At 42.9% G+C, this 122704-nt stretch overlaps 3 protein-coding genes, 1 long non-coding RNA gene and 1 pseudogene across 14 annotated transcripts in view; 2 read left to right on the top strand and 3 right to left on the bottom strand.

The window, feature by feature from the left end:
* Positions 1 to 24080: 24080 nt before the first annotated feature.
* On the bottom strand, positions 24081 to 40389 carry Mgat1 (alpha-1,3-mannosyl-glycoprotein 2-beta-N-acetylglucosaminyltransferase). Of its 6 annotated transcripts, none has more exons than XM_040748510.1 (3): positions 40272 to 40389; positions 39039 to 39461; positions 24081 to 26538 (listed from the first exon to the last, which is right to left on the bottom strand). In XM_040748510.1, exon 3 carries the CDS (start codon positions 26414 to 26416, stop codon positions 25073 to 25075), a length of 1344 nt encoding a protein of 447 aa, XP_040604444.1. In that variant the 5' UTR covers positions 26417 to 26538; positions 39039 to 39461; positions 40272 to 40389; the 3' UTR covers positions 24081 to 25072. The 6 variants fall into 6 exon arrangements, with proteins under 6 accessions (XP_040604444.1, XP_040604447.1, XP_040604446.1 ...); XM_040748513.1 differs by lacking the exon at positions 40272 to 40389 and adding an exon at positions 40085 to 40103; XM_040748512.1 differs by lacking the exon at positions 40272 to 40389 and adding an exon at positions 39875 to 40037.
* LOC121141312 lies at positions 40361 to 48596 on the top strand. The gene is made up of 2 exons (XR_005878185.1): positions 40361 to 40551; positions 44276 to 48596. It is a non-coding gene; the product is annotated as an uncharacterized LOC121141312 (long non-coding RNA).
* An 8316-nt stretch (positions 48597 to 56912) lies between these two features.
* Zfp62 (ZFP62 zinc finger protein) lies at positions 56913 to 86840 on the bottom strand. 4 transcript variants are annotated; one of them, XM_040748508.1, is made up of 2 exons: positions 86713 to 86840; positions 56913 to 67442 (listed from the first exon to the last, which is right to left on the bottom strand). In XM_040748508.1, exon 2 carries the CDS (start codon positions 67420 to 67422, stop codon positions 64675 to 64677), a length of 2748 nt encoding a protein of 915 aa, XP_040604442.1. In that variant the 5' UTR covers positions 67423 to 67442; positions 86713 to 86840; the 3' UTR covers positions 56913 to 64674. The 4 variants fall into 4 exon arrangements, with proteins under 4 accessions (XP_040604442.1, XP_005071942.1, XP_012970253.1 ...); XM_005071885.4 differs by lacking the exon at positions 86713 to 86840 and adding an exon at positions 79490 to 79581; XM_013114799.3 differs by lacking the exon at positions 86713 to 86840 and adding an exon at positions 79486 to 79552.
* A 27606-nt stretch (positions 86841 to 114446) lies between these two features.
* On the bottom strand, positions 114447 to 119894 carry LOC101836356 (annotated as a pseudogene).
* The window catches only part of Btnl9 (butyrophilin like 9), a 24355-nt gene continuing 16590 nt past the window's right edge, over positions 114940 to 122704 (top strand). For 2 of the 3 annotated variants that reach the window (XM_040748507.1, XM_040748505.1), the window contains exons 1-2: positions 114940 to 115155; positions 119307 to 120293. The gene's annotated coding sequence lies outside the window, so the exon portion shown is untranslated. The remainder of the gene's footprint in view (positions 115156 to 119306; positions 120294 to 122704) is intronic. The other variant, XM_040748506.1, reaches the window with a different exon arrangement.

The following is a 122704-nucleotide window of genomic DNA, read 5'->3' as shown; positions in this document are numbered from 1 at the left end:
TAAGACCACCTGGGACAGACAGACAACACACACACAAAGAGATTCACATAGACATACACAAAGAGACACAGATATAAACACAAAGAAAAACATTCACAGCTTGAGCTTATCTAACTTGAGCAAGTTTAAGAGAATAAACAAGAGCTGGAGAGAAGGCTCAATGGATAAAGACATTTGCCACCAAGCCCAATGACCAGAGAGAACAGACTCCCATAAGTTGTTCTGAGACTTCCACTGGTGTGCAGTGGCAGGCACATGTCTCCCAATAAAGAAATTTAATAAGATAAGTATAAGTAATTTTTTATATTTTTCAAGAGAGGGTTTCTCTGTGTGAGCCTGGATGTCCTGGGACTTGATGTGCAGTTCTGGCCTCAAGCTCGCCACCAGTGCCCAGCAAAAAGTAATATTTTTAAAATGAATTATTTAAGCATATCGGAAGCACTCTGCAGCAGAATGAAAAGTAATGTGCCCATTACTCTTTCCGCTCCATGCTGTTTTCCCGGGACTAGTTAGTTCCTGTTTAGCAAACTGCTGGCAGGAAGCAGAGTGCAGAAAAGCAACAAAGGCAGGTTTGTTTGCGTCTTTTTGTTCATGCCATCTGCCACCCTAATTGGATAAAATGGATGCTCTCCTGGGTCATCACATCGGCATGTGCATATCTCCAAGTCACTGGACACTGCTTCTCACTCCCCACACCATCAAGAAGTACAGTGGAGTCCCTGCTTTGCAGTTAGGAAATCAAAGGCTTAGCGAGGTCAAGCCATGCCCAGAACACCCAATTCTCTCGTTTCCATGTGCAAGGCTCAGTATCCTGTATCTGTGACCTCCTCTGCGTCCTAGAACACCTTACTTCCCCTCTGACTCTGTAGACTGCACTGATGGCACTTGGTAGCCTAGGTCTGAATCCTACAACATCCTGACTAGTTCAGCCCTAATGGAGGTCAAGCCTGGTAAAATACTCCTCAGATGCCTTCAGGCAGAAAGTCTGAAGGCTACCATTTTTTCTCTCTTACCATTCCCACTCACCAGGATCAAGGTGATCAACTGTCAAACAGCAAGGACATTTAGGCACTGAGCCCTTACTGAACACACACTCACTGCCATGAAAAGAAATGCTTGCAAATTTAGAGACATTGGTTAATCTTCCCACAAACCCAGCAGGGAAGTCTTCCATGGATGGATGATGAAGATGAGGTTCCAGAAGGCTGATTTGCCCAAGGCAGTATTCATAACTCAGCTCTGCCAACCTGTTTCACTTCTGTACTTGCACTGGCTGGCTCAGCACCCTGGGAGACCCACCCCCAACAAGAAAACAAGTGAGGTAACAGGACAGCCCTTCCATCTCCACCACCTTGCTCCCAGCCCAGCCTCCAGTAAGGCTAATACTTCACTGTCTGACTCAACCAGAGATCCCACCAGCACTGAGCCTGGGAAAGCCGACAGAGCGGTGTGGCTATCTGCTATCTAGGTACAGGAAAGGGTCTGAAGAGTGGAAAAGTATCAGACGTTAAGTAAATGCAGAGGGAGGAGGGAGGTTAATCCCTGCCACGTTAGTCTAGGCAGCCCTACTCAAAACCCAGTGCTATCACAGGGCCAACAAAAAGTAGACATAGGTGTTGGATAATAAAAAGGCCCAAAGTACACCCACTTTGTAGTGTGTTTCAGTGACCGTTGGACCAGCCAGAAGAGAGTTCATGCCTCCAAAGTCGCTTAGTAAATATGAAAGAAAATCAGTCATGCAACACTGACGTTTTTGCTCACACCCTCACAAGGGTTGCCACTTAATGTCACCAGCACAGAAGCAAGATGACATGAACTACCTTACCAACAATATGACCGCCACAAAGCTCAGCCTACCCATGGGAAGGAATACCCTCAATGAGAGTATTTATAGGCTTGCTAGAGACAGAACTTCAGCCAGAACACATTCTAAGAAGTGAAATTATTACAAGGAGTCTGAAATCACAGTGTTCCCCAAAATAGGAGGTGGGGCAACACGGATTTCAAGAGAGAGGGTTTCTTTAGTCGGGGTCATTCTAAAATACACGAAAAGCTGAAATTGCCTGTGGGAAAGTTTCATGTCTTCTGTTTATGTAGGTTTTCCATCCTCAGACTTTTGTTTACACTGATGACAAACTGTGTGTATAGGTTGGGGTACAGCTCAGTTATAGAGAACTTGCCAGCATGCAGAAGGCCTGGGTTCAACCCCAAGCATCAGTCAGTAGATAAATAAATCCTGTGTGTGTGCAGAATACACTAAAGGGTTACAACGAAAACCAATTCTAGGACCCAGTATTTGCCACAGGTTTTCCTAAAAGGCAATTAGTGATTGATAATTAAGTATAGTAGTGTGTGGTAAGTTTTCATCTTATTTTGAAGCACCAGAAATTAAAGAGGCAGTTAAACACATTATTTTTTTTTAAATTAAGGCAACGTACTTCGTTTTATGTGTAGCAATACAATTTACATGTTAAATAACACTGTAATAGAATGATTTGCTATAGTTTTTGTTTGTCTGTTCAGTTTGGGAGGGTTGGTTTGGTTTGGTTTGGTTCAGTTCAGTTTGGTTTTTTGAGACCAGGGATTCTCTGTGTAGCCCTGGCTGTGCTGGAACTTCCTCTGTAGACCAGGCTGGACTCAAACAATTTGCTATAGTTTTAAGCAGAAGAAAAGAGGGGAAATTTTCAGGTTACAAACCCCTCCCCCAGAACAAAAAATTAATTCATATCGTATTAAAACTTGATTGTGGGTCCTGGGATTGAACCCAGATCCTCTGCAACAGCCAGTTCTTAATCATGAAATCATCTCTCCAGCCTCCTTGTTTTCCAGTTTTATTTGATGTTGTCAAGTGCTAAAATGTGTTTTTACCATTATCTCCAATGGCACCACACAAAGCAGTTAAGTGTGTTAAAACAACAACAAAAATTCCTCTTCATAGAAGGATCAACGGCTTCAACGAGGACGAAATACCCAAAGACATGCTTAAACGCTGACCTGGGCTAAAAAGGAATGCAGGAACTGACACCTCCGGGAGAGGCTAGCATGAGCAATTTGGGGATGAGCTAAATTCTAAGAACATCTTGGGGAAATCTTAAGGGGAGGCTCCGATAAGGCCTGCAGTCACCAGCACAGAGGTGACTCTTTTCCCAGAATCCCCTGTTGGAAGCTACGGGGTGGAGGGGAAGAGTGGAGGACTGGAAGGAGCAAGTCAGTTGGAGGAGAGCAGTAAATTAAACACGTGTCAGTCAGCAGGTAGTCTGGGGGCCCGAGGGAACAGCAGAGAGGCAGGCTGCAGCCCCAGCGAGAGGAAATCCAGGCACATGGAAAGTTAACCCACCCAGCAATCAGCTGCCCACCCTTGCTAACTTGCTTGGAACTGGCGTGTGTGACTGACCCAGTGTACTTGGTCAAAACGCCGCTTTCGTCCACCTCACAGCTCGACATGGCTCTGCCTCGACAAGTGAGAAGTTTGCTAAGATTCAGTGAAAAGTCTGAATGTGCTTCGAGATACTGGCGCCCTTGTATAAATTATGTGAGCCATAGTCTTTTTGGTTTTTGCTTTAGAGACAGGTTCTTACTAGGCAGCCCTGGCTGGCCTAGACCATGCTAATAGATAAGGCTGGCTTCAAAGTCACAGGCATCTGCCTACTCTCCTCCCGCCTTCTCCTGCCTCCTCCAGGTTCCTGCCTCCTCCTGCTGCCTTTCTCCTTCTTCCTCCTCCTGCCTCCTCCTAACTCCTCCAGCCTCTTCCTGCCTCCTCCTACCTCCTCCTGCGTCCTCCTAACTCCTCCCTCCTCCTCCTAACTCCTCCAGCCTCTTCCTGCCTCCTCCCGCCCAGTACTGGGATTGAAGGCAGGCTCCTCCATGTTCCAGCTCTGCTCTGTGTCTTCCTGTTCTTAATACCCATGCCCACATCCTAAGCATTCCCACACTAACTCATCAGCCTCCTTGAATCCAAGCCCACACAAGACTCCTCTCACAAACCCACAGTTAACAGAACAACTCTGGGGAAATGAACTTTTCTTTTGTCTCATTTGTTCCTTGGAGAGAAAGGTGCTGACGGGAGTAACTGAGAACATGGGTGTTCATATCTGTGTAGATATATTCTTTTAATTTCGTGAGTGGCTTCTCCCAGTCTTCCCTTTGTATGTGATCCTGACTTACACTTGCAAAAATGATTTAGTGCTTGCTGCTGCTTCTGATCAGCTCTAATCTTGTTCCTGTGGCTGCTGTCCTGGCTGAGCTCCCCTTTCCTCCCTGTGTGTTTTTGTTCCAGTATAATGAATGCTGTCCATAAAAGACTTTTCTCTTAAGGAAAAAAAATATATAATTGACTATGCCATAATGACAACTGTATTCATTTAAGATTTTCGAATCTTTGCGTACGTGTCTGTGTGTGGGTATGTGCATGTGCAGGTACCCATGGAGGGCAGAAGAGGGCAGCAGATCCCCTGGAGCTGGAGCTTCAGGCAGTAGTGAGCCACCCAGTGTGTTGCTGGGAAGGGAACTTGGTCTTCTGCAAGATCAGCACATACTCTTAATCACTGAGCCTTGTCTCTAGCCCGCATGATAACTGTCTTTAAATTTCTGCAGCGAAGTAGTGAAAGACAGAAATATTAACAGTGATTAGAATGCTGGGAGTATGGGTGACCTTTATAAAATCTTTGCCAAATTGTTTTTAATGTGCATACATTTCATTATCAGGGAAAATGTGGGGGCAGGGAAGGGTTGCTCCTGCTTAGACTTTGAAGGTACTACAGCCTCCCGTTATGGTTTAAGGGGGAGGGGCAGCTGGGTACCTGGACCTCTAGGATTCAGTGTAAGCTTGCTAGTAAAATAAAGCACCCAGGAACCCACAGGTCTGTGGTTAAGAGGTAATGTTATCTTGAATTGCCTTCTTATCTTGCCCTCCTAAGGGGTCCCACATCACCCGAGTGACAGAATTCCATCAAAATGGCTTTCAACCTCCACTTTGATCAGTTTGTACAGTTTGGTGGTGGAGGGTGGAAGGCAGAAATTGTTTCCAGGCAAACTCAGCAGGCACATTGACCCCCTGGCCCACAGCAGGGCAGCCTGTGCTTCCAACAATAGGAACATGATTTCCTACCCTGGGAAAGCCTATTCCTGAGCTGCCGATGGGGTTGGGGAAGAGTGAATACAGAGGATAGGATAAACTAGTGAAGGGAGTCGTGTGGATGTTGGAGTTCTCCAGTGCAAACTGAGACTAGATGCACAGCTGGCCCTCTTAAAGGTAACACCAGATCACAGCCATTCCCACTAGAGACCAAACCACCTCTTCAGAGATATGACAGCTGGATACTCCGTGAGTACGAGGACAGATCGCAGCACAGGATCCACAGGCTCGGAAGCCTAGATGGTGGTGCAGGTTTTGGAATTTTGCCATTGTTGATGATGCTGTTTGGAACCCTTCAGTTGCCATCTATCTGCCAAGCTATAAAGAAACAGCCAGGATGTGTGTGGCTATGAGGCACTGAAGAGGCCAGAAAAGCAAATCACATGTGGGGTCTAGGTCAGCATGGAGGCAGGACAAGGTATGGTCAACTTGGTAGGACCACAGGTCAACTTGGTTAGGACATCTTCAAGAAAAAGTCCCAAGTTGTCCTTTAAGCCTCACCACCAGGAAGCCATCCATCCTTGCCAACTGGTCCTCCCAGCCTGCCCTCCTGCTGGCACTCTGACATGTTCTTGTCCTGGTTTCCTGGAGAACCTTTGCCCAATAAGCTTCTAACTGATCACCCACAACCTGCTCTGAGAAGGCCACGGGAAAGCCAAGGGAGGAGCACCACAGTTCAAAACACAGGCAACACTTAATACCATCCAAAGTGCTTGGAAACACAAACGTTTCCGAGTCTCTCTGTCTCTCTCTGTCTGTGTCTCTCTGTCTGTGTCTCTCTGTCTGTGTCTCTGTCTCCCCCATCCTCTCCACCCCCTCTCTCCATCTCATTGGATGGGACCCAAGCCTACTAGTTCATATATGTCTTGTACATACATACACTGAAGGCAGATATATATATGTATTTATAAATGAATATATATGTATATGTTTAATGTACCTGTGTTTTGACTGACCCTTCATATAAGGTGAGATATCAAATGTCCCATTTGTGGTGTCATGTTAACAGAATGTTTTGAGCTAAGTAGCACAGGTCTGTCTGTAAGCCTAGCATTTGGGAGGCAGAGGCAGGAGGACCCTGGATTCCAGGCCTGTCTGTGTTACATAGTGAGTTCCAACTCAGGCTAGGTTATAGAGAAAAAGGTATAGATTTTGGAGTGCTTGGACTTTGAATTTTCAGATTAGAGATGCCCAACATGTATATTTCTAACCATTATCGTTACTCTTATCATCTCAATAGGGCTTTATTGCACAATATTTATCTAAATAACTGTTTCCCAGTCTCATTTATTCTTGTTGGGAGTGTTAGCTTCACTCACCACATTAAACAAAGCATTGGGGAGTTTAACATGCATGCACTAGCTAAGAAAATTTCCCTACCTACTGGTAACTATGCTTGCTATTGTTTTTAAATTCCAGTCCCTTCTTTCTGTAAAACACATATGTTCTTCAAGTATTGTGGCCATTTTAACCTCAACTGTTTCTTTTATTGAGAATCTATGGGAATAAAAATTATGCATGTCACACTAATTTTGTACATTTATCTTTACTAACACAATTTTGGCCAAATAGAAAATTTAGGAAAGTTGATTAATTTTCTCAGCCTTTTGAAGATGCTAGTCTACTGTCTCCTGAACATGAGGAGCAAGTCCCAGGTGCCATTATCATGTGTGTTTGTTCTAGATATTTAAGATTTTTATTTATTTATTATGTATAGTGTTCTGTCTGCATGTTTGTCTGAAACCAGAAGAGGGCGCAAGATCTCATTATAGATAGTTGTGAACCACCATGTGGTTTCTGGGAATTGAACTCAGAACCTCTGGAAGAGCAGCACTTAACTACTGAGCCATCTCTCCAGACCCTCTGGATACTTTGATTATATTTCACCAAAGATATGTCTATCTCCTTTTTATTTATACATTGTTGCTATGTGTTTGGAGAAAACATATCTTCAAAGCATTAATCCATTTACCATAGCTAGATGTAAGAAAATTATAATAACTATGGCAGATAAGAATCTACCCCATCTCACAGATAAAATTTCTAACATACCCTATCGAACGTATCACTGCATTTTTATTCAATACTATGCACCATCTCATCCTCCCTCTAGCAAATTCCATTGACTGCCACTGTTACATTTTATTTAGAAATAAATAATTTATAAGCCAGTCACGTCATGGTTCTCCAGATGTGCTGAATGAGAAAGGGGCTTGAAAAAATTTCACCCTTCACAGCACAAGGCTATTGAGAAGCAGCTGTCTGAAGTACAGCAACAGATCATTCACCCCAAACGCTGAGGACCCTCCCCCCCCTGTTATGTCACTGCATTCCAGCCCACCCTGGATCGACACTCCTCCTTCCCCTTTTCTAAATGTCCTAATGCCTGTTCTCTTCATTCTCTTCTTCTGCCTCGCCACATGCTTGCCACAGAGACAAATGGTGCCCTCTTACTTCTTCCTGATGGGTTTGTCACAATTACATGAATTTTATTCATTTGTCCTAAGAGAAAGAAATGTTTTTTTCTTTTTTTATTTAAATTAGAAACATGCATGCTTCAAATGTTAATCCCAGCTCCCCCCTTCTCCCTCCACCAGTCCCACCCCCATCCCCAGTCCCCAGCCCAATCCCTACATCATTCCCCAGGGAGTGTGAGGCCCTCCTTGGGGGGATCTCTAAAGTCTGTCATTTCATCGAGGGCAGGACCTAGGCCCTTCAACATTTGTCCAGGCTAAGAGAGCATCCCTCCATGTGGAATGGGCTCCCAAAGTTCGTTTGTATGCCATAGTAAAGACTAATCTACTACCCAAGGCCCCAAAGATTTCTGAGGCCTCCTCACTGACACTGCATTCGTGGAGTCTGGATCAGTCCCCTGTTGGCCTCTTAGCCATCAGTCTGGGGGTTCAAGAGCTCCCCCTTGTCTGGTCAGCTGTCTTTGTGGGTTTCACCAGCAAGGTCTTGGCCCCTTTGCTCATCACTCCTCCATCTCTGTCACTGGGTCCCAGGGGGTCAGTTCAGTGTTTAGTTGTGGGTATCTGTCTCTGCTTCCATCAGTCACAGGATGAAGGTTCTAGGATGTCACATAAGGTAATCATCAACCTTATCATCAGGTAGGGGCTATTAATTTAGTCTTTCCACTATTACTTAGTTTTCCAGTTGGTGTTACCCTTGTAGATCTCTGGAAATCTCCCTAGTGTCAGCTCTCTCCTCAAAGCTATAATGACTCCTACTATTATGGTATCTTTCATCCTGGTCTCCTCTATTCTTACCTGGACTCATGCTCCCTTCTTCTACCCTCCTCTTATTCCCCTCTCTTTTTCCTTGTTCCCTCTCCTCTCCCGCCATGTTCCCAATCTGTTCAGGAGATCTTGCCTCTTTCCACTTCTCTGGGGTATCATGCATATCTCTTGGGAACCTCCCTGTTTCCCAGACTCACTGGCCCTGGGATTGTAGGCTGACACTCCCCTGATCCATGTCTAAAATCCATATATGCTTGAGTACATACCATGTTTGTCTTTTTGTGACTGGGTTACCTCACTCTAGTGCCGTCCATTTGCCTGCAAATTTCAAGATTCCATTGGTTTTTTTCCGCTGAGTAGTACTCCATTGTGTAAATATACCACATTTTCTCTATCCACTCTTCAGTTGAGGGGCATCTAGGTTGCTTCCAGGTTCTGGCTATTACAAATAATGCTGCTATGAACATAGTGGAACAGACTTCTTGTTGTATGAATGTACATCTTTTGGGTATATGCCTAAGAGTGGAATTGCTGGATCGTGTGGCAGACTGATTTCCATTTTCCTGAGGAATCTCCATACTGATTTCCAAAGTGGCTGTATGAGTTTGCACTCCAACCAGCAGTGGAGGAGTGTTCCCCTTTCTCCACATCCTCTCCAGCATAAGCTGTCATTGGTGTTTTTGATTTTAGACATTCTGACAGGAGTAAGATGATATCTCAGTGTTGGGCCTAAGAAAGGCTTGGATGCGAGGCCCAGTATAAGCTTCTGAGCCTGACTTGAGTTTTGGGCTCGGATGTGAGGCCCAGTGTAACCTCTTGAGCCTGGTTAGAGTTTAGGGACCTGTCTCTAACCTGTAGCCTCCACGTGGGGGTGACTCAGCCAGATCTGATGCAAGATTGCCCCTGCCTAGCTATCTGCCTGCTTGGTGGAATACTATTGGCCCTTAACTCCTCATGTCACCTTATCCTATCCCAAGATTCCCATCCCCTACCTCAGTCCTATATAAGTTCCTGTGTGTTGGAATAAATCGAGATCCTGCTTCGACAGACTCCCGACTCAGTGTGGTTTTTTCTCCCTGGTAACTAATGAGGGAGGGTCTGAGTTGTGGACACTCACCATCCCACTCACTCAGCCCCCCCACACACACCTGCAGGGAGGACCCTGCAGAGATGGTGCCCCGTGTGAGGAACGGAAGTACGCTGACAGGCCAATCGGTCTGCGGGTGAGTGTACCCCCATAAATTATGGGGCAGTCTTTGTCCAAATCGAACCCTACCCTAGAATTTTTACAGGTCCTACTTAAAAGTAGAGGCCTTAATCTTTCTGATAACCAGGCTCTTCAGGCCTGGGGCTGTTTGCTCAAGATTGCTCTCTGGCTGCCAGAGACCAGGATACTTGGGATATGGTTAAGACCCTAATTAGGAGAGCTCAGGTGGAAAAGGGAGAGATTCCCCCATTGGACCCTCCCAACAGTGTCTGCCTTAAAAAGTTGCTTCCCCCCTCAACCCCCTAGGGAGAAGAGTGAGGCCTCCATCCAGGTAGGGACAAAAGGAGATAAAGAAACTCAGGAAGAACCAAAACCAAATCCTAGTCCCTCACACCGCCTCTGTATCCATCCCTAGACCCTTTTGAAAGTGCTCATTGGTCGTCTAAGGTCACACCGCTTCCAGGTCCCCCCTGCACCACCGCCTTACTGCGGGGAGGAGGCTTCTGGGGGAGAAATGACCAATCTTTCCTGTCAATGTTAACCCTGGCTGCCTGGTACTCCTAAGAAGCACATGGTTTAAAGGAGCTCAAAGAGGCCGTCTCAGAGGACCGACATAATTCCCCTGGGCGGAGACTATCCTCCAGGGCTTAGCCCAAACCCAGGATTGGAAGGACCTTGCTAGGAAAGTGCTTCTCTGATCCATGTTTCTGAAGTGGAGCACATTTTTTTCAGGATAAATGTCTCATCCAGGCAGAATGGAATCAGAAAGCCTGCCCTGTGGTCCTAATTAATTTTGGCTTGCTTTTGGGCACGCTGGCTAGTTCTCTACTGGCCTTCAACTAGCTTTTACATGATTTGAGGAAAATAAATGAGGCTGATACCTTTTGGGACCCCACACAGGGGACTCCCCTGGATTCCAGCCATTCCCAACACCATTATTTAACGATTATTGATATTAAAGGTTGTTTTTTTCTCTATCCCATTACATCCGGATGATGTAGAAAAGTTTGCCTTTTCCATACCTTCAACAAAATTTTGCAGGCCAGATCTAAAATTTAAATGAACCGTCCTACCCCAGGGCATGGCCAACAGCCCTCCTATTTGTCAATATTATATGTTACATATTTTTCTTCCTTGATTGGTCATCCTAATATATTATTCTATATTTATATGGATGATATTATTTTGGGTTGCTCTAACCCATCTGACCTCCAAGATCTTACTGCCAAATGTCTTGCCACATTAGAGGCCAATGATTTTAAGGTGGCTCCTGGAAAGATTCAGTCTAGTCCTCCTTTTAAGATTTTGGGTTCCATGTTATTTGTTGATACTGTCTCTCCTGTTAAACCCCAGCTTCACATTCAGGATTCTTATACTTTGCCCCAGCTCCAAAAGACATTGGGGAAAATTAATTGGCTGAGGCCCTGGATTTCTATAACTATTGAGGAATTGGCTCCTTTATTTGACCTCCTAAAAGGTCATGATCTCTCCTCACAGATAATTCTATCTGATGATCATTTACAGATTTTAAGTAAAGTTCAACAGGCCATAGACACAGCAACCTTAAGAGGGTATGATCCTCTTGCCCCTCACCCTTTACGTTTTTCCTGGGGAAATGTTATGTACCGCCTTGTTAGCACAAGAGGATGAGCCCTTACATTGGATTTACCTCTCTATTGGTGGTGCCCCCAGAGTCTATTCAATAACCAATCAGATTGCTGATTGCATTGTTAAGGGCAGGGACACCTCTGTCCGGCTGTTTGGCATAGAGCCTCATCGTATTGTAATTCCCTTTAAGACAACAGATTTCACCTGGCTTCAGAGAAACAATACTAGGCTTGCTATGGCTCTTGAGGGGTTTCTGGGTAAAGTTGATTGTCACTATGGTTCTCACAAGTGGATGAGCTCCTTCTCTAGGTTAGAGTGGAGGCCCCCAGATTTTTTTTTTACCACAACCCAACCTTGGCTTTCTTACCATGTTTACTGATGGGGGGTGCCTGGGGGCTTCTTTAGTCATTTATCCCCCCTTAGAACATGGTAAAGAGCCAGTGCCCATAAAGTCAGTCTCCCATGAGGTTGAGGGGTCAGCACAATTTAAGGAACTGTTTGCTGTTGTTCTTGAGTTAGACACCATTCAAGAGTCGTTTAACTTATTCTCTGACAGGCTTTATGTTGTTAATTTGTTACCCAACCTAGTTGAGGCCCATATTAAGCTGGACTCCAATCCTATATCGCCTCTAATGATTCAAGCCCGCTCCCTACTCAAACCAAGAACTAATCCCATATTTCTTCAGCATCTCAGGAGTCATCAAAATTTACCGGGATTTCTTTCTGAAGGAAATAATTTGGCTGATAAATTGGCTTCTATGCCTCAATGTAATACTGTTACAGAAGCTACACGCTTCCACCTACTGACTGTTGTTAAAAAGTCTAGGTTTATCCAGTAACAAAACAAAACTGTGACTCAACGATCCCACGTGGAGTTTATTGGTAGACAGGGAGGCAAAGGGGGGTGAGAGGTAACCAACCCGTGATGAGAGGGAGGGAGAGAGAGAGAGAGAGAGAGAGAGAGAGAGAGAGAGAGAGAGAGAGAGAGGAGATGGAGAGGAAGACAAGAGTAAAAGAGAGTGTAAGCGGGCAGGGGTCAGTCCTTTAAAGGGGTCCTTTGCACCTGCGTGGTTCTCACAGAACTCTGGGCTGGCAAGAGTACTGCCTGAGTGCATCCTGCCAGGTAACAGGGCAGGCCAGCAAAATGCCTGAACCTTTCACTGACCCATGTTAATTGGAGGGGTGTTAAACACAAGTATCCACATGTGCAGCCAAGGACCTTAAAAAGATTGTCCAAACTTGTAAGTCCTGCTGGGCATTGGCACATGCCCGGGGGAAAGAGCTAAACATGCTATTAGCCATATGCTTCAATGCTTTGCCACCCTTGGATTGCCTGATCAGATTAAAACAGATAATGGCCCATGCTTTGTAAGCAGGGCCTTTGTGTACTTCCTTAAGACTTGGAACATCTCAAACTCCACAGGCATCCCATACAATCAAGCAGTTGTGGAAAGGTATAATCAAGTTCTCAAATCTCAATTACAAAAGCAAAAGGGGGAATCTATACCCCCACATGATCAATTAAAAAGGGCATCATTATTCACCCTAAATATTTTAAATTTTTCTAAAGAAGATAAATACCTGTCTCCATTTCAAAAGCATTGGTCCTTATCAGTTACCTACAGTTCTATTTGGGTCAGATGAAGGGACCCATTGACAGGGGTCTGGAGAGGACCAGACCCCCTCCTCTCAGCAAGGAGAGGATTTGGATGTGTCTTCCCTCAAAATGAAAAAAGACCCATTTGGGTACCAGTGAGAGACCTAAAGTATTTGCCCCAACAAGGGGACAATGACCATCACTTCTCCAGGGAGTGCTCCACCCCTGAGAACTATATCTCTGTTTTCCCCCCGGAAGGAATGAAGGTGTGGGTGATGCTGCTCTTCCTGGTATGGATGATGCTCATCCTACCCAGTGATGGAGGATTTGGAAATCCACATGACACCAAAGTTATCCTGGCTCGCCTGATGGGGAAACCCTGTGACTGCCAGGGTGGAACATACTTGGTGTCTCCCTTTAGTGGATGGGCCATACAACAGGTAGATTGTGATACCAAAATAGCAGTCAATATGATTGACACATCAGGATCCTTTTTTCAAATTCCAATAAGTGGATATGCATAAAGAAGCCCAAGATTATCCCCCAGGTTGGTGGGAAGCCAGGACCCTGTCTTTGCACTGCTTTCTATCCGACAATGCATTTGGCCTGCTATGGCACTGCCCAAATGTGCACCAGTAGTTCCACTAAAATGACTTACTGTACTGGGGTCCAAAATAGAGTGCTCTTTGGAGGTGAGAGTGGTTGGATTGTAAGAGATGGAGGGCGTGCCTCTGCCCCTTGCTTTGGAGTGCTAGGTGCAACTGTTTGCTGGGAACTTGTCCCCCCACATCGGTTAGTCAGATGGTGGGGGAGCTCAAGATCGTGTGCCCTCTTTTGATTATATTGGCCGGAGACCCAAGAGGGCCATACAGATGATTCCTTTACTTGTTGGCTTGGGAATATCTGCAGGCATGGCCACTGGGGCTGCAGGGCTAGGCACGGCATTTGAGCTCCACAGACAGCTCTCTGCCCAATTGGTTAGTGATATAAAGGCCGTGTTTGTACTATCCTTGATCTCCAAAAGCAGCTTGATTCCCTGGCTAATGTAGTCTTACAGAACCAAAGGGGATTAGACTTATTAACAGCCAAAAACGGAGGCATATGCTTGTTTTTACAGGAAAAGTGCTGTTTTTACGCCAACAGATCAGGAATTGTTCAGGACAAGATCAAAAGGCTTCAGGAGGACTTGGAGAAGAGACGGACCTCCAGGACAACCCGCTGTGGACTGGCTTAAATGGCTTCTTACCCTATCTCCTCCCCCTGCTTGGGTCTCTCCTCCTCCTCCTCCTCCTCCTTATCCTCACTATCGGGCCCTGCATGATTAATAAGGTCATGCAATCTGTTCACCAACAGGTAGAGGCAGTAAAACTTCATCAGGTCGAAGTTCGTTATCATAGGCTGGCTACTCAGGAGCCAGGCTCCTTGTGACTGGCAGTCCTCATACGAGCATCCCTCCCTCACCCTCCCCCTGACCAGTGACGGGCAACTTCTCAGACAGACTGGGACGTCCTAAGACAGGTCATGGAGTGGTCCATTCAACCAGCTGGATTCATGGTACTCAGGGACGGGTAAAGTTCCCAATGGGGGACCACCTAAGACAGAGGCCTTGATTTCCGCCATTCTTACAAAAACAAGAGGGGGAGATGTTGGGCCTAAGAAAGGCTTGGATGCGAGGCCCAGTATAAGCTCCTGAGCCTGACTTGAGTTTTGGGCTCGGATGTGAGGCCCAGTGTAACCTCTTGAGCCTGGTTAGAGTTTAGCGACCTGTCTCTAACCTGTAGCCTCCACGTGGGGGTGACTCAGCCAGATCTGATGCAAGATTGCCCCCTGCCTAACTACCTGCCTGCTTGGTGGAATACTATTGGCCCTTAACTCCTCATGTCACCTTACCCAATCCCAAGATTCCCATCCCCTACCTCAGTCCTATATAAGTTCCTGTGTGTTGGAATAAATCGAGATCCTGCTTCGACAGACTCCCGACTCAGTGTGGTTTTTTCTCCCTGATAACTAATGGGGGAGGGTCTGAGTGATCGACACTCACCAATCTGCTCAGTCCCTCCCCCCCCCAAGAGGCCGGCTGGACCGGCCCTCCCCCCACCCCACCTGCAGGGAGGACCCTGCATCTCAGGGTTGTTTTGATTTGCATTTCCCTATTGGCTAAGGATATTGAGCACTTTCTTAAGTGTCTCTCAGCCATTTTAGACTTCTCTATTAAGAATTCTCTATTTAGTTCAGTCCCCCACTTTTTAATTGGATCCTTTGGTGTTTTGGAGAACAGCTTCTTGAGTTCTTTGTAAATTTTGGAGATCAGCCTTCTGTCAGATGTGGGGTTAGTGAATATCTTTTCCCAATCTGTGGGTTGCCTTTTTTTTGTCTTGCTGACTGTGTCCTTTGCCTTACAGAAGCTTCTCAGTTTCAGTAGGTCCCATTTATTAATTGTCGATCCTAGTGTCTGTGCTACTGGTGTTATGTTCAGGAAGCGGTCTCTTGTACCAATTCGTTCAAGGGTACCTCCCACTTTTTCTTCTAAGAGTTTCAGTGTGGCTGGATTTATGTTAAGGTCTTTGATCGATTTGGACTTACGTTTTGTGCACGGCGATAGACATGGATCTATCTGCAGTCTTCTACATGCCAATAACCAGTTATGCCAGCACCATTTGTTGAAGACGCTATCTTTTTTCCATTGTATATTTTTAGCTTCCTTGTCGAAAATCAGCCACCATGTGGTTGCCAGGAATTGAACTCAGGACCTCTGGAAGAACAGTCAGTGTTCTTAACCGCTGAGCCATCTCTCCAGCCCCTGAAGTGTGGCTTCTGTCTGAACTGCGTGTTGAGAATACTGCCTGCAGAGAGTGTGAAGCTTCCTGCCTGGGTCTTCACAAACAATAGTTTCTAAGCAATATGAGTAGGATCTTTTTTATTGCTCTTAATTTTGTGAAGAAAGAGTCTATTATAAAAAGCACTATAGAGTCTTCATTATATAAATGCAGGTGCTTGTGTGTGCTAATTTGCAACGAGGCCAAAGTTGAAAAAAAGAGTAAATTGTATCAGAAGTCCTAGAAGGTATGACATGTACATAAGACAAGATGTAGCTAGAGGAAGGGGCAAGAAGGACAAACTGAAGGACGAGGAAAAGAGCCAAAACAAGAAATATCTGCTCAGCTGGGGAAGAAAGGTACTGACTTCAATGTAGGACCATCTGACTGCCAGACCCAGAGCAGAGACATGCAGACATTATAATGGATGGAAGCCTTGGGTGTGACTCAACAGGATCTTCAACAGTTTCAGAAACTCAAACCCAGAGCAGAGACATGCAGACATTATAATGGATGGAAGCCTTGGGTGTGACTCAACAGGATCTTCAACAGTTTCAGAAACTCAAACCCAGCGCAGAGACATGCAGACATTATAATGGATGGAAGCCTTGGGTGGCTCAACAGGATCTTCAACAGTTTCAGAAACTCAGGAGTCTAATCAAAAAACCTTGCAAGGAAAAGAAAAAAAAAAATCTCATCTAGTGCAATTTGCCCGGATACCACTAGAGGGCACTCCTGCCTAGTGAAGACCAAAGTCTGATCACACACTTGCTTAGTATACCTAAATTAAAAATTAATGTAGGAAATGAAATTATTAATAAGTTTCATTTATTTCTAATTTTCTACATTCCATAATGGCAGAACAATTAACACATTACTTATATATAAACATTTATAAGTAAGGAATTGATGAAGATTAACACCCCACCATCACCCAATCAATAAATGGGGTGATGATCTGAATAGCTACTACTCCAAAGAAGACTCAAATGACGAGCAGCAAATACTTCAAAGTGTTAGAAATGTCAACATCCTTAGCCATCAGGAAATGCAACGTAAAACTACTTTGATACCCTATCTCACCTCACTCAAAAGGGCTCTCACCAGGGAAACAATGCTGGGGGTGGGGATGGGGAAACAGAGCCCCTTACACAGTGAGCACTGTGGGAGTGTGAGTTGAAGCCATTGCAGAGGTCAATACATATGTTACTCAAACTACTGAAAGCAGAATCAAAATCTGACCCAGCTGTGTCGCTGCTGGACACGTACCTGAAGGGTTCTGTGTCTACGTACCTCAGAGATGTTTGTGCATCCATGTCTGTTGCTACAATATCTACAACAGCTGAAAAACGAAACAGCCTAAACACCCATCAAACAGAGGAACGCATGAAGGAAACAAACAATGGAGCAGCTGTCAGGAAAAAGATAAACCATGACATTTAGAGTGAAGTAAACAGCTGGAGACTGTTACGCAACACAAAATGAGCCAGACGCAGAAAGACAAATACCATGCTTCCTCTCATATATGGAACATTGATTCGTGTGTGTGTGTGTGTGTGTGTGTGTGTGTGTGTGTGTGTGTGTGTGTGCTGAAAGTAGAAAGGGGACCTTGATGTAAGAAAAGAAGAAGAGACCTTCTGGGGAGGGAAGTGAGAGTAACAGAGTGGGCCATGGTTCTCAGCCTTCCCAATGCTGCGACACTTTAATACAGTTCCTCACGTTGTGGTGACCCCAACTATAAAATTATTTTATTATTTTATTGCTACTTCATAATTGTAACTTTGCTAGTTGTGAATTGTAATGTAAATATCTGATATGCAGGATATCTGATATGAGGCCCTGTGAAAGGGCCATTTGACCCAGAGGTTGAGAGCCGCTGGAAGGAGGGGCTCTGACAGCAGGAGAGGACAGTTTGGAAGCAGTAGACGGGAGAGTGAGGCAGAGAAGGGGGAGGAATGAAAAGAAAGCTTAACGGCACACATGTGTGAAAACACCACAGAGGAACCTGTGATCCCATGTGAAAATTAAACAATTCATTTCAACGGTTATTTTTAAAAGGTCCGCCCTATAGCTTCCTATTTGACGGGGCGGGTAAAAGGGTGCATGTATAATGTGCTTGTAAATGGTATGTGACAAAGTATTAATCCTTCTGTTATCTCAGTAGAAGAAATGTGTGTCTTCTTGGCGCTAACCTCGCAATTTCCCTATGGGTTTAAATGTTCATAATAAAAACTTGAAAAATACTTCAAATGTAAAACTGAAAAAGTTAGGGTGAATAAAATAATATTCATATCCTTTAAATCATAGATAATTTCTACCTTAGTAATAGCATGAACACCATACTCACCCTTGGGTAGTAATGAGTAAATGTTTGAAAATTCTTATTCTCAAAATATTTGTTTAAGCATTCCATTCTGCCTGCAAAGGCTTCTCCATTTCAAGGACAGAACACAGGAGTTCTAAACGGTTACTATTTTCACTTATCAACTGCTTTCAAACTTGGAAACTACAAATAACCATTTATTTTGCTCCTCGTTGTCGCACCTGCTGTGCGGCCTGCATCTGAGAATGTAGCGAGGTGGTCGGGATAGATGACACAGAGACCGGTTGGTTGCTTTAAGAAAAACTTTATGCTTCCCAAGTCAGCTTAGGAGGAGACTCCAAGTCCGCTTAGGAGAGAGAAGTCTCCAAATCCTCTTAGGAGAAGTCTCCAAGTCCGCTTAGGAGAGAGAAGTCTCTCCAAGAAGAAAACGCTTCCCCTTTTTAAGGACTTCTGCCATCCATCTACATACAATTCTTTCCAGACTTCTCACCCTCCTGGCTGGTGGTTTAATCTCCCGGCCCCAGAATCAGGGAGACACAGCAGGGGAACAGGAAGAGGCATCTAGCCGTAGGGGGTGTCAAAGTCACGGTGTTTCAGTGAGCAAGCCCTTATCTGAGCCCTATCAAGAGCTTTATAGCACTGAATTGTTTTCAGTAAACATTATCTCACAGCTGCCTGCTCCCAGGCCGAAGGGGAAGTGGGTTTCTGCTCAAGGTCTGGTGTCCCCACACCTCGTGGGTTTGAGATTGAAGAAGGGCTTGGCCAGGTAATTGCTGCTTCCCACCAAGTTGTAGCTAGATGTTGGCCCAGGCTTGGGGGTCTCTAAAAGCTCCCCAGGACTGGATATCCAAGATGGCTCCCTCACGTGCAGTTGGCCACCAGCCATCCCATCTGGCCTCTCCAGTGAGACGGTTTCAGGAAGTGAGATTTCTTACAGTGTAGCTTTTAGCCCAAGATTCTAAGCAAACCAAGAAGTCACACAAGCTTTGTTGTCGTTGCAGCCCAACGTGGAATTTCCTCCAGAAGCCCTGTGTAAAAAGGCTTGGGGCCCGCAGGGTGGTGTCTGGGCAGTGATGCAGTATGTGGGAGATCTACAGCCACTTGGAGGTGTGCTCCCCAGTGAGTCGTAGGACTCTGGCCTATCTCATCTGTCTGCTTCCTAGCTGGAGATGTGAGCACTTAAATGCTGACATGAAGCCTGGCAGCCAGGCAGCAGAATGGCCTGTCTTAGACCTGAACCTTCCAGAATAAACCTCTGCTTCATAGACCATCTGTGGCTACTGTTTTGGTATGGTGACATAAAGGGACTAATGTGCTTTCAGTAACCTAGCTTTGCACATACACAGCCTGACTTCTGGTGCGGCTTCCAGCAGGATGGAGGCAGCTGCTCCCACGGTGTGTGCTAATTGGTGGTTTCTTCTGGGGACGTTTGGAGGGTCTTGGCGAGTTCTCACCATTCACCCCAGAGCCTGAGTTATTCCTTTTTTTCTTAAATAGAAACCTTGAAATATAATTACATTCCCCAAGAGGTATTTGACCAAAGGTGCCATTATCTCCATACTCATGAATACTGCCGGCCCATTAACCTTCCTCCCCGCCTATGCCTGTGCTAAGTAAAAGTTTCAGCTGAACACACTGTGGTCAAGCTGAGACTCCACTTCCCACTTTTCCCGCAGCTAAGAGACCCAGACTAAGTTCTAATGAATGGGATGCGCGTGCATGTGTGTGAGAGGGAGTGATGTGAGCTCTGGCATCCGTCTGTGAAAAACGGTCGTCCTCCTTTCCCCTCTACTCCTTCCTGAAGCTTAGATCCATCTTGGATGGTGAGCCTAGAGCTGTATGTTGGAGATACATCCATCTATGTGTGCCTGTCAGTCAGCATTTCTGTAGACGGCGTGGTCTTTAAGAATACTACTCTTAGCCGGGCAGTGGTGGCGCACACCTTTAAACCCAGCACTCAGAAGGCAGAGGCCGGCAGATCTCTGAGCTTGAAGCCAGTCTGGTCTACAGAGTTCCAGGACAGCCAGGGCTACTCAGAGAAATCTTGTCTTGAAAAACAAACAAACAAAGCAATATGTAAAACATACGAATACTACTCTTGTGTGACCGTGAGAAGGCCTCACCATGATAGTACAATTCTCATGGAACCCAGTAAGGGTTTCAGGAAGCTGAATTCTTCCCTTCTCCAGGTCAGGACTGGTTTTTTTCAGGTCAGGATTCTTAAAACACTTCTGTAACACTACCATTCCCCTTCCTTCTCCAAGAACCCTTGCCACTGTTACTGGTTTTAATCTTGCTGGTGTCACAGCATAGATGGCCTCCCACACGTCACTCGCTTTCTCCTTGGTCATAGGAATCCTAGTTTAACCACACATCAGTTTAGCTGGCAAATCACTTTTGAGTCTCCTTTGCCAAGAGCAGAGCATGATTGTGTGTTCTGTTTGTGGCCATGAACCTGTGATCAGGCATTGACTTCAGGTTCCCGGAAATGGAAGATGGCCCTCCTCCGGCCTGTCTTCCTTTCTTCCAGCCTAACCTGGGTGATGGCTGGAACTCTTGTAGCTAAGGACTGACACCTAGACTGGAAGCCTCATGCTAAGGAGGGTGAGACCAACATGCAAGTATCTGAGGCCCTGATGACATCAGAAGCCACCAAAGCAACCCTACATCACTTTTTTTTTAAAGATTTTAGTTGCATGTGTCTGTGACTGAGTGCCCAGAAAGCATACGAGGTCAGATCCCCTGGAACCGGAGCTCCCTGCGCTTGTGAGCTGCCTGATGTAGGTGCTAGGAACTGAACTTGGGTCTTCTGCATGTGCGGTATACGCTCTCACCTGATCAGCCGTCTCACCAGCCCCAGTCCCTCCTTTCTTTAGATCCAACTTCCCTGCTGTACGCAGCTCTAGTTCCGAGTCACTTACTGTTTTAGTAGAAAGAGCCAGCCTTCAAATGAGCAAAGGGAGGCAGTGGAGCAAAGCGCACCAGCTTCACACACACACACGCGCACGCACACACACACATGCATGCACGCACGCATACACACACAAATACACACACGCACGCACGCATACACACATGCAAGAGTGTACACACACATGCAAGCACACACGCATGCACACACATACACACATGCACGAGTGTTCACGCGCATGAACACACACGCACACACATGTACACACATGAGTGTGCACGAGTGTACACACACGCATGTGCATGTACACACGCACGAGCGTGCACACACAGTCTCACACACACACACACACACACACACACACACATGGCCTCTAAGCTGGCCACTCAGCTTCCTTTAGACTCATGTGAAGGTGTGAGGGCCTATAAGTGGGGGAACCAAGGTGAGTTCTGAGAAAGGAAAGCAAGAAACAGAGTTCCACAGGACTATCTTCACGTCGCTTCCACACATTAACTCATCTTCATAACCATCTAGAGGGTACTACTGTCCTGACCTCATAGGACAAAGCCTTGGTCAGTTCCAAGGTTTGCTCCAGAGAGACACTCAGTGGGCCCATGCAGGTTCAGTTCAGGCCCATCACCCGGGTGATCTGTGCTACCATGCTTGGCCTCACAGCCTCAGGACAAGGGAACTTGATCCCTTACCTGAAAGGGCCTCTAACCTCTGCTTCCAAACAGAAACTCCCTATGATTTGTCCTGGCTAGCCATGAGTGCTGGGTAGGAACAGGGCCAGGACCCCTGGAGTGGCAAGCCACTTGCCACTAAAAAATTCCCACCTGGAAGCCTGAGACCCATATTTCTTAAAAATGAGGGCAACGTTATGTTACATAAACTTATTAGTTATGTAAACTTATATAAGCTAAGTATTTGCAGACCTTTATGAATTTTTTGATAAACATTCTATTTGTGTGAAAAAGAAGTCGGGTAGGATCCCACTCCATAATATGAATCGGGTAAAGAAGCATGGATATTATTGCAATCTGTTTTGACTTCCTAAAATAAATGTCCTAAATGAAGGGAAGAAGACATTCTTCAAGTAAGGTTTTCGATCAAGTGCTCTAATTACCCTCTCACTCCCACCCTCCTGGTCTTCCCTAAGAGGTTCAGTTCTCCTGGCAACCCACCCAACAGCATCACATGGGGATGAGATGGGGGAGTCTACTGAAGGCTCAGGAACCTTGCCACAGAGACTCCATCCAATACATCTGTCTACACTGGGGTGACTCACTCCACAAGGAGATGCCAGTGTGACCTAGAGAAGAGGGCTAAGCCATAGAGAAGGCAGAGACAGCAGTCCTGAAGCCCTTGGAGTGAACGGGCGTAACGAGGAACGGAATGGGCGTAATGAGGAGCTGCGGTTGGTTGCCTGAGCGCTGATGAGAGAAGAAGCAGAACTACAGCAAAGTCCTGAGGCAGAGGTGACTATGGGCTCTCCAAGCTGAGAGATAGGAGAGCTCACAGCATGTGACGGCACGGTGTTTCCCAGCAGCCACACTGGTCCTCCACAAGAGCATCGGGGTTCCTAGTCAACCATGCACACACGAACCTCAAGGGTGCCTTGCCAAGCAGCAAGCTGACTCTTGGGGGGCTTACTTCAAAAGCAAACAGAATATGAAAAGATCTCAAAAAGGCACTCCTCATTTCAAGGAAAACCTGAAAAGCCGGGCTGTTCTTAAGTCTCTGTACAGCTGTAGCAGGCCTCAAGCCCCCCCCCCCCCCCCGCTTCCTCTTCCTGTTCTGTGTTTCCTGGACTCTCTCTAACACACCCAACCATCCAGGGCAGGAGACCACCAGCTGTTCATTCTGGAAGCCTAGCATCACCTGCTGTCTGGGAGCCAAATGAGGTTGGGGAGGGGTGCTGAGGAAGTCACTAAAGGATAGAAAGGAACGGTCCATTATCTGTTGTTTACAGCGTACATTCCATTCAAATCCTGGGTCTGCCCCAACCATGCCCGATCAAGTTCGGCTCTATTGTGCCTGCTTCTCCACTGGTGAAACAGCATCAACACAATACTGGCAGTGCTCAGAACAAAGCATTTGGCCAGTGACTGCTAAATACATTAAGCGCTGAGAGCATGAGGTCTGGACAAACTACTCCCCACTCAGTGATCAGGGATGACGTGTTCCCTCTCCCAGCCCTGTGTCTGTAGCTACAAACAATGGGCTAGCTCCTTTCAAAGTCAGAATTGATGTTAAATAATCCATCTAAAAGCATCAAAGGGAGACACAACCAAGGCCACAATGTAAAAGTTTAAGATGAGTGAAAAGGATTCCATTGTTTTCGTCTGCACTCCTGAACCAAAACCAAGGTTGCTAACCCACTTGTTTCCTTCTGGGCAGAACTTGCCCAGCGATCTCTACCACGATTGACCAGATCCAAATTTGATTGTCATATAGTCAGACCCAGGGTTTCAAGAATCACTTTGTAAAAAAATTTGGGCTGGGAGGCAGCTCAGCTAATAAATTACTTGCTGTGTAAGAGGATCTGAGTTCAACTTCCAGAACCCATGTAAAAAGGACAGTTGAGGCAGCACTGGGAAAGTGGACTGGTGGGTCCCTGGGGCTCACTGGGCAGCCAGTCTAGCATAATGGGCAAGTTCTCTGCCAGTAGGAGACCCTGTCTCAAAAACATGGACAGTATTCTGATATGAGGTTGACCTTTGGACTCATGTGTACCTGCACACACATGAACATGCATACGGATGTGCGCCTGCACACACACATACACACAGTTATCAGGGTATAAAATGTCAGAGTGCGCGGATTTGATATGGGTGAAGTTTCAGTAAACGCTGAGGGTGGGACAGACATGCTCTGGTCTTATTCTGAGGACAATATCTACTGCAAACCCTGGACTCGTGAGCATCTTGCTCAGGTGCCCAGTAGATGTGGCCTGAGTGGGCACAGGGCAAACCCCCAGACCCACTTGAAGATCAACAGCAGTCATGCTGCCTGGAGCCCTCCCCACAAGCTAGCCTGTCTACCCTACTTGGCCCCATCCTGGACCCTCCCTTGCCCTCCCCAGCTCCCATCTATCCCATTTTTCTCATTCTCTTTCCTTCAAGGAGTCCATTTGCTCTCTCCCGTCTGGCTCTTTCCTGTTTCCTGTGGACTTTACTCTCCCCCTCTGTCATACCCCCGGCCCCCCTCGCCACTTTTACCTCCTTTCCTAGGACACAGACACATTTTTTTTTTCAGACAATTCAGCCTTTACTTTATTTTTGAAAATAATTCTGTAGATTCCATTTTCTTCCATGAAACTAAGGTCAGGCAACAAACAAAAACACACAGATTTCTGTCCAACCTGCTACCTGCATCTTGGCGGGGGAGATGTAGGGATGCTGAGGAAGGCAGGGCAGGAGCTGCTTTGGAGCCAGAGATGTCCTGGTCTCAGCTACTGGTGTACTTTGCTCTGAGACAGTCACCAAGAGCCAGCCAGCAGGGAGGAGCCTCCTCACCAAAGCCCAGGGGAAAAGAGGCGCGGATGTCACTCCCCGTCTTCCACCACTGAGTCCTCCTAAAGAACAGGGGGAGCCGACTTTCAAATAGGAGGGTGCCGAGCACAGGCCCTCCTCCCCACAGCTTCCTGACGACTGGCTCCAGCACTTCCTGTCTCACAGCCACAGACTGCTCCCCTGCTGGAGAAGAGCTCTGAGAGAAGCCGGGAGGCAGGGACCCCTGGCACCCCAGCAACTCCAATCTGACCCTGACAGTGAAACCCCTTTGGTTAGTCTCATTTGGCCACAAACCCAATCCTTCTTCCATATCCCAGCCCCACCCTGGGGGAAGGAGGAGAAAGGGGAACAGGTGCATTAGGTGGGCTCAAGTGTGACAGGAGCCAGGTCAGGGGAAACAGGCTTGGTCAAGAGAGCTGCAGCTGCCAAGCTCTCTGCAGATGCCCTTCGAGAACTCAGGACACCCTGGCCCCAACAAGCCCAAGCCTCCCCGTACCACACAGTGGCTTCTTGTTCAATACCCCAACTACACCACACAATAGTTCTCCTGGTGACTCCTTGGACAACAGGAGTATAACCCTCATCATGATTTATGCACTAGAATGCCACGGGGAGAGGGGGGAACACAGAAATGGGAGATATATAGACCCAAGAGGGAAACACTGACAGGATGCCCCAGCTCATGATATGGAAGGAGAACCAGCAGGGAAAGGCAGGTGCTGCTAATTCCAGCTAGGATCATAGCCTTCCCAGGAACGTGGGGGTGCCAGGTGGACACGCCGGCCCCGGAACTGGAAAGTGACAATGCCCCGGTAACCAGCTCTGGGGACACCAGACTTGAGGTCATCCATGACACCCAGGGCCTTAGCAAAGGCCTTGAAGCTGTCTCTGCTCGTGTACTGTACCCGCACCTCCCCCAGCTCCTTCTGATCGTTGGTCCTCACTTTCTCCACCTGTAGCAGCGGGGCACCATAGACACGGGCAAGGAAATCCCGGTCATAAGCCTCCCGCTGCAGGTATGACAAGTCCAACTGGGTGAAAGACACGAACTGCTGGTTCAGCTTGATGAACTTAAGATGCTGGTCAAAGAACTGCCCATGGCTCACACCCTTGCGGCCAAAGGTCATCGTTCTAGAAATTTCTGGACGAATACAGGCCCGCCCCTTCCGCTGCTCAGGTCTACGCATCCAGTCGTCCCAGAAGGCCTTGGGCCACTTGGGCTCCAGCTCTGCCCACAGCTCAGCCAACAGCAGCCAGCCAAGGCCAGGAAAAAAGTCTGTTCGATAGAGCAGCTCAGGTTTGCTCGAGTCTACCATCTGCTCCTTGCCGTTGTCATTCCAAGCAGACACACACCAAAGGGAGGGATCTGTTCTCAGCAGTGGGTAGGTGGCCTGGAAGTACTCAAAGAAGTCTGGTGCCACCTCCAGATCATCCTCCACTACCACAGCTGCTGGGAACTTGAACTTGTTGAAGATCTGACCCAGTGCCCAGCGGTAGTGCCTGGCGATCTTGTAGTAACCCTGGAACTTGCGGTGGTCTGGCTGCACAGCGATGTTACTCAGGTCTGGCTGCCGGATGTGTGTGACTGCACTGCCGTAGGAAGCAATGACCTGTGCTGTCTCCTCGTGCCCACAATCCTGGCTGACAATGATAGGGAAATGCTCGGCTGAGGGTCGATAGTGCAACAACTTATCCAAGCAGCGCCGGACAGTGCTGCGGTCACAGGCAATGACCAAGATGGGGATCACAGGTGGTGAGGGGGTCACAGGCACACGGGGCCAGGCTGGAGGGGCCACAGTGGGCACTTTCCACCTCTGGTTCCACAAAGTATGGTGCTCCCTGATTTGCTGCAACAGTCCCCGCTGCCGCTCCAACTCCACCTCAGCGTCCTCAGCCAGGCGGATCACCTCACGGGTGAGGCTGGCAGGGTCGTCATCGAGAGCACTGTCTAAAGGGGGCCTGCCAGGGGCTGGGCGTGTCCAGAAGAAGAGGAGCAGCAGGGCATTCCAGCCCACAAAGATGATAGCACCCCAAAGCACAAGCCCTGCAGACTGCTTCTTCAGCATCCTGGCCCCCACAGGGGAGGGCAGGCAAGGGGAGGGCTCAAGGCTGCCTTTGGCTTGCCTGGCTCACTTCCCCAGTCTAAGGGTTTATTCTTCTGGACTGGGACTAGGAAGAAGCCATGTACCTAAAAACAGGAGAGAGAAAACCAGCTGTTACTTCAAGTATGTATATTCCACATGCCCCAGGCAAGAGGATGGGCACAGGTGAGGAAGTAAGGGAACAGGAAGCAAGGCGGTTGACTGCAGGGTTAGGACAACATGCTCTTCACTTCAAGTGAGCTAACAGGTCCTCAGAAAAACAACGTTAGTTTGACAAGGAGGCAGAGAAAGACGCTAGTGGAATAGAACTGGAAAAAAAATCTAACCCTGGTTCCTACCAGACAGATCTCATCTCCTGTCTTTCAGAGTCTAGTTCAGGAGGGAGAGGTAAGGCCATTTAACCCCCATTCCTCAAGTCAAGCTAAAATAAAATGACTGATTTTTAAAACAATCAAGTATCATACCTGACTCAGTAAGGAAACACAGTGAGAGAAAATGTTTGCCTTTCTGTGTCCGGTTATTCTGTTTAATACAATGATGTCAGAAGTAAAGTCAGGTTGCCTACAACACTCATGTTTACAGAGGCACTACCCATAATATCCAAGTTATGGAATCGGTCTCAGCACAAGTGACAAATTAACAGATACACAATATGTGGTATAGACAGACAATGTAGCATTACTCAGCCAGAAAGAACACAATCCTGTTGACAGTACTGTAGGTAATAGTGGTGATCAAAAGTCAGACATGAAAAAATAAACAACACATTTTCTCGTTGTGGTAACAAATAACAACACAAAACAACAACTTAAAAATAGAAGAGGGGCTGGGTGTGGTGGCACATATCTTTAATCCCAGCACTTGGGAGGCAGGGGCAGGCCGATCTCTGAGTTTGAGGTCAGCCTGGTCTATAAAGCAAATCCAGAATAGCGAGGGCTACATAGAGAAACCCTGTCTCAAAAACCAAAAACCAACAAACAAAAAACAAAGTATTAGAGGGATAGAGGGAAGAGGAAGGAGCCTGACAGCCTGGAAGGAATGAGAAAGGAAAGTAAGACAGGGCGGTACAGAAGGCAGCTACAACAAAGCAAGCTATATGCAACTGCACAATAGCAATCATACTCATCTTAAAAGTCATGCTGCCCACAATCTCAACTGCTACTAGTCAGCCAATACAAGTGAAACAATCGAGGGCTGAAGTAAAACTGTTTGCTGATGCTGTGAGGGTTTCTAGAAACACAGCTATACAGCAATCAATGGTAAAAACAACTAACATACGAACATACAATGGTCTTCATATCCACAAATAAATGAGTGGTGAAGAGGGATTTCTGCAAAGAGATAACAAAATAATAACTACCAAAGGTCTGCAATTACACTGTTATGAATAAGTAGACTAATGGAATAGAACAAGACTAAGTATTTTACAGGAATTTGGAAAATATAAATGTAAAATTGCATCTATATATGGGTAATTTCCAAGTACACCAGAAATTCAAACAAATTAAAAACAAGCAAAAAACCTAAAGTTTAGGAAAAAACATGGGCGCCGAGAAAGGCTAAGTTTGACTCAAAATATTGGTGCAACAAAAGCAAACTGATTACTTCCCCTTAGTTGAAAAACTTTTACATGAGGAGAAACAGCACAGGGAAAAAGAACAGACTGAGCACTTCTAGAGCATCAACCAGATACATAACACCACCATAGGGCAAGAATTCCAACTAACGGCGGAAAAAGAGGTTAAAAAAAACTCGACAGAAAATGAGCCTGGAAGGGTAGCTCATAAGAAGCACACAGTCCTTACACATATCAGAAAATGCTCAACTTCAAGTATAAGCAAAATGCAAACTAAACGTTATTCATGAGCCTGGCAAGAAAAAACAATTGAAACCTTTCTTACGTCTCTTAGTGACAACTGAAGAAGCTAAGTTCTCAATTTGGGATTGGAAGACATCAGTAAACTTTGGGGTGAGTGGACATGTTTGCTGTCTTGATTATTATGTTGATTATGATGATAGTTTTATGGCATATAGTTATATATATATATAAACTACCTTTTAAATGCATGTGGTTTACCCTGTGCCAATTATATATCAATAAAACTCTTCCTACACAAAAAGACACTAAGGGGCTGGAGATGGCTCAGGGGTTAAGAGCACCTGATTTTGCAGAGGTTCAGATCCCAGCATTCACAAAGTGGCTCATAACCATCTACAACTCCAGGTCCTGGGGATTTGACACCTTCTTCTAACCTTTGAAGGCACCATGAATGCATACATACAAGTAGGCAAAACATTCTTACACATAAAATACAAAAAATAATTTAAAAAAATTTAAGACACTAATCATATGCAAAGAAAAATTAATACAGACAGTAAGTTAAAGTATATATAGTAACGTATCTGTTGAGGTATGTAAGAGAGCAACCCAATCCTTAGGGAATAGGCACTGAAATATTTAGAGGCAAAGGTCCATGACAGATGCCCTCAAGTAGTTCAGATGGACTTAAAAGTATCTGTGTGTCACTCTGAAGGATCATTTTTCCTAAGACATCTGTGTACTATTTCCAAATAAAGCAACGTGGACTCCATCTGAATAGCTTCATCCATTAGCATTGCCCCAGCTAGGCACATTCAGCCAGAGATGACCAGTTGTACCTTGAATCTCTCAGTCACAAACCTGCTCCAGCCAGGTTCTTGAAGGGGTCAGGACGTGCACGCGCGCACGCACGCGCACATACACACACTGAAAAATAAGAAAAAAGCCATGGTCTCACTGGCCCTCCTCTGCACTCACACCAGTTCTCTGTCCTAGCTAAACGCCTGGGTCCCAGATTTACTCTCTACGAGTCCTGTGGTCTGAGTACCGTCCTCCCAAACCCGTCTGCCCCAGCCACTGTTCTTCCTCCTAGAAACCAACCACCCCAGTTTCAGAATGCCAGTATTCACAGAAACCTTAGATTGTTTGCACTCAGCTGTGGCATTACATCTCTACTTCATTAACTGGAGTCTTGGGGGAGTTGAGAGATGTACCAGTTGCCAGGTTCCCCTTCAAACTGTGGTCAATGTTGAAAATTCCCCTGTATTCTAATGGCCATGATTTCAGGGTATCCCCCATCTTCCTGCTTTCTAAATAAGTGACTAAGCAGGAAAAGGTCTTTAACAAAAGGATGGGGAAGAGAGACAGAACTTCATCGACTTAAGTGCTGTCTTCTGGAATAGGGGTGTGGACTATCCTTGAATTGTCACTGAGACACTTCAGACTTACTGCCAAGTTTTCAGGCTGGTGGCCAAACCGCAAAAAAATCACCTTCAAGTGACTTTACCTTCAAATGACTTTTCATTTTCTCTAGATGTTGAACTAGGTGCAATGCATCCACTAGCATGCAGATCAAAGCAAGCCTGTCAGTAGGAATTTTAGCAGGCCTACATTCAGTGGCCAGAGGGCTCACAGGAAAACCTCCCTCAGGCTCTTGGTTCCTTCCTGGCCTCCTCTCTAGCCCTTCCCTATGCACTCTTCAACAGAACTTACTTGTTGAAGAGCACAATTCCCCTTCTGAAGCCCTACCTGCCCCTCCATAGAGACTCATCAAGATTCATTTTCCCACATAGTCTCCAGAGCAAGGTAATCCGCTGTGTCTGAGTGTTAGCAGTGTGTGAACACCACTGACCACAAGTGATGCCCTCTACAGCAGTTGCCATGTCTACAGGTACAATCCAATTCTGGCCTTAGCTGGCAGTATAGAAAAGCTCCTCTCAGGAGCACTGCTCTGAGTCCTTTCAGACACCATAAGAAGGACACAGCATATATATACATACGAAGCCAGACAGCAATGCTTGGCATCATGCTGTGTTTTTCCACATCGCTAAGACTCAATTTTCTCACCTCTAAGAAGGAAATCATCATGGAATAATTCAGCAAGTTGCTTTAAGAATTGGATGAGATAATCCATAGTGCATTTAGAACAGTACCAGCTATACAACAAAATAAACATCTTCCTTGATGCCTTCAGAACATGATCGTCTACCTCCCCATCACCATCCACACCAGTGAAACCAGCAAAAAACAACGCAAGGATGGGATCAGCTCCATGCACTGCCAAGCTGTAACTTCAACATACAGATGTACATGAAACATAAAAAGGGTCTTTTCAGTGTGGAAACCACACACATATACAATCCCTCCACTGCCATTTCCAATCCATAATGCACTGAAGAACAGTTTTCTAAATTCATTTGACAATAAAATCTCACAGCAACTCATTTGGTGGCATCTGATCAAATCTAATGTGAGGCTATTTATACTCTCCATTCAACTTGGGTGTCTACTCATGTTTTGCTACAGAAATAAACATGGTGGATTATCACGTACTGTTCTTATAACAGTTAAGTGCTCCAGAAAAATGTTTTCTTTTCATACAATGTATTTTGATCATACATACAGACACACACACACACACACAGTCCAAATCCACCCATAACTTCTCAGCAATCAGGATGCAGAGGCAGGAGAAATGTGGCAACTCAAGACTAATCTGGGCTGCATGGCAAGATAGGACATTTAAGGGATCCCGGCTAACAAGCTCAGCGAACATTCCTGGTTCCCGCTGACTGCTAAAACCAACCACTAAGTAAGTGTGAGAGGGAGCCAGCCACATCTGACTGCTACAAGGAAGCCCACTAAGTTTGGGGTGACTCATTACAGCAGTCAAGAGTTGAAAAAAAGAGAAAATGGAAGAGAATATCCGATAAGCAGGGCGAGTACTCCTCTTTACCTGCTGGACTCAGGTCCCCAGTCTGAAGACTGCTTTGCTCACACCCACTTCTTATCAGTATTTTTGGTAAAAAATAAGTTACTTCAAAACGCACTAGCTTAAAACTGTAACAATCATTTATTTCCTCACCCAATATCAATAGTTGAAGAATTCAGAAAATGGGCACAGAAGGAGGAACCTGTGTCTGCTATATGTCGGGACCTCAGTCTAGAAGACTCAAATGCAGATGGCTAGACTCCCGCAGAAGGCTGCTTTCTTAGCAGGTCTGTAGTCTGATGTTGCTGTTAACTGGGACAGTAGCTGGAGAACTGGCTGGAACACCATCATGTGTTCTTTTCATGTGGGCCAGGCTTCCTATGAACACAGTGGCTGGGCTCCAAGAAAGAGAAGAAGCCAACTGAAGGATTTTCTTCATGCGGCCTTGGATCACTTTGCTTTACTCAGTGCCCAAGCAAACTACTGGTCCCTGCCATATTTAAGAGATGAAAATGGGGCTGGAGACCTGGCTCAGTGCTTAAGAGTACTGGCTGCTCTTCTATAGGACCCAGGTTCTATTCCCAGAACCCAGATGGCAGCTCACAACTCTCCCTAAAAATTCCAGGAGCTTTGACGTCCTGCTCATAAACATGCATACCGGCAAACATGTATACAGGTAAAATTTAAAAGAGAGGGGGATAAAATGGAAACTCCCCCCACGAGTGGGAAGAGGACAAGTGAGATGGCAACAACATGAGGGATGGAAGACTTATGAACAAGGCCATTCAAGAAAACAGTCTGCCCCGTTTTCCTTTTAAAAATAGAGTATCTGTCACCCCTGACTTAAGTTCTTAATACCATTGTTTAGGAGATATGCCCGTGAGGCCCATACTCAAAACTGGCTTTCGTTTTCCCCATGTTTTTAGGACTCCTTTGGGGAAATTAGTAGGCAAATCCACGGCACCAAGTACAACATCTGGTACCATGGTGAGTCGAAAACTGAGTTTCGGTACAGTTGGATGCCAGGTGGCTCTAGGCAAGTCGTGCAATCCCTATGGGGACTACTCAAATGCTTCATCTGAAGGGCTGCCCAGCGGCAATTCCCTTCTAACACCTCTTTAAAGAAGGCATACATAGCACAAGCTTGCCTAAAACTGATGATCCTCCTGCCGCAGCCAGTTGAGTTCTGATATTACAAGCTTGCACTATATCACATCTTGCTTCTAACATTCTTGATTCCATCTATGCTGCCAAAGATGTTTCTTAAGCAACAAGTGCATAGCAAATAGTCAACTTCCAATCAGGAGCAGGAAGGCAAATGTTATGCTTTTTGAGGTGGAAGGAGTATTACTGAACTGTCCCTATTTCTGCTTTGCCCAGTATGATAAAAAGCACGGCTTTAAAAATCCAGAGCACACAGAACACATCACAGGCGTTGGCTATCTAAGTGAATTACTTTCTGGTTGTGCTTTGTATGATGTACCAGGCTCCATAATTTCAGAGGGAAGGAAGAACTGAAAAGGAGTCGTTGTCGATACGCTAAATAATTCAAGTGTGTGGAGAGTAAGATCTGGGAGGGAAGGGTTACAGGTTATTCACCCTGGGAGAAAAGATGAGAGAGAAACACCATGCTGGTACAACGAAAGCATGACAGCCCCACGCCCCAGCAAGAGCAAGTCCTGTAACCCCTGAACCAGTAACTTGACGAACCACTGCGTCACTTCCTCATCTGTAAACAGACAAGTTGACTCTGGTCATCTCCAAGGTCCCTGGTGTCTGGATGAGAATGGTAACTCCCTAATGTCCTAAGTAGAAAATGAGTTTAACCTGTTGCACATGCCATGGAGTTTGAACACACTGTAGTGGAGCCTTCTGAGAAACAGGGATGCAATGTCGCCATTATCAGTGACCTCTATACTAAAAGATCAAGAAACAGTGACTAAAAATGGGAAGACCCCAGAACCAAGGATGTTCTAGTCTAGAAAGTATTAAAATAAACAATAAAACGGACCAACGATGTTCTCAAGCAAAAAGGCCATTACAGTAGCAAAGGCTAACAAAAATGAAGCTTCAGCCTAAGTCCACTCTTCCATGGAGGCACCGACTGGGTGGGTCACAGTCCCTCTGTACCACATTTTGTAAAATGGGAGGTTCTGCACCTCTTGTGAGGGACCCTTTTCAGCACACATTAGCAAAGAGGCCAGGGGGAAAAGTTTTCTTGCCAATTTACATATTTCAGTGTTGAGTCAAATTTTCCTTATGGCTGAGCAAAAACAAGCCTTAGTTACTAACTTATGAAGCCTGAACTCGGGTGAGGCTTAAAGAAAATCCACTTTCCATTCCAGTCCCCTGCTCCCTTAGGGCGACCCCACCTCTCCCCCTTCCGCATCCGCATTGCCTTCCAGCCGAGTTTCACAACAGCACCCTCCCGGAGAAGCCGCCCTCCCTCTAGCAGCTGAAGGCCCGGAATCCTGACCGCTGGGCGCTAAGTTCCCACTTCCCCACGCGGGGGAGACTGCGCGCTGCCCAGCCCCGGGTGGGCCCGCCACTGTCGTCGCCTCAACAGTCGGGCTTTCGAACAGGTTCCGGACTGAGACCCTACTTACTCCCTGGCCTCGCGGCCTCCTTCCTCTCCTGGGACAAACCCCAAGACTGTGGACGCCGGCGTCCGCCGGCCCAGCTCACCAGATCCTCCCAACTCTCCCCGCCTGCAACCAGGCTCGCCCCGAACCGGCGAGACCCAGCGCTGGCGCGGCCGCGTCCCGTCTCGCCGGCCTTCCTGCGGTGCCCGCCGAGCCCTGCCAGCGGGCAACGTGGCCCTTCCCCGGGAGGGCGGTGCTCCCCCAGCCCCCAGCCCCCTCTGTCGGTCCCCGCCCTGCCACGGGTGAGTCCGCGCTGGCCCCTCCTTCCGAGGCCCGCCTCGTCTGACTTCCCGATCGCCCGTCAAGATCTAAACAACGGGTTTTCCCGGGTCCCCCAACTTCGAAAGACAGTGGTAGGAGAGATGTTTGAGGTCCTTTCTCTCTCCTAGTCACAACTCTCAGCGTAGATGCTGGATCCCACTCACACCCTCGGCCTTGGCCTCGACCAGTGCAGACTTTCCCTAAGATTCCTCTTACGCAGCCCAGCCCACGAGTCTAGAGCTTCACCTACTTTGAGGGGTGCGGGACTTGGTGGAGCGTTCCTAAGTAGATGGTTCACCAAACCCAACACGAAGAACTGTTCCCTATACCTAAGCCAGGAAAGCTGCAGAGTATGAGCTGGAGAAAGGTGAGGGGTGAGGACAGTGCCTGCAAGCAACAAGATCCAGGTGTCAAAAGGGAAGCTAGCGAGGAGGAAACACCTGCAGCCAAGACGAGGAAGAACCAGCTGTTTTCATTTGTTTTTTGTGGGTGGAGAAACCAGAGACAGACCTAAGCACCGTGTAAAACCTAAGCCCTGAGAAGGAAAGGAATCAATCGTGGGCTTTTGTAGTAACCCTAAAGGTAAATGGTGGGAGCATCTGGATCTGTGTTCCTTTGTGTTTTAAAGAAACCTGGAGTGACTTTGAGGGAGGGAGGGAGGGAGGGAGGGGTCGGAGACAACTACTCATCAGGACCCAGGTGAACAAGCAGGACTTGCTCAGCAAGGAATGCCTCACAGCCTCAAGCAGTCTGAGGGGAAGGAAAAAATGCAGACCAGGAGCTTCAGGGCCTGACTTAGGTGCCGGCAGAGGCCCTAAAGCACAATTTCTGAGGTCTGAGTCATGCACAATAGGCCACTCAGAGCAAGCCAGGTTTCATTGGCTGGGCCATTTTGGAATTCAGGGAGCTATCTAGGAATCCCTACTCACCCCTGCTGTACCTGACCCTTCGAATAAACCTGTGATGCTACCACCCATTTCGTACACCTAGGACTGGGGAGCAGGAAACCACAGGGCGCACTTGATTACTTGGTACGCTCTAACCCTAGACTCTCCTACCTACAGGCTCATTTAAAGTTTTCAGAGCCCAGCTACCCAGGACTCTTAGGTATGTGTTTCCTGGGTGATTCGGTTCACTAACTTGTTCCTACACCAGGAATTATGTAGAAAGTAGGGAGTGTCTTAAGGCTCCTGTAGGCAGGTGAAGAGTTAAAACTGTAAGGAATCACTAGGTGTAGAGACACCCTCCCTCCAAGCCTGCTGTTCTCTTGACCTCTCTGTACATGAGCAGAATCTCTGCAGAGAAAATCATCACCCCATTCTACAGAAAAGTCTCAGGCTTTGGGTAGGTGTTAAGTCATAAGCCACAGCCAGATTTTTAGATTTAGGCATTCCAACTTCCAACCTGGCACCACGTGTCCTTGAGAAATGCTGAGAGCTCTGTGCCCATGTGGCAAGAACTCGGTGAGGGCAGAGAAATCTCGGTAAGAGCAGTTGGAATCCTGCCCTGAAGCAGAGGAAAGGGCTGACACATCAGTGAAGCGGACTGTGTGGGGGTGTGGGGGGTGTATGCCCACCGTTTCCAGTTTAGCTGACTGCACAGACTGACAGGAAACTCAAGCCCATGCATGTGCCAAGAGAATGCCCCTGTTTGTCTACACCTTGGTCCTCTTTACTTCCCATAAAAAGGAATCTAGGGATTTACAGCCTCGCACTTAGTGCCAAAGTGTGAAGAAAAATGACCAAGTGTAACTTCCCTACAAGTGTAAAAAGTTGGAAAACTAGTCCATAGATCCAAAATATAAGGAGCTCAATCACCATCCTGGATAAAATACATACATAATGGGTACTGAAGATGGGGAAGATGAGCAGCCCAGGCCTTCTAAGGCAGTTTAGACAGGAAACAGAACACAACTCCCAACCATGTCCATTTCTGCAGTTCTTTGTTTACATTCCAAGATGATCCCCAAATGCAAGAAGGCTATCCCCGACCAAGAAAGGTTACAACACAGAATTGGGATGGGATGAGTTTTTGAACAGGAATAATAGACATCATTTGGTCTAAGCAGCAAGAATGTATCAGTACTGAGGCCTTGGGCTCTAGAGGTTACATGGGAAAGGACTGAAGAAACCGGAGCTGGGTGTTTAGACTCTGGGGATGAGCCTGGGATCAGATTATGTGCAAATGGAAAAAAAAGGAAGATCTAATCGAAGGATAACAGAGAATTAAGAGGTAGTACACTTGTCTGCCTACTCTACCACCATCAAAAAAGAACTAAGAAGGAAAGTAAAACCTATTCCAGGAAATTGCCCCTCATAAACTAGATACCCCAAATTGTTTGCAGTTTGGAAAGGATTCATGCTCTGAATTTGTGACAGATCTTTATCTAAAACCGTAAGAGGAAGCAAAACCAAAGTGTGCAACTCGTGTTTTAGTTTCCTTTCTCATTCCTCCTAACATGTCTGTCCCAAACCACATAGCAATACAGAAAACTCAGCTCATTAACAATAGACCACTGAGCAATGCCTATGAAGTCTTTTCATTAGCCACCTCCAATTCCTTTTAGAATAAAGAAAGGTCTATATAAATTCAGTTTAAAATCCTCACACAATGTGTGATTAAATTAATCACTAGCTCTGGCTAACAGCCCGACAAACTTGAGTGAGGTACCTTAGCAATCTGCTGGCCCCATGAGAGAGTTTGAGAGAAATGTCTGGCTGAAGAGTCAGCAGGGGATGGGAGAGCTAGTCCTCTGGCAGGTGAAGGCTCTAGTTCATTCTAAAGAGGAAACAATTACCAAAGAAGCTGCCAGGACCCTGAGTTTCTCTCCCTGGGGGTGTTTGCAGCAGAACCCAGGCAGTCCTTGTTGAGTCTGATGCTATAAGGCAACTCAGCACTCAACAGTACAAGTGCTTTCAGTAGAAGCCACACCCCTTAGGTGAGCTCCTCCTCAAACTAGGAAAACAATCCCCCCCTCCCCCAGGTCTTCCTTAGAGTGAGGTAAACTGGGTAACAGCCTACTGGACACTTTGACTGACAAGAGCACTAACCAATGCAACACAAGTCCTGAGTACTTAGGATCACATGCAAGTAGGGACTCTGAGCAGGAAAATTCTAGAACCCACCATGCCCTACAGGTGGCTTAGGAAGCATCTTGGAATCACATAGCCATAAAGAGATCACTGTGATCACCATGCATAAGCAAAGGCTGGTAAGTATGTAATTGCTCAGTGGATTTGGGGTAGGTGACACATCAACACTAACACTCATATAACAGTGTGGCCTCTAAGAGAAAGAAGAGCTCAGAGAAGGTCCAGAAGACCTGGACTGCTATGTCAAGGGATAACAGGCACCCTTTTCAGTGAATGTGAGGCTCCTGACTTACAGGCTCCTGACTTACAGGCTCCTGACTTACAGGCTTCAGGACCCTAGCCCTCACCATCTATCTCATGCAGCTGCCTCAAATTCACACACACTGCGTCCCTTGCTTTTTTGCTGTTTATCATCACTAGGAAAAGCAGGTGCCTTGGTGTAGGTAAACTTTCAAAGAAGGAACAGGCAGGTAAGAAGACAAGTAAGAACAAACTTGCTTGGGTTATGAACAACCTGAAGAAAAATAAAAGTCCAAGAGATGTCAATGTGGGAACCCTGAAAGATCAGACGAAGCAATGCCAGGAGAAGAGGTCCAGCACCCACTCCGAGAAGTCGGGTTCGGTCTTCTCACTTACTCTAAAGCTCAAGAAAAAGGCACTGCAGAGCTGCGTGAAGAGCCCTCACAGAGTGCAGTATCTGACAGGATCCCTCATGTAAGTTTTCCTAAAACTGCCCACCTTTCATATAACATGATGAAACAAATGCAGGCCAGTCTTTAGCTGAGATGTCTGCTAAAGCTGGTCAGTAGTGGCGGCACACACTTCATCCCAGCACTGGGGAGGCAGAGGCAGGCGGATCTCTGTGAGTTTGAGACCAGCCTGGTCTACAGAGTGAGTTCCAGGACAGTCAGGGCTGTTACACAGAGAAACCCTGTCTCGAAAAACCAACCCACCCCCCCAAAAAAAAGATGTCTGCTAAGGCTCTGGCAAGTGTGTTCAATAAAAGCATAGAACTTTCACCCAGAGATTTTGTTTTACAATAAACAAGAAATCAAGTAAAGTTGATGTTGCTGTTTTATATGTACAAGGCCCAGAGTACTTTTCAAAATGCAAAATTACTCCATTTATTCCTAGTAGCAACCTGAGTGAAGTATCTTCTAGTGTGAAGAGATCAGGACAGAGGCGATTAACATATCTCGGGATGCACATTGACCAGGAAACAGGAAAGTCAGAGCTAGAGCACAAATTTTACTGCTCCCCAAACTCAAGCTGTTTCTGTTCTTTCCGTGAGGTTTCATGCCCTAAGTTTCCTTACTGAGGAAGTGGGAATAGAGACAATTTAGGACGTTACCTAACCATTTCCTATCATCCAGCCCCGCTCCCCCTCCCTTTAAGTCTTACTCTGTTAATAGATCCCACAACTGAGCAGTCTGCCTCTGTCAGAGTAATCCATTTCGGTCTAAGTGCAGACTGGTCTGAAATCCTATTATCTCACCAGTGGAAAGGCCTTTAAAGGTAACTAATCCAGCAGCCCTGCAGAAGCCCGATTTCTCTGCACGCTCTCCTTGACCTAACCTCACCTACCTAAGCTCACAATTGCAATTACTCACAATCCTCTACCAGCTATCAGCTGTAGCCTCAGTAAGGAACAAATCCACCACCCTGAAAGAGTGAAGTAGGGGTGACACTTCCTGTGTCCCATGAGGATAAGGGTTCTTTCTCATCAGGACACAGGAGGTGCCCTGACTTCAGACATGGCAGCTTTCCCAGACTGTTCCCATTCCCATTTCCCGCACAGCAACAGCAAGGCATTAAACGAGAGAGGAGGAAGAAGCCTTACCTTTCTTTGCTTCTCTCAATAGCTCCCCTGGAGATCAACAAGGCCCCCACCCCCACCCCCCTAACTCTCCATTTTCAAAACTGAGACTCAGGTCCACCAAAGCACAGCTTCTCTCCACTTATCCAGGTCCAAAGTCCATGGCCAGGTGGACCCTGACCGGGAGGAGTCTGGGGGGGAAGGGGTGTGTCCAGGCCCCTCCCCCCCCCCACTGCTGACTTCAGTGTCCCTCCCAGGCGCCTATTACATCCCTTCATCCAGCTGGCTTCTAAAGCTCAGAGGCTCGTGGTAGGCAGATTCCAGGTATCATGCCATCTCTTGCTCAGACAAGAGGAATCATCCACTAGTCCACTTGGGTTCTGCTGGCGCTCAGAAGACACAGGCTTTAACATCGACATGGCCCAGGAGGCTGACTTCTGGGTGAACCTGTGGAACATTTAAACATTATGACACTCTCTAATCCAAATATCCCCACATGGATTTCTGCGAACTCCGTATTTACCAGTTCTTTACAGTGTTCAACCAACAAACTCTCTTAACTGCGCCACACAATTTGTATAAAAAGTACATACTTCATGCACGTACAGCACCACCATCATGTATGTGTTCTTGTGTCATGCCTATTCTCAGTAACCAAAACTACTGTCAGTGTGGGAAGACTGTCTTCCAGAAAATACAGGAAATAAGGTCCCACTCTCTGAAACACCATTTACTAATCCTATCTCTTAAGCTTCTCCCGGTGTTCGGTGTTTTAATCCCCTACCTCCTTTCAATTAGACTAAATCCTACCCAGACCTAGAGATGCTGGCACCTTCCACAGGAATCCCAGCAACCCTCACCTCCCCCACCGTTTCCAAAACTATGCCAAGGACGCAATTCCCAATTTCTTCCAAACTCCTTCACAGGGCCACTCCCGAGAGCACTCTTCTGGAGTATTTTGGGGCCTGGGTCCCGCTTACAGTAACCCCAATTTCTCAGTTACGGAGCCTTCCTTGGTGCCCCTTCCCTCCGTGAGTTTTACACAGACACACACACGCACACGCACGTACCCTCTTCCTGTAGGGGCGTGGCGGACACAGGACACCCCCCGCCAAGAACTTAACTCCTCCTACCCTTCCCTTCCGAACCCCGCGCTCCGCGTTCTCACGGCACAGTGACACCGAGACCCTCCCAGCACTCGGAACCCTCGCTTCCGCCGCGCGGAAGACTCAGTCCCTCACACCACGGGGTCCTTACCTGCACCCCGCCCATCCGATCCCGGCTGGAAGCCTCGGCCCTCCCAGCTCCAGATCCAGGCCGGGGCCGGTCCCAGCTGCCAGCAGGCCCCACCCCCTCGACCCCCTGCGGCCCGGCCCTCCCCTCGCGCTCTTTTCCCCCTCCCGCCAGGCGCCGCAGCCACTTCCGCCCGTCCTCCGGAAGTAGGTCCCGGGCACCCGCTGGCTCCTCACGTCCCGCCCATTCGCCTGGCCCTTGCCCGCCCATCACCACCACCACCACCACCACGGGAGCACGGGAGGTGGGTCTGCACGCTTGAGCCAGTTCTACAGCGTTCGCGGGGTGGAGGACGAGGCGTTGCCGAACCCCCTGTGAGGACGTAGGGGGGGGGGGCTCAGGGCGGGAGCCGCGCACCAGGGGGCGGGGCTGAGGCCTAGGGCGGGAGCTTGCGTCACTCTGAGCGGCGCGGGAAGCAGCGCGCATGCGCCTCCGGTCTTGGGCCGGTCGCGCGAGTTGACGCTGCTGCTGCCGGAGGGGGAGGAAGGTGCGCCGACTGCCCTGCCTCTATCTCACCGCCGAAGGTTGCCTAGCAACGGCCTGGTTGAGGTGGCCTCTGAGACCAGGGGCCCTTTTAGGTCTTTTAGGCACTCTTTATGCTAAAAGCCAGTAAACGACAAGGCCCGTTGTAACAAGCCTGTCACTGAGCTGAGTTCCCTGAGTAACAGTGCCAGAAAAAGTTCTATTTCACTCATCGCTATTTTCACTGCATCCCTCAATGAAGTAGGACCATCCTGAAAGGATGGAGAGCCCCGTTACTGAACACGCACTGTGCTGAGCTCTGTATAACTAGTAACAATATCAACGGGTCAGAACCCCACATGGTCTCCTAGAGCGGCAGGCTGCAGAGACTTAGATCCTACTGGAATCTTACAGTTGGTAACTGACCAAATCCGTGACACCTGGTCATATGGACGTGCCTCTGTTAAGTGCCACCTGTTTTAAAGGAGCCTACTCTGGACCCTGGAGAGAGAGCTCAGCGGCTAAGAATACTTGGCTGCTCTCACAGAGGACCTGGATTCAGTTATCAGCACTCACATGGTGGCTTAAATGTCTGTGACTCCAGTTTCAGGGGATTGAGTACCCTCTTCTGGCCTTTGGGCCACCAGGCATGCATGTGGTGCATGTCAATGCATTCAGACAAGACACACACAAAGTAAAAACCTTTTTTAAATAAACTGATCTTTGAAGCACCAGACTGAAAAGTTCCAAACTGCACTGTTTATTTTCCTGGATGCAAAATACCCTTTAAATCTAAAGATTCTAGTTTTTATTTTATTCCAGTTCTGCCAGCAACCAACTGTGATACTTGGAAAAGTTGCTAGAACTTTCTGTACCTCAGTTTTCTCATACCTACAATAATAATAATGAAAGGCCTTCTTAGCTTATTCAATTAGTGTGAGCATTAAATGAGTTAATATATGGTAAGTGCTTAGAACTTTCCCAGTCTGTGTACTAAGGGCTCAAAATGCCTGTTAACTCTTCTTAGGATTTAGTCACAAACATTTCCATGCAGTAATTTGGGTTTTTTTGTATGTCTGTTTTTTGTTGTTTTTGTTTGTTTGTTTGTTTGTTTTTGATATAGGGTCTCTTTATGTAGTCCTGGCTGTTCTGGAATACACTCTGTAGTCCAGGCTGTGCTTGAACTCACAGAGATCCTTCTGCCTCTGCCTCCTGAGTGCTAGAATCAAAGACCAGTGCCACCATACCTGGTCTCCTTGCAAGAATTTGACAGCTTTTAGAGTATCTTTTATTTATTCTTGGATAATTTGGTACATGTATACAATGTGTCTTGATCATACCATACCCATCCCTATGCTTTCTGGGCACCCTCCAACATGTCCTCCTCTCGCCTCCACCATCTGTCTGTCTGTCTGAAACTCACTGAGCCTGGTTGTGCTGGAATGTTTGCTGATCTTGTTGATTTGATGGTGAGCAGGTGACTATAACTGACCACACTCAAATCTAATCAGAAAGTGGTCCGTTGCCCTCATCACCTTCATGTCACTGTTGAACCAGTGAGCATAATAATACCACACTGTGTTTCAGAAGGAAACAGTCCTAAAAAAGACCTGCTTTGACCTCTTATTTACAGTCTCATTCTTCCAGGTTATCCTGTCTTCCCAAGAGTCCCTTTTCCATTACCTCACTGCATATGTAATCATTAGTCATTGTACCATTTCCTAAAATCAGTGCCCTTCAGCAATTCCAGGTGGTGAGGGTAGAATTTTCTAGAATACTAAAGACTAAATTTCCCCCTTTTCCTTATTCATGTTCTATATATCTTTTAAAAATGTTAATTTAGCCAGCATTTGCACTTGTGATGTAAAACAGCAGAGCATGTGACAAACACAGATACCTCAGGAGCTAAGGTGTAAAGCTAGAGACTTTATAGATGCTATGAAAAAATCTGAGTAAAATCAGAATATTAAGCAACAACTTGGGAGTCTCACTTCCTTTATAGGATTAAGGCTATGTAAGTGCACTTAGAAAATGAAGCACTTTATTTTTTCATTTCACCATGAAAGTATTTTTTTAAACTTTTTTCATGTCATATCCTGATTTATTTAATCCTTGAATTGTGATTTTTAACTAATTTTACTTTGGACATTTCTTTCTAGTTAAATTATATACTTCTTAAGAGTAGACATTTACCTTTAAAACCTCATTAGTGTGTGTGTGTGTGTGTGTGTGTGTGTGTGTGTGTGTGTGTGTGTGTGTGTATTCAATTTGATGAGTATTTTATGTAGGCTCAAGAGATTGGATTTCCCCTTCACCAAGCTAGGCTACAGAGACCTATCCTTTACTTTGCCAGAGGTATTCATAAGGAACAGAGGAGACCATGAGTGTGGAGACCCTTTTAAAACTGGATCTTACCAGTTTTATCTGGTACCTGAGTACCTGAGTATCTGGTCTGTAGTACCTGAGAGTTGACAGGCAGTACTCAAAAATGCCAAGGTGCTGTGTATACTGAGCTTTCAGGGGAAGCACTTACAGTGCCCTTCTCACTTGCAAATGGAAAGAGACTTGAGCATCTGCTCCCTATTGTCTATGACCTGGCCTCTCTTCTTGAAGTTCTTAAAATACAGCTGATATACTAGAGAAAGCCAAGTTTTGGAGGCTTTTTGTTTGTTTTTGTTTTTTGAGACAGGGTTTCTCTGTGTAGTCCTGGCTGCCTGAAACTTACTCTGTAGACCAGGCTGGCCTCCAACTCAAATCAGTCTACCTGTCTCTGCCTCCTGAGTGCTGGGATTAAAGGCGTGTACCACCACCTCCTGATGCCAAGTAGTTCTTAAATGTATTCTTTACCCATAGGTTCTGACTTTTCCCATGTCTATGTGTGAATTTGCATTTTTTCATTTCTGTGCTTCTTCAGACTGGCCCAAATAGGAGTTGCGCTAGTAATACACTGGGGTGGGGGACCACAGACTTCACAACAGCCCAATCTACCACAGTGCCGGCCACTTCACAGTGGTCTCACTGGTAAGTGACAGTCAGTGTGTGTGTGTGTGTGTGTGTGTGTGTGTGTGTGTGTGAGAGAGAGAGAGAGAGAGAGAGAGAGAGAGAGAGAGAGAGAGAGAGAGAGAGAGAGAGAGAGAGAGAGAGCATGGATTTAGTCCTAGGAACTGTTAAAGAATTAAAATTTTCAGATGTTTAACCCTGCTAAGAAAGTCAAACCATTTGAGGCCATGGTTGGGCTTATCAGGCTTCCTCGATGGGATTTGTCAATAAATATTGGGAACAGTGCAGGCAGTTCATCCTAGGGAACAAACCAGAGACTGTTGTCCTGAGTCCCCCAAAGACTTCAGACCCAGCTCCTTTCAGCCTTGGATGTTCCTTCTCCATTTCCTGAAGTTACCAGACTTTCTTACCAACTTAAGTGCCATTCTCCTTGAAACTTCCCTTGCCTATACTAAAATTCATTCTAAATAGTGGTCCCTGATTTTATTCCTTTCTATATTCCTCAGATCCACAATATCCATACTAATGTCCAGAGAAGAGTTGGAAAAGTGGAAAAGTGAGCATCCCTCAGTACAAAGAAGACTGGAGCAGTCATGGAAGAAACATGGGTTCTGGTGATTCGCTGTGTGGAAATCTTCCCTTGAAGAGGTTATGGAATCAAAGCTATGAAAGAGGAGTAGAAAAGAGAGTTATAAAATGCTGAAGATTTGCCGGGTGGTGGTGGTGCACGCCTTTAATACCAGCACTCGGGAGGCAGAGGTAGGCGGATCTCTGTGAGTTCAAGGCCTGGCTGGACCGACAGCCTCCAAAACAATACAGAGAAACCCTGTCTCTTAAAATAAAAAAAAAAAATGCTGAAGATTTAACTTGGCAAGTTATGAGAAAAGAAACTGGATATCTAGGAAGAGATGGAACTTAAAATATGAGTGATTTTTACTGCTTAAAAAAAAAAGCTACAGAATAGAATGCAGCCAGCAAATTGATTGTGCATGGAGAAATCTGAACCAAGAGGGCCAAATTTGTAGAATAATAAAAGTAGAAAATAGATGTTCCATGAACAAAACAACATACATCATCCCATTAAAAAGTAAGGAAATTTGGGGAGCAGGAATCTATCTTGCACAGGAGGAGCTATGGCAAAGAGATAAGAGCACACTCTAGTCCCTGCAGTCCTGAGTGCAAATGCTGCCGTACTACACTCTGTGTGCCCAGGTTTCCCCACTTGCCAAATAGGAAAGTAGCCAGTGCATAATTGTATGAAAATGAGAAACACTGCAGGAATGATGCTGTGCTACACAAAATAAAAGCTCTAGTTAGCCATTTATTTGAAAGGAGGAAGTTTTAGGATAACCTTAAATTCTAGGGTTCCACATATGAACAAACGGTTAATGCAGGGCATTTATTGTTTTGTTTTTTGAGACAAGGTTTCTTCTGTGTGACAGTTCTAGCTGTCCTGGAACTCACTTTGCAAACTGAATTTACTATCTACTTTCCTTTCTGAATCATTCTTAGACTTTCATATATTTAAATCTTGTCTTCCAGTATGGATTGTAGATGTAAGAACTTATGTTTTAGTCTTGAGTAAATTTTTTTTAATAAAGAATTTTAAATTGATCTGATAGCAACAGTTTCTATATCGGCAGCTAACAGTGTTCAGGTTTTTGTGCTTTGTTTTCAATGCCTCTTTGAAAGATCCAGGTTTCCTTACTAGGAGGTCTCTTTAAGTTAACAAAAGAAACCATTTAGGAAAGAGTAGTTTAGGCCACTCTTTATTAACTTTCTTCTGCTGAGTAAAGAGAAGGTAAAGAGTGCCCGGTGTCCTCTGGTGGGTCTTGCATTAAGCCAGAGACTGGAAGATAGGAGTCTGATCTTCACCTCAACACATGCTCATCGTGAAGTACAAATTTCAGTTTCTCTGCTATAAAACGAAAATCGTAAGAAAGGAGCAACCTTACACTACTGTTGAGAACATTATATAAAATGCATGTGCAAAGTAGCCTAGGTATGATTCTGGCTATAATCTCTCTCTTTTTTTTTTTTTTTTTTTTAACGAGCAGGGTTTCTCTGTATTGTTTTGGAGACTGTCAGTCCAGCCCGGCGTTGAACTCACAGATACCCGCCTGCCTCTGCCTCCCAAGTGCTGGGATTAAAGGCATGCGCCACCACCGCCCGGCTTATAATCTCTTTTTTGCATGAGATAAATCATGTATATATTTGGACATCAGCCTGTAGGGTGACAGAAGCTTCATAAGGTCTGGAGGTATTTCCAGGTTCCCTAATATCATGGTGCATCATTTTAAATACACTGCTTGTTGGAGCTGCATTTCTAGGACCCAGATCCATCTCATAATGCTAAGCCAAGGCAAAAAAAAAAAAAAGTGTGATTTCAGGGTACTCCTAACTGCAGAGTTTCCTGTGGCAACTCAAGGTGAGATCTAGTTTTAGTAGGAAGTCAATCTTACTGATGATTCCATCTTCCAGTCTGCTGCACTGGATGTTGAGGATGACTATCCATCTTCTAAAATCCTGCTAGTTGGTTTCATGACATAAATATCTCCTGGTTTCCCCCCACTACTTCAAAAACATTTTTATCTTGGTAAGTACACATAAATTTTTACCATCTTAGCCTTTTTAAAAGCAGTTAAATAGCCCAAGTGTATTCATATTTCTATGTAACTAATCTCCAGAACTCATTTCATCCTCCAAAACTAAAATTCTGTGCCCACTAAGCAGTAACTCCCTGAAACACAAAAAACAAAAGACCCAGAGATGGATATTGGGGTTCAAGCTGAAGATCAGAGAAGCAAAGGAGCCAAGCCAGTAGATATTACATCTACTAAGCTGAAATGGCAGTCCTGTCTCCACCAGTCCTCAAAGGCAAAAGCTCTCAGTTCTTATCTCTTACTGCCTTTTATTCCTTTCCCCCAGCCAGCCATAGCACTCCTGTCTCCACCTCCCTAGTGCTGGGATCAAAGGCATGCGATTCCAGGTGCTGAGATCACCTTTGTGTGAGCTGTTTCTTTTAGAACTGGAACAATTTCGGGTAGTCAGTGTGACTTTGAACAGAGATCCTGAGTCCTGGCATTTAAGGTGTGTACCACCATCGCCTAGCTCTGTGGCTGCTGGGATTATCACCACTGCCTGACCTCTATAGCTCAAGACTGACTTTACTTTCTGAATCCTCAGGAAGGCTTTAATTACATCAGAAACAATATATCACCATAACTCCCCATTTCCCTTTACTGGTAGACCCTGCCTTTCACTTTATGTCCATGGAAATGACTGCTCTGTGCACCTCATTTTAGTGAGGTTATGTGTTCATGACTCCATTACCACATGTATGTTGAAAACCTCACATCTTTATCTCCTGCCCAGATGTGTCTACTGAAATCCAAACTCCCTGGAAGGCCTTCTGGCTACTGTTTCCAGTGCACCTCTCTAAAATAGAAACTCTCTACCAAAATCTCCTTTGTCCTTGTGTTCCATATCCAGAAGAGTGTCACTGCCCTTTAACCTGCTACAGAGACTATTGCTTTTCTGCTTCCCTAGTATCATTTTTCTGTGTATTTTATAATTTTACCATTTCTTCCTAAGGGACTACTTTCTTCACCCTCATTCCTAGTTCTTTAAGCAGCCTTATTACTTAGACTTGTGTAATGTAAGCAATCCATAATTCTCAACCTTTCGGAAAATCCTGATGGGCTTTGCATACATGAATTGCTAATTCACTGGATTGCTATAACTGTTATGACTGCCCTTCTAGCCCATCCCTATTCCTTTGTAACACCTGATGGTCTGCAGAACCACTCTACCAGGGATTCCCATTGGCCACAGTGACTCAGGTAGGTGACCTTCATTATCCTTTCTGCTTCCCCTCCTCTCACTCCTCCTCCCTTCTCTGGAGACTCTGACTCTTGGTGAATATCCCGAGTGGCCCTAGTTGTTTCCCACTGTGCCTTTCAGCCTTCCCTTGTAGCCTACTTCCATTCATTTGTGATACCTGCTGACCCACAGAAACACTACCAGGGAGCCCACAGCCACCACACTTAGTTAGGATCCATAGTGGGCAACAGTAACAGAACACCCACCTGGCAAAGATGAGATATTTATGCAAAAAAACACTTCAGACATCTCACTCCAGATGCCTAGATCCCAGCGTAAAAATAAATAACAATGCACAGCCAAGACAGTATGCCTCCAGAAGGTTGCAACCTTACTGTAGTAGGCCCTGAGGAGAGCAGTTTAGCTGAAGCACAGGACTTCAAAATAGTTAGGAATAAGTTTGTGGACCATAAGGAGGATACGATGAATGTTTTCAGTGAAGGCTATGGCACAAAGAATTGAATGAAATGATGAAAAAAGTTCAAGACAGGAAAGTAGAACTTAAGAGAGAAATAAAATCACTAAAGAAAATCCACACTGAAGTTAAAATAAAAAACTCACGGAGTCAAAAACTGTAGAGGTATGCTTCAACAAGTTAAGACATGGAAGAGAATTTCAGTTCTTGGAAAGTTAGAGGAAATGGAAGCTCAGTTAAAATGTTAATTCTAAAAGCCCATGAGATGTTAGAAGACTTGGAAAGTCAGTTAAAGAAAATATTAAAAGTAAGTCCAGGTACAAAACAACTGATTAAGAGATGAGACAACCAAGTTACAGATAATTTCTACAACTTCATCAGTGCTCCACAGCTAGGACTTACTTGGACTGCTTCAAGACCCTCATTGTGGGGTGGGAGAGGGAGCTGGGATTGACATGTGAAGCATTTGTGCTTCTAATTTAAATAAAAACATATATTGAGGGAAAAAAGGCCCTCATTGTGACTATTAACCAATATGTTGCTTCTCACAATTCTGTATAGAACTGCAGTCTGATGGATGTGCTCTGAAGAACTGGCCTAGCCTGTGGGGTCAGAAATCCTCCACAACAGACAAAAGTATATTTAATCATTCCTTGCATTAGTTTTCTACAAATTACCACATGGTAACAATGCTAGTAGTTTTTGTGTCAACTTTGCACAACCTAGGGTCATTTGGAAAAAAGAAACCTCAATTGAGAGAATGTCCCCATGATGCTGGCATGTAGACAAATCTGTAGGTGTTCCATGGTTAGTGATTGATGTGGGAGGACCCAGCCCACTGGGTGGTAGTACCCTTGAACAGGAAGACTTTGCGTTTTATTAGAAATACTGGGAAAGTCAGTAAGTAGTATTTCTCCATGGCTTCTGTTTCAGTTCCTGCCTGGATGAAATAAACCTTTTCCTCTCCAAGTTTCTTTTGGTCATGCTGTTTATCACTGCAATAAAAAGCAAACTAGTTCAATCTGAGCATGGTGACCCACACCTTTAACCCTCACATCAGAAGGCAGAGGCAGATGGGTCTCTGTGAGTTCAAGGCCACCCTTGTTTACAGAATGAGTTCCAGGACAGCCAGAGCTATACAGAGAAAGTCTCCAAAAAGCTAGAACAGTATAGTGGCAGGAGGAGAATTAAGTTACAAAATGCAGGAAAAACGCCAGCATGGAAGGCTGAGAGAAGGGAATGGTTCTGATTCCTGGGTAAACATGATGATTATTACCAATTCCCATGTTCTCTCTTGAGATAATAGGCCTTTGGCAAGACTGTATTACACCTCCTAGAGTTGGATCTGTGGTAGCAGATCACTATCACAGGAAGCATAGTTGCCCTGGCTTTCCCCAGTGGTTTGCCAGAAACAGTAACTGTCCATGTTCTGAGTTACACAGGATGATCAAAGTAAGAAGGTCACTCCAAAATGTAATTCAAGGCTCTACAGGGGCAGAGAGGAACAGTCTTGATAAACTGAACTTCGAACTGCTGTGCAGAAGCTTACCTATTGGATGTTACACAAAAGTTGTTTTGGGGGTAAAAACAAGTTCCTCATACCACAGCCCCTAATCTAATCTGTATGCTTCAGGAAGGAAAACATCAACCCCTGCAACTTATTATGCACTGTTCGCAGTATTTAATAATGCAAGACATTCAAGTGTGACAGAACCATCATGTGACCAAAGTCAGGCAAAGGATGTAACGCTTCTTCAGGAAAACAACTCTATAAATAATAGAAAACAATTACTGTTTCCTACAATGATTTCTTCAAGGTCAAAAAGTACTTCTAGAAAACAGCCATTCTAATGTTTACCCTAGATACAATGATTCTACTATAATTCCATCACAAGTAACACTGTTCATAAGTCCTAGTGTGTTAACATTCCATGACTTCTGTTACACGGAAAGACTTCTCCATGATGAGACTTTGGATTTCTGTTCTTTGGCCTTGCTGTCTATGGAACCATGGAGAGCTTGGTAGGGGACTTCATTGTAGTTTCCTCTTTTTTCCATTCTCCTCACTTGATTTCATAAGACTGCACTACTAACAATGTACTAGCATATAAACTATCTGTTCCAGTCTCTTTCTGGGCAAAAGTACTTTTCCATGGAAACATGGCAGTTACTTTCCCAACCAAATCTTAATCATTATACATCCTTTGTGGAAGATCCAATTTACTGGCTTCCTCGAATGATGCCTATGAAGTATTCTTGGAAAAACTGTTAAACCCCAATTTAATCAAACCCTTTAGACTTTGTTTGGAGGGTGATACTTAAACATATATAACACTAGAAAGCAAGAGATAAGCCAAGAATATGCAGCCTTCTTCAAGTTAGCTACCCAGATTCTTCAAATCTGTACCATATGTCAAAACCATATAGAAGGGAATGTGGGGGAGATTTTCCAGATTAACCTCCAGATGGAATCTCAAACTTGGTTGCATCATAGATTAAAGTTCCATAAAAATCTTCAGAAGACAATTAGATAATGTAAAAAATGACTTCGGGGGATTGTGAAATGGCTCAGAAGGTAGGGGAGCAGGCAACCATGCCCGACAACTTAAGTTGGATTCTTGGAAACTACATAGTGGGAAGAACTGACTTTCCCTGTTTGTCCTTTAACTTGCACACATGCATTATGGCACAAGTGCCATATACACACATAAATTTATTTTTAATGACTTGTATATTAGTTGTGAGTACTAATAGAATATAAGTGCTAAGTTCTTTTAATATGATAGTGGTATAATTCTATAAAGGTTGTCTTTATTAGGTGGTCCACATTGAAGAGTTTTAGCAATCATTGTGCTGTTTCTACTATATGTTTAAAAATATTTATATCTATGTGTTTGTGGAAAATAGAATTCAAATTTTGTAAAATGTTGGCACATTGAATGTAAGTTGAAGGCATTTATAGTTCCAGTCTATTGCTACCTAAGTGTGTAACTAGGTCAAAGTTAATATATATCCCTATGTGAAGAAATGTGTTAATCATCTTATTTTCTTAAGCCAGTTTCATGTTAGCAGCCAATATGTGATCAGAGGCTAATTCATACACCTCAAAGTGAATAGTCACACCCAAGTTGCTATGCTCTCAAGAGCTTTTTACCTTTCCTGTCTCTAGCAATTAATCAGGTAGGAAAAAAAATCAATGTCATTTCTGCATACCCAAATTCTTGTTGGCAGAATAATCAGCAAGTAGTTCAGAGAGCTGCTTCCCATAAAAAGCTGCATTCAATTTGCAGAAGTTGGAGGCAGTGAAGCTTTCCAGAGAAATTATCCTTTAGAGGTAGATTTCAATTGATGGTGCAGGCTTCTTAGTGACAGACAGATGTGAATTAAGTAATATTTTTAAATGTTATCTCAGGCTTCTGATGTTAGCGCCTCATTTTTACTCAATGTGAAACTTCCCCAACTTGGTTTATTAATGTTTTGTTTTGACCCAGTTTTCCATCATTGACCTGGTCTTGATCCCCAAGATGTCTCCAGGAAGATGTGCTCCTGCTTTTTCACTGGACATCTGACTGACCAATCTCTGTCCTTTCTCCATTACATGTGGAAAGCATGCTTACATTACAGTTATGCAATCCATCTGGATACCTAAACCCTGAACTCAAAAGGGTCTTGTCCAAGTGGAAATGTTTCCATTTTGTTTTGAGAGCAGCTTCTCTAATGTATATAAGTACTTATAGTTCACAAATGTTCATTCTTCCCATGTGTAATAATAAAAGTAATCTTGCAGTCAAAGGCTAAGCTTGTGGCAAACAGCACCCAAATCTTAGTGTCTTATAAAGAAAATAGTTTTCCCAGAGGCAGCACTGTTTCAGGCTATGGACCAATTAGTGTTGTGTCATTTACCTCTGATTCTTTTCACAATTGGCTACCCAAATGAGACTCAACTCTTGAAGGATGACAGCATGCCAGTGGCAAGCAGAAGCAAAATCCTTGTTGACCCAAAACTGACACACTATCATTTCTGCTCATACTCATTGACTACAGCCCAGTCTCAATGAGGTGATATTATATGCTCCATCTTGGTGAATCTTGTGAAGGGTAAGGAGAGAAAAAAAACTGTAGGCAAGTATACCTTAGCTTCCCTTGAGCTTGGTACATACTTGCAACTAAGTTCTGACTAAAAGAATATGAGAAAATGTGATATACCACCTCTTGTCCTTGCTGGCCTAAGACCTGCCTTTCCCCTGCACACCAGCTGGGAACACAGTAGAATTACAGATACTGGTGGAATGGCTGTCTTGTCAACCTTACCTCTAGCCTGTTACAAGCATCTTATTCATACTTACAGAGTTTTGCATTTCAGTTATAGTAGAACAAGTGTATAATTCATTCATTCAGAAACTATTCACTGGAGGTCTTCTTTGTGCCATGGATCATGCTTGGCCTTGGAGAATTGACAATGGGCAAAGCCATGGTTGGCTGTTTTGTATTTTGAATGACACAAATGTTGGCATGAATAAGTTGGATAGAAGTTATAAAGTTGTATAGAATTAAATCTATAGTAATGCAAGAAAAACTGGACAAACAATATACAAGATCTTTGGGCTGTAACAATTTTAACTTCCTAGTGTGACAGTATTCTATGATTTTACAAGATGTTACTGAAGAGAACTAGGTGAAAGGTCCACATGATATTTGTAGTCTCACATCTGTCTGCATATGAATCTATATAAGCTCAAGTGAACAGAAACTCAAGTTCTTTGTTTCATGTTTATGGCCTAATTACAAGACCAAGTTACAAAACTAAAAATATCAAAAAGGAGGTCATTGATGATAATTTGACTGGTAACAGCCCAACTCCACCCATCCAAATAATAGCAATGCCCCAATACAGCATTGTTTAAATGAGTTAAGCATAGAGATTTGAGGCAAGACTACTTAGCCTGAACCATGAAGCAAGAGTGGTACAAAGTACTTCTCTCTTTAAATAAACATCCATATAATTTATCACCCAGACAGAGACAATTGAAAATAATCAGACTGGAAGAAGTTGGTCACTCTACCTTTAATCTATTGTGGTGGTGTTTGTTATAACAACCTAGCCTCTTCTGACTAGTAGGTCAGTGGATGTTTTATAAGTTAGGATATATAAGTATGGGTAACAAATAAATCCCAAACCTCAGCAACTTAAATGTACCCACATGCTTATTTCTTGTTCATGCAAAAGATAATATGGTGTTTGTGTTCTCCTCCTGTCTTCTGTTCACCTCATTTTGATCACAACCTCCTGTGTTGTTAGAAAATAGAAAACAGAAAGGGGACATGATTTTATGGCCAATCCACTGGCTTCAACAAGACAGGCCTTCATCTTGCTCTTCAGGTTAACAGTTCACAGGTGAGTAGATGGGTTGGCCAGAGCAACAGTTGAAGTGCCTCAATGGGCCATCTGGACACCAGTGTTGGCTTTCCCTCAGCAGTCTATGACAGCCACAACTCAGTGAGACCCATTTTTGATTTCTGATCTCCAGAACACTAGGATACTAAATTTGTTTTAAGTCACAGACCTTTGGCAGTTTGTTAGAGCCATCAACTGGGGTTATCAAACTCAATGTGAATAGACCTTATCTTTTCGTGAGAATATAGACTGAGCTAAAGGCCAGGCTGCTTTGGAAAGAGTCCAGTGTTGTGACACAGGCCCATGTGGCAAGATAGTGAAACAAGGATGAGATGTAAACACGTAGACTGTTCTTTCCAGAGGCAGTGACTAGGGAAGAGTGTAACCATTAATTTCCTACACAGTAAGTATTGAGAAGTGTATGAGAAATCAACTACACTGTGACTAAAACTAACAGTGAGTTATAGGAAGCCCTCAGAAAGAATATAAAAAGATATGTTTTCAAAAGAAAGTGAGTCACTATAGAAATGTAAATACGATAATGTCATGTATGCTAAGATTCCTTTTGTTAGAAGTCAAAACCGTATGTTTGGAGAGGAAAGTGCCCATTTGGAGTAATGATGCTGAGTAGCAGCTAAGAACAGTGCCAAGCTGCTGGTTTGACTTCCCCCACATGTTGCCCTAGTGATGCTATGGCTGTTTCAGGAACTAAGAGAGACAGGCTGTTGTTTGAACAAATTCCTAGAAGGATAAATGGGCAGATTATTAATTTAGCTCTTTCCAAAAGTTACATAATACTTGAGTTTAAAGTGGTTGAATTCTAACAAGAATGAAAGGAATGTTCCAGTTCTGGTTGGCTCTATCCTTCTTAGGGATCTCAGACAACAGAGCAGATTTGTGGTGTGCTGAATCTGTTTCTTCTCTGCCATAGCCACTATCTTCCTTTTATTAAACCTTTCAATCCCTGGCTAATCGATAAAGAACTTGGTCTAACCTTGCAGTTGGCATGTGGTCCCTTCCCTCCCATCCCTAGCCTTCCTACAATATTGTAGTTATGGGACTGGCTGAAGGAATACTGTCAGGAAGGTAAAAGAGGTGAGTTAAGAATCCCCAATTAGACCCTATAGTAAGTGTCGTGAAGCTGCTCAGTCATTGCTTTTTGAAAAAGTTCAGGTGTGGCATTTGGTCACTATCCTCTGCTCCTGACTGATGAGACACAATTGTGACAAGTTAGTAATGAACTCCTAGTTTCTCCTAAATGCATCAGCCATAATGGGACAGTCAACTTCAGGTTAAGTTGAAGATTTGTGGGTCCAAGAAAGATTCAGAACATGCCCTTCCAAAAGCTCATCAGTGTTAGCTAGTGCATCAGTCTGTTTTCTATTGGTATAGCAAGGTACTTGATGCTGTGTAGATGATAATGCAGAAGCTTTTTTTTTTTTTTTTTTTTTGGCAGCTGAAAGGTTCTGAACAGCATTGTGCCAGAGTCCTACTGAGATTACCTGGTTGCATCACAGCATGGCAGAGAATCTAAAGGGGAATCAGCCATTTATAGAAAGAATGCTCTAAAAATGTAAGGTTGGAACTGGCTTACTAACATACTAATGTTTTGAGAGCTTACTAGTTGCAGGAGACCAGCATTAGGCCCTTTCCAGGGGTGATAGCCATTACAACTTAACAGATGACTACTAGACTCGTCTCTTCAAGTTCTGGCCACCTCAACACCACAGCTCTGGGAATGATGCTCCAGAACATGAAAACTTGGTAGAGGGGCTCTCAAGTTATATTCAAGCCATAACAGCTAGTTCCTGAGAAGAAACAAACAAACTAGATAGCTTCCAAGGTTCTAGATGTGGGAGGAGGGAAGAGTGGAGCTCAGTAAAGATGCAACTTTTCCCATAAAAGCAGCTTTTTTAAAAAGTTCTTTTCAGTAGGAGGGAAGTGGTAAAACTACAAGAAGAAAGGAAAAAATTAGTATTGCTATTACAATATTTCTATTATAATAACAGACTTGGCTTCATCTTGATTTAAAAGAAGAAGCCTTCTGATAAAGCAAGAATGTAGGATACCCCATGCCTTGGCTTTGTTTTTCTTTTAATGCAATATTCAGAGAACAGGGCCTAAGAAAAAACTCTGGAAGTTATTTAAGCAATTTAGAAAATAGAAATTAAAGATACTTTTTTTGATACAGGGTCTCACTAGGTAGCCCTGGCCATCCTGAAACTGACCATGTAAAACAGGCTGGCCTTTAAACTCACAGAGACCTACCTGCTTCTGCCTCTGAGTGTTGGAACTAAAGGCATGTGCCACCATGCCTGGCTAAGATACTGAATTTAAATGATCTTAAGATATCACAACTATCAATAGGTAGTAAATCTCTTTGATTTCAGATATCATTTTGTAAAAAGTAGAAGATAAATTGCTCTGTGAGACAAACAGAAACAAATGGAAAGAATAGCAAGCACCCCCCTCCCCCAACACAGCTTTACTAAAGCCAAAAGACTTTGAGCAGGGAAATTTTTGTTCAGTTGAATTCATTTTAGAATCTTGAATTTAGAGCAAAACTTACTTAGCTCTTGAGCCAAGTTCCTTATTCCTGAAAAATTAATAAATATCAAGAAAGACTGTGAGCTGTGAAAGAATTCTGTAGGAAATGAAAGTCTCAAAGTCACAGGCTTGCAGAATGTAGCCAATCAGAATTATACAGCACTCTTTGTTTTCTTCGAGACAGGGTTTCTCTGTGTAGCCCTAGCTGTCCTGCTCTGTAGTCAAGGCTGGCCTAGAGATCCACTTGTCTCTGCCTCTCAGCTGCTGGGATTAAGGGTGCGCACCACGACTGCCCCCCAAAATCCACTCTTAAATACTCGGACAGAGGAAATCTAATGATGTGCATCAGTGACTACCCAAAAATAGGCATCATAAAAAGCAAAATAACAAATGTTAGGGGCTTGGAAGATGACTCACTCCATAAAGTATTTGCCTTGCAAGCATGAGAACCTGAATTTGATGCCCAGACCTCTGCCTCATACCAGGAATGGTGATATATTCTTGTAAACCCAGTGCTGAGCAGGCAGTCAGGCAGATCCCTAGTACCTTCTGACCAACTAGTCTAACTTGATGTGTTTCAAGCCAGTGGGAAGCCCTATTTCAATAGAAGATGGACAACATCTAAGAATGACAGGCCATCTTCCTAACACAAACCAGAAAAATGAGGGGAGGGTGGGAAGACATACTATTGTCATGGAAAATAAAGCTAAATTTGAGAATTCTAAATTATAAAGTCTACAACTGAAACAAAAATTCAAATTAAATGCTCATTATATGCATTTAGTGGCAGATTACATAGCTGAAGAGAAAACAGCAGACTGGAAGACAAATTAGATCCAGAATAAAACTTGGGGAGAGGTGGTGGACTGATAGATGGGAATAAAAGGCCAAGAGACACAGGAGATATGGTGAGAAGGTCAAATATACCTTTATTTAAATCCTGGAAGGAAGAGAAGGGTGTATATCTAATATCTCAGCACTAGTTTACTGAGACATAAAGCCACAACTTCAGGAACACAAAGAACCAATATAGGATTACTAAAACAATTGTCTACTAAGATACTTTGTAGTAAAACACAAGTAACCAAAGACACAGAAGCAAACCTTAAAAGAAGTTTTTAAAATATATATTAAATAAATACATGGACAGAGTAAAATTCAGACAGGTGTTTGTTGTGGAAAATGAACATGGGATCCAGCCAAGAAATGTATTCCTAACAAAAAATATCTAGTTGGATATGGTGGCATATACTTGTGCTTCCAGCAGCTGGAAGGCTAAGGCAGGAAGACAGCAAGTTAGAGGCTAATCTGATCTATACAGCCAATTCATTGCTCAAAAAGTAGGTTTTAATTCAGTTTAAAAGAATATAATTTTCAAAGTAGAAGGCGAAAATAAAATAATTCTAATAGAATTCTAATAGAGTAATTCTGATATAATCTGAAGACGTCACAGGAAATAACTGAAATCAGATGAAATTAAAAGTCAATAAATTTTAAATCTAAAGCAATCAGCAGTCATGCATTAAAAGGCTAATGTTCCTATTAAAATGAATTATTAGACTGGATTAAACGATACCCCATGTTATTTCCAGATGGCAAATCTAACATGCAAAAATGCACAGAAACATTCAAAGTAAAAAAAATGGAGATAAGCCATGTAGCAATAATCAAAAGTTGGTCTATTAGTGCCAGATAAAAAGAGACTAAATAAGCAAAAGGCATCACCAGAATCAAGTTTTCATCCATAAAGTTTTAACGAGCTAGTTCTATATCCATGTGGCCTTAGTAAAACCAAATCCACAGTAAAGGGGAAACTCAACAAATTACCACTCATTAGTGACAGTGAATAAGTGTGGTACATTAAAGACTTAACCTAATGACTTCATGGAGCTGAGCACATCCATGTGTTCTTTTCCAGGGCTGTGAACAAGGCAAAACATGCTGGGCCTAAAGCAAGTCTCAGCACATTTTTAAGGACAGCAAATACAGAGTATGTTTTCTGAACACAATGAAATAACAAAACTATAACTAGGACATGTCAATGTTAGGGAGTCTAAAAATAAACTCCTAACTTCTTACAGAATGTCTACCGATTCCATCCTTTTCATTTCTAATTTAGATTATTCATATTTTCTGGTTTTTCTCATTAAATCACACCAAAAGTTTATCGATTTTTTTTTTACATTTGAAGTGCCAGCCTTGACCTTGTTGATCTCTATTGTGTTGTTTTTCATTAATTTTTATTCTCTTCCTTGCTTTGAACTTTTGAAAATAAGACAGATTATGCAATTTAGCAATAATGTCTATATTGTATGTTTTGAAGCTCCAAGACACTATTATCAGAGTTAGCTAGAAGTCTTGGCAGCTGACAGGGGGTGGGAGATATGAGAGGAAGAGAACTCGCTGTGCCTTTTGAGTTAGTGTCCAAGAAAACAGGCAAGTTTAGCATGGAGGTCACGAGACAGACAGCTGCATGGCAGAAGTGGGAGAGATTCAGAGAAAGAATAAGACAGACCAGTGTCAGGGCAGCCTGCTTAGGCTTTTGACCAGTGAGCAAAAGAGACAGAAAGATGGGAAAGACAAAGTTATAATCTTTGATTTAGAGCTTCAGGGAGGGAGCAGACAGTGCTGCATTACAGAAGCTCTGGAAGCAGCTGTCTGCATGGTATTTTTAACAGAAAATGTAGGCTTCATTGGGAGTGGTGCTACATACCTAAAACCCCCAGCACTTAGGAAGCAGAGGCAGGACTGCAAGTTACAGGCCAGCCTCATCTATCGGCAAGTTGCAAACTAGCTAAGCATACACAGTGAGGGCTGTCTCAAAAACAACAAAAATAAATAAAACAAGGAACCTAAATGGCTCAGTGTGTAAAACTGCTAGCTACAAAGTCTGATGACCTGAATTCAATTCCCAGAACATCACATATGAATATGTGTGTGGCACACGTGGGGAAGCCAAAAGACAATTTACAGGAGTCTCTCTTTTTGGCCTTGTAGATCCCAGGGATCAAACTCAAGTTGTCAGGCATGGCAACAAGTGCCTTTACTCACTGAGCAATTTTGCTGCCCCCATCTCATTAACCCTTAAAGAATTGTGCTTTACAGATGAAAAAATTGCAGGCAGGACAAGAAAAAAATTCATAATCATTGAATTGACTGGAATATGGGCCCTAAATTTGTATCTGAGACCAGAGGAACTTTGCTCTCTTCAGTGAGTCCCTAACAACCCCAGGATCTCCTCTTATCTTCTTAGACCTTAATGGGCACTTACTAAAAATAGCCACAGTGAAGATAGTGGGAGCTTGGCACTCTATCATATCTGAGAATAACCAAGTAAAAAAATCATCACTACAACAAAAGCTAGAAGAGGAGAGGAGATTCATGGAAGCAAAATGTGTATAACATGTATATCTAGGTTGTCTAAAACTGCTTAAGCCAGAGATGGAAATTCCCACATCCTTCAGTTCATCTAATAGTGTCTATTGCTAGACTCAAGTTGGAGGCTCTTCTTGCTGAACCCCTCTGGCAAAGATAAAGCACACTTGCTCAGAACAACATATTTCTTACTTTAAAGCAAGATTACCACTGGGGGGGGGGATCCAAAAGCTTGGTTTTCTCACCTCTCTTCTCATTTTATCTTATATGGCATGAACCTTGGGGAATTTTTCTTGAGTTCCAGCTAAGAATTGCCTTCTATTACCTCAGGGTCTTGATGTTCCACAATGCTTGGAAGAGAGCTACTATTTGGCTAGCCATTCTTTTACATCCTCATTTACACTATTCTCACTTCAGGCACTCTTCCTTGGTCTGCAATTTTACTGACTGCTTTTACCTCATTCCCTTTGAGCTCACTATTACCCTGACAAAAGGCAGGTGAAGATACATCAAGGCAAGTGGTTTAGTTACTGGCCTGGGCCTATCTGAGAAGAAGTGAGTTTCTTTTATTTTTTTGGTTTTTCAAGACAGGATTTTTTCTGTGTAGCCCTCCTGGTTGTCCTGGACCTCGTTTTTGTAGACTAGGCTGGCCTCGAACACTCCAGAGATCTGCCTGCCTCTGCCTCCCAAGTGCTGGGATTAAGAAGTGCACCACCACTGCCCAGCCAAGAGCCCTCATTTAAATCCAGGTTTCCTGGTAGAGAAACCCTACTTTCAGCCATCAACCAACACTACTCATGGCTTGAGAAATGTTCAAACTAAATGGGAATATTCTCAATGGGCATGTAAAGATGGAATATATTTTAGGTAGAGACATGCTCTTGTCTTAGTGGTCAATCCAATGGGACAGTGGCAGGGACCTGGCTAGGGGACCAACCACCTTCAGGAAGATAGATTCATCCTAAAAGTAAGGTGCTTCTCCTTTCCAGAATTCTTAAACCCCTACTGCATTTCCAGGCAAGCCCCATGCTAATTCAATTATGTCTGCATGTCATTCTGAGGCCTATTTCTTTTTCTTCTCTTCTGAGGATTGACTCAGAGATCCACTTGCTTCTGCCCTGAGTGTGGTGAGATGCAATTTTTATAAATTTACCCCACTTCACAATCTTGGGGACTTTGTATCTGTAGACTTTAATTCTGGAAAATTCCCAGCTCAGTTCCCCCTACTCTTTCTCCTTCTCAACTATGATTAAATGCTAAAACTGCCTCTCTTCACTGAAAAACAAATCTCAATGGAACTTACCAATACATCTACATTTTCCCATTTTGTAGCTACATTCTAAGCAACTTAACACATCTCTCAGTTCAGTAACTGCTTTTTCATGTGTCTTGTTCTGTTGCCAAGTGCTTCTTTAAGTATTATAATCACCTAAGTATTTTTATAAATACAGTTAGTTCAGTAATGGCAAGCCTATTAAGTATGTTTCTGTTAGACTTCACTTACATTGTTTCCCAATATATAATTATCTTTGCTTCCAGATTACTGCCATTAAAAATTATTTATGAAAGCTGTGGAGGCACACACCTGTAACCTCAGAACTTTGGAAGGCAGAAACAGGATTGTGATTTCGAAGCTAAGCTGGGATAGAGTGACTGTGCCACAAAAGGAAAAAAAGAAAAGAAAGGAGATTAAATTTCTGTGCCTGCCATGTCTCAGACTGCTGTTACCTAGACCCGAGTAAAACCAGAAATGTTTTCACTTTCTCTTCTACCAGTCTGTTATTAACAAGGCCATTGTGTCTACACAGAGGTTGGCTGATTTGTTTTACTATCACTCTGTAGGGTATAGCCGTTTTTTGAGAATGCAATGTAACTTTTTAAAGGTCTCCCACTCATCACTATGGTGATAGTTTGGAAGAAAATGGCCCCCAAAGAGTGGTACTATAAGGTGATGTGGCCTTGTTGGAGTAGAATGGTCTTGCTGAAGGAAGAGTGTCACTTGGTGGTGGGCTTTTGAGGTCGAATATATGCTCAAGATACAGCTCAGTGTCTCAGACCACTTACTTTTGCCTGCAAGATGTTAAGAACTGTCAGCTCCAACACCATGTCTGCCTGTACACTGCCATATCCCACCATGATAATAATGGATTGAACTTCTGAACTGTAAGTGAGCCACCCCAATTAATTAGTCATGATGTATCTTCACAGCAATAGAAACCCTATTTCTGGCACTGAATTTCTCTCACCCAGAGAGCATCAACAGTCTATGGTATAGGTTGCAATTTATCTTATAGGATCCCATTTTTAAAAGATCTACATTATTTTTTTTAAGTGTGTGTACTCATTAAGGCCAGAGGCACTGAAAATCCCTAAAGCTGGAGTTTCAGAAGGTTGTAAGCCTCCCAAATGGGCACTGAGAACCAAACGTGGCATGGGTCCTCTGCAAGAGTAGTAAGCCCTATCTGCTGAGTCACCTCTCCTGCCCCCAGCATCCTATTTAAGCTGTTCTGGGGTTGTTCAGTGTCTTTTCAGCTTCAATGCTCTCTTGAGGTATTTACATGTTCACTACCCACCCCCCATATTTTTATGTGGAAACTTAATCACCAGTATGAAGTTGGGCCATTGGGAAGTGATTAAATTAAGAGGTGGAGTACTCATATATGGTATTGGTGCTCCTATAAAGGAGGCTCAAGACCCCTTGATCTACATGTGGTGCACTGAGGTCTCTTTTATGACCCAGGAAATGGATCCTAACCAGACATGCAACCTGAGGGTGCCCCATTATTACACTTGCCAGCCTCCAGAATTATAGTTATTTCTAAACTATGCAATCTACAATTTGTTATAGCAGCCAAATGTACTAAAGACAAGATACTACTCCGTGTCTTTAAAAATTACATTATTTTTTGACCCAAATAGCTTAGCATTCTTTTACCAGAAACAGAATATCTATTGGTTTTTTATGCTTTTCATCCCAGATTTTAAAACTTTATCTTTATCCTGTTGACACTTGTCTATGACACTTTCCATACACATTTAACTTTATAAAACCTAAAGTTAAACATCCTGACCCTGCTCCTAGATAAAAGCACTTTAGGCCTCCAATCTTCCAGATTCCAATTTACTCTTTATCATGCCAATTCTCTTAACCTTGGAAACTTTAAAAATATATTTTGATTCACTTACAAGTTAACATTTTTGCTTTTTATTTTCTTCTCCCACAGCATTTACTAGAAAAGTGAGGGTAATCACTAACCTCACATCCATGGACTGGACTGGTCCAAACAGGCTTATTTGCAATAAACTCACCGACTCTGCAGCATGGTGTCCCGGTGGGGCAACTAGAAGCCAGGAGACCCATAAACATCTGAGTTCATCTGAGTATCATTTGTCTGGCCCTTGATATAATTCTCAAGGCCAGGCCACGAGGATACTAGCCTATTTCCATCTCTGATTCGATGGGGGCTGCAGTTGTTGTCCTGAGCATTCAGTGCACTGGGATAATCAGGATGCCAATCTAAAAGGCTAAAGAGATGGCTCAGTAGTTAAAGGTTTGTATTGCTCTCCAAGACCCAAATTTGGTCCCCAGCATCCCTATCGGGTAGCTTACAAGTACTTAGAATTCCAGCTCCAGTGGGATCTAGTATGCTCAGAGGGAGACATGGGAATTATTTTGTGAGATAGAAATCCTTAAAGAAATTTGGATCTGGCTGGAGATTGTCTTTTGTAATGACAGTAGATCCTGAAGTCTTGAGAACAAAGTGAGACTTCACCTGGCACTAATAACTTATCCAAATACTACGAGTAAAGCTCAATTCAGAAAAAGTCTACTTTTACTGTTGAGATACCTAATCTTTAATGCTACAGTTACTAATATTTTGTATTGAATTCTGCTCATGATGAACTGTATAGTGACAGATCACTCACACAGCCTACCCACTCTAACAAATTATAACCCAGCCTCAGTTATCAGGATCAGATTGCCTATTCACAGTCTCTTCAAAATGCATGTTTTTCCCCTGAGAAAAGCATGATCTAACTTCTGGTGAAGCTCCAGGTATTAGCTTGGTGGATGAGTCTTCACAGATAAGACAGAAGCTTTTCTGGCTTAGATCCTGTACCATTACAAGGAAAGATATGACACACAAATGGTTCTCTATATTATTTCATCTAAAGTAAGTCACAGCCTATTTACACTTGAGGCATTTCTTTATTGGGGTCTTGCCTTACCTTATCATAACTATCTGGCCCTTATGGCAAAGTAAATTCTGAATGTATTCATATTTTACAACAGACAATATACATATGCAGTACATGAAATCTTTACAATACTTTCTGAAACAAACAATATTGTTTTAAAAACATGAATTTTCTCCTCCTAATTACTGATACTTACTCTGCTCTTGTGGTAAAATGCCTTCCTTTGAAACATCTTTTTATTTATAGGATTCCCTGAATTTTTTCTGTAAGGTGCAAACTCATGTTGAAGATGTGTTCCATTACTTACTGAAGATACTGAAATTCTCTCCATCCTTAGTATGTGTAAATGCCACCTTCCAGGTTTTCATCTATCATATATATTACTTATTAAGATAGTTCACTTGAAACTCTTAAAAGTCTTACCAGTTCAATTAGTATAATAGTAAATTCCAATAAAGCTGCATTTAACATGACTATATCACAGATTTGACTATGCCTTTTCTTTTCCTAGGACATTTGTTTCAGAAGTTATCTCCCTATCACAAACCATTATTTAAAAAAAAAACAAAACAAAAAAAAACAAAACCATTATTGTTAAGTCTGTAATTCATGACCATTTGACTATGCCTTTTCTTTTCCTAGGACATTTAATTGTTTCAGAAGTTCTCTCCCTATCACAAACCATTATTGTTAAGTCTGTAATTCATGACCACCAATAAACTGATATTCCCTGAAGCTATTCTCTCCCTGAATTTGCCTGTTAGTGGCCCTTCTCACATTTTTTTTCTCACTGACCAAAGTTCAAAACTATACCAGACTTTCTACATTCTTCTTCACTCATTTATCCAAATAGTGTCTTTGTAATGGTGAATGTGCTTTCTAACTAGAGTCCTTTACCTTCATGTTTTATGTCCATTAAATGTTCCATCAATTTGAAAAGTTTTATATCTAGTGGTTATTTTATATTCTTAAAGAGTTCAACTATTGTGACTGTCTTTACTATGATTGAATCATATAGAAAGAATTGCTTTCATCATCATTTAGAATTCTTTCGTTTACACTATAAAAATTATAAGCCATAAGTAAGGATCTCAGAAATTCTTACATTCAAACAAATTTTCTTCTATTTGATTTCTTTGAGACTTGGTAGGCTGTGCTTCCCATATAGGCATAGGCATCCGCATCCTAGTCCCATCCAGAGCATTCTCTCCCTCATAGTAGATTATCTTCTGGAATGTGCCACTATGACTTTCCATATTTGCCATATTTAAAGATTCCTCTCCGGTATGGATTCTTCTATGTTTAGTAAGATTTGATCTGATATTAAATGCCTTCCCACAATCATTACACCGGTATGGCTTCTTTCCAGTGTGGATCCTTTTATGTTGGTCAAGGACAGATCTATAATTGAAAGATTTCCCACACTCACAGTCATAGGGCTGCTTTCCACGGTGGACACTTTTATGATTGATAAGACTCGAGTGTGAAATGTACGCCTTCCCACATTCATCACATCCATAAGGTTTTTCACCTGTGTGGATCCTTTTATGCACTGTGAGGCCTGAGCTGTTCCGGAATGCCTTCCCACACCAATCACATACATAAGGTTTCTCCCCTGTGTGGATCCTCTTGTGTTGGGAAAGAAGTGAACTGTAGCTAAACGATTTCCCACACTCAACACACTTGAAGGGTTTTTCCCCAAGATGGACTCTCTTATGGCTTATAAGAGTTCTGTTTGAGAAAAATGCTTTTCCGCATTCATCACAGGTGTAAGGTGTCTTGCCAGGATGCGTACTTTTATGGTTGATAAGGCTTGAGTGTGAGATGTAGGCTTTTCCACACACGTCACACTCATAGGGCTTCTCCCCAGTGTGTATTCTTTTATGAACTTTAAGGCTTGAGTTGTTTCTGAAGACCTTCTCACACCTGTCACATTCAAAGGGCTTCTCTCTAGTATGAACTCTTTTGTGTTGAGAAAGGAGTGAGGTGTAGTTAAAAGATTTCTCACACACATCGCATTTGTAGGGCTTTTCTCCAAGATGAATCTTTTTGTGGTTTAAAAGGGTTCGGTATGTGATGAAGGCTTTCTCACACTCGTCACACTTAAAGGGCTTTTCCCCAGGGTGTACACTTTTATGATTTATAAGGCTTGAGAGTGAGATATAGGCTTTCCCACATTCTTCACATTTATAAGGTCTTTCCCCTGTGTGAATTCGTTTATGTACTTTAAGGCCTGAATTGTTTCTGAAGGCTTTTCCACACTCATCACACCCAAAGGGTTTCTCCCTTGTATGAATCCTTTTATGCTGTTCAAGGGCAGAGCTGTAGTTGAAGGATTTCTCACAATAGCTGCATTTATAGGGCTTCTCCCCCATGTGGATTCCTTTATGATTTTTAAGGCTTGAGCGTGAGATATAGGCCTTCCCGCACACATCACACTTGTATGGTTTTTCCCCAGTATGGAGCCTCCGATGGACTTTGAGGCCTGAATTGTTCCTGAATGTTTTGCCACACACATCACATACATAAGGTCTTTCTCCAGTATGAATGGTTTTATGCTGAAGAAGAAGTGAGTTATAACTAAAGGACTTGCCACACTCCTTACATTCATGGGCTTTCTTTCCAGGATGAATGCTTTTATGGACTGCAAGGCCTGAACTATAGCTGAATGATTTGCCACAGATATCACACTTGTAAGGTTTCTCTCCTGTGTGGATCCTTTTATGCACTATGAGGCCTGAGCTGTTCCTGAAGGCCTTCCCACATTCATCACATTCATAAGGTTTCTCACCAGTGTGGATGACTTTATGCTGAATGAGGAGAGAGCTATAATTAAAAGATTTCTCACATTCATCACATTTATAAGGTTTATCACCAAAGTGGATGCTTTTATGATTTAGAAGTGTTCTGCAAGTAATGAATGCCTTCCCACATTCATCACATTCATAGGGTTTCTCACCTGTATGGATCCTTTTGTGGACCCTCAGGCCAGAACTATTACTGAAGGTTTTCCCACAGATGTCACATTCATAGGGCTTCTCCCCTGTGTGAATCCTTTTGTGGACTCTCAGACCAGAACTGTTCCTGAAGGCCTTTCCACATTCACCACATTCATAGGGCTTCTCTCCAGTGTGGATCCTTTTGTGTTGGTCCAGAACAGAACTATAATTGAAGGATTTTCCACACTCATCACATTTACAGTTCTTCTCCCCAGAATGGGTGCTTTTGTGGTTTATAAGGCTAGAGTAAGACATGTAGGCTTTCCCACATTCATCACACTTATAGGGCTTCTCACCCGTATGAATACGCTTATGGACTCGGAGGCTGGAGCTGCTACGAAAAGTTCCCATACAGTCATCACACTCATAGAGCTTTTCTCCAGTGTGCATAATCTTATGTTGAACAAGACGAGAATTGTATTTAAAGGATTTTCCACACTCATCACACTTATGCAATTTCTTAACAGCAGATTTCTGCTGTGGAGTAGGCTGTGTGTTTCCATTAATGTTCTCCACATGTTCACCTTGTTCACTAATTTCTGGTTCTGTAGGGATAGTCTGGTTTATGGTATTTACACTTGGGTACAAACTTTTCTCAGATGCCTCATCATCCTGTTCTATTTTTATATTTTCTGTGCTCTTAGATTTGTCAATCTTTTCACTGATGCTACTTTTATCTTCTTTCCATTCAGGCCTTTCCAATTGCTTCTCTACCCAATCACAAGTGTCACCAATCTTAAATTCCTGTATCTGATCCTTGTGAAGAATTTCCACATTTGTGTACTCAGAGTCTGCCTTTGAATTACTTTCATTCGTTTTAGCTGATTCTTCATCCTCCATGCTTGTCTTCAAATGTGACACTAGACCAAGAAAATGAAAATGATATGTTTATTTAGGAAAAAAGTGAAATAATAATAGCAAATAACAAAATCAACTTATCCACTTGACAGGTATTTGCTTGTTGTGTGGCAGGTACCATTTTAAAAATAATCATTAAAGATTTATGTGTAAGAGTGTTTTGCTTGCATGTGGGAGTGTGTATCATTTATATGCCTGGTGCCCAATGAGTTCAGAAGACGTAGTAGTTGGATCCCCCAGAACTGGAGTTAGGCATGGTTGTGAGCTACCACTGAGTACTAGTAACTGAACCCAGGTTCTCTGCAAGAGCATTAAGTGTTCTTACGTTCTGATCATTTCTCCAGCCCAGTAAGAACCATTTTAATTGTGGGGATATGATGGGAGATATTAATAAGATTTCAACACCTTCAGAACTAGTGTTAAAACTAGAGCCCAGAATCTTAACCCAAAGAACTTTTTCATTTCTGCATTAACAACCTAGCATGAAGGTAAGTTAAAAATCGATTAGACTGATACACAGAACCACAGCCAATACCAATTAGTTTCAATGTCACCTCACAGAAAAGCAACAAAATATCTCTTAAAAAACAGATGAAAGAAAAGAAAGAAAAAATTGAAAAAAACAAAGGCAAGGTTAATTTTTCTTTGAAAAGTTACACACACATCAGGAGAGAGTAAAACTAAAGAAGAGGATAAATCAGTACCCTAGAAGAGAGGTCAGGCAGGTTGTAGTTATAAGATTATGAGGACAGTGACCAAGAAAAAAAATAAAAAGAGAGAAATCTGCAGCTAGTGTAAAATTGATCTGGCCTTCTAGACTTTTATGTGTATGGAAAACACTGATCTTGGAAAGTAACTAATCATGGAAGAACTTAAATGGTACAACATGTTTCAGCCCGCCAAAGAATAAAGTTTCCATCCCTATTTATGGGTAAATTAGTCATATAGCATCTCAAAGATTACAAACAGCAAAGTGTGATGGTTCAATCTTATAATTCCGGTACTTTAGAGGCTGAGGCAGGAAGGTGACTACAGGTTCCAGGCCAGCCTGAACTATGGTGTAAGATCTTGTCTTGAGAATGGTGAAACAAAGATGGTAACACTTCAAGCCACTGAGCAAAGAAGTATAGTTGGCTCTCTATAACTGCAGGTTCTGCACCTGCAGTTACAGTCAACCATGGATCAACAATATTCAGAAAAACAAAGTTACTTTTTACCATTATTCCCTAAATAATACAATATAACAAAAGCTCACACTGTTTTTAGGCACAAGTAATTTTAAAAATGGTTTAAAATACACAGGATGATATGTAAAGGTCATTTGTAAATACTGTATCATTTTAAATAGGGAACTTGAACATAGCAAAGTATGTGGCAGACTATTATCTGTGAGATCTTCCCCTCATATAGACCAGAATATGACTAGAATACTGACTAGGTTCAAATACCTAGTTACATGACCTTGAGAAAGCTACTTAATTTCTTTGTACAGCAGTTTCTTCACCTGTAAAATGAAAATAATAGGGCCATTGTAAATATTACATGATAGCCATGTAAAACCAGTAAGAATAATACTTGTCCCTTGGTCAGGACAAAATATTAATAGAATTAATTTTATTATTTATTAGGGTATTAAAGGTTAAGCTTTTAGATCAGGGTTAAAATATATGGAAAAAGTACATGGTTCAGAAAAAGATAAACTTCCCAAAGCAGACTTTAATACCCAACAGAAATCCTGTTCTCCTGTGACATCAATACCTACTTTCAGACATACTGACTTCCAAGAAACTGCTCTAACTTATTCCAAAAGCCTAGAAAATGAAGCATCTATAATCATATAAAATGTCATCTTTTCCTCCTGTCCTGGGTAACATTTCAGGACATTAATGTGAAATTCTGTGAATCTTAGAAAACTCTATATGCAACTATCTGAGGGAAAAAAGGGTAATAAAAGATACATGATTTGGAGTGATCATGTCTAAAGAGTACATATTACACAACTTTCCATAGGAATAATGACCTCCTTTAGGAAAAGAAATAGCTAGAAATTTAGGAGACCATTTAGAAGGTGAAGAATCATCCAGCAGACATTAAAGCAAAAGCTGATTCAGCCGAGGAAATATTATATAAAATTAAATCCCAAGTAGGATGTCCCTGAAGAATGGTAGCCCAGCCTAGTTCCCTGACTCCCTGTGTTACTTTGGGTAGAGCAGTCCACAATACTTAAAAAGTAAAACTAATGTATGGGCTAGTGGAGTTCCAGAAGCTTCAACAGCAGCATACATTATCTATACTTTGCTATTTCCACATACAACAGAGACTTTCCATCCATTTCCTTTTCAATTTTAGCCCCTCCATCTTAACTTCCTCAAAATAGGGAAAGTGTTAAGGTTCCTACAGCCATAAAAAACAATTTCCTAAAATAAAACGTTGCTAGGGAAGAAAACAAGCTGTGACTACTAGTCATACTGTCTATTAACATGTGGTATAAATATAAATATGCGTCTATAATTTAAATGTGTTATTGGCAAATAAATAGACATACCCAGAAATTATTCCAACTACACACAGAAATTGATGATGAGGATGGCATTACTGGGGAAAAGACAGTTTTTTTTAAATAGTGCTGTAACAAATATAAAGCCATCTGGGGAATAAAAAAAGATAAAATTAGATCTTTTATACCACACAAAGGGACAAACTCCAAAAGGAACAGAGCTCTAAATATATAGAAGCTAGAAATAATATTAAAATAACATACTAGAAAAAAAAACGTAAGTTAATGACTCTATGACCTGGGTATAAAGAAAGCATATAGCATATAAACAAATTCCTATCCCCACTCTCAAAACAGTAGAAAATACTGTCAGAACTGTGACAAGATGTGGGAGGAAAAGACTGTACTCTTCCCAAGAACCCTACCTCAGGCCCTAAAGTTGTATGACAAGGTGTCTGGGTCTGTCCAAAGTCTATTTGGCTTACTAAGAGCTACTGATACTCTAAGCTAAACAGTAAGCAGAACAAAATCTTCCTGGAACACAGTGGCTGCTTCAGTAATAGAACTGCTTTTCAAGGTATAAAGATGTGTTAGAACTTGCTGTTGGCAGAATACTACAGAATGAACAAAGTACAGATGATTGTAATTGGTGAATGCTGATTCAGTTGCACAAACTATTACAATGCCTCTGAAGACTAGAGGTGTAGCTATATGAACATGTAGATCTCATCTGTCAGCTTAAAAGAGACACTTCAGTAGCAGGATCGACAGTTCCAATGGTTATTGGAACAAAACATTTGTCATTAACTGGAATATACTCAAAGCAGAAATCTAGCCAATCAAGTATCTATGTGCCTGGGGTAACTCAGCCCTTAAACCTGAAGATCCACTGTCTTGATCTTTAAAGCTGATACAACTGCTGTGTACCGGCAATTACATTTGAGTCCCTCAAGATTATTCTGATTCCCAAGCACCTGATTTTGATCAGCCCTTATAGAAAATAAGTTATATTCCAAGGGCTAGACCGAAGTCAAAAGTGAATGGCTTCTTGGAAGCAAAGCTGGCTGTGGTCTTCATGCTTATTATATACCCAGCACTCCCCCCCCCAACACACACACATTAAACCCACTGTCCAGGACTGGATCACCCCAAAACCAAAATTTGGAGAATGCTCAGATTTCTTTCTGCTAGACTGCAGATTTCACAGTAATATCTGAGTCAACCTACCCAAAGGGCCTAGAAAAGTGACTCCTTTAAGAATCTGCGACAAACAGTTCTTGGAAAAACAGGGTCTCCAAGGTGTTAACAGCTGTTAAGCCACTAGTTCTTCCTCTACTACAGTTGAAAAGGTAGAAGATACACAAAGTTGCTTGATCAAGATGACATGGACCTGTCTGATTGGGGCTGATGTCCCTGTAGGACCACATAAACTAGTGAAAATGATGAATGGCAGCTGTGAAATCAGTGAGAAGTTTAAACTCAGTCCAGGTGTTTGAAGAGCCCTAGTGTCAAGCCCAGTTCTTGTGCCAAATTCTATATTGCACAACCAGTCCAATGATGTAGACACTGAAAATCTAAAATGCTTGAATGACAACCTTGGAGGCCATGAAGCCACTGTCCATTTCCAGCAACATCAGGATTGTCTTGTCTAGAACCAACAGGACCCATATAGGATACACTGAGCCTTTTATGAACTTTCAGAAAGAAGGGAAGGAGGAGAGGGAGGGAAGGGAAGGTGGAGGGAGGAGGAAAGGAGTGTTGAGAAGTAGCTCTTGTAGAATAGCTTCTGAAGAAAGGAGGATAAGGTGAAAGGCCTGTGGAACCCAAACCTAAGCCTGAGAAACAGAGTCCTTGAATATGTGGCTTTGTTCTTCCAGAAGAACTAACAGGTCAAGTTAAGGCATCAAACTGCAATGGTTTGTATTAGAGTTGCTGATTTCTTCCAAATCATAAGGATTAGTTCCTTTTCAGGGTGGATTACTAGTTCATTGTAAAGAAAGAAGCTCCAAAGAAATGCCTATGACTGGGGACAAAGCTGGCAAAGAAAAGCCTAGAAGCCCCATGCTACTTTCTGTTGTCCCTTTTAACACTCTTCAATGGAGAGTACCGAAAGGAGGAAAGAAATCTCAGTCAGGTTCTGTTCTAGAGAAGGTTAGTGACTGCTTTGAAAGAAGCCTAGAAACATTTCTTAATTCAGTCTCTACAAGAAGATAACCTCCTAGACTGGGATAGCCTTCTAGCATTTGTGATCTCTTTGCATATAGGCAGCTTAAAGTTTGTAGAGGCCAGAGAATTCCAACACAGTCCTCCACAGATATGAATGAATGGACTACTAGAATCAAAGAGCTTTTCTGCAGACCATCATACATGAGTTCAGTGACTGTGACTTTACAATCATGGTGTACTCTGAGAACTTAGTTTCTTTCCTTTCTAATTTTAAACTAGGGAAAAAAGAATCAAATGATATTTTGTAGCAGAGACAGCCTGTTGATGCTAATATGGCTCTTTTTTTTTAATTTAAAAAGTAAAAATTTACCCCCACACTAGAAACCGCTTCTTGGTGCACAGGCTTCTATGACAAACACTGTAGTTTGAAAAGTGGAATATTTTTATGATCAAAATATGTTAAAAGGCTGGGCATTGGTGGTGCACGCCTTTAATCCCAGCACTCAGGAGGCAGAGGCAGGTGGATCTCTGTGAGTAGCATGGTCTAAAAGGACAGCCTCCAAAGCCACAGAGAAACCCTGTCTCAAAAAAAAAAAAAAAAAACAACCAAAAAAAAAAGTTAAAATGTTTTAAAGCTAGTCACTAGTCAACTTCCTTAACCTTTTGACTGCCCTTTAGATGTTTCTCTTGCTGTGGGCTTTCTTATTATAGCCTAAAATAATTATTTTGTTCAGTGACTATACAGTATGCTTCACACAATAATTAATCATGCCAATATAGTGTTTCTCCTTTTAAAAAGAGCAAAAGTCAATTATTAAGCATATAAAAATACTTATTTTCACTAATAAGACAAATATGTATCAGAACTTCAATAAGATAGTTTCTTACATGTTATGCTGACCTGTGTTCAAAACTTGACCATATACCTTGTTGATAAGAGACTGAAGAAAACAAGTATTCTGATAGATTGCTTGGAATGCAAACTTACATAATACTTGTGGTGGGAAAATCTGTGATAATACATACATTTCCCCTTTAATCCACAATTAACAAATACTTCTAATACTACAAGTGTGTGTATGCATGTGTACACTTGTAAGAACATGTGAACAGGTAACAGGTTTTTTTTGTTTGTTTGTTTGGTTTTGGTTTTTTGAGACAGAGTTTCTCTGTTTAGCTTTGTAGACCAGGCTGGCCTGGAACTCACAGAGATCTGCCTGCCTCTGCCTCCCCAGTGCTGGGACTAAAGGCAGGCACCACCACTGCCTGGCAAAAAAAAGTGTGTGTGTGTGTGTGTGTTATGTGTGTATAGGGTTAGAGAACTATGATGTATTAAATTATTCTCAAATACCTTGGAGAAAATGTAAATGAGAGAATAAGAGGATAAAATGAATTAAAATATTAACTACTGGTGAATATGAGTAAAAGGTATCTTTAACTATTCTTTAAAAAATTTCTTTTTATGTGTATGAATGTTTGCCTGTATGTATGTCTGGGTGTGTGCCTGGTGACTAGAGCCAGGAGTTGGAGCCCCTAAAAATAGAGTTACAGACAGTTGTGAGCTGCCACATGGGTCCTGGGAACTGAATCCTAGTCCTCTAGAAGAAAAGCCAGTGTTCTCAACAGCTAAGCTATCTCTCTAGACCCCTTTTGCTATTCTTATTCTTCACATTTTTCTGTATATTTAAAATTACCTTCAAATATAGTTTTCAAAATATCAAAAAATGCACTTTGAATTCCATTAATTCTACTTCCCTTCCAGGTGTTGCTCTCTGCCCCCTGCCTGTCTGTCTAGTGACCCGTCTCCCTTTAAGAAAGCCTCATCTACTTAGCCTGATTGCTTTCACTCAGACCACTAAATCTCACTGCACTCTTTGTGGATAACATGCTTCCTCTGCATGTTGCTGATACTCTTATGTTCCTGATCCTTTCATTTAATCTGTCCTCTTGATTGTATGCTTAACTACTCCCTTCTAGACAGACAGCTCTGTATTTATGACTTCTGCCACTCCTAAAATCCATGTTAGAAAATTATCTTTGGCCCAAAAGCCTTTTATCCAAACACAGATTCTAGTATCCACTCCACTTTCCGCTTTGCCTAAATTAGAAACAGGCTCTTCTATTTCTCTCAACTTCATCCAAAACAGCCTGTAAAACTACCTGATCTTATTGTATGAACACCAGCTTCTAGACCTTATTTTTAGTCCTCCATAGTTTTCTCCTGGACTACTGCCCTGAGGAGTCTTTCTGCCTTCATTCTCACCCCCATCCAACACTTCCTCTAAGAGCTGTTATAAAATGCATAACTGGTCATTTTCTGCTATAACTTAACATCACACTAAAATAAAATCCAAGCTTAAGTTAAACTGCCAATATACTATTAAGCAGGTCTTAATATTATATTACATATATAGAGAGATAGGTCTCACTGTGTTACTGGGGTTGGTCTTGAAGTCCCAGGCTCAGAGAGCCCAGCTTCAGTCTGTTATTTGGGATTACAAAAGTGTGACACTGTTCCTGGTAGAAGTAGATGCTAAGGCCATAGAGATACTGTCTTTATGTTACAGCATATTAAAGCCGTTATTGTGGGACTGGGTTCCTCATAAAGAACTCTTATTATGCCTCTCTCTCTGCTCTTCTACCATGTGATGCCTTTTACCGTGTGAAAACATTGCAAGGAGGCCTCAGGAGATGCCAATACCTTAATTTGGGACTTCTCAGCCTCTTATAAATTATTCAGTCTGCAGGATTTGCTAGAGAAGCATAAAAACAAAACTAAACCCTTAACACACACACCCCAACATCAGGCCAAATCCTGTACACTGAGCTACCTAAATGTGTCCTTAGACACAAAATGGAAAATGGGCATTGACTTACTACTGCTCACAGCCATTGAACTCACTAATTCTCAGTGTATCCTTTCCCGTGTGTGTGTGTGTGTGTGTGTGTGTGTTCCCGTGCACGCTCATGTATAATTATGCATGTATATGCGTGCATGTGCATGTGGAGACCTGGGTGTTCATGTCAGGTATCTTCAACAATCACACTCCATGTATTTCCTGAGATGGGGTTTCTCCTCAACTCAGCTAGACTGTCTGGCCAGGAGCTCCAGTGATCAGTCTTTCTCTCCTCAGTTCTGAGAATTCATGTGTATGGTACTACTCCAGACTTTTCACATGGGAATCAAAACTCAAGTTCTGATGGTAGTGACAAAACTTCATGTCTCCAACTCCTCCATCAATTATTTGACAAACTGAATTCTAATGTCCCTAAACCTTAGTCACTTATTTTCCTTAGGGATTGTATGATTGGCTATTAACTGGTCTCAACTGCATGGAACCACAAATACTACTATTTGCTTCTCCAATCTAGTCAGAAGCCAGAGTCTCCTTAACCCTCTCTGTTTGGGTAGGGCTATTTGGCACATCCAATGTAGTTCACGCAATCAAAAAAAGGCAAAAGTACATCAAGACAGCAAGAGCATAAATGCTGTTAGCATATAAGGCAATCAAGAGTGTGTAATAAAATACACTGCCATCCTTATGAGCAATACTGAGGGTACATTCTAGTATCATGGTCATCTGAATGAACGGTGCACAAGGAACTTAGATTACAACCATAATAAGCAGTTTTCCCCCACCCACTGACTTGGGATAATTAAGGGATAGGTGAAACAAGGTCTATCCCAGAGCACATCAGCACAGACAGCGAAAAAGATGGGAGGCTGACCTTTACCCTGAAGAACTAAGAACTTCAGGGGAGTACAACTAGGAGAAGTAATGCTCACAACACTGTAGATATTGGGAGCATAGAGCCGCAGGTGAAACCAGACAGGTAGGCAACAGGGCTCTGGAGGTCTGACTAAAACTGCAGAGTTCACTTACCCCCAGGAGTTTTAAGTAAAGAAGTAGCATAGGCATCGCTAAATCTGGGGTTGGCAATGACTTTTTGTGTTTTTGTTATTTGTTTGCTTTTGCTTTTTCGAGGCAGGGTTTCTCTATGGCTTTGGAGGCTGTCCTGGAACTAGCTCTTGTTGACCAGGCTGGTCACGAACTCAGAGATCCGCCTGCCTCTGCCTCCCGAGTGTAAGGCTGGCAATGTTTTTTCTGTAAAGGGCCAGACAGGTATCACGATTTCAGGTCTTTTTGACCATGCTGTTTATTGATTATAAAGATTCCATTAAAAAGGTATAATAGCCCTTCTTAGCTTATTGTAGAAAAATGACCCAGTAGTCTGCCTACTGCTACTAGATAATATAAAAAAATAAAATCAAAGCTAAAATCAGCTGTAATGTAATGGTACTATATATGCCATTTTTAATGACAACTAAAACATAAGATGGGCAGGGTGGTGGTGGCACATGCCTTTAATCCCAGCATGTGGGAGGCAGAGGCACACAGAGTTCAAGGCCAGCCTGGTCTACAGAGTGAGTTCCAGGATAGGCTCCAAAGCTCCACAGAGCACCTTGTCTGTGGACGGAAGTTCATTCCTGCCCAGTCCCAAATAAACACAAAGGCTTAGCTTATATTAATTATAAACTGTTTAGCCGATGGCTCTGGCTTCTTATTGGCTAGCTCTCAATTATTAACCCATTTCTATTAATCTAGCTCTCAATTATTAACCCATTTCTATTAATCTATGTGTCTCCACATCGTCTTGGCTTACCAGAGAATGCCCTGGGGACCTATCTTCCCAGCAGCAACATAGTGCCTTGTTGGCAACTCACTCTCTTCTCAGAATTCTAGTCTGGTAGTCCTACCTATACTTCCTTCCTGGCTACATCTTGCCTGTCCTTCGGCCAAAACAGCTTTATTCATCAGTCAATAACAGAAAAATATTCACATACATTGCCTGTATCAAAAAACCAAAACCAAAAAAAAAAAACCAAAAAAAAAACGAAACAAAACATATGAGGGTAATAAAACAAAAAAAAAACAGTATCAGGAATTTGCTTTAAAATGCTTCAACTAAGAAAAATAAAAAGGCAAGTGAAACTATGGGCATACAGTTCACTGTATTATTTTTACTTTGCTTAGCTCTTTTTCTTTCTTTCTTTCTTTCTTTCTTTTTTTTTGTGAGACAGAGCCTCACTGGCTGGCCTTAATTCACACAGCCTCTGCCTCCCGGGACTAAGGGCACCACTGCTGCCACCACCATCAAGCAGTGGGAGAATGAACTGAGGAAGGGGGTAAGAATTAGAATTAGAGTTCCAAGATGAAGTTATAATATAATTGATAGGATGGGTGTGGTGGCCATCATGTGTCCCTTATAACACAAGACTAGAAAGGATCAAAAAACAGTCCAGTAACATCAGTGGACATCAACGATGAAAAAGTCTCTGTACCTTTCAAATTACATAAGACTCACAACCCCGGGGTATTTCTGTGCTTGTGGGCATTCTACCCCTAAGTCCTATAAAAGTGTGTGCAGATAGCAAGAATCTAATTACTATCTGTTCTGGTTAGTGAAGAGTCACTTCTCAGGAGCTGAGACAACTCACAGGAGAGCAATCCTGATTCGGCAGAAAACGGCTCCCACAGTAAGAGGCTGCAAGAAGAAATAGGTACAACATGCCTGCAGCTACTTTGAATTTCCAAATTTCAAGTGTATTAAATAAGGCGATGTCCTCTGCTCAAGCATGATCCAGGGTCTCCATAACTTAATTTCTCAGATGACATATTTGATGACTATTATGAATTAATAGTCATTCAAATGACTAGAAGCCATTCAAACATATTCAGAATGTTTTATATATTCTGAATATATATAGAATGAAATTAAGAGAGAATGTTTGCCAACTCAAGAGCATCTAATTAGACTGTGCAAATGGAAGATGGAACTTTATGAGAGAAGTGATATACCAACATGAGTATAATTTGTATTCTAGTTATTTTTGTATTTAATTTATGAAAAGCATATATAACAAGATCTGTTTCTATTATTTAAAAATTAGGAATAAGGATTGAAGGGATTTTTTTTGTTTGGTTTTTGGTTTTTCGAGACAGGGTTTCTCTGTTTTGTTTTGGAGGCTGTCCTGGAACTTGCTCTGTAGACCAGGCTGGCCTGAAACTCACAGTGAAGGGATTTTTGTAATGGAATATCTTCATAGTAGTGGAAGAGAGTTCTAGCTACTCCAGAGTAAGGGAAGCAAAAGACTATGATGGGCATTCTAGAGATTTTTCCGAAGCTAAGGGCTCAGTCAGGGACTGGCTTGAAGCAAGTTATGTAGCATATTTTGACTGAGTTAATGTAAAACAAAACCACTTTATTAATCTCAGTTCCTCCCTAATTTCACAATCCTTATCCTAGTACAGAATCATTCTAGATACTACAGCTTGAGATAAAAGGACTGGAAACAACTCAAAAGAGTATATCAAATGCAACCCTTATCTAAAAAAATCTTTTAAAATGGCCAATCTACTACAGGTCTGCAAAACAAACAACAAACCAGCTTCCTGATAAAGATCTGTAAAACAGATTCTGTAAAAGAAACAAGGAAGCAGATGGATTTGTTATGCTACCGCCTGTCTGAATAAGAGGAACGAACTACATATTTGCTAGTATTTAAAGAAAGAAATCCTGGATGTCTATTCAAGATCTTAACAAAGGTGTTTACCTTTTACGGTAGGGCATAAGTTAACCATTGAGAACACTGAAAGAAAATCTTACGTTTTTATAATTTGTTTTTAAAGTTTTTTACATTTTAGTGTCGTGGCCACATGAACATTACATATGCGAAGAGTCACACACAACACACTCAAAAGCTTCAGGCGTACACAAATAAACTGGCCATCTAGACAGTACACTAGGACGGGCACGTCTCCATCTGGCCCGTTTATCTTTTACATCACCGCCCCAATACTTCTCAAAGCTTTTCCCTAAGTCAACACTTTCTCCGTTTGCTGTGGTGGGGATCGGGAAGATGGCCTTCTCTGGATGCACCCATCGGTCTACCCGAGTTTCTCCTAGGGTCTGCTTCCACACCCGCAGGTGTCTCTCAACACCTCTCTCCCACCAAAATAAAGGGGAGGGGTGACCCAATTAGGTCACCTCTAAGTATCAGAAACAAACTTAACCACAACCAGGGCAAAATTTCAAGCGCCAATAATCAGGGTTCTCCTCCCTCTAAGCCGGAGATGGCTACAAAACAGGAACCCAGGGCGGATTCTGGCCCTCCCTCCGCCCGGGGCGAGCTCGGACTGCAGGAGCTGCCCTCGGGGCCCAGGCCTGGGCTCTCCCTTCCCCTTCGCTCCTGGTGGGCGCTTCCCGAGGCGCGTAAGGAACCACGGACTCCCCCAGGACCCGCCCGAGAACCGAGAGCAAAGAAGGGAAGGGCGTGGCGGGTCGGGGAGAGGCGAGAGCGCGGGCGGCCCGGGACTCACGTACTGGCTGTGACGGCGCCGCGGGAGCCCGGCCGCCGACGGGACAAAAGCGCAGACTGCCCGGCCGGAAAGACCCGCGCCGCAGGGGCACTTCCGAGGCCGCTCTAGGATACTGGAGGACTGACTCGATGGTCGGGCCCTGCACGCGCACGTGACCCGCGGTTTGCGGGTTCCCTGGTGGCCTCCTTACCCGGGGTGGAGAGGTCCTTCAGCCCGGATGCCCAAGATGAGTAGGGGGCGTTTTCCTGTTGTATTGGGCTTTTATAGTCCGGGGTGGAGTGGGGGCTATAATAGATGCTTCACTTCCTGCCTGTGAAGTTGAGCCTACAGACATCCAGAGAGACTGGAGAGATTCTTAGGAGGGAAGCAAAATATGGGGGTCCCATACGTTTTCTTTCTAAAAGACTTCCCCGAAACCAAGGCCTTCAACTGAGCTCAAATTTCCAGGAAGCCAGATATTTGGAGACTGCAGAAGTAGCTGACCTTCTCCCCAGATACCTTGCAATATCAAAAACAGCTTATCTAGGGAAAACAACTAACTTCCCCATTCTGCGGCTAATAAAACCCCCTTTCCAACTCCCCTATCCTTAGCTACAAAACTCCAGTTTAAAGCCTGTCATCTACATCAATCTATACCCGTTTCTTATGTCTTCCTAAACAAACCCTGACATGAATATGTAGAGGGAAGTTTTGGTGTAGTAGTGTCTTTGATCGCATTTGGGCACCAAGCTACAGAATTCTATGCATCTCGAAGGAGGCCAGGCCACTGGGAAGTATGCTGTGACATAGAACAGAGTATCAGTAATGAACCTTAAGACGGAGCAGAGGCCTAGGTCTCTGTCAGGCCAGCAAGCAGCAAGTTGTGGAGAAGAGCATGGACAGGCTGAGGCAGGGTTCTACAATCCAGACAGTGGCTGAGACACAGCTACCCGGCGCCAGAAATGTGACCAGTGCAACTGACGACCAAATGTCCAACTACATTTCATTCAAATAGCACGTATTGCTAGGAAAGCACAACTCTGGGAGCAGCTTTGGACAGTTTTCTCAGGCCTCCAAAAGAACTCATAGTCTAAAGACTATCATATTAGACTGGTCTGCATCCCAAGATTTTGGATGTTTTTGTTTGCTTTGTTTTGTTTTTTCTTTTAGACAACAAAGTATAATGTCTATATCTGGATTGGGACACTTTGTTCCAAAAGGACAGCAGAAAGGGATCATTTGGGAAACCTAAATAAAGCATCTTGGTGCAAGTGATTTTTATCATGAACATTTGGTGGCTATTAAACATGTGAAATGTGGCTACTCTGAACTAAGACGTATTACAAATGTAAAATTCACACTGGATGTCCAAGCTAAGAAAGAAAAGAGAATGTTTAAAAAGCAATGTTCTTATGCTGATGACAAGCGAGAGTGGTCATAGTTAGGTTTCCTTTATCACCAATCTACCGGTTAAGAGTTTCTTTGCTCTAACAGAATGGGAAGCACGAGGTAAGCTCTCAAGTGCTGGTGGTTCCTTGCAGGTTTGACTTCTCTTGGTGTTTGATAGCAGTGTTAGCAGGAGCACTAGTGTCTCGGCCCACATGCAAGCCTTGGGTATCAGAATGCATAGGCTTGGCTGTAGTCAGTGTTACAGGTCTGAACCTAGGGATACCTTGCCCCTGAAGACTTGATGGCTCTTGGCACTCTTCTGATGGCCAGATGCAACTTCTCCTCTTTGGCTTCTTCCGGTCTTTTATCTTTCTTCAGCACCAGAGCTCTACCTTCTTGTCTCCCTCTTCTTGCCACCTTCTCTCTAGTCTGGCCTAAGGCTCTTGCCTACTGTGAAGCAGCTAGCTGTCTTATGGCTTTCAGTTTGCTCTGCCAACTTCTCTGCTGTTGCTACTGATGCCTCTGCCATCATGGTTGCCACTCTCTGATGTCCCTGCTGCTTCTTTATGTGTTTATTAGCCCAACCTACACTACTAAGAGCAGGCCAGACCATGAAAGAGAGGGCTTTATTGAACCTGCTTTTGCAACATCAGAGGAGATTAAATTAGGAGAATGTCTCCCAGCTGGTTCACTAAATGAACATGAACAGCCCACTCATATAGCCTGAGAATGGGTGTTTGGATCAATCACAGATATTTGGGGTGTGCAGGGGAAATCACAGTCTTGCTTCTAAGTATACTCTGCCACATCACCAGGACAAGTGTACCAGCTCACCAAGATGGAAATGGTTGCATTGTCATCTAGAGACAGCAAAAACACCAGTACAGATAGTTTCAAATAGTTCTGGTGTGGGCTTCCTGGCCCAACCAGCTCTACTTTTCTCAAGGTGTCCATGCAGTGTTCCGCTCTGGTATAAGGCCAATCAACTTGACTGTTAGACTCAGAATGTTTTTGCTCAAGGTAGACATGGCAGAAAGTGCAGCCAGGGAAAGTTAGACTGCTGCTACTTAAGGAATCCTGTTGCCCCCATCCTCCAATATATATGTCTATTTACGGGGAGTTGAATATTAGAAGAGATGCTTTCTTTTCTTTCATATTTTTATTTATTTTTTTACATGCCAATCCCAGTTCCCCCTCTCTCCCCTTCTCCTGCTCCCCCCATCTTTCCCTCACCCTACCCCCCATCAGCTCCTCAAAGAGGGTAAGGCCTCCCATGGGGAGTCAACAAAGTCTGTCTAGAAGGGATGGTTTCAATACAAGTGTAAATAATTGGTTAACAATAAGTGATTACAACAGATTTAAAGTCATTTAATAGTGTTTAGAACTCACCAGTGCCTTGGGAAGAGGTGGGTCTCACACTGGATTGAATAAAATGTATTGTTGAAATTAATTTCAGATGCCCCATTTTGCTTTAAATGTGCCAACTAGAAGACGAGGGATTTCATGCATGAATCATGTTACATGTGCATTGGAAATGTATGTGCATCTTCAGAAGGCCAGTGAGTGCTGAGACAGTGATGTTTCAAATTTATTTTTATTTGGTGTGGCCCAAGTATAGCTTGGTTACAATTTTATTTTTTAAAAATCTCCTTTCCTGGAATAGCAAAACATCAATTTGTCATGTAACATTTGAAGGAAAGAGAAAAGATTATTTGCCATTGTGTTGCTGTCTTAGTTAGATTTCTATTGCTGTGAAAAAAAACACCATGACCAAAAGGAACTTGTAGCCCATCATCTATCTTACAGCTTGTAGTCCATCATTTATTTTATTTTTGGTTTTTTGAGACAGGGTTTCTCTGTGTAACAGCTCTGGCTATCCTGAAACTCGCTCTGTAAACCAGGCTGGCCTCGAACTGACAGAGATATGCCTGCCTCTGCCTGCTGAGTGCTGGGATTAAATGCATATTCCACCATTGCTCCGCCATAGTCCATCATTTGATTGAGGTTCCCTCCTCTCAGATGACTCCAGCTAGTGTCAAGGTGACAAAAACAAACAAAAAAACAGGAAAATTACCTAGTGACAACCACCACTAACATCTTTGTAAAGAGTCTCCTTATTGTTTGAGACAGGGCTTCACTATATAGTTCTGGCTGTCCTGGAACTCACTATGTGGACCAAGCTGGCCTTGAATTCACAGAGATCCACCTGCCTGTCTCCACAGTGCTGTTCTAACTATGTGTGCTATCTTTCCTTTTCTACCACCAGTGAATGGATTTTTTAGAGCGTTGCAATCAAACTATGCATGCACTTTTATAGTGATTTTTAAAAATGTTATACATTATGATTTCCCATGATGCTACTATTTTCTGTGATGTTCTATTGAGTTAGAATCTCATTAACTATTCTCTTCTTGTTCAGTGATGAGGTACTTCCTAATTAAGTCTTTAAAAAAATAAGTTAGTTCTGTAATAAACAATACTGGGCAAAGGTTTTTCCTGAATCTTCTTGGAATGGTTGACAAAAGGAGGAATTACTGGATCAACAGACAAAACATTTTAAAGAGTCCTAAAATAAGAACAATAGGGATTGAGGCACTTATTATAAATGTAACAGGGGAAACACTGAAAACATTCAAAGAGCCAGAAAAAGATGTTGCCCATTACTATCATTATTTCCCATTGCAGCTGCATAAGAAAAAAATAGGATATAAACATTGCAAAGCAAGGGTATAATTATCCTAGTTCCAGATAACACGATTTTATTTTTATAGAGCCCAAAGGAGTTAACTTGGAAAACCAGAGTAAACAATAAGACAACACTGTAAAGTATGTGTTTTCAAAATTAACACAAAGAAAGCAATAGTTTCCTTATGTATAAACTATAATTCTAATAAATGAAGCAAAAGTACATTTACAATAGAAACAAAGCAAAAAAAATGAAATGGGGAACCAACAATGCACGTGCATGACCTATATGAAGAAACTTTGCACCGTTTTGGAAGACAGAAGTGCAACTGCACTTGTGCAAAGTTTCTTGCATTCAAATGAGAGGAATGACTTGGGATCAGAACGATGCCCTTTTTCTCCTCTGTAATGACTCCCAGAGCAAACAGCAACAACCATCTTTGCAACCCACCCTTCATTCTGAAATTCATGTGGAAAATGAGCAGACCTTTGCTTGTTCTAGTCAGAAAATGTCTTAGAAAAACAGCTAGCGATGAGAGGAAGACCACTAAAACATATCAGTAATTAAGCGGGCATAATTCCAAGGCATGCATACAAACCCTAATTATAGAGCAGCACAGGGTACACACTTAATATATGATGGTCATATTTCAAATCAGTGTGAGGAAGATAGCTCAGAACAATTGGGAAGCATTTCAAAAAATGCTTTTTCTTTAAACCCCAGTCTTCATACCAGCCAAAGTTACTGACATAAATTTTTTTTAAGTGTTAGATGCATGCATGAGCCAGGAGTGGGGCTGAGGAAGGTACATGATTGTGGTCTCAGACACATAAAAGGCTGCAGCAGTGAGCTGACTTAAGCCCAGGGTATCAAGGTTCACCTGGGCAACACAGCAAACCCCTGTCATAAATAGAAGTAAATGCACAGTCGTTAACCATCACTACCACTTCCACATAAGAATTAGGAAAACAATCACAGAAAATTTCTGATCGAATTGGAATATGGAAATACTTTTCTTTTTTATTATAACACAAAAGATAAACAGTGGAAAAATAAAGAATAGCAAACTCAAACACACGAAAGTCAAATACTTTTTATGGAAAACCACCACAAGGAAAATAAACATTCAAATTACTACCTAAGAAAAACATTTGCATCTTACATCACAAAGGGTCATTTCCCCTGAAACAAAAGGAGTTTTTTAAAAAATCATAAGGAAGATGAGCAACCCCCCTGGAAAACTGGTTTCAAAGAAAGCTCCTACCAATGACTCATAAAAAGTACAAACCTTGGGCTGGAGAGATGGTTCAGAAATTAAAAGCGCTTGGTGCTCTTGCAGAGGACCGGAGTTTGATTCTCAGCACCCACGTAGCAGCTCACAACCACTTGTAACTCCAGTTCCAGTCTTCTGGTCTACTCAGACGCCAGGAATGGACACAGTTCATGTCCACACACATATGCAGCAATACACTCATCCACTTTTTTCAAACAATGCAAACCCAACTTTACAGAAACACCTTTTTTTCTCCTATCAAAATGGCAGGTCCCTAAGTTTGATAACATACTGGCTGGAAAGCCATTCTTCTGGCTGTGTGGGTCGGGAGGTCCTGGCTAAGCCTCTAGGGAAGACCCTGGGCAGTATGGATTCATGTGCACATAGTCTTTGCCTCAGAAGTTCTGCTCTAGACACTCACCATGTGGCATAGCCATGGTGCTATATTTTGTGTCCAACATATCTTCAAGAGACTCATGTGTTGCAGGCTTAATTACTGTGACATTATTAGAAGGCGGCTGAACCTAATGGAGGTAATTAGGTCATTGAGAATGTGCCCTGTGAGTGGGTACTGAAACCCCAAGCCGTTCCTGTCTCTCTTTGCTTTCTGGCTGACTCAAGGTAGTCAGCTTTCCCTATACCACATATTCCTACCATGATATACTATGCTGCCACAGGCCTAAAGCAACAAGGTGAAGCAACCATGGATTAGAACTTCTGAAATTGCTAGCTAAATTAAACCATTATTTCCCCTAATTTTATTATTTGATTTAACTTAGGTGTGTGTGATAGTGACAGAAAAGTGACTAACACACACACACACACACACAATTTTAACAGAGTCCAGGGGCAGTTCTTCCTGGGGCCTATTGACACAATCTATTCCACGCTTCTTACTTAGCTTAGTTGATCCTTCACATGTGGACACGTCATCCCAGTCTCTTTCTTTGTCTTCACGGTACCCTGCCTGCATTTGTGGATGTGCTCATCTCCATCTTTTACACAGAAACCAGTTACACTGTGCTAACCTTCTTCACTATGACTTCAACTCAATTGTTTATACCTGAACTGACCCTAGATCCAAATCAGATTGTATTTTGGGGTCTTGGGGGCTAGAACACCCAGGAATGAACTTTGAGGAGAACACATTGAAACCATAATTCCATACTCAGTTATGAAGAAGAAAGAATGGAACCTTTCTAAAGTGAATAAACCAGTTGCTGTAGAAACTTACGCGGAAGAATTATAAGCCTGGAAGTTTGAGAAGCATAGTGAGAGAAACTTCCTCAAAACAAGAAACAAAATAATAACAGTAACAGAAAAAGGAATGTGTTTTTAAAAACCAATATAAAAAATACCCCAGCCATTAATACTGTTTAATTTATATAAGGTAAACAAACATGGACATATTCACATATGTTCATGAAAATGTTCCCAAGCATTCAATCCGAAACCATTAACATTAGCTGACCATGAGGAGATGACTGGGTTGCTGGAAGACAGGTGGAGAGGAGAATTTTCAGTGCCCATCCTTGTACTGTGAACCAGGAGACTTTTATTTGTTTATTCAAGGTCAAATTTAAACAAAATAAGGTAGCTGGAAGGATGAAAGTTTTCACCTCCTTATTATACCAGCTTACTCCATGACCCCAATCACAATACACAATATAACTAGAGTACGAGAGTCACAACAAGACATAACAAACCTTACCCATCCTTGTATGCTCAAGGACTGGGCAAAGTTAATTGACATGTGCTACTTGTTGAATAAATGTTTGCATTAATAAGCATTTGCAATAATAAATAAATGCATTCATGAATGAAAAATTAAAATTAAACCTAAATTGAGTCAGCCTGCTAAACTCTGGAGGGACTCGTATATACTGGTGAGGAAACCGACCTGAAGCTTGGTTCTGTGCTTGGCAGCTTGATTTCTCTCCAAATGGGCGGCGGGTTGCAAGGATCTGGTGGCTTAACTTACTTTTGCCGGGTTCTGTGGCTTCTCTAGGGACTACCTGTCCTTATGTTAGAGGCGGTATCTTCCCGAAGTCTTGTGTGAACTTGTTCTTCATTGCAGGAACTGTGGCTGCTTTAAGGAGAGAGTCGCCTCTGGCATCTGTCTTGAGCATCGCCTTCCGGTTTGCCCAGTGATTGATTCCCTTTTCCTTTCAGACCGGGAAGCTCGGGGTGAGCAGAGTGTGTGGCAGGTGGCGCTGTTGAGCTGTGTTGGAGGGGAATGAGGGCTGGATTTAGAAACTCACCAACAAACAACCTTTCAATGGCAAGTGCCTGAACAAAGTTGTAATAGGAACGCAGTGAGCAGCCTTCCACCAGGGGTCACACGCATCCTTTTCCTCCCTATCCTTGCCAATGCGTGCTATCTGCTTGGTACGAAGGGGGAAGGAGTCTTTACAAAAGGAAGACAACTGAACTCGCACACATGGACTAACATAGTTAGGGGATATAGGAGGTCAGAGACATTGTCCTGGATCAGTGAGATAAGCTCAGTGGGCAAACGCGCTTGCTGCCTGCCACGCCTGATAACCTGAGTTGGATCCCCGGACTCACATGGGGGAAGGAAAAACAGACTCCTCACAATTGTCTTCCAGCCTCCACACGTGGTATGCCGTGGCACACATACTCACACATACATAAATAAGTTATTTTTAAAAATGCAATTATGACTTCTGTTTTAGAGTAGTTGCCCTTTGTCTTCCTAATTTTGAGGAAGAACTGTTGGAAAATGACACTCTGGTTCAAAGTATTTCTTTTCAACCTGTGCTGGGTTCTAGGTTTCTTTTATGACCACATAATTGTATAGCCCCAGGCTGATAACTCCCCCCCACCCCAGTTTCACCACCTGCAAAACAGATGATAATAGTAGCTGCTTCATAGTATTGTTGTAAAGATTAAATTAGTATATGTGAGGCACTTAAAACAGGGACTATAGGGGTGCAGAGATGGCTCAGTGGTTAAGAACGCTGGCTGCTTTTCCAGAGGACCTGGGTTCAATTCCTAGCATGGCAGCTCACAGACTGTCTGAACTCCAGTTCCAGGGAATCTGACACCCAAAACACTAATGCACATAACATAAAATAAAAAATTTTAAAAAGGACTGCCATATACACATTATATGGAATATTAACTAAAGTTTCTGAAGTCAGTTCTGTTGGTATTGTGTCCCCGCCCCTACCCTGATTTAATGACCTCTGTCTATCCCCTGGGAAGAGAAACCACAGTTCCTGAGACTGGGCCAATTGATCAGGAAATCACATCAGGGCTCCCCCACAACCCAACCCCTCCATCCCCACCCCCACCCCCTCACATACATGCATGTGTGTGGGTGTGGATGTAGTCCTCTGCAGGGATCTTCTGAAATTACACAGGGTCTATAGGTATCTACAGTACTCAGTGGTAGACTATTTAAATTTCCAAGTCTTGTGAAATATCATGGCTTACTTTTGGATGAGCTTTGGAATATCAGGTCCACATCTGAGCCAGCATGGTGGTTGCCAGGGTCCCCAAACTCTAGAAGAGAACCATCTACGTAAAGCATTCTAACTGGCTGGAGGTGTCGTTCAGTAAGAAAAAGCTTGTCTAACAGGCACGACCCTCCAAGTTAGAATACACACCCAGACACACACTAAACTCTAGAAGAGAACCATCTACGTAAAGCATTCTAACTGGCTGGAGGTGTCGTTCAGTAAGAAAAAGCTTGTCTAACAGGCGCGACCCTCCAAGCTAGAATACACACCCAGACACACACTAAACTCTAGAAGAGAACCATCTACGTAAAGCATTCTAACTGGCTGGAGGTGTCGTTCAGTAAGAAAAAGCTTGTCTAACAGGCGCGACCCTCCAAGCTAGAATACACACCCAGACACACACTAAACTCTAGAAGAGAACCATCTACGTAAAGCATTCTAACTGGCTGGAGGTGTCGTTCAGTAAGAAAAAGCTTGTCTAACAGGCACGACCCTCCAAGTTAGAATACACACCCAGACACACACTAAACTCTAGAAGAGAACCATCTACGTAAAGCATTCTAACTGGCTGGAGGTGTCGTTCAGTAAGAAAAAGCTTGTCTAACAGGCACGACCCTCCAAGTTAGAATACACACCCAGACACACACTAAACTCTAGAAGAGAACCATCTACGTAAAGCATTCTAACTGGCTGGAGGTGTCGTTCAGTAAGAAAAAGCTTGTCTAACAGGCACGACCCTCCAAGTTAGAATACACACCCAGACACACACTAAACTCTAGAAGAGAACCATCTACGTAAAGCATTCTAACTGGCTGGAGGTGTCGTTCAGTAAGAAAAAGCTTGTCTAACAGGCACGACCCTCCAAGCTAGAATACACACCCAGACACACACTAAACTCTAGAAGAGAACCATCTACGTAAAGCATTCTAACTGGCTGGAGGTGTCGTTCAGTAAGAAAAAGCTTGTCTAACAGGCACGACCCTCCAAGCTAGAATACACACCCAGACACACACTAAACTCTAGAAGAGAACCATCTACGTAAAGCATTCTAACTGGCTGGAGGTGTCGTTCAGTAAGAAAAAGCTTGTCTAACAGGCGCGACCCTCCAAGCTAGAATACACACCCAGACACACACTAAACTCTAGAAGAGAACCATCTACGTAAAGCATTCTAACTGGCTGGAGGCGTCGTTCAGTAAGAAAAAGCTTGTCTAACAGGCGCGACCCTCCAAGCTAGAATACACACCCAGACACACACTAAACTCTAGAAGAGAACCATCTACGTAAAGCATTCTAACTGGCTGGAGGTGTCGTTCAGTAAGAAAAAGCTTGTCTAACAGGCACGACCCTCCAAGTTAGAATACACACCCAGACACACACTAAACTCTAGAAGAGAACCATCTACGTAAAGCATTCTAACTGGCTGGAGGTGTCGTTCAGTAAGAAAAAGCTTGTCTAACAGGCACGACCCTCCAAGTTAGAATACACACCCAGACACACACTAAACTCTAGAAGAGAACCATCTACGTAAAGCATTCTAACTGGCTGGAGGTGTCGTTCAGTAAGAAAAAGCTTGTCTAACAGGCACGACCCTCCAAGTTAGAATACACACCCAGACACACACTAAACTCTAGAAGAGAACCATCTACGTAAAGCATTCTAACTGGCTGGAGGTGTCGTTCAGTAAGAAAAAGCTTGTCTAACAGGCACGACCCTCCAAGTTAGAATACACACCCAGACACACACTAAACTCTAGAAGAGAACCATCTACGTAAAGCATTCTAACTGGCTGGAGGTGTCGTTCAGTAAGAAAAAGCTTGTCTAACAGGCACGACCCTCCAAGCTAGAATACACACCCAGACACACACTAAACTCTAGAAGAGAACCATCTACGTAAAGCATTCTAACTGGCTGGAGGTGTCGTTCAGTAAGAAAAAGCTTGTCTAACAGGCACGACCCTCCAAGTTAGAATACACACCCAGACACACACTAAACTCTAGAAGAGAACCATCTACGTAAAGCATTCTAACTGGCTGGAGGTGTCGTTCAGTAAGAAAAAGCTTGTCTAACAGGCACGACCCTCCAAGTTAGAATACACACCCAGACACACACTAAACTCTAGAAGAGAACCATCTACGTAAAGCATTCTAACTGGCTGGAGGTGTCGTTCAGTAAGAAAAAGCTTGTCTAACAGGCGCGACCCTCCAAGCTAGAATACACACCCAGACACACACTAAACTCTAGAAGAGAACCATCTACGTAAAGCATTCTAACTGGCTGGAGGTGTCGTTCAGTAAGAAAAAGCTTGTCTAACAGGCGCGACCCTCCAAGCTAGAATACACACCCAGACACACACTAAACTCTAGAAGAGAACCATCTACGTAAAGCATTCTAACTGGCTGGAGGTGTCGTTCAGTAAGAAAAAGCTTGTCTAACAGGCACGACCCTCCAAGTTAGAATACACACCCAGACACACACTAAACTCTAGAAGAGAACCATCTACGTAAAGCATTCTAACTGGCTGGAGGTGTCGTTCAGTAAGAAAAAGCTTGTCTAACAGGCACGACCCTCCAAGTTAGAATACACACCCAGACACACACTAAACTCTAGAAGAGAACCATCTACGTAAAGCATTCTAACTGGCTGGAGGTGTCGTTCAGTAAGAAAAAGCTTGTCTAACAGGCACGACCCTCCAAGTTAGAATACACACCCAGACACACACTAAACTCTAGAAGAGAACCATCTACGTAAAGCATTCTAACTGGCTGGAGGTGTCGTTCAGTAAGAAAAAGCTTGTCTAACAGGCACGACCCTCCAAGTTAGAATACACACCCAGACACACACTAAACTCTAGAAGAGAACCATCTACGTAAAGCATTCTAACTGGCTGGAGGTGTCGTTCAGTAAGAAAAAGCTTGTCTAACAGGCACGACCCTCCAAGCTAGAATACACACCCAGACACACACTAAACTCTAGAAGAGAACCATCTACGTAAAGCATTCTAACTGGCTGGAGGTGTCGTTCAGTAAGAAAAAGCTTGTCTAACAGGCACGACCCTCCAAGTTAGAATACACACCCAGACACACACTAAACTCTAGAAGAGAACCATCTACGTAAAGCATTCTAACTGGCTGGAGGTGTCGTTCAGTAAGAAAAAGCTTGTCTAACAGGCACGACCCTCCAAGTTAGAATACACACCCAGACACACACTAAACTCTAGAAGAGAACCATCTACGTAAAGCATTCTAACTGGCTGGAGGTGTCGTTCAGTAAGAAAAAGCTTGTCTAACAGGCGCGACCCTCCAAGCTAGAATACACACCCAGACACACACTAAACTCTAGAAGAGAACCATCTACGTAAAGCATTCTAACTGGCTGGAGGCGTCGTTCAGTAAGAAAAAGCTTGTCTAACAGGCGCGACCCTCCAAGCTAGAATACACACCCAGACACACACTAAACTCTAGAAGAGAACCATCTACGTAAAGCATTCTAACTGGCTGGAGGTGTCGTTCAGTAAGAAAAAGCTTGTCTAACAGGCACGACCCTCCAAGTTAGAATACACACCCAGACACACACTAAACTCTAGAAGAGAACCATCTACATAAAGCATTCTAACTGGCTGGAGGTGTCGTTCAGTAAGAAAAAGCTTGTCTAACAGGCACGACCCTCCAAGCTAGAATACACACCCAGACACACACTAAACTCTAGAAGAGAACCATCTACGTAAAGCATTCTAACTGGCTGGAGGTGTCGTTCAGTAAGAAAAAGCTTGTCTAACAGGCACGACCCTCCAAGTTAGAATACACACCCAGACACACACTAAACTCTAGAAGAGAACCATCTACGTAAAGCATTCTAACTGGCTGGAGGTGTCGTTCAGTAAGAAAAAGCTTGTCTAACAGGCACGACCCTCCAAGTTAGAATACACACCCAGACACACACTAAACTCTAGAAGAGAACCATCTACGTAAAGCATTCTAACTGGCTGGAGGTGTCGTTCAGTAAGAAAAAGCTTGTCTAACAGGCACGACCCTCCAAGTTAGAATACACACCCAGACACACACTAAACTCTAGAAGAGAACCATCTACGTAAAGCATTCTAACTGGCTGGAGGTGTCGTTCAGTAAGAAAAAGCTTGTCTAACAGGCACGACCCTCCAAGTTAGAATACACACCCAGACACACACTAAACTCTAGAAGAGAACCATCTACGTAAAGCATTCTAACTGGCTGGAGGTGTCGTTCAGTAAGAAAAAGCTTGTCTAACAGGCACGACCCTCCAAGCTAGAATACACACCCAGACACACACTAAACTCTAGAAGAGAACCATCTACGTAAAGCATTCTAACTGGCTGGAGGTGTCGTTCAGTAAGAAAAAGCTTGTCTAACAGGCACGACCCTCCAAGCTAGAATACACACCCAGACACACACTAAACTCTAGAAGAGAACCATCTACGTAAAGCATTCTAACTGGCTGGAGGTGTCGTTCAGTAAGAAAAAGCTTGTCTAACAGGCACGACCCTCCAAGTTAGAATACACACCCAGACACACACTAAACTCTAGAAGAGAACCATCTACGTAAAGCATTCTAACTGGCTGGAGGTGTCGTTCAGTAAGAAAAAGCTTGTCTAACAGGCACGACCCTCCAAGTTAGAATACACACCCAGACACACACTAAACTCTAGAAGAGAACCATCTACATAAAGCATTCTAACTGGCTGGAGGTGTCGTTCAGTAAGAAAAAGCTTGTCTAACAGGCACGACCCTCCAAGTTAGAATACACACCCAGACACACACTAAACTCTAGAAGAGAACCATCTACGTAAAGCATTCTAACTGGCTGGAGGTGTCGTTCAGTAAGAAAAAGCTTGTCTAACAGGCACGACCCTCCAAGTTAGAATACACACACAGACACCCACTAAACTGAATGAGACAGTCATCCAGACAGACACACATATCTTGAATTGCCCAGTCCTGGAGAATACCCTTTAATTCTTCCCTCTTCTGTCTTGCAGCTGAAATATCTGGAAGCATCACTGTAGAGGAAGAGAAGGCTGGAAAGTTCCATCTTATACTTTTGATCAATAATTAAAATTTTACTTTTATTGATCTGTGTATATGCATGCATCTGCTTGAGTGTATGTGTACCATGCATGTGCGGTGGCCACAGAGGTCAGAAAAGGCTCCTAGAACCCCGAGAGCTGGAGTTGGGAGCCGTTTCAAGTTGTAGGATGTGGGTGCTGGGAACCAAACCTTGGTTCTCTGTAAGAGCAGCAAGTGCTGAGCCATCTCTCCCAGTCCCCTACTCCCATGATATATGCTTTAAGGTCTGGGCCTAACAGTGTCTTTTGTCACACCTATCTTTTTGACCAGACAGAGTTGTACAGGCTCAGTCATTATAACTCAAAGAAGGCTGCCAACAAGAGGAGCTGTGGATATTTAGTGGACACTGACTGTCTTTTCATATCCATGTCACCTCAAAAATTGGGGGGTCCCTAGGACATTTAACTCTGAAACCAAAGCTGTCACCATTCAACAACATGGTCTGTAGGGCTTCATTTGTTGCATGAGCTGGTGAAATCTAAATTCAAGCAACATGAAACTTTTCCATGACAGTCAAAAGGTTCTTTCCAAACTGTCTATCTCTAAAAGCACTGCTCTTTGATCTTTGAACTAGTCATAGCTTGATATATGTCAAGCTATCCACAAAACCTGATAACATAAAATCACTTATTGTTTTATAATGTTTCTTTTGGCCAGGTGCTTGAACACATTTTGTTTCTATAGCCACACCTATGACATTTCCATTAGGTATACAGTGTCTTTTGTTCATATTCACCCTGTTCTCCTTCACCAAGTCGTTCTGACCCAAGGTCTCTCATGAGATCCATTTGAAGAAGTATCTTAGTTAGAGTTGGATCTGCTTCCAAACAGGCCCACATATGTGACTGCTGACCATGAGGGCCCCTCCACTGGTCTAGTTGGGTGTCCTTATGCACAAATGTAACAAATGATGCTAGAGAAAGCAAAGAAAAAACCCACAGAGCTTTTTACATCCTAGTCTCTGAAGCTATGGTGTTCTGAATAAGAATGACCCCCACAGGCTTGGGTGCTCCAGTATTTGGTCCCAGTTGGCGGCTATTTGAGAAGGATTAGGAGGTGTGGCCTTGTTGGAGAAGGTGTGTCCCTGGGGTTGGGCTCTGAGGTTTCAAAAGACTTGGTCCATTTCCAGTGCGCCTCTCTGCTTCCTGCTTGCAGATCAAGATGTGAGATCTCAGCTGTCCCCGCCACTATGCCTGCTGCTTGCCGCCAGGCTGCCCTGCCACGATGGACTCTTAGCTCCCTGAAACTATAAGCCCAACTAAATGATTTCTTTCTGTAGGTTTCTTTGGTCATGATGTTCTATTTTAGCAATAAGAAAGTTGCTAATACAGTAGTTTTTAGGAATGAGTAAGATAAGCTCACCCTCAAAGGGAGGGCAACTAGACTTTCTCTCTCTTTAAAAGAACATAAAAACCATAATTTTAAATCATAAATTTTAAGCAGTCTCCCTAGAATTTATCTTAAAATATGCAATTCTTTCCTTTCCAAATAACTGATTATTAGTTATCTTTTACTCATTAATGTCCGTATTGATTTGAAATACATTATTACAGGAAATCATTTTGTAGAAAATGGCCTATTAATGGATGACCTACTTAGTTACACTAACTGCTCACTACTGCCATGTCCAAGTAGCCTTAATATTGTAGTAGTTCCAACGTTTAAATCCGACTGCAAATTCTCTGGTAGCATGATCCTTAGGTGCATGTAATTGTAATACTGCATACAAAATGGAGCAGGGAAATAGCACGAGGGATAGCGGGCAGCAAAGGTCCTCCAACAGAGGGTGTCGGCATCTATCCCAATGATGGGAACAACTGGCAGAGAATCTGCCCAGCAGTAATTGTTCTCAGAGGGGTGTGTGTGTGTTGCAGATAGTGTAAGAGCTCAGTACACAAGACTTGGTGATCAGTTAGGGGGAGGGGTGCCAGAAGAACTTTAGCTCAATCCCTCCTTTTGTTGAATACCCCAAATCCACAGGTTATGAGTATTTTTTACTGGAGTGTGAAATAAAGATGATGAAGGGCTTTGAATAACGAAGGCTGCTCTGTCATCTGAATATGACAGTGGAGAGACACAGTATGCCACACGTGGCTAAGAGAGACAGGCTCTTACAGACAGGAAGGCAATACAATTACTGTAAGTGGTGAACACTCCAGGACACTCACCGGAATTAGCAGCATGAGAATTCATGGCAACGAGGGGCTCAGTGGTTTGCTCCAGGATCTTGGCAAAGCCACCAAGGTCGACAATTGTCTTAGGATCTGGCAATCCACTTTGACGAGTACCAGTCCAGCAAGGCACGGGGTCTGCAGCAAGACATCCTCTCTTTATTCAAGGACCACTGAGACAGGAGAAAGAATGTTGCCTTCGTGGAACTAAAGTATTAACTTTAAGACATTATATGAAGAACCAGCATTTGAGAAAATCAGCCAATGAACCAACTCTATAAATTATTAAGCTTATAAAACTCCAAAGCTTCAAAGAGGCCGGGAATGCAGGGAGGACTCAGGATTTCATTTGTGAACTATGACTGGTATTGTTGACTGCCTCCCTTATCAGGTTACAGGCCAAGTTCCCACCATTTTCCAGTGCCAAGATTTAGAATTTGACTTTCTTGCCATTGAAGAGTCCGGCTAATCCCATAGGCACTGTACTACTGGAAGCACAGGCCAGCACCCACCTGTCCTTTTCAAAATCATTTCCCCTTGCCTTCTCGGGCTGAAACTGGAGGGCGAGAGGAACCCACCCTCTCCACTTGCTGTCTGTCATCTGGGTGAAAGATAAGGCTACTCAGACCTTCTGCTGTTGGGCTGAAGGTAGACCAGTTGATCCCCCCCCCTTTTTTTTTTTTGGTTTTTACGAGACAGGGTTTCTCTGTATTGTTTTGGAGGCTGTCGGTCCAGCCCAGCCTCAAACTCACAGAGATCTGCCTGCCTGCCTCTGCCTCCTTTTTTTTTTTTTTTTTTTTTTTTTTTTTTTTTGGTTTTTCGAGACAGGGTTTCTCTGTATTGTTTCTGCCTCTGCCTCCTGAGTGCTGGGATTAAAGGCGTGCGCCACCACCGCCTGGCCAGTTGATCCCCTTTCTACCTGCCAGAACACATCTGCTATTTAGAGGGCGTATAGCCTTACTTAGGCAGAGGAGCAGGGAGGAAGTCATGAATCTTATACAGACTCATTTTCTTAGTATTCATGCTATTGTTCTTTCATTCATTGATCCGATCAGCAAGTATTTATCAAAAATTTACACTGCTTTAGAGCCTGGGGGATTACAGAAACAGCACATGGAATTACATTTCTCTGTGTGGTGATGTCATAGACAAAACGAATGGTCACATAGAAGTCCTGTGACATTACATATGTGTGCTTCCACCTGGCATGCTTCTCGTTCTTGTCCACTCATCTTAAAGAACAATTTATTTGATTTTCAGTAAGTTATGGCTAGATAGTCATTCCCACTTTAGTGCTAACCTAACCATAGCTTCTACAATAGTCAGCACCTTCCACAACAGAATGCATTTCACAGTTGAAAGGACATCCAAATTAACAAAATCAGAAATGAAAAAGGACACATAGCAAAAGACACTGAGGAAATCTGAAGAATCATTAGGTCATACTTCAAAAACCTGTACTCCACAAAATTGGAAAATCTAACAGAAATGGGCAATTTTCTTGATAGATACCACTTACCAAGGTTAAATTAAGATGAGATAAATAATTTAAATAGACTTATAACACCTAAGAAAATAGAGGCATTAAAAAAGTCTTACAACGCTCCCCCAAAATAAAAAAGCTCATATGGTTTTAATGCAGAATTCTACCAGACTTTCAAAGAAGAGCTAATACCAATACTTCTTATAGAAACACAAGGAATATTGCTAAATTAATTTTATGAGGCCACAGGCACTTGAGACACAAATCACACAATGATTCAACAAAGAAAGAAAATTACAGACCAATTTCTCTCATGAATATAGATGCAAAAATTCAATAAAAATACTCATAAGCCAAACCCAAGAATACATCAAAAAGATCATCCACCATGGTCAAGTAGGTAGGAATGGTTCAACATATGAAAATCTGTCAATGTAACCCACCATATAAACAATCTGGAAAAAAAAACACGCCCATGATCCTATCATTAGATGCTGAAAATGCTTTTGATGAAATCCAACTTCATGATAACAGTCTTAGAGAGATCAGGGACACAAGGGGCATACCTAAGCATAATAAAACCAATTTATAGCAACATCAAATTAAATGGAGAGAAACTCAAAGCAATTCCACAGAAACCAGGAATAAAACAAGGCTGTCCACTCTCTCCATATCTTCTCACTACAGTACTTGAACAATGACACAACAAAAGGAGATCTGTGGGACCATTCCCACTGGGCTTTACCTGGTCTGGCTCCAAAATGCTAGTACCTAGCCCTAATCAATCTTCTGCTTAACAGATACCTTTAGTTTCTCTTGTGCCTTATGTGAATCTTGTCTGAGAGTTTCCCAAAGGTGCAAAGTTTGTGCAAAACTTGAATAGAAAACAACCCAGAGCCTGGTGGTGGTGGTGTACTCCTTTAATCACAGCACTTAGCAGGCAGAAACAGGCTGATATCTGTGAGCCAGAGGCTAACCTGGTCTACACAATGAGTTCCAGGGCAGCCAGAGCTGTTATACAGAGAAACCCTGTCTTGAAAAATCAAAAAAAGAAAGAAGACAACCCAGAAAACTTGCGTATTTTCTCATCAAGAATTTGCACTTGGCATTGTCCCTTTGGGAGCTTCCTCAGGATGTTTTGAGGATATGAAAATCAACTTGCTTAAGTGTAAATATAGAGAACAATAAAAATGCCCTGGGTGAAGGGAAAGTGGTTCAGTCCTTAGAGAAGGATTCACCCTGTAGCCAAGAAAGGCTAGATTCATTCTTAAGGTGCCTCTAAGTCTTCTTTCCACAGACTGTGTGAACCCATACCTGTACTACAACAGAGATAAGGGGATACAAATTGAAAAGGAAGAAATCAAAGTATCATTATTTGCTGATGATATGATAATATATAAAAGCAACCTAAAAAATTCTACCAGGGTACTCCTAAAAATGGTCATCTTATTAAAAGCAATCAACAGAGTCAATGCAGTACCCATCAAAATTCCAATACAACTCTTTACAGACCTTGAAAGAACAATACTCAACTTTATATGGAAAAAGAAAACATTCAGTATAGCTAAAACAATCCTGTACATTAGAAGAACTTCTGGAAGTATCATCACAATTTCAAGCCGTATTACAGAGCAATAGTAATTTTAAAAACTGCATGTTATTAGCATAAAAGGAGACAGACTGATCGATGGAATAAAATTGAAGGCCCAAACATAAATCCACATACCTATGGACACCTGATTTTTGACAAAGAATCCAGAAATATACAATGGAAAAAAGAAAGCATCTTCAACTGATGGTGCTGTTCTAAGTGGATGTTTGTTTGCACATAAATCTATATCTATCATTTTGCACAAAACTCAAGTCCAAGTGAATCAAAGACCTCAACATAAAACCAGATACACTGATCCTGATAGAAGAGAAAGTGAGGAATATCCCTGAACACATTGGCACAAGAGACAAACGAACACCAATTACACAGGTGCTAAGATTGACAATAAATGGGACCTCATGAAACTGAAAAGCTTCTGTAAAAAAAAGGACATGGTTAATAGGACAAAACAGCAGCCAACATATTGGAAAAAGCTCTTCTCCAACCTCACATCTGACAGAGGGCTGATAATCAAAATACAAGAACTCAAGATACTAGACATCAACAAACCATATAATTCAATTTTAAAATGGGGTATAGATCTAAACAGAGACTTCTCAACAGAGAATCTCAAATGACCAAGAAGCACTCAAAGACATGTTCCTCCTTAGCCATCAGGGAAATGCAAATCAAACTGACGATGAGATGAGAGTCTATCCTACCTTTGTCAGAATGGCTAAGATAAAAAACAAAAGTGATAGCTCATGCTGGAGAGGATGTGGAACAAGGAGAACCCTCCTCCACTGCTGGTGGGGCGCAAATTTGTATAGTTACCATGGAAATCAATATGGAAATTCCTCAGAAAATTCAGAATTGATCTACCTCAAGACCCAGTTATACCACTCTTGACTATATACCCAAGGATACTCCATCATACCTCAAAGACACTTGCTCAACTGTGTTCATAGCAGCTTTACTCATAATAGCCAGAAAATGATAACAACCTAGATGTCCCTCAACTGAAGAATGGATAAAGAAAACGTGGCACATTTACACAATGTTAAAAAAAAAGTCACAAAATTTACAGGCAAATGGATTGAACTAGAAAAAAAAGTCCTCTTGAGTGAGGTAACTCAGACTCTAAAAGTCAAACATGGTATGCATTCTATAAGTGACTATTAGCTGTAAAGGATACTCATGCTACAATTCACATGCCCAGAGAGGCTAAATAACAAGGAGGACCCAAGGGGTGGGGGGCACATGGATCTCCCTGGGAAGGGGAAATAGAATAAAATTCATGGGTAGACTAGGGGCAGGTGGGGATGGGAACAGGACAGATTAGGTAGGAGGAGAGGTGAAAAGAAAGAGTCCTGGGAGAGACAACTGAAACAGGGGGATGTTTTATAGGCTAGGTAGAAACGTAGTGCAATGGACACTGCCAGGAATCCACAAGGGTGACCCAGTGAAGTCTCCTAGTAAGGGGGAAATGGAGCCTGAACTGGCCATCTTCCGTAACTACACAAGGTTTCTAGTAAAGGGATTGGGACACCAACCCAGGCACAAAATTTTGACCTACAATTAGTCCTGTCTGAAGATGTGCTGGGTCAATGGTGGAGCAGAACTTCCGGGAGCAGCCAACCAATGACTGGTCCAAACTGAAACCCATGCCATGAGAGGGAGCCCATGCCAGACACTGCCTGGAACACCAAGAACCAGAGTCTATATATCCCAGAGACCAAGGATACAACAAAACACTATAAAAAGTCAATAAAATTATTTATAATGATACCCTACTATATTCATAGACTGGAGCCTAGCATAATCATCATCAGAGAGGCTTCATCCAGCAACTAATGGCAGCAGATGCGGAGACCCACAGCCAAACATTAGATGGAGCTCAGGGAATCCTGCAGAAGAGGGCGAGGAAGGATTATAGGAGCCAGATGGGTCAAGACACCATAACAAAACAGCTCACATAATCAACAAACTAGGGCTCGAAGGGCTCACAGAGACTCAACCGACAACCAGGGAGCCTGTCTGGGTCTGACCCAGGTCCTCTGCATAGATGTTATGATTGTGTAGCTTGGTGTTCCTGTGGAACTCCTAACAGTGAGCTGGAGGGTGGGGGGGCGTGTCTCTGACTCTTTTGCCTGCTTTTGGAACCCCTTTCCTCTTACTGGCTTGTCTTATGCAGCTTTAATCTGAGGGGATATGACTAGTTTTATTATATGCTGACTTGCCATGTTTGGTTGATATTCCTAGGAGGCCGGCCCTTTTCTGAAGGGAAAGGAGGAGGAGTGGATCTCAGGGAGAAGGGATGTGGATGTGGGGAGAACTGGGAGGAGAGGAGAGAAGGGAAACTGAAGTCAGGATGCAATGTATGAATGAAGAATAAAATTTAAAAAATATTGATCTCTCATGATATTAATATATATGACACATAACGCAAGTAAATAAATATAAAGAAATTATGTGTTGTGCTCCCTAAAACTGGTTATATGTATAGACTAAGTTACAATATAGAAATGTAAATTAAAATTAATAAGTGTGACCTAGTGAGCAGTTTTATAAGAGTGATGTCCCTCAGAAATGACTTTGAAGCATAGGCTGAACATTTACAAACATTTACTAGGTGTAGCTGCACAAGATGGCTTTCAAGAATTTTCAAGGAATTGATGTCATTCAGACAGTACTCAATAATCACCATGCAGTTGTGCTACATGACAATACTGGAGGATAATTTTTAAATCTTCTGTTTGAAAAATACAAAAATCCTAAAGTAACCAAGGGAATCATTAAAATAATAGCGGTAGCTTATAAATTCCTAGAATGAATTATAACAAAATAAATGATACTATTAATTATGAAAAGTAGCTAATATAATTTTTGAGTCTGTTATATCCATAGGTATTTGTGTTAAAAGTGGAAAGAGAGCGGTGGTGGCACATGCCTTTAATCCCAGCACTCAGGAGGCAGAGTCAGGCAGATCTCTCTGAGTTCAAGACCAACCTGGTCTACAGAGTGAATTCCAGGACAGCTAGGGATACACAGAAAAACCCTGTCTCAAAAAAAACAAAACAAAAAAAAATGGAAAGACTATAGATTAATGTATATGTAGTGATACATAAGAATGTTGTTTTTATTGTATTTTTATATTTGTAAGCAGCATTTTAATATCTTAAAATATTAATATTTATTTTGAAACAAGCTGAAAGAGAAAGAAGCATGGAAGCCATAAGAAAGAAATAAAATGACGAGAAGTGCAGAGAAACATGCTGAAGTTGACATTGCTAGGTACTGTTCCTATGCTGAGCACGGTGGTACACATCTGTCATTCCATCACTTTAGAGGCAGATGACGAAGGATTAGGAGTTTTCAAGGTAATCCTTACCTATATAGCCAGCTCGAGGCTAGCCTGAGCTACAGAGACTCTGTCTCATAAAAAGAAAGAAAACATAAAATGTTATAAGTATGGATGAGCCTCCTGCACCAAAGATCAAACCTAAGGGAAATAGTGTGATTACATTGCTCAGGGAACAAGGGGAAGCACTGCCTGTGGACAGAGTGGACATTAAATGGTGAAGTGTTTGAAATAACTGCATGCTTGAATGCGGCAGAACAAAAACTTCATAGGAAAAGATACAGTGTAAATAAAAGTCAGAGAAAGTATTTCACAAAGGCCTCATAGCCAATGGACATCGAGTCAATCTTCCCACACAGATGCCTCATAGCCAGTGGGCATCAAATCCATCTTCCATCACAGACGATAATTTACAAACAAAATCAGCCAAATATTTAAAGAGAGAAATAAACACACTCTTACATCAATTTTTGGAAAGCAGAATAAAAATGTTAAATCCATTGTTAGATTAATATAATGCTAATGCCAGAATAATCAAGAACAGTGTGAAAAGAGTAACAACCTGACAAAGTTTACAGAAACAAAAATGTTTTTTAAAATTTAAATCAAAAGAACACACACTCATAACATATAAGGACTGCATTGGGTTTATTTTGGAGTGTAAAGTTAGGTTCACACTAGGAGAGATGGATAGATCCAGCTAGCACAAAGCAAACTCACATCTTCTTCATGAGAGTCTTGTCTGTACGTCAGTCCAAGGGGCTCCCTGGCACTTAGTAAACAAGAGTCTGTGCAGTTGTCTATGAGAATATGTCAAGGGCCAAGAAGCATCAATCCCTACATTCCAGGAGGGATACAGGTGCTTGAAAAGAAAACAGTCACCGAAAGAAAATTGCCCCTTGCCCCCATGAGACATTTACAAAAGTTCAAACTAAGGGATAAGCCAAAGCCTGAGAAAGAAGAGATTTGCACACAGGGGGACACATTTTGTCCATTAGAAGCAGAAATTTTGAGCCTTGGGAAAGACATTCTCCTCTTTTGTTCACCTAATCCATACTTAAATGAGTGCATAACTTTCATTATAAGTAAACTAAAGGAGTAAAATTTGAACATAGTTCTGGGTAAAACACAAAAGCAACCAACCACCTTATAGTTATTTGGGATATATTATTACTCAACATATAATTTACCATCATTGCCTCACCTTATAACTTCCCAAACAATGTACCCTCAACTACTAACAAGAATTTGGGGTCAAAATATTTGGGTACATCCTTATCTGCCTATCACCACTAATGTAAAAAGAGGCTTTTTCCTTGAGAGAAGCATTCCCGCCAGCATGGTTCCAGAGCCGCATCAGTCCCAAATAAACACACAGGAGGCTATATTAATTATGAAGCTGTTGGCCTTGCTTGTTTCTTACTGGCTAGCTCTGACTTAAGTATTTACCCCATAATTGTTAATCTAAGTATATCTCTTACCAGAGAAGTTTCCGGGCTTCCTACCCCATGGCGTTACATCTTGACTCTCTTGTGTTTCTCCTTCCCAGAATCCTCCTGGACTCCTAGTCCCACCTATCTAGATTCCTATTGGCCAGCAGTGCTTTATTGACAAACGCACAGGACTTCCCCCCAACAACTAAGTATTTGGTTCTGTTCTTTACATTGCTTTCCAGAGATTCCAAGTTAAATCTATAAGGAACGTAACACCTGAAGCAGAGTGAGTTATTAGTTTATTAAATAATGCTGCAGCTATTACCATGGTTTATGAATGAGCTTTGGGAGCCCATTCCAAATAGAGGGAGGCTCTCTCAGCCTGGACACATGGGGAAGGGCCTAGGTCCTGCCCAGGATGAAATGACAGACTTTAGAGATCCCCCCAAGGAGGGCCTCACCCTCCCTGGGGAATGATGTGGGGATTGGGGGAGGGGCTGGGGAGCTGGTGGAAGGTCAAGGGAGGAGGCGTGGGAGAGGGAGCTGGGATTGACATGTGAAGCATTCATGTTTCTAATTTAAATAAAAACATATATTGAGAAAAAAATAATGCTGCAGCTAAAGCAGATGTTCACAGAATTAACCTCTTAGATCCCTATTAATTACTTATCCTTCCTTTCTCCTCATTACCTACTGGAATTATATGTCAAAAAAGGTAATGGTATTATAGAAATTTATGCATGTCATAATTCTCCAGAACAGTCTGTATCTCCTTATTGATAAGAAATCATAGACTTGATAATGATGGGAAGAACAGGTCTTAAACCACTTCCTGGTAAAGAGTCTATAGAAAACATTGTGCCACCGACTAAAATGCAGGGTGGTTATTTGTTCCACACTGATAATAACTGACAGGTATCATTAGCATGCTACTCAAGATCTGTAGATAAACATTATTCTAAGGACCTTCTTTTAAGATCTTTTTATCTGGGCCACCTCCTGAGGTCATGGTGATGTCTGGGTCCATGGCCCTACCATAGCTGGGGTCTGTGTTGAGGTCTGTGGCCCATGTTACCACCAAAGGCTGTGTGATACCCAGGGTCTGGGCTACCACCTGAGGCCACGCTGGTGTTCGAGGGCCATGCTGTCTCTGGGACCAGACAAATATGAGTTGCCTGCACTGACAACTCAGCTACCACCCAGGCCCACTCAGTTACACTATCCAGGGCTTGAGTTGACCCACCCCAACATCCACCCCATCTATGAACTGCTGGAGAGTGTGAAAGGACTGGTCCTAGGGAACCATAGTCACGGGATCTCCATGACAGTCAAGAGAAGTTTCCATGAGGGTCCAGTATTAATGGTATACCAGAAGCCAGAAGCATTGAACCAGACTAACAACTCACTGCAGCGAGCACTTGTAGGTAAAGCCTCTTTGTGTTTCTTTTGGGACTAAACGACTGTGGGACTGGGCAGAACAGAAACTCATCTTCATTACACTGTCCACAATGGAAGATTATACTGACCCCTGGTTGTGCCGCTCAGCAGCCTGAACTTGCTGAAATCAACTAGCTGTTATTAGATGTTTCTCATCCACCGAATATTTCAAATGACTCTTCAAATTGTGCTCAAACTGTTTCTCTTTTAGAAACTTCAAAAGTTAAACACAACCCCACTATTAATGTTATTTCACAGTTATTTTTCTCCCTTCAGACATCTGTAAAGCAAGTCTCAACATTTTTTCATAACTCGTACTCATACTCGATCTAATCTGCCAGGTTCGTCAACATTCTCTATTGCTCAAGCCGGAGTACTGGCCCCCTCCTCGCCTCTAATACTTTGTTTTCAGAACATTCAAAAAAACATGAACTTTCTCAAAATGCAAAATCTTTACAGGCACAATCATTTTACCTTCTGAGCCAACTGGACAGACTGTCTTGTTCTTTTACAATACTGCCCTCTGCTGGTAGGATTAATCCTCGAGGGTTAAAACCTAATCCCATTAGACAGACATTACTCATATCTCAGAATTTGGACATTTAAAATATGTTCATGTAACACTTGATACTTTTTCTGGTATGATTGTTGCTTTTGCTCATGGGGGTGAAATAACCTAGGGTGCTATTATCATTTATTATACACCCTTTTCTTTCTAGGACTTCCATTACAACTAAAAACTGACAAAGGTCCTGCTTGTATTAGGATATGCTTTAAGAAATTTCACAATCTATGGAATATTAATCATGCTACTGGAAACCCTCACAATCCACAAGGATACACTCTTGAGTAAAGACACCATCAAATACTTAAATAATGCATTTTAAAAGTAGAAAGAGGGCATATAAACCCACTGAAATCCCCACGTACTATGCTGCATGTAACCATGTTAGCTTTAAACTTTTCCACTGTAAAGGACAATACTTCTGCTGCTGCCCCAGAAGAATTTTTCCCTAAGGGAGACACATATTAAAGTATATGTTAAATGGAAATACCTAGAAACTAATTGATAGAAAGGGCCAGGAGTTCTTCTAACATCAGGGTGAGGTTATTTTTGTTTCTTCTCTTCAAATGAATGATGTCCCAGATGACTTCTGCTCTGACCATGACAACATCCCTAAGACCACTGGACAAATGAAGGTAGATGACAACCCATCAAGAGAGATGACCCGAGAGAAGAGTAAGCCTCTGGCTTAGGGAGACATCAAGACTTTAACTTGTCAAGTCAAGACCTTGGGAAGACAACAAGGACACAATACCACTGACACAAAATTGATGCTGTTATATTTACTGACTATAGTACATGTTAATTCTCAGCTTGTCAGAATCCAAGTGCCTTTTATCAGGGGCAACAAAAGGTGCTTCTGTAATAGGAGACAGTATGTTATTGTTTTGCCATGTTAAGGATTGTTTTTATCCATTGGAATCAATTTTCTGGACAAAAGATGTTATACAAATATTGAGTCACATGGATGGAGGATATCTTGGTTAGGTTAATGTAATCATTAGTCCAAATGCAATAATACAGATTTTAGCATAATTAGGTACTCTCTAGGCTGGGAAGAGAGGAGGGAGGGGAACCTTTGGTTAGGATATAAAAACAAGAAAATGAAAAATTGACATGTATGTTTGCTAAAACTACTAATATTATAGCAAAATATTAACAAAAATTAACCAAAGGATTGGCAAATTGAGAGCCATGGTTTTACAAAATAAAGATACTATAGATTATTTGTTGCTCAAGCAACACATGTCCAGGCTGATAGAACATCCCTTCATGTGGAATGGGCTCCCAAACTTCATTCTGATGCCAGGGAAGAATAGTGATCTAGTATCCGAGGCCCCAAAGATTGATAAGGCCTCCTCACTGACACCCATGTTCAGGGGGTCTGCATCAGTTCCATGTTGACCCCTCAACCATCAATCTGGGGTCCATGAGCTCCCTCTTGTTCAGGTCAGCTGTTTCTGTGGGTTTCACCCAGTCAGTCTTGACCCCTTTGCTCATCACTTAACCCTCTTTGCAACTGGTTTCCAGGAGTTCAGTTCAGTGTTTAGCTGTGGGTGTCTGCTTCTGCTTCCATCAGTCACTGGATGAAGGCTCAAGGATGGCATACAAGGTAGTCATCAATCTCATTATCGGGGGGAGGACATTTAAGGCAGCCTCGATGCCAGTTGGCGTTATCCTTGTAGATCTCTGGAAATCTCACTAGTGCCAGATCTCTCCTCAAACCTATAATGTCTCCCTCTATTATGGTATCTCTCATCCTGCTCTCCTCTATTCTTCCCCCGACTCAACCTTCCTACCCCCCCATGTCTTCCTGTCCATTTCTCTTCTCCCCCTCACTTTTCCCCAGCTCACTGTCCCCTCTTGCCATGTTCCCAGTCCACTCTGGAGATCCTGTCCCATTCTCCTTTTCTGGGGTACCATGTATATTTCTCGTAGGGTCTACCCTGTTTCCCAGATTCTCTGGTGGTGGGATTTTGCGCTGGCACTCCCATGCTTCATGTCTAAAATCCATTTATGAGTGAGTATACAACATGTTTGACCAGGTTACTTCACTCAGGATGTTTTCTTCTAGTGCCATCCATTTGTCTGCAAATTTCAAGATTCCTTTGTTTTTTCCACTGAGTAGTATTCTATTGTGTAATGTACCACATTGTCTCTATCTACTCTTCAGCTGAGGGGCATCTAGATTGCTTCCAGGTTCTGGCTATTACAAATATGCTGCTATGAACATAGTGGAACAGATGTCCGTGTTGTATGAATAAGCATCTTTTGGATATATGCCTAAGAGTGGAATTGCTGGGTCTTATGGTAGACTGATTCCCATTTTCCTGAGGAATCTCCATACTGATCTCCAAAGTGGTTGTATGACTTGGCATTCCCACCAGCAGTGGAGGCGTGTTCCCCTCTCTCCACATCCTCTCCAGCATAACTGTCATTGGTGTTTTTTATTTTAGCCATTCTGACAGGAGTCAGATGGTATCTGAGAGTTGTTTTGATTTGTATTTTCCTAATGGTTAAGGATGCTGAGCATTTTTTTACGTGTTTCTCAGCCATTTTAGACTCCTCTATTGAGAATATTTAGTTCTGTACCCCACTTTTTTTTTAGTTTTAGACATTTGTTTAAAGTTTAAATTTAGATTAGAAACAAGGTTGCTTCACAAGTCAGTTCCAGGTCCCTCTCCGTTTCCCTCCCCTCCTCCCGTGCCCTCCCCCAACCCCCCCAATATCCCCTCATTTCCCCAGGGAGGGTGAGGCCCTCCATGGGGGTGTCCACAGTCTGTCATTTCATCCAGGGCAGGGCCCAGACTCTCCCCCAAGAGTTCAGGGTGAGAGTGCATCTCACATTGTTGGATGGGAGTCCAAAGTCCATGTGTATACTCGGAATGAGTACTGATCTACTGCCCAAGGCTCAATAGATTATCTAGGCCACCTCACTGACACCCCCACTCAGGGGGTCTTGATCAGTCCCATGTTGGATTCCCAGGCATCAGCCTAGGATTCAAGAGTTAACCCTTGTCAGGTCAGCTGTTTCTGGGGGGTTAAACCAGCCCACTCTTACCCCTTTGGTCATCAGTCCTCCCTCTCTATTACTGGCTTTCTTGAGTTCAGCTCAGTGCTTAGCCTTGGGAGTCTGCCTCTTCTTCCATCAGCCACTGAATGAAGGTTCTGTTTCCCAGACTCTCTGGCCATAGGATTGTAGGCTGGCACTCCCCAGATCTATGTCTAAAATCCATATATGAGAGAGTACATGCCATGTTTCTCTTTTTGTGACTGCGTTACCTCACTCAGGATGGTTTCTTCTAGTGTCATCCATTTGCCTGCAAATCTCAGAATTCCATTGTTTTTTTCTGCTGAATAGTACTCCATTGTGTAAATGTACCACATTTTCTCTATCCACTCTTCGGGTGAGGGACATCTAGGTTGCTTCCAAGTTCTGGCTATTACAAATAATGCTGCTATGAACATAGTGGAACAGACATCCTTGTTGTATGAATGGGCATCTTTTGGATATATGCCTAAGTGTGGAGATGCTGGGTCTTGTGGTAAGTTTATTCCCATTTTTCTGAGGAATCTCCATACTGATTTCCAGAGTGGCTGAACAAGTTGGCACTCCCACCAGCAATGGAGGAGTGTTCCCCTTTCACCACATCCTCTCCAGCATAAATTGTCGTTGGTGTTTTTGATTTTAGTCATTCTGACAGGAGTGAGATGGTATCTCAGAGTTGTTTTGATTTGCATTTCCCGGATGGCTAAGGATGTTGAGCCTCTCAGCCATTTTAGACTCCTCTATTGAAAATTCTCTATTTAGTTCTGTACCCATTTTTTGATTGGATCCTTTAGTGTTTTGGAGACTTGCTTCTTGAGTTCTTTGTAAATTTTGGAGATCAACCCTCTGTCAGATGTGGGGTTAGTGAATATTTTTTCCCATTCTGTGGGCTGCCTTTTTGTCTTGCTGACTGTGTCCTTTGCCTTACAGAAGCTTCTCAGTTTCAGGAGGTCCCATTTATTAATTGTCGATCTCACTGTCTGTGCTACTGGTGTTATGTTCAGGAAGCTGTCTCCTGTACCAGTTTGTTCAAGGGTACCGCCCATTTTCTCTTCTAAGAGGTTCAGTGTGGCTGGATTTATGTTGAGGTCTTTGACCCATTTGGACTTACGTTTTGTACATGGCGATAGACATGGATCGATCTGCATTCTTCTACATGCCAGCCTCCAGTTATGCCAGCACCCTTTATTGAAGATGCTTTCTTTATTCCATTGTATATTTTTAGCTTCTTTGTCAAAGATCAGATGTTCATACGTGTGTGAGTTAATATCACAGTTTTCAATTCGATTTCATTGGTCTACCTGTCTATTTTTTGGGCCAATACCAAGCTGTTTTCAGGACTATAGCTCTATAATAGAGCTCAAAGTCAGGGATGGTGATGCCTTGTTGAACAGGGTTGTTTTGGCTACCTGGGTCGTTTGTTTTTCCATAGAAAATTGATCATTGTTCTTTCAAGGTCTGTGAAGAATTGTGCTGGTATTTTAATGGGGATTGCATTGAATCTGTAGATTTCTTTTGGCAGGATTGCCATTTTTACTACATTGATCCTACCTATCCAAGAGCATGGGAGATCTTTCCATTTTCTGAGAGCTTCTTTAATTTCTTTCTTTAAAGATTCAAAGTTCTTGCAAAACAGGTCTTTTACTTGTTTGGTTAGCATTACCCCAAGGTATTTTATGTTGTTTGTGGCAATTGTAAAGGGTGATGTTTCTCTGATTTCTTTCTCAGCCCTTTTATCATCTGTATATATTAGGGCTACTGATTTTCTTGAGTTGATCTTGTAGCCTGCCACTTTGCTGAAGGTGTTAATCAGCTGTAAGAGTTCCCTGGTAGAGTTCTTTGGGTCATTGATGTAAACTATCATATCATCTGCAAATAGTGAAAGTTTGACCTCTTCCTTCCCAATTTGCATCCCCTTGATCCCCTTTTGTTGTCCTATGGCAATGGCTCGATGTACCCCACTTTTTAATTGGATCCTTTGGTGTTTTGGAGACTTGCTTCTTGAGTTCTTTGTAAATTTTGGAGATCATCCTTCTGTCAGATGTGGGATTAGTGAATATCTTTTCCCATTCTGTGGGCTGCCTTTTTGTCTTTTTGACTGTGTCCTTTGCCTTACAGAAGCTTCTCAGTTTCTGTATTATTTAGTAATTGTCAATCTCAGTGTCTGTGCTACTGATGTTATGTTCAGGAAGAAGTTTCCTGTACTAATTCATTCAAGGGTACCTCCCACTTTCTCTTCTAAGAGGTTCAGTGTGGCTGGATTTATGTTGATGTCTTTGACCCATTTGGATTTAAGTTTTGGGCATGGCAATAGACATGGATCTATCTGCAGTCTTCTACATGTCAGCATTCAGTTATGCCAGCACCATTTGTTGAAGATGCTTTCTTTTTTCCATTGTATAATTTTAGCTTCTTTGTCAAAAATCAAGTATTCATAGGTGTGTGGTTTATCAAGGTTTTCAATTCAATTCCATTGGTCTACCTATCTATTTTTGTTCCAATGTCAAGCTGTTTTCAAGACTCCAGCTCTATAATAGAGCTTGAAGTCAGGGATGATGATGCCTTTGGAAGTTCCTATATTGTACAGGGTTGTTTTGGCTATCCTGGGTCTTTTGTTTTTCCATATAAAGTTGATTATTGTTCTTTCAAGTCTGTGAAGAATTGTGCTGGGATTTTAGTGGGTATTCCATTGAATCTGTAGATTGCTTTTGGCATTTTTACTATGTTGATCCTACTTATCCAAGAGCATGGGTGATCTTTCCATTTTCTGGTGTCTTCTTTAATTTCTTTGTGTAAACATTCAAAGTTCTTGATATACAGGTCTTTCACTTGTTTTGTTAGCATTATCCCAAGATATTTTATGTGGTTTGTGGCTATTGTAAAGGGTGATGTTTCTCTGATTTCTTTCTCAGCCCACTTATCGTCTGTATATAATAGGGCTACTGATTTTTTTGAGTTGATCTTGTATCTTGCCACTTTGCTGAAGGTGTTTATCAGTTGTAGGAGTTCTTGTGTAGAGTTTTTCAGGTCACTTATGTAAACTATCATATCATCTGCAAATAGTGAAAGTTTGACCTCTTCCTTTCCAATTTGTATCCCCTTGATCTCCTTTTGTTGTCTTATTGTTCTAGCTAGAACTTCAAGTACAATACTGAAGAGTTATGGAGACAGTGGACAGCCTTGTCTTGTTCCTGATTTTAGAGGAATTGCGTTGAGTTTGTCTCCATTTAGTTTAATGTTGGCTGTTGGTTTACTGTATATTGCTTTTATTTTTTCCCCCAAAAGAGGTTTTTATTAGCAAAGACAATTTCATCCTAAAATTTCATACACTATATTCTTCCATCCACTGCAAGAGACACTAGCACCTTCACACAAAATGAAGAACATTCCTTTCTCCATTCAATATGCTACTTTGTATTACCTTCACAGCATTAACACCAGACAGAATTTATAGGACACAGGACACTGGAAGCTCAGTATATCCCCAGGACTAGAAGGAAGAGATTCTAGTGGCTAAGATGTAAAGAGGAACGTAAGGCAGATGAAGTGTACTGTGTCCATTGCCGAAACAGACTGTATGCTAACACTACCATTTTCACTGACTGCCAGCTGATGAGTGGCAGAGATCACCTGCTCCTGGGGGGCTTGTGGAGTACACTTCGGGCACTTAGAGGTCCTTCAAGGCATACAGCTGGAGCTGCCCACTACTGTAGTTAAAGTCCATAGGTATTAATGGGATCAGATGGACTCAGAACATTCTGGATAGATTTTGTTGCTTTAGCTGGAATTAGTTCTTTTGACCATACCAAAGAAGCTTTACAACACATAAAACACTTTTTCTTTTAAGACAATCTTTCTCCTGCGGTATGGTGCTTAGTATCAGCAAATATTGACAGCATTAATATTTCCTCAGCCATTTTGGGCAAACAAATAGTGTAAAAGGAATTATTTATAAATTTGAGTAAACCAAGACAGGGAAGATTAACAAAGGAATTAGTAGATCCTCCCTGCACCGGAATCTCAAATCTCGGTATTGTTCTCAATTGCCTGCATGGCATCAGAAACATAGTAACTTTCTGTGGGTGATAAAAGTGCTTCCATGTAAAAACCAAACAGATCTAAAACAGCAGATTACTCCTGCCGGTGATAAGCCATCCAAGCAGTACCATTCTTTGTTATCACAGCTGTGTTTCAACTATGACGTGGGGAAATCTGATATGTTCTTCATAGTTGGCAAACCACCTAAGCTGAAGATTCCCTAGTCAAACAAAACGGAAAACTGACTACTTGACCAAATAAATAAAAGCTACTGTTGGCATTTAAATCAAGTGTTCACGTGGGGCTGTACATGACAGGGCACGTCCAAGTCCCTCAGAATTCTCTGAATGACTGAGTGATCCTTGAGGGGAGGAGGAGAAACAACCCAAACCTAGGTGACTTGCTTTCAAGTATATTTCCTGGGGGACTACTAATAGATTCTCTTAAATTAAGAGCGAAGACACCTGACTATGAAGTGCCAGCTCCTAGCACTAGAGCAAAGTCAAACTCCACAGGTAGTGATGTAATTCAGAAGGTCTGACAGTCTGCTTCTGTGACCCAAGTTACTTTTGAAGTGGAAAAAGAAATCCAGCTTTACACCAAACGTGAAAGACCCCGGCACTGAACCGAACCCTCTGCCCAAGAACCGGAGCCAGACCACTGGATGCAAAAGCAAGAGGTGGTTTATTGAGTACACAGGCGCCTGCGGATGCTACTGCAACACGGGTGCAAAGCATACTGGGCTTGCAGGGAGCACAATATATATATATATATATATGTGTGTGTATATATATATATATATATATATGTTACATAAGTATCAGCATAGCAACAGGCATTTCATTGGCTACTTAAGCGCAGGCTAAGGTCATCTTGGGGGCAGGGGTAGTTGCCAAGGACTAGGTTCCTGGTATTACCACAAGATGTAAATATGGCACGCTTCAGCAATTATCCGGGTCCCATGACTGCTCTGGTGACTGCAGACATCCTGTTTGACATCCTGTTTGAGGCGCCAGCTGGGCGAGGCACCTGGTCTGGGTTTTTTCAGTAAGCAATGGCTTGGCCTTGGTTTTCTTTTCTTTGGGGGCCCTGGGTTGGGGTCTTTCACATGTACTTTTTAAAAGCTTGATCTAAAAAATTCTTAGAAATTTTATAATCCTATATAAAATAAAATCACTGGTTTATAATAAAATGTTCGGAATTTCAGAGATATGAAAAACAAAAATGAACTGAAAACAGTTTATATAAATCCGGGTCCCAGAGTCAAACTAAACGTAATTTCTGACAGTTTATATAAATCCGGGTCCCAGAGTCAAACTAAACGTAATTTCTGACAAAGGAATGGTGAGACACCTCTATTTTACTAATATACTTTAGCGAGTTGGTGTTCATGGTTACCGCCCTACAACACTTCACAACGATCCAAGAGAAGGGCTAAGGATGTAAATGAAGACAAAGACAGAGACTCATTCTTATAAGGAGAATGACGCTTATTTTAACAAGGGTGGAGCCTTATTTACCAGTGACAGGCATGGTGGAAAACTGCCAAGGTCAGAAGTCTACGTTCCCAGGGCCCACCAGCAAAGGGTAGGCCAAAAACAGGAATTAGCATTTAGACAATAAGGATGGACATAAAACAGGAACTTGCATGCAGAACTTACTGGGAGGAGGGAACAGAGGTGTTTTGCTAGAAGCTCCTAGTCTCAAGCATGTCAGCAGATCCCCATGGGGGAAGGGTGCAACAATATACCCCAAATTGTTTTGTGGGTAATGACCAGCAAGTGGCAATTCCGAACTGCCATCTCGTCCCTCTGATCAACACCGCCTCAAGTCTGCGGCACACACGTGAATGGACACATCTTAGGGAGAGGCAGTCACTCCTCCCCTGGTCGGGCCATCAGCAGCCATCATTCAGTTCAGTTATTTGATGGGCTGGGAAGCAGGATCCACAGAATTTTCCTTTCCAACCTGAAGAGACTCACTGCTGATGGACAGTAACTCTCGGAGCTCCTTACTTTCAAGTTCTAGTAGAGCTAGTTTTTCTGAATCTTGCAAAACTGATTATCATCCACCTGAGCTACTTTCCTCATCACTTCTACCATTTCACAGATTCTATCAATCTGACTTTCAATATCTGCAGAGTGGGACTGGTGAGCTTTCAGAACTAGTTTGGTATCCACCGCTTTTTTAGCAATCATTAACTGTAACATCTGTTTCGGGTACTTGTTCATGATGTGTTCCAAAGCATCCTGGTGTTCCTCCAAGGAAACCCACAGTTCTCTGTTTTCCTGCTGCAAAGTCTCTAATTTGGGTATTCTCTTGAGACAGCAGAATGTGAGGTTTATATTTAGACATGTCCTTCACCTCGGGTGCATCCTCTTGATACTGCTCCAGCAGCACGGCACCTGCCTTCCCATCGCTGCCACCCGCCGGTGCAGCCAGACAACTGGTCCACCAGTGACTCTGCTGCCTCATGGGGCTCCCGCAACCACTCCAGCAGGATCTTCTCGATAGGATCATGCAGCTCATAGTGGTCGATGATGCCTGTCTGGCTCCCTAGCCTCAGCTATTTGCTCAGCCCTTCCCCAGTTTGGGAATCAACGTTGTATATTGCTTTTATTATGTTCAGGTATGTAACTGTTATCCCTGATTTTTCCAGGACCTTTATCATGAAAAGATGTTGGATTTTGTTACAGACTTTTTCTGCATCAAGTGAGATGATCATGTGGTTTTTCTTTTGCAGTTTGTTTATATGGTGAATTACATGGATAGATTTTTGTATGTTGAACCATCCCTACATCCCTAGAATGAAGCCTACTTGATCATGTTGAATGATTTTTCTGATGTGTTCTTGGATTTGATTTGCCAGTATTTTACTGAGTATTTTTGCAACAATGTTCATGAGGGATATTGGTCTGTAGTTCTCTTTCTTATTTGTATCTTCATGTGGCTTGGGTACCAAGGTAATTGTAGCCTTGTAAAAAGAGTTTGGCAACTAACCTTCTGCTTCTATTGTGTGGAACACTTTGAGGAGTATTGGAATTAGCTCTTCTTTGAATTTTTGGTAGAATTCTGCACTGAAGCCATCTGGGCCTGGGATTTTTTTGGTTGGGAGACTTTGATGACTCCTTCTATTTCATTAGGGGTTATGGGCCTATTTAAATTGCTTATCTGTTCTTGATTTAACTTTGGCAGGTGATATCCAGAAAATTGTTCATTTCCTTTAAATTTTTCAATTTAGTGGAGTATAGGTTTTCAAAGTATGACTTGAAGATTCTCTGGGCTTCTTCAGTGTCCGTTGTTATGTCCCCCTTTTCATTCCTGATTTTGTTAATTTGCATGTTCTCTCTCTGCCTTTTGGTTAGTTTGGATAAAGTTTTGCCTATCTTGTTGATTTTCTTGAAGAATCAACTCTTTGTTACATTGATTCTTTGTTTCGACTTTATTGGTTTCAGCCCTCAATTTGATTATTTCTTGGCTTCTACTCCTCCATGGTGAGTTTGCTTCTTTTTGTTCTAGAGCTTTCAGTTGTGCCCTTAATTCTCTAGAGTAACTATTCTCCCGTCTCTTCATATGAGCACTTAGAGCTATGAACGTTCCTCTTAGTACTGCTCTCAAAGTGTCCTGTAAGTTTGGGTATGATATGTCTTCATGTTCATTGAATTCTAGGAAGTCTTTTATTTCTTTCTTTATTTCTTCCTTGACCCAGGAATAGTGCAATTGTGCATTGTTCAATTTCCATGAGTTTGTAGGCTTTCTGCAATTTGTGTTGTTGTTGAATTCCAACTTTAAAGCATGGTGATCTGATAAGATATGGGGGATTATTCCATTTTTTGTACCTGTTGAGGTTTGCTATGGTGCCAAGTATGTGGTCTATTTTAGAGAAAGTCCCATGTGGCGCTGAGAAGAAGGTATATTCTTTTGTGTTTGGATGCAATGTTCTATAGATGTCTATTAAACCTAACTGGGTCATAACTTCTTTTAGTTCCTTTGTTTCTTTGTTATGTTTCTGTCTGGTGGTCCTGTCTAGTGGTGAGGGTCTTATGTGTGATTTGAGTTTTAGTAACATTTCTTTTATGAATGTAGGCGTCTTTGTTTTTGGGGCACAGATATTCAGAACTGAGTCTTCTTCCTGATGGATTTTTTCCTGTGATGAATATGAAATGACCTTCTTCATCTCTTTTGATTGATTTTAGTTTAAGTCTAATTTGTTCGATAGTAGGGTAGCTATACCAGCTTGTTTCTTGTGTTTATTTGATTGGAAAATCTTATCCCAACCCTTTACTCTGAGGTAATGTCTGTTTTTGAAGTTGAGATGTGATTCTTGTATGCAGTAAAAGGATAGATTCTGTCTTTGTATCCATTCTGTTAGCCTGTGTCTTTTTATAGGCAAATTAAGACCATTAATATTGACGGAAATTAAGGACTGTTGAGTGTTAATTCTTGTTTGTTTTCATTTGTTGTTGTTGGTATTATTGTCTGTGGATTTACCCCACTTTTTCTTTTGGCTTTTGGTAAAGTAGGGTTATCTATTGCCTATGTTTTTGTGAGCATAGTTACCTTCCTTTGGTTGAAGTTTTCCTCCCAGGACTTTCTGTAGGGCTGGATTAGTGAATATGTATTGTTTAAATCTGGTTTTACTGTGGAATATCTTGTTTTCTCCATCTATAGTCATTGAGAGCTTTGCTGGGTATAGTAGACTGGGCTGGCATCCTTGGTCTTTTAGTGTTGGTAGAATATCTATCCAGGACCTTCTGGCTTTCAGAGTTTCCATGGAGAAGTCAGGTGTGATTTTGCTAGGTTTGCCCTTATATGTTACTTAGCTTTTTTCCTTTGTTGCTCTTAATATTATTTCTTTGTTCTGTATGTTTGGGGTTTTGATTATTATGTGGCGAGGGGGCTGTTTTTTTGTGGTTCACTCTATTTGGTGTTCTGTAGGCTTCTTGTACTTTCATTGGCATGTCTTTTTTACATTGGGGAAATTTTCTTCTATGATTTTGTTGAACGTTTTTTTCTGCACCTTTGAATTGGGTTTCTTCACCTTTTTCTATCCCTATTAGTCTTAGATTTGGCCTTTTCACAGTGTTCCATATTTCCTGGATATTTTATGTTATGGATTTGTTGGACTTAAGATTTTCTTTGGTCGATGAACCTATTTCTCCTAGTGAATCTTCAGCACTTGAGATTCTCTCTTCTAACTCCTGTATTCTGTTTGTTATGCTTGCATCTGTAGTTCCTGATCGTTTACTCACCTTTTCTAATTCCAGACTTCCTTTATACTATGTTTTTTATTGTCTCTGTTTCAGCTTTCAAACCTTGCATTGTTTGAATTGTTTCTTGCAATTTTTGGTTTGTCTTTTCTTCCATTTTCTAAAGGATTTTCTCATTTCCTCTTTCAGGGTCTCTATCATCCTCACAAAGTTATATTTAAGGTTGTTCTCTTCTGCTTCATCTGTGTTGGGATACTCAGGTCTTGCTGGTGTACAGTCCCTAGACTCTGGTGGCATCGTATTGGTTTTTCTGTTGTTGGATGTGTTCTTATATTGTCATCTTTCCATCCTTTCTTCTAGTGGGTATAGGTGGAGTTTCTTCCTTTCCTGGTGGGTACGGGTCCAAGGTTCTCTTCCAGTGGGTGCAAGCAGGTCCAACATTCTGATGGGTCTCTGGTGGGTAGGAGCTGGATTAGCACAGTGAAGACTCGAGGTTGCTTGGTGAGCTGGGACAAGTTGACCTGCCTGCAGTCCCCAGGCCAGGAGATCCCAGAGAGGGCAAGAGGAAGTAAGTCGGGACCAAAGGGTGCTGGAGCTTACTGAAAGACCTCGGCATCAAAGCGCTGGGCACTGAACCGAACCCTCTGCCCAAGAACCGGGGCCAGACCACTGGCTGCAAATGCAAGAGGTGATTTATTGAGTACACAGGCGCCTGCGGATGCTACTGCAACTTGGGTGCAGAGCATACCGGGTTTGCAGGGAGTACAATATTTATAGAGTTTTAATGGTTACATAAGTAACAGGCATTTCATTGGCTCATCTTGGGGGCAGGGGTAGTTCCCACGGACTAAGTTTCCTGGTATTACTTTATGAAAGACCCCGGCATGCTTCAGCAATTATTATCCGGGCCCCATGACTACTATGGTGATCATAGACACAACTGGGGGCAAGGGTAGTTGCCAAGGACTAGGTGTCCTGGTATTGCCACATAAAAGACCCTGGCACGCTTCAGCAATTATTATCTGGGTCCCATGACTGCTCTGGTGACCACAGATCCTGTTTGATATCCTGCCAGCTGGGCGAGGCACCTGGTCTGGGTTTCTTTCATTAGGCAACGGCCTGGCCTTGCTTTTCTTTTCCTAGGGGGTCCTGGGTAGGGGTCTTTCATTACTTCTGCCCTCTGCCCTGAGGGGGGTTGGGAGTAGACTGGCACTCTTAGTAGGTTCCTGGTTGCTTGGTCCTCCAGGGGCGAGTAGACCTGGCTGCAGTCCCCAGACCAGAAGATCCTAGAGAGGGTAAAGCAGAAGGAACTAGAAACCATCTTTATTGAAGATGTCACTCGATACTTTACAAAGAATTTTGATGTGTTCCTGTCTGGTACTTATTTAGCTTACTTTATGCTTTATTGTACACACAGGATTGAAATAATTATCACCAGAAAAAAATTCCACCAAATTGTGCTGTGCTTTAATATGTCTAAAATAAACTACTTGGGGTCAGACTTCCAAAGTTTGAATTAACATGGACTTATTAGTTGTGTTGAACCAAATTATCTTCTTGCCTCCTATAGACCACGACTCTTCTGGCCTTGGTGGTCTCAGAGACCCCCTTATGAAGACTCAGAAGGAAGAGGCATGCACACAGGAAGAATTTACCCATCAGAGGCAGGAATTTTGAGCAGGATCTTGGGAAAGAGTGCTGACTGACAGAAATGAGACAGACAAGGATGCCATTGATGATGCAGATAGAGGACTGGAGATACTTGAAGAGGTGGACACACTTTCGATAACAAACTCAAGAGAGGAGTGGATTCTCCACCTCTAGCAGGCCTCCCTGCTCTTCCCATTCAGCTTTATGTGGAGTTCTGCTTCACCAGAGAAATGTTGACACCCCACTGTTCCAAGCTGTATATGAACAGCTGTTGTAAGTCTGCTTGTGGCAAAGTTCCCAGGCTATTTCCTTGCTGGTGTTTCCCTGAAGAGGGATATAATGGAGCTGGGCACACAAGCACGTCCCAGTTTTTAATGGAAATTTCAGCCCAGTCTCTGCCTCTTTCAATGTGACTAGGCAGAGAGAGGAGCTAGCCTGAGACAGCCATTCTGCCCCCTTGATATCCAGCTTTACCTACCCAGCACTCCTGGAGGGCCAGCTCGGGCATTCTTTCTCCACTCTTAGCCTCTGCAGATGCACCTTGTTCTAATAAAGTTCTCAGGTACCTTTGGCCTCTTTCTAAGACCCTGGAGAGACATTTTCTATGAGAATTTAGCATGTGATTTTTTTCCTCACAGAGACAGGATATGACAGAGACTTCCTCATTTTGTTCTGTCTATTCTGGTATTTATAACAAAGGGCAGAGCCAATAGCTTATATCCTAAGGTGGAAGGCGGGTGAATATTTCTGTCATTCATGAGCTGCACCCCGCTTCCTGAGTTCAGCTGCCAGTCCATGTGAAGAGTCTTAAGCCTCAGGGACTAACACTTCACAGCCGTCCCCTTTACAGGGAGGTGAGATTACCAGCATCTGCCTGCCACTTGGATCTTTCACTGTTACCTGAAAGGTATGTGGCTCCTTTGCAACACCTGTATGAACCTTCTAGAAACAAAAAACAGAGAGAGACCTAGGGGGAAGAACATCATAGACAAGCACTCTGAGTGCGTGATCCTGGTGATTTTGTGAGCTGTGGGGTGTCTTAGGAGAGACGCCCATTGAGGCTGGCCCCTCTGAGGAGGCAAGATTTGGATGTGTTCCCTTCCTCTTGCAGATGAAGAGTCCATTCTTAACGCAACTCGGCCCCTAGAAACTGAGAAGGTGGAAATCCTCTTATGGCCAACTAAAATCACACCAGTGTAGGCTAGTGAGCAGTAGTGGGCAGTGGAGAGGGAGAAGGGAGAGAAGAATATCAGGCTTATTTGCCCCTGCAGGTAGCAGCAAGATGAAACACACCAACTGAGGTTTGCAAAAACAGCAATGCCAAACAGAAGTGAGAGATGGACTTCAATACTTTAGTGCGCAAGATACCTTTTATCTGCCAGGCGGTGGTGGCGCACGCCTTTAATCCCAGCACTTGGGAGGCAGAGGCAGAGGCAGGCGGATCTCTGTGAGTTCGAGGCTGGGCTGGACCGATAGCCTCCAAAACAATACAGAGAAACCCTGTCTCGTAAAAACCAAAAAAAAAAAAAATACCCTTTATCCTTCGTGTCTTCAGAAGGGAACATTCCTGGAGATCCCAGCAGTGCAGAGAGAATATGGTTTCCACCTGTGCAGCTTAGTTAGGTCCGAGGCTCCTTCACCGAGGCTTCCATTTTCACCCCAAATTCACCATGCCTAGCTTCTTCCTTTCTCCAGCCAAACTTCGCCACCAGAATCAGAATCCAGAGCTCATTTCAACCTTGGTGCAAATGGCTGGAACTAGAAAGTGTTTCCTCTTTGGGGACAGCCACACTCCAGGAAGGGTCATTGGGGACAGGTGGGAAAGGGACCTCGAGGCGGCCAGGCGGCAATGGGGAGAGGTGTGGTGTTTCCCCCACAAAGTCACTTTAGGAAAATCTCTTCCATTCCCTTCAGGAAGTCACCAGATCACTAGCTTCCAGCAGACACCCCTGAATACTGAACAAGTACCTGAAGACGCTAGTGACTTTGATTTAAATTGCTTAAATTAGCAGTAAAATTTGTATTCACTGGTTGACTGACTTTGTAGCTGGATACCTGTGATCTAGTGTGTTTAGTGCAGCTGACCATAGCAATGCTTGAGGCTGGGTGGTTCCTAACAGTGTTATGGTTTCAGGTTATTGGTGCACTTGAAAGCTGAAACCAGACTTGATAGAACATAGTTGGTGGGAAGCTGGATGGGAGAAAACAGGTGCTGTAAGCAACAGCTGAGATAGAAACTGCACTCTACCACCCTCTAGCTGTGCGTCAAAGTGCCCCACATGCCTTGATTTCCCTACCTGTAATTTGAGCTTATTGGTAAAAGTAGTAGTAATACTGATGGTATAGGCGTTTTCGCAAATACGTACTCAATTTATGTTAGTGTTTATTGCTGTGGATATATATATATACATACATACATATATATATATATATATATATATATATATGAGTTGCATGTGCATGGGAGCAAGCATGTGCTCCCTATATTTTCAACCTCTTTTCCTATAGCTTCAGTGATGGAAATCGTGTGTGTATCCCAACAGAGAAATGACAATAAAGAACTATGGATCCGCTAGCAATTCTGGAACACACCACCTCACTTGCTTACCACCTAGGAAAGAACAGACTTTCCTAGGTTAACCAGAGCTAGGGTTCATTAGGTCTATTGCCCTGATGTCCTCTCCTGAGTGGACCCATGCTACCGCCTAACACAGTTGACTAATTCCTCACATTGGAGCTCATCCAATTGGACTCATAAATACAGCCTGAGTCCTCCTGCTTTGCAAACTGCTATCTGGGTGGTGATGTGCCTCACGTGGCTTTTCTCTCTTGGGGCTCTAAGCTATGCCGGGTCCTCAGGACCAAGGCACAAAAGGGAAGGGAGGAAAACGATGAGGAAGAAACACAAAGCCAGTGTGGCTTCGGACGCCCTGCTGTCACTTGTCAGGGCTGCCACAGACTGTCCTGCTAACCCAGAGGCTGCTCTGAGAAGCCCTCATCAGTTCCCTGTTACTCCCTATGACTGCTTTCCTGCTGTATTAGCCTGCATCTCTTGCCAATGGTTCTGCAGATAGGGTGGCTGGTGCGAGGCTATGCAAGCATCAGCAAGCCGTGGAAAATAGGATGGCAAAAGACAGCATAGAAAAGTGAGTTGGGATGTGTTGTAATAAAAAAAAAAAAAGCACCGTGAGACAGAACGACACTATGCCACAGAGTTCATGTGGAGGGTTCTTTTTAATTAGGGGAAGGGGATCATAAAAGGGGGGAAGGGGAGGGGGGAGAGTGGCCTCTGGGGACAAGAGCAGCAGAAGAGGAGAG

The sequence above is a fragment of the Mesocricetus auratus genome, unplaced genomic scaffold (genome assembly GCF_017639785.1).
Source record: "Mesocricetus auratus isolate SY011 unplaced genomic scaffold, BCM_Maur_2.0 Super-Scaffold_100007, whole genome shotgun sequence".
NCBI classification, from domain to species: Eukaryota; Metazoa; Chordata; class Mammalia; order Rodentia; family Cricetidae; genus Mesocricetus; species Mesocricetus auratus.
Note: the sequence above shows the minus strand (reverse complement) of the source record. Positions and strands in the feature narration are given on the sequence as shown.

What these genes read in the sequence shown, in the direction of transcription:
- Mgat1 (XM_040748510.1), bottom strand. Translation starts at nt 26,416, where the DNA reads ATGCTGAAGAAGCAGTCTGCAGGGCTTGTGCTTTGGGGTGCTATCATC.